The 119,844-nt window shown below is 47.9% G+C and overlaps 2 protein-coding genes and 1 long non-coding RNA gene across 4 annotated transcripts; 2 read left to right on the top strand and 1 right to left on the bottom strand.

The window, feature by feature from the left end:
• Positions 1-7,655: 7,655 nt before the first annotated feature.
• TMEM74B (transmembrane protein 74B) lies at positions 7,656-8,635 on the top strand. Its single transcript, XM_040981157.1, has one exon. It carries the CDS (start codon positions 7,689-7,691, stop codon positions 8,382-8,384), a length of 696 nt encoding a protein of 231 aa, XP_040837091.1. The 5' UTR covers positions 7,656-7,688; the 3' UTR covers positions 8,385-8,635.
• Positions 8,636-19,668: 11,033 nt separating this feature from the next.
• On the bottom strand, positions 19,669-45,032 carry PSMF1 (proteasome inhibitor subunit 1). Its single transcript, XM_040981696.1, has 7 exons — positions 44,774-45,032; positions 38,796-38,948; positions 37,417-37,499; positions 30,694-30,879; positions 23,700-23,753; positions 22,174-22,332; positions 19,669-21,698 (listed from the first exon to the last, which is right to left on the bottom strand). Exons 1-7 carry the CDS (start codon positions 44,900-44,902, stop codon positions 21,647-21,649), a joined length of 816 nt encoding a protein of 271 aa, XP_040837630.1. The 5' UTR covers positions 44,903-45,032; the 3' UTR covers positions 19,669-21,646.
• Positions 45,033-45,150: 118 nt separating this feature from the next.
• On the top strand, positions 45,151-105,015 carry LOC121157137. 2 transcript variants are annotated; one of them, XR_005883987.1, is made up of 3 exons: positions 45,151-45,238; positions 46,653-46,718; positions 104,846-105,015. It is a non-coding gene; the product is annotated as an uncharacterized LOC121157137 (long non-coding RNA). The 2 variants fall into 2 exon arrangements; XR_005883986.1 differs by lacking the exon at positions 104,846-105,015 and adding an exon at positions 46,932-47,013.
• The last annotated feature ends 14,829 nt before the right edge of the window (positions 105,016-119,844 follow it).

The raw sequence follows: 119,844 nt of genomic DNA, 5'->3' as shown, positions 1-119,844 counted from the left end.
CAGTGTCCCCAAACACTTTTCCCTCTTATTTCCTTCTCTGAACGCTCCTTTTCTTTTCCCACAGCAAGGAGTGAGCACAGCACCCAGGTTTTTCCTTCCCCCAAGGCTGGCGGCACCACCAGCCAGCATGGCCAAAGCAGCAAAGGGATGTGTGTGTGTGTGTGTGTGTGTGTGTGTGTGTGTATGTGTGTGCGCGTGTGCACGTGTGCCTGAGCCTAAATCCTTACACCATGCCCATGATTGTGATATCTGGATTGTTCTGTAGGAGCCTAGGTGCTTCAGAAACATTACATGCACCTGGCTGGTGTTGGAAACGTGATGGTTCAATGGCTAAATCCTTACCATGTTAGCCCTGGGATCCCATAGGGGCACTGGTTCATATCCTAGCTGCTCCACTTTCCATCCAGCTCTCTGCTTGTGGTCTGGGAAAGCAGTAGAGGATGGCCCACAGCCTTGGGAGACTCCAGGATCCTGGCTTTGGATCAATTCTAGCTGTTGCAGCCACTTGGGCACCGAATCAGAAGATGGAAGATCTTTCTGTCTTTCCTTCTCTCTGTAAAGTTGGTCTGCCTTTCCAATAAAAACAAATAACTCTTAAAAATAAAACTTAAAAAAACTTAAAAATTTGAAACATGCAAACAAACCCAGATGCCAAAAGTCAGCCTGATTTCGGGATGAGTGAGAGCAGGTGTGTGGTTGACTCATCAGCTCTGACAGCAAGGCCTCTCTGAGGGTCCTAAATTGATCCGGAAGCCTGGGCCACCTCAGTGTGGTTTCAGGTAGAATAATGTCTTCTCTGGTTTGTACTTGATTTTTCCAAATGTGAAAATGGGGATGACATCATCAACCTCTCAAATGGTTTTGAGTGCTTTGAAAATTATGATAAAACCTGGCATAGTTCTTAGGCACACGGAGCTGTGGTCTGATGTTGAAACAACCAAACCCATGACTTTGACCACAGTCATTAATGAGTCAGTCTTGATTTTCTTAAAATGGGCATAATAATAGCAGCTACAGCTACATGCTAAGGTGGCTAAGATAATTAATATTTGCGAGACATATGTCTGATGTTTGGGGAGGGATATATAGAGATTTGTCAGATAAAATAAACGCACAAGTAATTCATTGCTATCATGTCACTTGGGGACCTTTTCACTGCTGTTTCCTCTTCCACTTGCCTGTTTCCCTCTCTCCTTCCATTCACTTCTCATCACAGCCTTCCTGAACATGACCTGGGCTGTTTTCACAGTCACTTCATGGGCGATGCAGGGCAATGGACTGGATTTGTATTTCTCAAACTCTAGCGTCTCGTGTACCTCCTTCTGAGACAGCCCACCACTTCATCTTTCATTGACTTTTGTGTGTCTGCAAACTGATGATCTTGAATAGGAATAGTTCTTCTGAGAGGCAGACAATCCAAGTCATAGTGACTTATGCAGGAGAGGAGTGCATTTCTCTCACACATGGCAGCATAGATGCTATTGCAGGCTGCTGTCTCTGGCTGATCATCTGGGATCCAGGTATCTTCCAATTTGTTGCCTCGCTATCATGGTCCAAGGTGGGTACTCAGGCTTTAGCCAGGAGGTGTCTATATCCAGGAAGAAGGGAGGAAAGGGGGCAGGGAGAAGGGAACACTCTCTTTCTTGCAGGACATTTGCTGTGTTCTGACCACACCACCTTCTCTGATATCTGCCTAGCTTACCAGCTATTTGATCATCTCTAGCTGTAAGGGAGGCTAGGAATGGAATCCTTGTTCTGGGTGCACTGTGCTAGTTACTGAGCTAGTCCACATTCTAGTCCAGTGAAAGAAATCTTGGAGAAAATTAGCAGACTATTCCCCACACTTTAAACAATGTTAGATATGATATCTCTGGATTCATGAGCAACTAAAACAACTTTAGAACTTAGTCATGGAAATGCAGATATACACACAGACATAGTCCCCATGCCTCCAACTATTCACACCCTTGTGCAGACCCCTCCTCCTGAGACTTGCAGATTTGATAGAAGGCAATAGGGGCAAAATCAGCTCAATGGGGGGGGGGGGTCTTTGCTTAAGCATCCAGGAACTTCTTTTCATGCTTTGAGGACTTTATAGGAACTCTGACTGTCTTGAGACAGCCATTATGTAAGGAAGCCCAAGCCTACAAACAAACCTCACTGAAAATGAGACTCAAGACCACAGATGAACGGTCAGGCCTGCATTTGTCCAGGCAGCTTCAACCCGCTGTGGCTCCTCAGCTGACACTATATGCAGAACTGAGCTTTTGCAACTGAAAGCACCCTAATATGCAAAAGCATGAACAAATAAGTGATGACTTCCTTTTAAGTTACTGAGTTGTTGTAGTGGCTGGTTACACAGCAATAGATAACCTAAGCACATGAACACCTAAAATCCACATGACACCTAGAATTACACTATGTGCCACCAGCTTTTGGAAAATTCTAGATGAACTGATACTCTGATATTCTTCAAGAGGTCCTCACTCCATCATAGATCACAAGTCTCCATTGTTCATGATTGAGGATTAACCATGGGTAACGATGACCATAATCTCCTAAGTGGTCTGATCTCTGTCTCAACTCCTGGCACCAGTGAGAGTTTGAGGGAGAATGCTCTCCTTTGACTGAATAGCTCCCTGCTTATCAACCCCTGCAGCATCCCCAGGGGATCTTTTCAGGTTCAACTACATACTCAGCCTCCACAGGGGAGCATAAACCACACTTGGCAGTGATCTACCCTAAAGGATACAGGACAGGAATCTCAGCTTTCTGTTGTGGCAGTCCATTCATCAGGTATTGCTGCTCTGGGCCACAGTCTCTGTTGCACCCAGCTAAGCAGTGCCACTCAGAGGCAAGATGAATCCCCAGTGGGTGGACACAGGGATAGCCCTATCTGGAAAGCTCTGGCTCGTGGGAGTCAGTATCTTTGGATCTGCCCAGTTTCATGACTCACTAAGCTCAGGAAGCCCACAGTTTGATCCCCCTCCAGCTATTTATAGCTCTTCCAAACAACCACTCCATTTTTTAAAAAAAATGCAAAATACTCTTACATTCTCAGAAAAATTGGGGAGAAAGTACAGAGTTCTCATGTACCCCAAACTCAGTGTTTTCTGTCATTTAAGATTTACCTTAGCATGATACATTTATTACTATGAATGACCTATTTTGCTATGTTATTGTTACAGTTTGTACTTCATTCGAATCTTTCCAGCTTTCACACAATGCCCTTTTCTGTTCCCAGACGCCATTTGGTTGTCATGTCTCCTTCAGCACCTTTTGTTTGTGACAGCTTCTCAGACTTTTCTCGTTGCTGAGGAGCCAGGACAGGTGTCTTTGGATGGCCACCTAAAGCCCTCAGGACCCATGCTGTATTGATCGCAGGGACTCAGGTGGACAGTGAGGCTGGGGGAGGTGGTGGGGGAGGGGCACGAAGTCTCCCATCCCCCATGTGAACCGATCCCTGGACCTTCAGGAAAACCTCATGACACCCCACACTCTTCAGATCAAACCTTTGTGGGCTTTGTCTGTCCCCCACAACCCCCAGCAGAAAGCATCTCCTTTAACTCGGCAGAAAATAGAGTGCCAGCCATCCCTCCACGGCCACCACCCTGAGTTCTCAGGCACATGGGTCCTCTTCTCTGGGAGTTGCCAGTCTGATGGAAGAAACTGACCAGTAACCAGAAAGGCACTCTTGTCAGAGATAATATCAATATTGCAGGCAAAGGCGCTTGGAGATGGAGAAGATTCTGGGGGGAGGTGGTGTGAATGAGGGATTCCCCCTTCCGCCCCGACAGGCTTCCTAGGGGAACAGGTACTGCAGCTGGGCCTTGAGGGGAGGTGGGGTAGAGCAAGCGCTATCCCCCAGGGCAAGAAGGTGGGGTGCGGGAAGAAGGCGCTTGTTCTCAGCCTTTAGATGGCGTCCTTGAGCCAAGCAGCTGCACGCGCCCGAGGAGATCGCCCAGCCCTACCGACCTCGGAGAATACCTGAGTCCAACCTGGAGCTGTGTGTATGCGTGTGCGTGCGTGTGTCTATGCGTGTGTGCAGGGGTGAGGGCATCTGGGCCTGGCGCCACAGGGGCTCCCCAGCGGCGGGGAGAGGCAGGAGGCGGGGGAGGGTCTCATCCTCCTGCAGCCCCCCGTCCCGCCCCGCCCCTGCGCGCGGGGACCGTGGGCTCCCGGCTCGGGTTCCCTAAACCCAGGCGCAGGCAGCACAGACCTGCCCTCCGGGGGTGGGGAAAGCTGGACGCCTCGGGCTCCCCCAGCAACGCCCACCCAGATCCATGACCCGTCATCGTGTTCCCCCCCTGGCGCTAACTCTCTAGGCGCCCTCGCTGGCCGCGGGCGGAGCTCGAATCCGCCGAGCCTGAGAATCCCCGGCCCCCTCCCCTTCCCGGGTCCCTCCCTTCCCAAGCCACCCCCCAGCCGCCGCCGCCGCGGAGCAGCCGGGCGCTGCGCGGCGCGGCGCGAGCAGGTACGTGCGCCTCCCCAGCGGCTCCGGGCAGGGCCGGGAAGGAAGGGGGCGGGAGCCGAGAGAGAGCGAAGCAGTGGCGGCTCCGCCGCAGCAGAGACCCCCCGCGGGCAGTGCACAGCTGCCAGGAGGCGAGCTCCCCGGGGAGGACGCACCCTCGGCCGCCTGGCGCCCTTCGCCGGCCGCGTGGGAGGCAAGAGAGCGAGGCCCCGCACAGGTACGCACGCGGGGCGGGACCTGCAGGGGGAGGACGGCGGGAGGCCGAGGGCCCGAGGCGGGGAGGGGCGGCGAAGGACAGGGGCCTGACCTCGCGGTCCGCCGAAGGACACGCGGCCAGGGGGAGGGACCCGGGCACACCTCGGTCCCCTGATGCCGAGCCCGGCCTCCCTGGGGTGCCTAGCCGCTCCACTACGGGCACCGTCCTGCGGGGCCCGGGGCGGCCTGGACCGGCCCGCGGGGTTTGCGGCCAAGGGCTGGAGCGAGGAAGAGGGGTGCTGGGCCGGGGAGTAGGGGGCGTGAACTGCAGGCCAGCGGGCAGCCGCGCTGCTGAGGCTTTCCGCTGGCATGGAACTTTGGGTAGAGCAACGGGGACCTGCGTGTGTGTGTGTGTGTGTGTGTGTGTGTGTGTGTGTGTGCTCTCGCGCATCAGCGCGCCCCGGGGCTTTGTGTACAACTTGTGCCTGTGTATGTCTCTTGGGGTTTGGGAACCATCGCTCCTCCCAAGGCTGTGTGCCCTTTTCTCCACTGTCAGGGAGTGTGGGGTGGCTATTGGGCCCTTGAGGTCTAGGAAAATCTGTCTTACCCGTTTTAGTGCCAGTTAAGAGGGTGTGTGTGTGTGTGAGACACAGAGAGAGAGAGAGAGAGAGAGAGAGAGCCCCCTGGGGTCTGGGTACCAGTGGGTGCAGTTGTGGGAGCGGCTTCTGAGGAGAGTGAGCGTGGCTCAGGGGTGGGAGCAACACACTTGGCCCATTGTCCATTTCTGCTTCTCTCGGGTGTGGCCACAAGTAACTAGTTGGTGGGATTCCTAGACCCCCTACCTGAGAAGCAAATGGGGCATTCAGACTTGCCAAGAGAAGGGGTCCCCCTGTTCTCTGCTCCCTCACTCCCACATCCTAAGGAAAAAGTTTTGGGTTCCAGTCAGGTGAAGAGGAGCCCTGCCTCCTGGGATTTGGATGTCCTGATCTGCAAGCAGTAGTGTGTCATTCTGGACAAGGGGATTCTGGAGCCACTCCAGGAGTTGGATCCTGTGCAAGGTGCTGAGGATAGGGCTGGGTGGGGCATCTTGAGCACCCACATGGCCCTGTCTGTGGGCCCTGTTTGTGACTGGGCACTCAGCACTGGGACTCAAGAACCCAACCAGCACAAGCTTTCTCCTTCTTTTGAGTGAGCAAGCCAGGTGGTACTCTGACCTGTTCCTGCCCCCACCTCCACCCCGAGATGCCCATGGTGGCAGTGAAATGGGTGGATGCAGAGGAAGGTCACAGAGGAGCACTGGAAGAGCTGGCTGGGGCGGGGGGTGGAGTGAAGTCAGCAGCCCAGGAGTACGGGTTTTCAGGTTTTAGGTGACACTGACTCTTAGGGAAACCTCAGTCAGTTGCTGACCTCCAGGTCCGCGTGGCAAGAGGAACTGGGTGTGCAGACTGCAGGTGGCCATCCTTGGGTGAGGGTCTCTGAGGGCTGTTTGAAATGCTCCCCATTGGGATGGACATTGGAGCTGGCAAGAAGTGTACGTTCTGTTGGGAAGGAGGGAGATCATAGTGACCTGGGGTGGTAAGGAGAGGCAGTACTTAGATGCGTGGGCCTGAGCTATGCCCCAAAGGGTCTTTGGTGAATCTACATTAGGGGAAGGCCAGAAGGCCGGGGAAATGTGCCATCCTGTGTTGGGGCTCTTGGAGCATCCTTCCTTCCTTCACTGTACCCAGTCACTGTACCCACTTGCCCTTCATCTGCCCATGTTCACACACAGAAGCTTGGAGCATGCACTCAGAGAGTTTGGTCAGCCTTGTGAATGCAGAGGTCTATGTGTGTGGTGTGTGCATATATCTGTGTTGTGTGTATTGTATGTGTGTTTATTTATGAGTGTGTATGTATAGATGCATGTATGTATGTTGTATGTGATGTATATGTATCTGTTGTGCATGCTGTGTATGTTGTATGTCAAGTACATGTATGTGTTCTGTCCACCCATGTTCTGTGGTATGTTACATATGTGTGGTGTGTATATTTTGTGTCATGTATGTGTATCTCGTGTTGTTTATATATGTGTGCATTTATTGTGCACACATGTACCTCCTGTGTTGTTTACATGTATGCATGTGTGTATGGTGTGTGCATACAAGTGTTGTGTATGTATGTGTGTGTGTTGGTATGTGGTATATGTGGACACAGCCCAACACAGAGTCCCTTTTGGCCTGGTAGGCTCTGTGCCACATGTGGATCGTGTGCCTGGGCCTTGATGTGTGTATCCTGAGGGCACCGGTGTGCCTGTGGAATGGCAGATTTCTGCTGTGGGATGGGGGATTGCACGGGGTCCCCGCTGACCTCTAAAGGTCACCCTTGCCCCTTTGCAGCAAGGACTTACTGCTCTCACTGCTGGCAAGTTTCTGACTCATCCTCTTAAGTTCAGCTAAAGTGCCAGCAAGCCACAGAAGCTTCCCGGATTTTCTGTTTGTTCCCATGACATTATGGTCATTGCCACTGTATTCCTCCCCCACTCCCACCCCATCCTAGAACAGCAGTCACTTACTAACTCTGCAGGCTCTGTTCATTTGATGAAATCCTCACAACCGCTTCACGAGGGAGACATTTTTTAAATTCCCATTTTACAGGTGAGCTCATACTCATGTAGGCTCATACTTATGTAGATAGAAGTGGGATTGGAACCTGATGGCCACTCTGCTTGCATTGTCCCGGCCCTGGTGACAACAGATGCTGACTGGGCGCTTGCTCTCTGAGCACCGAGGGTGTTCTATCTCTGTCTCTACAACAGTCCTGGGAGGTAGGGGGTAGTAGTGTGTCATTTTACAGGCAAGTAAACAGAAGCTCAGGGAGGTGAGGTGACATTCCAAAGCCACACAGCAGCCAGCGGTGGTCAACAGTGGGTGGGGGTGGGGGCAGAGACCCAGCAGGTGGGAGAGGTCTACTTAGTGCAACTGACTTATGACTTTGTCTTCCAGCTGCCGAGGGGCCAAGGGATGAGCTGGGGCCGTCCTTTCCAATGGCATCACCCCCTGGCCTGGAACTGAAGACATTGAGCAATGGCCGCCAGGTGCCAAGGAGACCAGCTGCCCTGGGCCCAGGTGCCCCGCCCAGGGAAGGCGTGGAGAATGTCTGCTTCTTTGCGGAGGAGGAGCATGAGACCTGCTTCCAGAATGCCACAGAAGCCAGACTGGGCCGCTTGCCCAGTCCCCAAGGGGATGTCCCTTCGCAGTCCCGATCCCAGCAGGACGATCTGTCTACACACTCGGAGGAGGGCCTGGGTCTGGAGCCTGTGAGCCGCCCAGTAGATTATGGCTTCGTTTCTGCCCTGGTTTTCCTGGTGAGCGGGATCCTCCTGGTGGTGACAGCCTATGCCATCCCCCGCGAGGCCCGCGTCAACCCGGACACTGTAACGGCTAGGGAGATGGAGCGACTGGAGATGTATTATGCCCGCCTGGGGTCCCATCTGGACAAGTGCATCATCGCGGGCCTGGGGCTGCTCACGGTGGGTGGCATGCTCCTGTCTGTGCTGCTGCTGGTCTCTTTGTGCAAGGGCCAGCTCTACCGCCGGCCCACCTTCGTCCCTGGCTGCCGCAAGACCTATGGTTCCATCAACCTGCGCATGAGACAGCTCAGTGGGGATGGGGGCCAGGCTCTGGTGGAGAATGAAGTTGCCCAGGTCACGGAGCCCAGCCGCACTCTTCAAGGGTCTTAAATGGAAGCCCATAGCACTCATATGGCTACTTCCGTTCTGGGGCAACATGGCCCCCAAAGCCTGGGACAGTTTCAACCGATTCCCACCTCATCCCAACCTGTGGGAGAAGTCTGGTGGCGGGTGGAAGGGAAGCCCCAGGGGTCTGTCCCAGGCCCTACTCTAGGGGTTGGGGGAATCCCTGGGATCTGTTTTGTACCTTGTGGTTTTGCAAAAAGGCTTTGGTTGGAGGGTGGCTTCTGCTGCTAAAAATACAAAAGTTTGGAAACTGCTGTTCCTGGAAGTTGAGGTTTCTGAGTTTGAGGCTGGGGAGCTGTTGGAAAGGTAGTGGCCTGCCATGTGGCACCTCTGCTGTCCTCTTTAGCCAAGCCATGCGAGAGTGTTGGGTACCCTTGCCTGGGAGGTGGCTTCATGAGGGGAGGACATGCTTGTAGCACACCTATGACTCTTTTCTAGCCAGGCCTCCGTTGCTGTGTCTGCATGGAGTCCCTGCTTTGAGGGCAGGAGGGAATCTGGTAGGCACTGATCATTCTTTATACCACTTGCATGTCCAGCCTTGGCCTTGGTGCCCAGCATTTTCAGCCAGCAGTGGCCTTTAAGAGCTACAGAGGTGGCTTGGGCTAAGTCCAAAGTCTTCTACAGCCTGGATTCAGTCTTGGGGTCTACTTTCCTGAAGTGATGGATTTTGCAAATTCAAATGCACAGTGAAGGCTTTGCTATTTTGGGTGGACAAGAGTCTGGTCTTGTTCCCCTCCCCCTGCCACTGAGTGTCTGAGCTCTGGCCTCCTACAGCCACAGAACAATCCAAAGACCATCCTTCTCCACTGGATAGTGCAACTCAGCCACAGGTCCACGTGGGTTGGACTTGAGCATGTCCTTGGGCCTGGCCCCTTTGGCCACATTGGTTGCTGCTTGTTCCCATTCATTTGTGAAATATTCCTGGTCTCTTCCTGGGCTCTCTATAAACCAGAAAAGGAAACAGGAGCTAAGGGGCAATGAAGATCCTGGTGTTTGAGAATGGAGGGAAGGAAGGAAGCAGCGACCTGTCCTGGTGGCCCTGGATATCTTGGCAAGGCCCTCCAAGGTTGCTGGTGTGAAGTCTCAGGACAGGGTCCTTCCAGGAGGCCTTGATGCAATGCAGGCCGTGCTTCCTCCATCTCAGCTGGCTGTGCAGGCTGGGGATGCTGACTATGTGGTGGGGGTGAGACGCTGAAGGTCAGGGAGCTCGTGGTCTGCTGCGGCTTCATTACTGGTAACGTGAACCTCAGCCCAGTGGCTTGAATGTCTGGGTGGTGCAGTGTCACAGCTTCCCAAACTGATCAAATATCTGCTCCTGCCGGCTGGGAGCAGAGTGTGGGGAGACAGCTGGGGGTGGGTGCCAGGCTTGTTTGACTCTGCAGGTGCTGCTGAGATGTGGAAGGGGGTATAGGAAAAGAACCAAGCCCCAGGGTGGTACAAGAGTCCCACGTTCTGGGCTCTCACTGGTGTGTCTGTCCCTCCTTGGCCACAAGCAGAGCAGCAGCAGGAAGCGAACGCAGGCTTTTTCAAATCCATGAAGAAGCTGACGCCAGCCTTCAGGGATCGCAGTGACAATGGGGGCTCACACGGAGATGGAACCTGTTGAGTGCCTGCGTCAGGGGCTGTCAGTTCCTATAAGGTTAAAGGTACTGGATTGTGTATAGGGGCTGAGTCTGTTACCAGATTAAATCCCAGAATCTTGGGCTTTCTTCCAGCTAGGGAAGCCTGATTTGCATTCTAATGTGGAAATTCCTTTAGAAATGTGGATCGTGGATTCAGGCAGTCATTACCTTGTCAGGGAATTAAAAAAAAAAATCAGAGAAGTCAAAATCATTTCCCTAGAATTGCAGTTGAGGTCTCCCAGCCAGCAGGTCAGAGCAGGTGTAGAAAGCTGTCAAGGAGGAGCATGGGGCGTGGTTGGGCTGGGAACTTGGTAGATTTCTCCAGGGGCGAGTAGGTTTGCAGTCACCCCAAAGGACCCCTTTGTGGTCATGGAAGACCCCTGAAGCTTCCTTGCTTTGTCTCTGGACAGATTCCAGGTTTTGGAGTTGGCAAGACCAGGATTTGAATCCAGACTTGGCCATTTTCTATGTGACCTTGGGCAAGTTATTCTACCTCTCTGAACCTGGGTTTCTCTGTTTGAAGTGGGATTGGTGAAAACTCAACCTAACTCCCGGCATTCTACTCTAACTGGCTTGTGTCATAGCCCCATCCTGGAAACAGTGTTTGATACATAACAGGTGTTCATGATTGAGGAATGAATGGGTAAATGAACGAATGCAGCACATTTCAAGGCCCTGGCTCCTGGAGCCCCTCAGTTCCTGCACAGCTTCTGGAGTCCTGTCTAGAGGTAGGAATCAGTGTCAAAGCAGAGTTGAAGGAGCTTCAGTGTCACTGCTCCCTGTAGCTGGAGCTTGGGGACCTGTCTGCCTTTCTGTCTTGGGCCTTGGTCTCCTAGTGAAGGAAGACTCTCCTGCAGCCTTTTGAGGACACAGGCAGGCTTCAGGGATGCCTGGGAGACATATTGGCTGGGTGTCTAGGAGCCTGGATCAACAGCTAGGTTTTCTGGGTGTCTGCCCACACCTGTACTTTGGGAATTCCAGAATCCACCTCACAACAGTCACTTAATCAGGCTTCCTATGAGTCTCCTGGCTGGATGTCTGGCATCCCACCTCACATGTTCCCTTCTGGAAACAGGCATTCCCTTCCCTGGGGTTCCCGTTATGATGTTTCCTGCCTGCTAGTGTGCCACACATGCACACATCCATACGCACATACCTGAGCATGCATACCGGGCACACACCCAGACATGAACACAAATTCCATCCCTGACCCCTCTCAGAAGCCAAAGACACACATTCTTGTGAAGCAGCCCCCAAGGAAGAGCATGCTTCAATGTCTCTTTCTGCACTGGCCATTGGACTTGCTGACCCCAGCATGTCAGCTTTACAGCCACCTCCCTATCTCCCCTCTAGGGCTTGGCTGCTGCCTCTATATCCATTCAGCACCACTCCTGCCCCTTTGCAGATAAGGGAGAAGTCCACAAGACTTTCCACCCTGGAATTTTGGGAGGGTACCATATGGTCCAGGGCTGTGGTCCGGACCAGCCTGTTGCTGGTCATTCGTTCTCTGTGTGCCTGTGGGCAAATCACTCCACCTTTCTGGTCTCATAGATGCACATTGAGAATCCTCCAGCTCTATCTTCTCTGTGGAATACAGGGCTGGGAAACAAGGATCTGCGAGTTCTCCAGAGCCGAGTGCATGGGGCCTATGACTAGAGAACTTTGCAAGGGTGGAAGGGGGAAGGGAAGCAATAAGACAAAGCCATGAGAACTGGGGTCCTGTGTTAGAGTTCTATTATGGGATAGTGAGGTGCAGTGGCACTGGCCAAGTCAAGGAGGTGCCCTCCAAGCTGGGCCTATTGGTTTCTCTTGGAGAGGCAGGTATCAGCTGGGGAAGAGGCTTGGGCTGCTGCGGCAGGGAGCACCCTGGCAATGTGTGTCGGGGTATGTTAGCACTTACTGGTCAGGTGTTGGAAATGCTCAGGGATGGGTAGGATCTGGCCAAGAAGCTCCCCACACTTCTAAACCACTCTTTTGGGGACAGCCAATGCCACACAATGGCCACCTGCTGTCCCCATACTAGCTTATCCATGGACCAAGCACCCTGGTCTCCCTACCGTTCCTCTTGCTGGGCTAGACTGTGTCTGAACTGATGGCTAGGACATCACCATGGTGCAGATATGGCAGGTGGCCGCCTTCCAGCTCCTGGGGCTGTTTCTGAGCTTTCTCCTTCACCAGATAGCAGAGGGATTGGAGGCAGAACCCTTCACAGAGGGCTTCCCCTGGGGGTTGTGCAGGAGATCCACAGGCAGGAGTACCGCCTCCAGAGGCCAACTTCCCAGCTGCTTGGAAGTTGCTTAATGCTTCCTTGTGTGTCTGGGAACAGTGATGCTAACAGCAGTGCCTTCCCCATAGGCTGAGGCAAGCAGAAAATGAGCTAGCATTTGTAAAGCGCTTAGCCCAGTGCCTGGCTCCTCACAGTTGCTCTATAAATGCTGGCTGTGCAAGCAGCAGCTACTCTGCCTTCCTTCTGCAATGGGTGCTCCATGTCCAAGTGGGCCGCGGGACATGGAAGGACAGTGTGTGTGCTGCCGTGAGAGATGCAGGATGGGCTTTGTGTCTGCCCAATCTGTGCAGAGGAGGTACCTAAAGGAATGGAGTCAGGAAATTTTTTCCTGGAAGGAGATCTAACAGGGGTCTCAGAGGGCAATATCTGAGTGGGAGAAGAAAAGATACCAAAGGCAGAGTGTAAGTATACCAGCAGATGCTCAGAGGCCTGCTCCAAGGCTGCAGTCTGCAGGTGGTGTTGGATGTGGAGGTCAGGCCTACTGAGGGCAGGGGCTTAGAGTAGGGACTTGTGTTGCATCTTCTGCAGCATCGGTCCAATCAGAATACTCAAGTCACAGGGGCATTACACACATGGATTTATAGGGAGAAGAGTATGTGGCATGTGTGAGAGGCATCTGTCAGCCCTTAACATTGCTTGCAGAGGTGGGTAGCTGGAAAATCTTGTGGTGTCTGATGTCTTGTAGCAGTGACCTGGGTGCTAGGGAGGCCAGTCTGTGACACCATGGACTCTAGCACCCCAGCTGTCAGCTCCCGCTACAGACAGAGGACATGACCTTGAGCTCCAGGCCTCCCTCTCAGCAGCCCAACTGGCCTTGGCCTCTGAGTAGTCAGAATCAAGGTAGCAGCAGCAGCTGCTCTCCTGGGCCTTTGAGGGAGCAGGGGAAGATGAGTGGAAGGAAACTCAGACTCTGGCTTTTCTGGCAGAAAGGCTGGCCTCAGGAGAGCAAGATAGCAGGAGAAGGCGGCTGCCATGCCTGCATCGTACTGGGTCACACAATGTCTGGGCTGGTGCTGACTTCTGGCAAAGGGCATTCAGTGAAAGACATCCTTTCCCATCTCTTCCCTCCACCATTCTCTCCGTCCTCCCCTCCTCTTTGTGATCACTCTGTCTTTGTCCTTCCACTAGTAGGGTCAGGCACCCACAGGTGAATGGTTGCTATTGCTGACTCCCCTGCCAGCTGCCAGACTCCCCTCAAAGTCCCTGCTCACCCCCCATCAAAGATGAAAGCAGAGACTCAAGTGCAAATGCCTGCAGACCTGGCAGGTGACATTGATGAGTGTGGCAGGTGGCTGGGGACAGCCGTGGCAGGATTAAAGGGGGCGCCTGATCCCTCCTGCCCTAGCAGGCTGCTGCTCTGTGGCGGCTGGGCTCAGGGTAGCCAGAGCTCCGGCTTTCTCAGCAGCAGCTGGCCAGCTGGACCTTTGTGTGAGTAAAAGGATGCTAAAAGGGATTAACCTCCTGCCAGAGAACTGCAACTGAGGCCAAGGGACTGTCCAATGAAATGCCACCTGCAGGGCCCAGACATCCAAGTCCTGCCCCGTGGGGCTTAATCAATCACTCCCAGAGATAGGCGACCTCTAGAAGGAGGACTGACCTCTGTCGCTGGGCCAGAGGATTACAAAGCTGCAGACTACCCTGTGCGAGTCCATCTGAACACCGTTCACTATTCCAGCAAAGATTTGGACATCTACTCTGTGCTAGGCTTTGCAGATAGGCATGAAGACAGAAGGACCACAGGGAGAGTATTCTCAAGAGAGTTCCAGGAACCTTCAGAAACCCAGGAGTGTTTGTGAACATGGAGACAAGCCCTGTTTCTGGCCTGGCCCACTCCCAAGCTGTGAGGCCTTGTGGGAACAGCCCATGCTGTGTTGAAGGAGTGGCAGTTCTGGGGATCAGGGAGTGGCAAGGGTAGCCAGGCATCCCCTTCCAATGCTCTGAGGCCTGGAAGGCAGGTGGAGGAGCATGCCATTACGGCGCCTGATTGTTGCTGTGGGCATGTGAGAGGGGGGATGTGGGTGACAGGTAACTGCAGCCAGCAGATGTGCTGGGAGCCTCTGATAGAGGGTAAGCTTTCACCAGCTCCCAAATACTATGTGTGCAATCTACTGGATACCCCAGCATGAAACAAACAAAGCCCCCCAGACTCTAGAATGAATTAGAGAAAGACCATACCCCTTCAGCAAGGTATGGGGAGAGACACTTCTTGTTTGTCTCTCCTCTTCCTTGACCACACTACAAGACAATGAACAGAGAGGAGGTCAGAGAAAACCTCTTGGGACCACAAGTGTGTTGGAAAGTCAACTGGGCCAGACTGCATTTGAAAGTGACCAGTTGACTTTTGGCTGGGTCCCAGGTGCTGAATGAGAGAGGGAAGTTTGACAGAGCTAAGTCAGATGAAAAGCAGAAAAGAAGCATGAGATGTACAACTTTTAAAAAATAGATCTATTTATTGTCATTGGAAAGTCAGATATACAGAAAGGAGGAAAGACAGAGGAATATCTTCTGTCTGCTGATTAAACTCCCCAAGTGGCCACAATGGTCAGAGCTGAACTGATCCGAAGCCAGGCACCAGAGGCATCTTCCAGGTTTCCAACGCAGGTGCAGGATCCCAAGGCTTTGGGCCTTCATCCACTGCTTTCCCAGGCCACAAGCAGAGAGCTAAATGGAAAGTGGGGCTGCAGGGACACGAACCGGCACCCATATGGGACCTGGTGTGTGCAAGACAAGGGCTTTAGCCATTAGGCTACTGTGCTGGGCCCGAAGTAGACAACTTTTTAACAGCAGAGTGTTCTATGCCTTTCTACTCCTGCTCGCTCATACTTCACAACAGAGAGGTCCTGTCATTGCCTCCGTTTTACACATCGAGAAGCTTTGTCCAGGGCATGTAAAGGTCAAGTAGCAGGTGAAAAGCAGAATGATGTTAATAACCTGCCTCATGTATTACATCAAATTTAACAGGACAGTCAGAACATTGGCTGGGGGTGGAGGGAGAGGCTGTCACGTTGAGATCTGGGATTACATGTGAGCTGGGAAGATCTGTGGGGTAGGGGAGGAAGAAGTAGATGTGGGAGTCTGAACTCAGGCCCACACCTACTTAGGACCAAGGAGTCTTATGGATTGGGAAGACTTTGGAGTCAGGTGCACCCTTATTTCAATTTTCAGATGGGAAAAGCCACAGGGGAGAGAATTTGCCCAGGTCACCATGTGTCTCACTTGAATTCATCTCCTCAGGAAGTAAGAAAGGACAAAGGGCTCCTATGGGTCTAGTGTGCAGGAGGACAAGCTCTATATTCAGGTAAGAAATCTGGGTCCAGTTCCCTCTTCTTGGTGATGTCTGCCTGTTCTCAGGAGTGGATCATTTGATCCAAGTGGAGCAGGCCCCAGTGATTTGACCTAACTTGGCCTAATGCCCATCTTAAGCAGATTCACACAGGATGGGAGCTGACCAGGGTGCTGAATCATATTGCTGTCTTCTGTTTAGTCTGAATGCCTTAGTCTAGGAAACTTGTCTCTATGGCTTGGGAAAGTCACTCATTCAGTAGCTCTGGTCCTACCTCTTTCCCTGCTCTGTGGGGAAGAGTAGTTCCCATTCTGCCAAATTCTGAAGACCAGGTGAGCAGCCTAGGTGAGCGGTTGCTGCACACATCCCTGGGACCCAGAGAGAGCTCTCGGACATTTAACCTCATAGGCTTTTTGGGCTGCCCTGTTTCTTTGCTTGCAGAATGAAGGTTTTACTGGGTAATTTTAAGTGTTCCTTCAACCTGGGAACCATGATTTCAGGTAGGAACAGAGTGACACTTGGCAAACAACAGATTTCAGAGTTTCAGACCCTTGGAGAGCTGTGTACCTTCACACAGGTCCTAACTTGGTTCTGCAGATGCCAAGTGCTCTCCCCACCGCCATACTGGGAGGCAGCCCAAGGTTCTCTCCTCCTGTTCCAGAGCCCCAGCCTTAACTACCCATGGGGCCTCAGTAATAGTAGCAGCTGGCACCTGCTGAGTCCCCACTGGCTATTAATAGGACACACTGTTGGGATAGACCCTACAGCAATCCTGCAACTAATGCTCACCTTGCAGAGAAGGGCCATGCCCTGGGCAAGGGGAGTGCTGAGAGTCACACCATGCCTTCCTGAATCTGAAACTCCTCCTGCTGGGACTTGAGGAAGTTAGTTAGGAGAGTTTTCCAACCTCTCTTCCTCTGTCTAGAAAATGGGGATGACACATATAGTTTAAAGATATAACGAATGCCACCTTATAAAGATATTTGTTATTCATAAATTATACATGAAACACCTTTGGGTGACCCATGAAGGCAAGGGAGTGAAGATGACACTGGGGTTACATTAAAGGCACACTTAAAGCAAGAGGGTTCTTTGCACTAATCGTGTGTCATCAAGCAGGAAAGACTGACTTATCATGCGTTGCACCTGATACAGAGGTGCAAATTCTATATCTGAACTTTAAAACTTTTTCTTAAATTTTATGAATAAGTGGAAAATGTGTTGAAATGAAGATTGTTCTTGAGTCTGAGTGGGACCTAGGAGTCTGCATTCCTGACAAGTTCCCAGCTGCTGCCGCCGCTGCTGATGGCCGAAGCATAAAGGATGCAGAAAGTCTGTCTTCCTTTCCCTTTTCAGTTTTTAAATTTGCATGTTCACTTGAGCCAGAGAAAATGCGAAAAATGGCTCTGACAGCCTTTGCCTAGTGATCCGGCAGGGCCCTGGGATGTAATCACATGTCTCAGGAGCTAGGCTTGGCAGGCAAGGCTGTAGTGTATCCATATGGCCTGTGACACTGATGGACATGGGAGACAGGCTCACTAGACCTCTGTCCCAATGCACCTTCCTGATTGGAGAGGTAGGAAATGGAAAAATGGCCTCCTTGTAGCCATAGGTTGAGAGGTGATGTAGGTTCCAGCAATCAGGTGCATTCGATGAACCTTAAACTTGGAGCTGGTCTGAGTAGGGTCACGCTGGCAGCATGAAGGGCTTCAGATTTCTGCTGCAGGTTCAGGTGGTTGCTGTAGAGCTCTGTAGTACCTAAGCACTAACTCATAGCATTGATGATGACGCAATCCCACTGCTCTTTGCATCCTAACCTTTTTGGCTGAACAAATGAGTTTCCATTTACTGCAATTGAGCCCAGGCCTAACACTTCAGCAGGGCTCTCCTCCTTCTGAATCCCTATCCTATTGTGACTCTCACAACATTCCCCTTGTGTGGCTCATGTAATATAGCTATTTAGCTCTTGAAATGGGCCATCAGCCTCATGTTTTTGTAGGCCTTCTACTTTGTAATTCCCTCCATCTCTGCCCTACTGGTGTATTCAGACTGTTTTTTTTTTTCTTCATTCTGGGGTTTTTTCCTTAGCCACCTGGGCCTTGCCACCCCTCCTTGGCTGCCACTTTGCTTCCTGACCCAACCTCATGAGGCAGATTCAAGGCCACAAGGGGTGTGCCTTGTTGGTATTCCAAGAACAAATAATGCTTGAGGACTTGGATGCCTTTGAGTCTTCCCCTGGTACAAAAAGTCAGTATGGCTCACACACATGAAAGGTCTGACAGGGAAGCTGGGGTGTGCATGTGGGCAGTGTTTCCTTTCCTTGGTGGCAGGACCTGTCTCTACTGGAAATGTATCAAAATGAACAAGAATAGTTGACAGAGTATCAACTGATCTACAGCATCCAGTATTCCTGCTGTGAAGATATACAAATCAGTAACAGACTGCCCTCACTGGCAACAGAAAGGGGTGCCATGAGAAAAGCTGGCTTCTAGAGGGAGATTGTGTGGGATGTGCTGCCCTCTTTTGAACTCCTGTCAACAGGCATTGATCACCCAGCCCAGGGGTGGAGTCTCCACCCTGAGCAGTATACATTCTTGGGAGCTGAGACCTAAGGGATTCTTGACTTCTCAATGGAGGAAGCAGATGCTCACAATTAGGTAAATGGAATGAGAAACCCAGCCAGGTATGACAAGTGAGGAGGAGACAAGCCAAGCAAGAGAAGGTGGGATGTGGATCAGCGCATCCCAGAAACAGTACAACTGAATGGCCTATGACGCTTTACTAGCAGAGGAAAGTGACTTAGGACGACCTTTATTGTGCCTGTTAACAATGAAATTTCACACCAAGCAAGAATGAATCCTGTGAATCTCGCTAGAAGAGGCCATGGAAATATTCCTGCATCACACGTAGCCCAGAATGATCTCCTAGAAGTCAAACCCAATTCCTCTGCAGCTCACCAGCCATGGTCATCTATGGTCTGTTTTTCGGGATGAGTGACACTGGTCTCTACCTTGTTCAGACCTCTACTTAAAAAAAAAAGGGGGGGGGCAGGGGAGGGCCTGGCATGGTAGCTAGAGGCTAAGGTCCTCGCCTTGCACACACTAGATCTCATATGGGTGCCAGTTCTAATCCCAGCAGCCCACTTCCCATCCAGCTGCCTGTCTTGGGATCCTGTGCCCAAGTGGGAGACTTGGAAGAAGCTCCTGGTTCCTGGCTTCGGGTCGGCATAGCTCCAGTCATTGGATGGAAGTGGATGGAAGACCTTGTCTCTCCTCCTCTCTGTATATCTGATTTTCCCAGGAAAACAAAATCTTAAAAGCGGGGGGCGGGAAGGGGGAAGCCACCAGAAGATACTTCACACCCTCAAGATGGTGATAACATGATGAAGAGTAACCACCACGAGGGTGTGAAGCAAATGGAACCCTCACAAGTTAGGGCAGGAGGGCCAAATGGTGCAGCTGCTGTGAAAAAATTTAGTAGTCTTACAATGTTAATAAACATGAGGTTAACATGTATCCCAGCAATTCCACTCCTTGCTATACACCTAAATTGAATCGAATCACCTGTCCACACAAAAATTTATAACAATGTTCATTGAAGCATTATTCACACTAGCCAAAAAGTTACAGAAACCTCCCTGCCCATTAACTGGTAAATGTGTAGGCAAAATGTGACATACTGACATATTCAGGCAATGGGTATTATTTAGCCACGTAAAGGAATGAAAACTGACACATTACAATGTGAATAAATTACACCAAGTAAAAGCCAGAGACAAAAGGCAACCATGGAGTGACTGCATTTGCGAGAAATATCTAGAACAGGCAAATCTTGAGAGATGTAAGATAGACTGGTGGTTTCCTAGGCTGGGGGTTGAGAGAGGGGATCCAGGGAGTGACTGATCATGGGTATATGGCCTCATGTCAGGGTAGTGACCATGTTCAGGAATTGTGTATGATGGTGGATGCACTGTGAATATACTAAAGCTCACTGAATTGTATACCTGAAAATGCTGAACTTACTGGTCTGCAAATTATATATCAATAAAGCCATTATTCAGAAAAAGACAACAGGTCATGAAGTGCAGATGTTTATTGTAAGGCTCTAACTTGGGGGTTCTACAAAGCACACACCCGCAACAGTCCCACCTGCTGCTGGGTGAGGATCCCAGGAGGGAAGCAGCCCAGCTCAAAGCCAGCACAAAGACAGTGACTAGGCAGTTTTGATAGACCCTGCTCACTTCCTGCTGCAGCATTTAAAGCCTTGCCTGTATTCCTTCCCAGCGTCCTTGATGCAAGGAGACCCAAACAACAGACCGCTGATTCTGAAATTGAATCGCTACATTTTCTGCTTTTAGAAAACAGAAGTACACATATCATTATAGTTTCAACCTTGGCTCTAATATACCTAAGTGGTGAATTTACTTCTAAATCTTATTTTTCCCTTGAATCAGATTTGACAGTTCTCTACCCTCCCTGACTGTGGTTGGCCTCCAGTCCGATCTTTCTTTTATAAATGCTCTTTTTCATAGTCAAGGATGTCTTTGTGAGCAAACTGCTTTCAATCCCTTTGGCTCAGTTATCATCTGATCCCAAACCAGAACTCACACTCCACTCGCATGCCAGTCCTCAGAGAAGAGTTATGAGTAAGGACTGCTTCTGTGCCTGTCTCCCGAGCACAAAGGTTCTACAAGGTTCAAGGTGGCCAGCAAGCCTTTTTCTGGGTTTTTGGTGCTTGACAAGGAGACTAATGCCAATTCCCAGGAGGCCTACACCTGCCAGCCTCCTGCCACCCAGATCCAGGCTCAATCCAGGCACTGGCCCAAAGGGTCAGTTTAGCTTACTCCTACCCGTCCTCAGGCTAAGCAGAGGAGCAATATAGAAAACAATCTAGCAGATTCCTCGCCCAGCTATGGGAGCTTGCTGCCCCAGCTAAGGCATGCATGTTGATTTCAGGCAGGGGGTGGATCGAGGAGCCGAGCCGAGATGCTGGTGACTAGGGCCCTGGTTTGTTCCTCTGGGCCAGTGGCTTGAGGGTGTTTTTCCCACCTCACACCAGGGGCTCATCACTGCCTATCTGTTGGGTTCTGGAGAACACCAAACATCAGGTGGACCTGGACACAGGACAGTGGCTTTCTGTTCCCACTGAAGCTCACCATTACACTTAGCCAGAGCCTGTGCTGCCATGATCTTTACTGTAAGATCATGACCAGCTCTGTAAGAAGTACCACAGAGAGCCTTGACTTCCAGTCTGCTCTTGTCTGCCCCAGTGCCCAGGCTGCCATCCACAGACGCATCACAGTGTTTGAGGACAGGATAGGTCCTTGGCTTTCACCAAGGTGGGGTCGAGGTCGACGATCCAGAACTTGCTTAGGGTCGCTCAGTACAGAGGGGCAAAAATGAGATTAGCCTCTAGGTCTGCTCTGTTTATTCTGCTTATCAGGCTATGGCAGGCTTTCCATAATGTGCCTGCCCTTCCTAAGAGGCCAAGGCATTGCTAGTCACTCATTTCTATCCGAGGAGCAGACCCAGACCTATCTCAGCACATCAGGAGGGAGAGCAACTTATGAGCACAAGGTGCCCGAGGAGCAAGAGCAGGTGCTGGGCAGGAAGAGAGCCACAGAGCCCATAGAGGCTCCAACCAAAGGAGCTGTGCATCCAAGCAAAAAGGAAAAGTGGGAGACCGGCAACTTGAATTTTGTATTGACATTTGGTTCTCAATAATAACATCCAAAATGCGTTCTGTTCTTATAGCGCTGCAACTGGGACTGCATCGGGTGGAGGGTGTATGTTGCCGGAGGCTCCCTTGGGAAACAGGGAGGAGCTGGTAATGAGAAAGACACTGATTTTTCTTTGGGACCTATATGCAGCCAGGTGGAGAGCTGCAGCAGGTGCCCTGGCTCTGATTAGGGCAGGGGAGGCAACTCCAGCCAGCCTGCAAACACATGGGCAAAGTCCCTTGCCTCCAACCCGTGGTAACACTACTGCTGACGGGGCCAGTGGTGGCAGCTCCAGGAGAGTGGAGGGAAGGCTGGGATGTTACATTCTTGAGGCCTTCACAGGTACATGTCATCGTAGCCCGGTGGCGGGAGATGGTCGGGGTTTGGTCTGGAACAGAAAGAGGGGCCGGTGAGTCTCAGCGTGGCAGGGCTTGGGTGCACAGGCAGCCTGCCCTGCAGTGGGATGTGCAGTATGCAGGTTCAGACTGTGACCTCCAGAGCCAGGTGGCCTGGGTGTGACCTCTGAGTCTCTAACCTTTCAGAGCCTCAGTGTTGCATCTGTAAGGCATGGACAGTACTGCCTAATCAGGATGCAATGAGCATCTGACACATATTTAAGTCTTAGCTCCTCCTCCTGAGTCCTCCCTGGAGGGAGCCAGGGAAGGCAGGCAGTCAGAGCTAGAGAACTCCTAAGGCTCCCAGGAGGTAGCAGGCAGCCCTGTGGCTGATGCTGCACTTTCTCCTGGTATCAGTGAGCAGGGGCGATAGCAACTCTGGGTCTGGCATCTGAGACTGCAGTGGCCACCACACAGAGCCCAGCTGTCCTCAGGCCCACTTCCCAGCATATGTGGATGAATACCTACCCTGATGGGCTGGTTCCAATGGGTCCAAAAGGGTCAAAGCGAGCTCCTGGGGGTACAGCGCCTGGCGGAAGCCGGTTCGGGAGGCCTGAGGATGGGTCAATAAGTGCTCTTGGGAAGCCAGATCTTAGGGGATCCACAATCATGCCACCTCTTCGACACCTGAGGCAAGAAGGCAAACCAGGTTAACAGCCATGCCAGGGAATGCCCTTCACAAAGAGGCAAGAGAGGGGAGAATGGATGAGGATTGACATGTGTCTACACTGAGGGTCCAAAGTCATGCAGATGGTGCCTGAAATCCAGCAGGAAGTGGGTAAGAGCAAGAACTCCCAGGGCCCATGCTTTTGGTCCTATAGACCTCCCCGAGCCTACAAATTGAGGACCCTGTCATTCCGTGATCAGGGATGCTCTGATGAAGAATAAGATCTGGGGCCTGGCGCTGTGCCCTAGTGGCTAAAGTCCTAGCTTTGGACATGCTGGGAACCCATATGGGCGCTGGTTCTAATCCCGGCAGCTCCACTTCCCATCCAACTCCCTGCTTGTGGCCTGGGAAAGCAGTCAAGGACAGCCCAAAGCTTTGGGACCCTGCGCTTGCATGGGAGACCCAGAAGAGGTTCCTGGTTCCCGGCTTCAGATCGGCACAGCACTGGCCATTGCGGCCACTTGGGGAGTGAATCATCGGATGGAAGATCTTCCTCTCTGTCTCTCCTCCTCTCTGTATATCTGACTTTGTAATAAAAAATAAATCTTTTTTCTTTTCTTTTCTTTTTTTTTTTTTTTAAAGAATAAGATCTGCAACTGGCTAAGGTCAATGCAGAATTCTCAAAATGTTCTACAGGGCCTTAGGCTAGTTTGCAAGACCAACACTATGACAATCCATTACACCAGTTTCTTTAGCTCCATTTTCCTTTAAGGGGCTCAGAGCAAACTGAGACTGCCTGTGGGTTGCTCAATTCTGGCTCCTGACAGCATCTGTCTACCATGGTGTTCCATGAACATGTGCTCAAACAAGGATAACTGAGCAGATAGTCCCCAAATCTGGGGTCACTCGTTCAGGCCGTGTCGCAGATTTAAGTGATTTCTGCATTATCTAAAGATGAGATGCCTAAGCTGGGGTCATCTTGTGATAGAGGTTAAAATCTAGTGTGAATTCTGTAGACATCATGGTGCAGGACCGAAGTTGTAATAATTTTCTATAGCACATGGCAGGAACCACAGAGGGTATAATGAGTCTCTGAGACTCCCTTTACCAACAAGGCAATCTTGGAGCAGCCTGGAGCGCCCGGGTTGCTGTGGAGGTCCGTGTTCCTCTGACAGCGCCCAGTCCTGAGACAGTCACCCTACACTGGGGCATCGCATTCTGGGTATGACAGCACTGTTGGTGGCAGGGATTGCTCAGCCACTTGGTAACAGCTGCCGCCCCCACCCCAAAGGAAGACTGACGAAAAATCCTAAAATTAGAAGATGAGCTGGGGCTGAGAAACCATGGGAGCAGCTTCAGCTGCCACCACCTCTCCAGCAGTACTCACCCAAAGGGGTCTAGGTCCTCTCCCCCGACAGCAAACGGACCCAGGGGATCACACCTGAAACAAACAAAGGACAATTACTGCAAGTCCCAGAGCAGCAGGTTCCGGACTGCCAGGGGCTCAATGTAGTCTGATACCAGCAGTGTCAGGCAGGAGAAAGGGGGAAAGCTCTCCATGGGACTGTGATATAAGGGATCCTTGAAAGCGGTCCTTGGCACAGATGAATATCTATATTACAGTAGCAAACACATGAAAAGGGCTCAAAACACAGCTAACCATACAAATAATCCTAAGTCTGCATGAAGCTGAAAATATTAACAGTAAACTCTATAAACTTAATTTATCCCTTCTCAAGGTTCTAAAATCTGTATAACAAAATCAAGAACCCTTTTGAAAGATTTATTTTTATTTGAAATGTAGATTCACACAGACAAAAAGAGACAGGAAGAGATCTTCCATCTTCTGGTTCATTCCACAAATGGCTGCAACAGCCAGAGTTCAATTGATCCCAAGCCAGAAGCTTCTTCTGGGTTTCCCACTTGGATGTAGGAGCCCAAGGACCTGAGTCATCCTCTGCTGCTTACCTAGGCCATTAGCAGGGAGCTGGATTGGAAGTGGAGCAGCCAGAGGATTAGCCTGGTATGCCACTGCACCAGCGCCATCAAACTAAGAGTTTTTAATAAAAAAAAATTCTAAAAACGAAATCCCAAAGCTAAGGACTAAATGCTTCTTAAGTCTTGAGCCCCTGCACCCATGTGGAGAATCTGGGAGAAGCACCTGGCTCCCAGCTTCAGATCAGCTCAGCTGTGGCCGTAACAACCATCTGGGGAGTGAACCAGAGAATAGAAGATCTGTCTGTCACTTCCTCTCTCTGTAACTGACTTCCAAGTAAAATAAAGAAATCTACAAATTAAAAATATAGAATTCAAATGAAAATATGCTCAACAAAGACTTCAAAAGCAAGGAAACTGGAATCAGCCTAAACACACTGGTACCACGTGGTATATGCCTACATGCAGCCATGGAAACAGAAACAATGTCTTCAGGATGTTTCAAAATGCTCCTGCTCAAGTGTTGGGGGAAAGCAGATTATCCCCAGCTGTGGCAATCAAGCCTGGGAAGCATGCGTGTGTGGGTGTGTATTTGTAAATAGGACTACAGAGAAGCAGTTTCAGTGTGTAAACAGTGACAGGTACTCCTTGATGGTGAGCTGCTTCTCCAGCTTCTCCTGTGATTTTCTCTAAGGGTGAGACTTCCTTTTCATTCCATTTGTTTCAAGACTGTTTATGTCCTGATGTTTTGGAGCACTTTTGTAATAGTTACTTAGAAATCTTTGTCAGGTAATTCCAAGATTGATGTTATCTGGATAACAACATCTGTTTATTCCCTTTTTGTAGCTGAAATTTTCTTGACTCTTTTACACCCAGTAATTATCTCACACATTTTGAACACTTTGATGTGAAGTTTGGGAGAATCCTGGTACTTTTGTTTTAGCAGTCAATTCAATTGGGTTTGGGATTCAAGTGCTGGCTTCAATACCAAATCTGCTTTTAAATCCTTTGCAAGATCTGTGCCGTGTAGTGCCATTCAATGCCAGTCTTGGACAACCCACAATTTCATTCTCAAAGTCTCTGATATGCTACTCAGGATGAGGTCTACTCAACACACAGCTCAAGAGGGTTGGACTAGGAGCCCAGAGTGTAATTGTATGCTTCAGGAGCACCTTCCTCTCTATGACCTTTTGTACTTTCCATTTTCTGGGGAAGGGGCATTCCTTTTTTTGTTCTGGCCAGAAAATTTACCAGCTTTGACATGGACTATCCATGACTGTCCCACTGTCTGCTCACATCCAGAATCAAGCAGAGGGTGGACAAAAAGCCACAGTGGTTGGGCTCACACCCTTGAGAAGAGTTCTCTTATGACTGGGGGGTTTCTCTCTCCATGTTAGGTGTCTGTAGACAGTGAATGGGTAAGGTGCAGAAAAGCAGAGCAAAGAGAAGAAAAGGAAACCACAGGGACCTTCCTCTTAGGGCTTTAGAAGACCCCTCTCCTGCTCCTTCAACCAGATCTGTGGGGCTGTGAGGGCCGATGTCTGTCTCCTTGTTTTAGGTTTCTTTGAGTTCCGATTAGAGGATGCTGGTGGGACACAGTGCCCATCTGTTTGATGGTGCAAACTCTGGTCTTTCCTAATTTGCCTTCCTAACCTGCAGATTTTTCAAAGTCCTCAACTAATTATTGCATGCATTTTACATCAAAGTCAGTATGGAGTTGTTTATTCTCAAGAAGTGCCCAGTACCAACTGGGCTCTCTTCAATATAGCTGTGGGTCTACAGCCATGGGTAATTGTTGGGAACACAGCATTTATCAATGCATCAAGCTTGGAGAACAACTCCAAGAGTAGCAAACTGTAGGTCCATGGAACATCCAGCAGCAAAGAGTCGAGTACTGCCAGGTCTTAGTCCCCCTGGTTGCACAGCATCATTTGACCCACCTAGGCCAGTACTTTCAAACTGTAAGATGTACATGCATCAGTGGGAGAGCTGGCTGAAATGCAGGTGCTAATTCAGAAACTCAAAGGAGGGGCCTGAGTTTTGTGTTTTTCACAAACTCCCGGGTGACCTGTCACTGTTGGCCTGGGATTACAAATGGCTGGGTTATTTCTCGGTCAGGTATCTCTAGAGACAAGAGTGCATGAATATACAAACAGCATCGGGCCAGGTGCTCTAAACATGCACACTGACGAGCCTTTCCTTTTCCTCACCTTGAGGACACCTGTGACTTCAAAGGTGAGCCAGGGATGAGAAATACTGTGCTTAAGCTAAACAGGCAAACATTAAAAAACAAACAAACAAACAAACAAACAAAAAAAACAAAAAAACAAAAACACCCCAAAATTACACTACTAATACTATTATAAAGTGTCACCATAATCTTAGTGGAACACTGTGATTCTTTTTTTCCCCTCATCTTTCAAAAGCATGCTGTAAATAGTCTATTTGAAATGCGTGGAAAGAGAGAGATGGAGATCAGTGTTCTCTCCATTGCTTCACTCCTCAAATGGCTCCAGCAGCTGAAGCCATGTGGATGGCAGGGATTATAGCATTTGAACCATCATTTGCTGCCTCACAGGGTTTGCATTTGTAGGAAGCTGGACTGGGAGTGGAGACGTGATTCCACTCTAGGCACTCTGATAGGGGATGTGGGCATCCCAACTGTTTTTAATTTAATTCTAATTTTGGGTCCCAGTGTTTTCCTCCATACAGGAACTTTACTTATGGAGTTGTCTTTGCTATTTACTTTTTAAATAACATTCATTCAAATGGAGGATATTCTTAAATTTACTTAATCCACTATAAGCATGGACTTGGCTTTTTGGGTGTGTGCTTAACCATACATAATGCATCAACTGGTGATTTTTAGGCACTCCCCCCTGCCTCCCCGCTTGTTATCCTCTGTCTCCTGCCACTATGGTAAGAGCAGCAGTCAACTCAAGTTGGTAGACAGGGAGGAGTTATATGGAGGAGCCTCCACCTACACTTGATCCAGATGATGAAATCTGGACTCTTCAAAATAAAGCTCTTGCACAAGACTGTGGTCTGAGCTGATGCAGTAATGGGATAAGTCTCCTGGGCCCCTTGTGGGCAAGGAGACACAGCTTGCATCTGAGAGGCTAGATGAAAGACTGTGGTAAGCAGAATTTGTTTTTTTCTTTAAAGATTCCACACACCCTCATCCCTAGAACCTGTGAACAGAATGAGAAAGCACTCCTGTCATTGTTTAGTTACGTGGTGCAACTGCTGGAGCTCCAGCTCCCAGCATTTGAAGAGTGAAAAAGTAGAAGGCAGCTCTTTGTCCCTTAATAAACAAACAGTAATTTTTAAAAAGCAGAGCACTTTCTCTGGTTGGTGGCAGAAGAGAAAGAAAGAAGGGGAGACTAGGAGCATGTGAAGGACTTGACACAGCATGACTGACGACTCTCAGGCAGTCTGAGGAGCTGAGGCAGAGGAATCCTAAGGAACTGAATGTGACCTTAATAATGACCTTAATGAACATGGAAGCAAAGGGCTTCCCGGAGCTTCCAGAAGGAAGTGCAGCCCTGCTGACTCTGACTTTGAGTATAGCTGAATACATCCGTATTCCTGACCTGGAGAACTATGAGATAAACAGGTGCAGTCTGAAGCCCCAGGATTCATGGTGATCTGTATAGAACAGCAGAAAGCACAGTGACATCTGTGATGACGGTTTCCCCTATCTACCTGCTTTATAGTCTGAGTTCTACTAGTGTATGCATATGTATGACAAATCATTCCTCAATAATTTCAGAGAAAAATGAGACCAAGTACAGGACTGGCAAGGATTGGGAAATCACATGGAAATATAGTTGAATGCCAATTAACACAACTATTTTGGGGCTGGTGCTGAGGCATGGTGAGTAAAGCTGCTGCCTGTGGCGCCAGTATCCCATATGGGTACCAGTTCATGCCCTAGCTGCTCTACTTCTGATCCAGGCCCCTGCTAACGAGAAAATAGTGGAGGATGGCTCAAGTCTTTCGGCCCTAACACCAACATGGGAGACCCAGAGGAAACTCCTGGCTGTAGACTGGCTCAGCCCCAGCATTGTGGCAATGGAATATTTCTGTCTTTCTGTGTGCGAACTCTGACTTTCAAGTAAAATACACTTGTAAAACAATTATTTAGGAAGGCAACTGGACAAAATAAAAAATCTGCATCAAAACCTTTAGAAACTGGTTTCGTCCCTAACCTAGTCATTGCACAGAATGCACACTAAGGAAGGTCTCTCCACTGACACAATATGTACATGAGAAGTACCTCCAGTAACACACTAAAGCTCCCACTAGCCACATAACAGAGATGGTACGGTCAAGGAGAACAAAACTTGGATCTTAATTCTCCTTCCCTTCATGAAGACATGCCCTCAACACACTCTGTCAGGTGTACCTCCTAACGAAACGCAGGTCTTTCTCACCCATCTCCACCAGTTTTTCAACAAAAGCATTTTTCTTGAAAGAATGACAAAACTACAGTCACTCAGACATGGTATACAGTAGATATTTTCTTCAAAAGGAAGTGAGCCTATCTACTCAAGAAAAACAATGAATAGTATTAGTTGCCAAGAATAAACTTCAAGTTTTCAAGCAAAATTTAGCAACTTGGAAATTTGTATTCATCAACAGTTTGAGGACTCCCCATTACTTCTCTGACAGGAGTATTAGTGACTGCGGTTTTCTGAATCTGTGTAATAAAATGTGTCAACTTTCAGCACACCTGTGTATCTCAGTGAACCAATACTTTCCAGGTGATCAAATATATGATCTGCTAATACCACACGAGAGAAAAAGACAAATTCAAAGGGCATGACAGCCTGGACTTTATGCTACACATGTCCAAAACGGTCAATGACATGGACTCAGAATTCACAGTGTAACTAATCCTTAAAGAAACTACTACCTGTCAAGTTTTGTGCAATAGAGTCACAACTATCTCAAATTCATGAAATGTCTCCTTTCAAATGGCCTCAACTGAAACAACCTGTCCCTATGGACTGAGCAGAGAAGCAGAAATGAAATTTGCAAAAACATAAAACAAGGTTGCTTTTCTTAATAAATTCCTTGTTTTAAAGAGCTATTTTTATACATAGTGAGTTTGTTACCTAATTTTTTTTTACTTATTTTCATTTTATTTGAAAGGCATAGAGAAAGAGATGGTCTTTCAGCTGATTCATTCCACAAATGCCCACAAAAGCTAGGAAGGCTGATGTCAGGGGCCAGGAACTAACCCAGATCTCCCCTGTGGTGGCAGAGCACCAGTTGCAGCTGTGTAGTGACAGGATGCTGAACACCTGCCAGATGGACCAGATGGGCCATTTGAGGCACAGCTTTTTCTTCTTTTCTGTGACCCTGGCATCTGAGAAATATAAGGTGATAGTGAATGCTTGGTTTCTGAGCAGCATGGTGGTTCAGTGCTGGGGCTATGGTAAAGCAATCAACATCAATAGAGCCATCCAAGGCAGTGGTAAACAGAAAGAGGGAATGCTCCCTGCTACTATATGGAAACTCAGTTGGTTTCTGGTTATTGATCTTGTATCCCACCACATTGCTGGATTTGGTAGTTCTGGCTTTTTAAGAGGATGTTCTGTACGTAGGCTCTCACATCATCTCACAAAGATGGTTTTACTTCTTGCTTTCTAATTTGGACACTTTCATTTATTTTCCTTGAGTGGTTGCCCAGGCTAGATCTCGGGCTTAGTTCTGTATGAAAGTGCAAAGACTACACATGCTTATCTGACTGTCTCATTCCTGACTCCGAGTATTATTAAATGCTTTCTGTCATTGTTAGGGTGTTGGATTTTTGGCAAATGCCAATACTCTGGCTACTGAGTGTTTGCTAATTATGTACCCACAAGGCACATAATATCCCTCTGGTCCCACCAATACTAAGCACAACATGGACTCAAAACTGAGAAGTACTGACCCTGCTATTGAACCTTGCCCCCTTCTCAGCACAGAAGTCTAGTCCTAAGGCTGCTACTCTAATCTGCAAAGAACTTGGATGTGGCTTGCTCATATCTGAAAACTGAAATTGCTAGAGGTCAGGGGAACAAATGAAATGAAATGGGAAAGACACAGGGATTACACTTGCCTCCTAGAAAGGTACTTTCTGTGTTTTCTCAAAAAACCTGGCCCAGAGTCCTGAACAGGCAAAGAGCTGAAAACTGCGAATCACCAGGGTGGCAAAGGCAGACTACTGTATACAAGCTCCTAACGGTTGAACCTTGGGCAGCCTCAGGGGCTCTGGGTGGCCTTCAGAAAGGACAGATACAGGCAACTGGTGTAACAAGCGCTAGTGTAAGAACTCACTGCTCCACATGTCTCCATTTTCTTCTCCCCTACACTGAGACTGTGACACATGGAGATCTAGAAGTGGTAGCTGGACTCCATCTGCAGAAGGGTAGGCTACACGCTGGGGGAGCACTCACCAAGGAGGCTGGCGGCTGGTGTGTGGATGGTGCGGAGGAATCCGGAGTGGGTCCACTTCTCTGGCGGTGGCAGGGGGGAACTCCCGTGGGGGAGTGTTTACGTTAGCCTTGTTCCACTGCTCATGAATAGGTGTAATGATTCCAGACGCGATGCGAGACCGCAGCTCTTCACTGTTCTTGTAGGTCCTGTACAGAGCAGATGAGGCGTCAACTGCTTGCTGCTGGCTGCCAAGCCTACGTGCAGTACTGTGGCGGCGGCCACGGCGGCTGCCCTGACCTCTCTTGGCACTGCGGTTATTCTGTCTGCAAGGGTGGACACGGGCCGTCCGGCGGACCTGTGTGAGGGGGGCAACAGCCTGGCGCTGTCTCCGAGATTTGGGCCTAAGCTTCTTAGGCATCTGAGTTGCCCCTCCTCCATTACCACCCCATTAGAAAGAGGTGAGGGTGTAGGGGCACAGGCCTGGACTGGCTACTCCCTTGTCCCTACCCCACCCTTCCCTCAGCAGCTTCATTGTGTGTTCATCACGTGTCATGGGAAGGGTCAGGAAGACCAAGGGTTCCTGAGAGGATGAGGCGGGTTTCTGTCAGGGCCCAGGATGTCAGTATACACACTACCTCCATGGTCTTTGGAAGGCTGCCCATACTATCTGTCCCAATCTGCCTGTGAGAGACAAGAAGGGTGAGCTACCGCTGACATATTGAAGTGGCTGAGGGAACAGGATCAGATCAGACAAGACCACAGGGCTCCTAAAAATCTGGTATTATAAAGTCAGTCATTTCCTGAGCCACAAAGCAACTTCCCCGGGCCAGCACAGTGTCACGGGAGGCTAATCTTCCGCCCTGTGGCACCAGCATCCCATATGGACACTGATTCATGTTCCAGCTGTTCCACTTCCAATCCAGCTGTCTGCTTATAAGCAGAGAAGGGTAGTCCACATCCTTGGGACCTTGTACCCACATGGGAGACCTAGAAGAAGCTCCTGGCTCCATCTCAAATCAGCTCAGTTCTAGCTGGAAAACATTTCTCTCCTTCCCTGTCTGCAAAATCTGTTCTTTAAATAAAAATAAAACTTCGAATAAAAATAAATAAAAGTAGCTTTCCAAATGAAACCTTATAGAGTAGCCTGACAGTATGGAATCAGATCAGAAACCTACATACAAAGTCTCACTCCAGGTCTAGGCAATTACCTAGGTTAACTTATACTAGGGCAAGTGCTACACATCTGAGAGAAAAGCAATCAATAGCTGGCAGGCAATCTGGTCCTGGTTAATGAAAAATTTGTGTTAATTACACCAGTGTGCCAGCACAGATACCTATTCTACATACATACATACATATTCATATATACACACACATACACATATAAACACACATATGTATTTTTGAAATATGTAAGGCAGGTAAGGAATACTGCGTCTAGACATGCCACCCTGGTTTCCCAGGAAGAGAAGGGAGGTCTGAGGGCGTAATAGAGTGGGAACAACTAAGGGCATGTTAGACAGGGAAGGAGTGACTTCTGGGATTTTTCCATGGACCGGGTCACTGAACTCCCAGAAAATGAGGGAGCCTAGAATACATGGTTTACAGGGTGGAAATTTGGGGGCATGTCTGAGTCAGACCTAGGCACTAACCCACATGGGAGACCTAGGATGGGCTAAGTAGCATTGCCTGTCACCCATGGTAGAACACAAGAGCCAGGGATGGTGGACAGCCTGGGGTAGGCCACACCAGCCCAGGTTGCAGCACTTGTTAACTTTTGTATGGGCGGGTCTGGGGCAGGCAAGACTGGGCCAGTCAACACCCGCTACAGTACCCTCTGGCATGCACAAGAGCCAAGACAGGATGTGGGCCACACCTGGTTAGGCTAACCTGTAACACCTGCCAGCAAAAGCTGAAAATGTGGGCAGGCCTTGTCAGGTTGGGTTGAATGCCAGGCTGGGTTGAAGCACCTGCTAATATGTGCAGGTGCCAGGGCTGGGAACTATGGGGACTTCCCTGCTGGGCTGCAGCTCCCACTGGTTAAGTGTGAGAGCTGGAGCTGTGGGTAGACTGGGCTGGGTAAGACTGCAGCACCTGTCAGCATGGGTTTGGAGGTGGGCAGACTAGGCTACGCTCCAGCACCCACTGGCATTCATAAGAGCCAGAATGGATGTGGGATAGGTCAGACTAGGTCAGGGCACCCGCTGGGTCAGATTAGAGCCAAATCTGGGGGTGGGCTAGGTTGGGCAAGGCTGTAGCACCCACAGGTAAGAGCTAGGCCACAGCTCCCACCAGTGAGAACAAGAGCTGGGGTTAGGGGTGGAGCAGGTCAGACCAGGCTAGACTGCAGCACCCATTAACATATGTGTGAACTGGGTCTAGGGGCAGGCTGGGCTGGGCCAAATGCAACACACTGGCATGAGAGAGAGAGCTAGGATGGAGCGCAGGCCAGGCTGATTGGACTACAACATCTGCCAGTTTACATGAGTGCTGGGAGTGGGCCAAGCTGGGCTAGGCTCTGCACCTGCTGGTGAGAGCTGAGACTGGATGCAGGCTGGGCTGAGCAAAGTTGTAGTACCTGCTGACAAATGCTGAGACTGTGGGTGGGCCAACTTAGACTGGACTGTAGCATCTGCTAGCACACACAAGACTTGGAGGCTGGGAGTAAACCTGGTATGGGAACTTTAGGGACTCCCTTGCTGGGCTGCTGCTTCCATTGGTGAGCATGAGAGCTAGGACTAAGGGTGAACTGGTCTGTGGGTGGGCCAGGCTGGGATAGACTGCTGCACCCTCTGGTGCACATGAACGCCAGAATGGGTGTGGGCTGGTGGGGTTAGGCAGAAGCCCCTGTTGGCAAGTGTCAGGACTAGGTATGAGTCAAGCAGATTGCAGCACAGTACCCCTTGGCAGGCGCAGAATCCAAGACTGGGAGTGGATCTAGTAGTTTGCTGGGCCATACCTGCTGCTGGTGAACATGAGAGTCAGGGCTGGGGGCAGGTCAGGCTGGTCAAGGAAGCAGCACCCATCAGCATATATGTGGGCTGGACCTGAAGGCAAGTTGAGCTGAGCTAAGCTGCAGACCCATGGGTATGTACAAGAGTCAGATGGGTTTTTGGATGGACTGGGCTAGGCCACAGCACATGTCAGCATATGAAAAAATCAGGCCTGGGGCGGGATTGGAGGGAGTAATTGGGGGTTAAGTCAACTAGGCTATGATACCCACTAGTATGCACAAAGACCAGGCCTGTGGTGGGCTGGGTTGAGCTAGGCACGTTCAGTTCTCACTCACAGTTCACATGAGAGAGGGGTCTGGAGGCAGAACTGACCAGGCAGCTGCATTTACTGGTATGTGCTTTGGCTGGTGCAAGTAACAGACTGAACGTGACACTGAACTGGCTGATGCACACAAGAATCAAGTCCAAGGTAACACCAGCTGAGATTTTTTGGGAGAGTCTCCAACTAGACCACTGGACTCAAATCCCAGCCATAGGGAAGATCACAATATACGTGGTCTGGATTTAAGAGTGTGTGAACTGGGACTGGGCCTCTTCACTTGCTGATGCCTGTGCAATGGACAGCATGTCCAGATGCACACAGCGGACATGACAAGTGGCTCAGTTAAGGCAGCAGAGGATGGCGGGTGCCTTGTCAGAGGATGGGAAACAGAACAAGTTGGACTACTTTCCTGCTCAAGCTTTGCAAAGTGTTCCTGGGCCTGAAGATACACAAGGTGGGCTTGATCAATCAAAAGAAAAACAGAAGGGAGCACCTTCTAGTTTTATGAAGCCAAAAATTACTGCTATTCAAACTAGACAAAGACTATACATAACAATACAGTAGCATCTCCCGTAAATTTAGAAGCAAAATTCTTAATCAAAATGCAAACCCAAATTATACAAAAAGAATTACATAAAATCAAGGATCTATTCTAGGCATGCAAGGCTGGTTCAATCTTCACAAAACAATCAATGTAACTAATTCTATGAGTAAACTAAAAAGTCACGATTTCATCTACTAGCACAGAAAAAGCACTAGATAAAATCCACCATGATAAATCTACTCATGATAGGAAAAAACTCAACAAAATTAACAAGAAAGAGAAATAAGAATAGAACTTATTATTCACCTCAATTTACTAAACAACTTCTACAAAAAAACCTATAGCTGAGGCTGGTGCAGTGGTGTGCACTTCACCAGTGTGTACGTGTTAGGGGGAGGGTGGTAGGAAAGAACCTCAGCCTATACTTCATACCTTACACATACACAAAATGACTTAAAACACACCATAGGCTTCAATGTAAAACATAAAGCTATAAAATGTGGGGTGGAAACAAAAGAAAATCTTGGGGATCTAAATTTAGGCAAACTTTATGCTCAACACACAAAGCACAATTCATAATAGAAAAAATTGATAGGGCAGTTATCATTAAAATCAAAAACTTTTGCTTTGTGAAAGATCCTATTAGCAGAATGAAAAGAAAAACTACAAGCTGAGAGAAAATATAAACTTATCCAATAAAGGACGTGCATCTGAAAAAAAATTTGCAAATATACCATATAGCGTACACAAACAATACAACTAGAAAATGGGAAAAGACGCAGTCATTTTGCTGAAAAGAATTCCCATATGGTAAACACACATATGAAAAGATGTTCAACATCATTAGTCATCAGAGAAGTATAACTTCACATTGCAATGCACTGTCACTACCCATCTAACCAAAGAATAATATAAGACCCGGTTCTGGCAAAGGCATCACTGGGTGGATATGAAGTGGTACAGAAACTCTGGACAACAGTGGTACATTCCTACAAACCCAAACATACAGATGTACTCTGAACTACTTATTCCAAAGAAACAAAAATTATGTCCCCACAACAGTTACTACATCAATGTTCATAGCACTTTTCAATAGCCAAAACCTGGGAACACCCAGAAGCCTTCTAACACTAGTAGTGAAGCAAACACTGGTACAAACATACCATGAGATACTACGTAGCAACACAAAGGGGCAAACTATTACTGTACACAACTCACATGGATCAAAAAGGTAATATGCTCAGTGGGAAAAGCCAATCCCAAATGGTTATATATGATATGATTTCATTTATCTAAAATGTTTGCAATGATACAGTTCCAGAAATAGCCAACAACTTGGTATTTGCTGGGTTGGAGGCCTGGAGTGTTGGCTGGTGAGGCAATAAAGAGCATCAGGAGGGGTGGTGCTCAAAGTATTCTGTCTCACAGTCCCTGCGTCACTGACCTAGCTGTGATACTACAGAGTAGATTTCCAGTGAAAAGTGTAGAAAGGGCACAAAGGGTCTGCTACTTCTTTCTTTCTTTTTAAAGACTTATTTACTTGGAAGGCAGATTTACAGGGAGAGAGAGGGGGAGGGAGAAAAAAGAGGGTGTCTTCCATTTCACAGGTTCACACCCCAAATGGCCCCAACAGCCAGAGCCTTCCCTTACCCCATGAAGGGGAACAGGGCATCATGGGATGACTGCACATATCTGAACTTGAACTGAATATTAAATCACATTATATCAATATTGTCTTTCTTAAGTGTGAGTAGCAGCATTCTATAGGAGGACGTCCTAGTTTTGACACATGTTGAAATACTTAGAAATGAAGGTTTATAAAATCTGCAAATAATTCCGAGATGATTCAAGAACAAAAAAGAATAAGGAAAAAATTAGAAGTAATAAATGGGCAGTATGTTATAAATTGGTGAGTCTACGTGATGGGTGAATGGGTGAACACATGGCATTTCTGTAATCCATGTCAACATAAAAAACGTAGGGTGTGAACAGAATGAGAAGATAAACCATAAGCTGGCTGGCAGAAAACATGTAAAACACACGTCAGATAAAGTATGGCTATATGAGATATCTGGAGTCTTAAAACACAACAAGAAACTGAACAACTCAATTTGAAAGGAGGAAAAAATATGAACATACAGCTCTGTTCAGAAGAACAGATGGGAAATAAACTCATGAAAAGATGTTCTACATCACATGTCACTAGGAAAGTGCAAATTAAAACAACGAAGCACCACTATTAGAATGGCCCAAATCCAAAACCCTGACACTACCAAATGCTAACAAGGGTGTGAAACAACAGGAACTCATGTGTGTTACTACTGGGAGTGTAAAATGGAACAGCCATTCTGGAAGGCAGTTATGTATGGAATCACATTCTAATCATGTAATATTTTAGAAAAGACAAAAACAACGGGAAAAGTAAAAAGGCAAGTGGTTTCCTGTGGCTGGCAGGGAGGAACAGATGGAGCACAGAGGGGTTTTAGGGCAATGAAATCACTCCACACGATACTCTAATGGATAGTTGTTGGTATACAAATACCAAACCCACAGCATGAGCCCTGATACAGATGACCTGTCAATCTCAGTTCACTATAATCCATGTCCTTCTCTGGCAAGTGATAACAGGTGAGGCTGTGTATATCCAGAGGCAAGCGGCTTTGGGAACTCGGCACTTCCTGCTGAACTGTGAAGCCACTGTAGCACTTGTGGACTCGCGATTACTTTGTACTCCACATGGCACTTCCCTGTGAGATTCTTCTCTCTCAGAAAATTAAAAACAGAAGAGACAGTTGAGAAGTGATTATGTACTACTAGGGGCAAGTTCTGCTAGCATTCTTCAACTGTCTCTAGACATCTCTCCTGAGCTCTCACGCCCTGCCATTCTTCCTATTCTTACAGAAAAGATGTCATTGAGAAGTACCTGTGGAAATCACCCAGGTCTTCTGCACTGATATAATCATCCAAGTTCAGAGTCAAGTCTGCCACTTGCTGTGAGCCACATTCCTAGAAAAATGAAAACAGAAAACAAAAGACAGGGATGTTTTTGGACTAATGACTGGAGGGGCGGGGACAACACCTAAATACACAACGTAGAGAAACGCTCACACGTTCACAGACACTAAAAGAAGGGTGGTTTGCAATCTGTGAAATATTCCTCTAAAACTTGGGGACTTCTTTGATTTAGGGATGCTGCCTTTCTGAGGCCAGAAAACCCACTTCCCTCACTCTCCGGCAGCTCAGGCACACCATCATTATTGAGGTACCAAATAGATGCACAACTTTGAGGTGAGCAATACGGAGAAGCAAGTCAGCAAGGGGCAGAAATCTTGTTAACAATGGTAGCAGCCAAGACTGCAGGGGTCACAACATTAGTGGCTGTTGAGAAAAGATACCAATAGTGGCAGCCCTGGCCACCACCTAATGCTGGGAAGTGGTGGCAGCAGTGGCGGTTTCCACAGCAGGGTCTGGGCCCCGCTCGGGGAAGTCCAGAGCTGTACCTGTGTCAGAAAGTCCCCAGTCTCTACCCTGTACTACACACTTTTTTTTGGAAAAAAAAAGATCCACTTATTTTTATTAGAAAGTCAGATATACAGAAAGAAGCAGACAGAGATAAAGATCTTCTGTCTGTTGATTCACTCCCCAAGTGACCGCAACAGCTGGAGCTACGCCAATTCAAAGCCAGAAGTCCAAGTGCTTGGTAGTTCAGTGGTAGAATTCTTGCCTGCCTAAGCCAGAAGTTTGGAGCCTCTTCTAAGTCTCCCACATGGGTATACCCAGTGTACTACATACTTTCTAAAGCTTCAATCAACCCTAAGAGATTTTACTGCTCATACCCAAGAAGTCTGTCTCAGGCCTAAGTGTTCACCAGAAGGGAAAGGATAATGGACTACTACATAACCAGTAGTCAAAATGAATGCAATCTATCTGTATGTAGTCTCATTTAAACACCTCCAATGCATACTGAAAAAGTACAGCACAGAATACATTCAGTAAGACAGTTTTATGTGAACCCACATGGACAACCAAGACAAAAGTGTAATAAAATTAAAATTAAGTCAGTGACAGGACACAGATACTAGAGCAGAACCCAAGCAGTGGTGGATATCAGGCAGGAAAACTAAAAAATGGAATAAAAATGCACAAAACTTTTCTCACTTTGGTATGAAGTTCTAGAAGGGAGTCCCCGGGCAAATATTTCATAGCATTTACAGTGCCGCATCAGTACTGCTAGATGGGCTTCAAAAGGGCTGTTCTTCTCCCCACTCCCCTCAGGGGACCCCAAGTATCTCAGAGACTCACCAACACGTTAATGATCATGCTATTCTCCACGGTGACAGCTTTCACGAGGAGCTTTTTGGACCCATCCTTGGCCTCATACCGAAGGATGTACAGGTCTTTGTTGCTGTTCCACCCAGCCGGCAGCAGTTCTGATTTCTTATCACTGGGACTTGGCTGAAAGACACCAGGGTTGAAAAGACAAGGATTATGACCTAACACCACAGAGTGACGGAAGACCTCAGAAGCAGTCAGTTCCCACCCCTCCCTTCACTCCGAGGATTTGGGGGACATGGCTGAGGTTGAGAGAAGCCAGAGGCCTAGGACCCCAGGCTCTGGACTCCTGTTCTTCTGTTCCCTCCCACCTGGCTGTCTTTACAATGAAGCACTGGCATCTACCAATAATGTGCAGCTTTGGTTTGACAAAGCATCCTTTCTCCAGCCCCTGACAAGAACAAAGCCAATCTTCTCAGGGATACTGTGAGCATCTCAATTCAAGGCTTGTATCTTGACCATCTGCAAGAGGGTCACAAAGTGTTGACTGAAACTAGATACTCTGGTAGCCTCCAAACCCTCCAACCAAATGCAGTATTTGAACAAAAATTCTAAACAATTTTCCTATAGACACAAAATGCAGCAACTGTACAAGGCAGGGAGAGGATTACAGAATAGACACCGGTGCAGCTGCCAGAAGCTGGAGAAGCCATTACAGCAATACCACCAAGGCCCTGGGCAGCAAACCCCAAAGAATCCCACTCCTCTCCCTTCACGGGTGATCGTTTACAAAAACTATTGATTTTTAAATGTATGTTACATAGTTGAGCAGGTTACAGACCCATGCAGGTCTCTGGGTGGGATGGGGGGTGAAGGAGAAGACCCCACTCTCCCTTTGCCCCATGACTACAGGAGTGGGGTAGGGAGTGTTGCATGGCTCCATGCTGCCAGATCACATCACCACCACGGACAGAGGTAGTCCCCCAAATCTGTCCCAGGGACCCTGATGGGGGAAGAATGTCCTCCTCCAGGGTTATTTTTAAAAAGCGCTTTCCCTTAGAGTTACATTGCTCTGCATGTAATTAAAAACATCCACTTTCTCGAGTGTGTTTGAATGTTGTGTAAAAGACACCAATTCCAGTACTTTTTTTTTTCAATGGAGAACCATCCTGGTCCAACCTTCAACAATGGCTAACTCACTGTCACAGCTCCAGGTGAGTGTGCTGAATTGCACACTCACTGTTGGGAATTAGGAACATGTCAAGTCTATTGATTAAGCTATTATGAACAGTACTACTGTGATCATTCTTACACACATGGGGATGAATTTCTATAGAGTATACCCAGAAGAAAAAATTTCCATTTATAAAATAAAGTCAAAGTATTTACCCAAAAGGTGTTGATTTACCCACTCACTAGCCACAAGAACTCCCATGGCTCCAAAGAGTCAGCAACATCCCCACTCCAAAACTTTCCAAGCCCTGCCTGCTTGGTGGCTGTAAAACGCCTCTCATCGTGGGTGGAGATGTGTTCCTTTCTTTTCCTCTTTAATAATCTTAGGGCTTTCCTTTTACATACGTAAGTTTGAGAAGCGTTCCCCAACTGTTTTCTATATAAAAATGAATACAGTGAGTTCCTGGTGAGAGAAGACTTCTTGATGAAAGGAAAAAAACAAAAACAAAAACAAAAAAAACGGTTCCTTGAGACAGAATGTATAGTTTCTGAACCCCAAGAGGTGCTACCTACAGAAAACGGTAAGAGCAGCCCCAGGTGTGGAAGAGAGGGTTTCCTAGGATGCCAATGAGAGGAATTAGTAACCTGCAAACAAGAAGTCAGGAACCCTAACACTGGCCAAAGCACGAGCAATGACACGAGCAGCTCAAGGCATGCCAGTACTAAGGTTGTTCAACTTGACTAACAATCAGGGAAACCCCGGCTGAAATAAACAGATCCCCAGGTTACAGCCACCAGCCTGGGATTATCCATCTTCTAGTTTCTGTCAGATGTTTGAACGTGTGTGAGGAGAAAAGGCAGGCACCCTGATAGGCATTTAAACACACACAGGCCCTTTGGGAGCAATCTAGCAATATTTGGTATGATTAGGTGAGTCAACATTCCATGAACCAAAATCCATCCTCCTGGAAAAAATTCTGTGTAAATATGCAGGGGATGTGGGTGGCAGGGGGATCTTCATCACAGCCGTGGTTAGAGCAGAACAAAGGAAGGTTAAGTACATAAAAGCTGTTGACAGCAGCATTACATAGATTAGAAGAAACAAAGCAGCTCTAACGGCAACAATATGTACAAAAGTTAAAAAACAAAACAAAACACACTTCTAAGACAGTTTTAAAAAATGAGACTTAAGTCTGGCATCATTCACATAAAAATGTGAAATATTCAGAAAAATATACCACATATTTCCCATGGCTGTGCATTTGTGCTGCACAACACGAGCGGGAACACTGGGAAGATGTGTATCTCTGAGAGTACTGGGGCAAAGGGCAGGGAAGTGGGGCCAAAGATGAAAACTGATGGTAGGATACAAAGTCCCAGGCCAACACAGGGAACAAACTGAGCACTTCAAGCCTCCCTCCTCAACATCGACACCCCCACCCCCTTCAGGAATCCACTGGAGCAAGTGGATGTGACAAATGGCATGGTTTGAAGCCTGGCTCCATCCAAGGGAAATTCAAAGGCCTGCCCAAGCCTGGGAAATGAACGTGACAAAAAGCAAAAGTGAAACTCACAACCACCCTTTTGCACCCTGTTGGGCAGGGTGGACTGACTTCAAGCTGCCTTTGGAAGTCAGGGATCCAGTGACCCAGGTTAGCTTTACCCTGTCAAGGACTTGTTCGTTTATGTTACAGCCTGCATGCAGAGCGTGCAATCATCAGAATTCTCTTTGAGATCAATAATCTGGTTTGCTGACCACCCCATCACTTTTTGGCTTCCAGAGTAAGAGAGGATCCCTGAGGTCAGGTAAAGCTCCTCGCTTGCCCTGAAGGTGAATATACATTCCGCCAAAAGCAGAGATAGGACAGAGAAGGACACACCCTGGGGCTATCTGGTCTAACACAGCACTCAGCTGCCCTCTGGGCCCTGAGTTCAAACAGCAAGTGTCCCAGACAGCCAAGCTGGAAAGCAAGCAAAGTGCATGACCGTGCACTTTACTCCTTCAGATAACAAACTGAAGCTCCCACAGGGTGACAAATTGCCCAAGGTTGCTGCAAGTCAGAAGCTGAGCTGGGTTTGAAATTCAGAATAATTCCCAGCTACCCAAACTAAGCTGGACCAGACCAGCCTCCAGAGAATAAAAGTGATTTTCTTCCCAGGTAAAATCCTGGGGCTGCAAGCATTCAACAGCCAGGAGCTCATCTCAGTGCAAACAAACACAAATGAATTATTTGGGAGCATTTTCTCTTTCTTCATAAGCTTCAGATTTCTACAACTTTCTCTAACTTAAGTCCAAGGCAATATCTCTGCCCTTGCCACCTAAACCACAGCTGCCAAGCTCTTAATGGGGAGCTTAAGAAGGAAATCCAAATTCAAATATGAGCTTATTGTTGAAACCAATGGCAGCACCTCTGTTTTAACCAAGTTTTATACACACAATACCCTATACCAGAACAGACACAACCAAAGAGCAGAGCAGACATCTTAAGTTTCAATTTCACTGTTGCTCTACAGTTAAGAACACACTCCTGAGACCTTCTCCCTCTTATCACTCCCAGAAGGCGGTGGCTAGAGAGGCAAGACAAACATCCTCTGAACTTGGCAGAAGCTATTGGTCTCAGCTGGTCCCAGGCCAGAAAATTAAACCCTGTCTTAAATAAACTAACAGGAACAATGTCTCTCCGATAGCTTCCACTCTAAGTGTGAGCAGACTGAATGGAAGGGATAGGAGGGGACAGTGCAACCTGAACCTAAAACGATACTTGAGAAAAGGCCAAATGAAGTGAAACTACACCCGTCCAGTCTGTAGCCTCAACACCTGTGCCCTCTGAAGGTGCGGGGTGGGCAGTCAGTAGGTGATGTCTTCTAAGAACCCCGACCTCCAGGCTCCTGGGGTTCCTCAGACATGTCACACCCTTGTCTGGCATGCAAAGCCCTGTAATACATGGCACCACAGCTAGAGAACAACATGGCCCTTGGGGAACTGATCAAGAATCTGTACTTGATAGAAAACTCAGTATTAAAATGAAATCATATTCTTTCTGTGCATTTTACTTGTAATTGGGGGGGCCTAGAGGAAGATGTCAGCTGAAAGAAGCATCTACCCATATGAATGAACTCACATCTCTAAGTTGTCGGAATGAGAGGGGTGCTAAGAGCATGTGTGAGGGGATGGCGGGCAGGCAGGCCCACCTCACAGTCCTGACAGGAGGGGGCTGGGTAGAGCAAGGAGGGGAAGGAGGCCCCTGGGAAGGGCTTAGAGTAGGGCAGACTTGTCCCTTCTGCAAAGCTAAGTCTTGTTCCTCTCTCTCATCTCACTGCACCTGCCCACATCAGCCTACACAGCAGCTCTCCAGAACTTTCCTGGGGAAAGCAGAAATAAAATGATCAGGGTAGATGAGAGGGCTAGGGAATATCAGAAAGCTGGGGTAGGGCAAGCACTGAGACACTGCCTCTGGTGGGGAACCACAGATGAAGGGGAGCCTGTCTCTGGCTGGTCCTAAGGTCTAAGATGCTGAAAGGCAGAGTGAGTGCCGCAAACAGAAAGACCAGGGACAGAAGCTTTTGATAAGCCCCAGCTCCTGATCTCTCTGTGTACAAGGCTGGCTGGCCCTTCTTATCTGGCCTCATCTCCAGTCTTAGAGCTCACGTGATGACATCTGTGTGAGCCTGAAGTGGGAATAACAGGGATGCTACGTGTGCTCCCGGGAGCCCCAGGAGATCCTGGAAGCTGGAAAACCAAGAGCCAGAGATTCACAACAACTGAGTCCCAATTCCTGCTAATGGCGCAAGTGCCGATGCTGGTCTTGGACCTTAGTCTTAAGGGATGGAGAAGAGCAGGGCAACAGTGGCAGGAGTTAAGAGGATAACTCAGTACACATAGAGCATGTTCCAGGAGGTACGTGGGGGGTAGACTGTGGTTGCAAATGTCAGAAACGAGAAAGGATTCAGGGGTTCTAGAATCAGAGCAGTTAAGGAGTGAGAAAAAGGTAGAAATCCCACAGCAAGATGTGACATGTGGTTATGGCCTGCTTTTCAGATTGGCTCCAGGATCTGAGAATGACAGGACACTGATGGGGGGTGGCGATTCTGGTACTCTCAGTGCCCACAGGGTGCTCATGAGATGGGGTGAGGCTGGAAGCTTTCCCAGATGGAGGAAGCAGGCCTGCAGCCTTTAGGAGTCACAGCCTGGAGACGGGAAAAATAGAAGGCAGTGGCCCTGTGGGGAGCAAAACTTAGCCAACTCTCACACCAAGGGGTGTGTGCAGGGATCTCCCCAGTTAAACCCTGAGCTGCAGGTGAACAGTGAGTGGACTGCCCTGGGTCCTTCAGGAAGCGGTGAGGGATGTGTGAACACTGTGGGCCCCTGCTCAGGGGTAAAGAAAAGGTCCCGGTTCAGGACTGAGTGGGGTGAAGCCCGCGACCGCAGAGGATTGGCAAGGGATAGATAGTTCCCTATACACCCCAGCCCATCTCGTGGCTTTGTGGTAAGGAGAGTTTAGAGGGGAGTCAGGTGGGTGAGAAGTCTGGGGTTCGGAGATTCAGACAAGCTGGGCCTGGGAGACTGCCCAGCTATGCTGTCTCTGCAAGTTTACAAGTAGTCGTGACAGCTGTTTTCTGTTTGTTTGTTTGTTAGAGTTGGAGTTGGAGGAGGATCCGGGCTAGGCTGGGACAGATGGACCTTTTTGGAGTTGGGGAGGATCCGGACTAGACTGGGACAGGTGGACGCCCAGCCTGTAAGTTTGTCGTGGATCCAGGGCTCTGCACTCAGGGAGGGAGAGAAGGGCAGGCGCTCTGGCTCGGGTAGCGGGCGCTCCCACTCCTCCTCGGCGTACCTGGTCGCCGGCACCCACGACGGAGTAGCCGTGGGTCACCACCTCCCAGTGCAGGAAACAGACGAGCGCGTCCTGCGCGCAGGTGATGACCGGCGCCGCCGAGGCGTACAGCACTTCCAAGCCCGCCATGAGCGTCCGCGGCGTCTCTGCGGGGAGAGCGGGGAAGGGGCAGAGTGCAATCGGTCAGCTCAATCAGCTCGAACCTCTCCGCTTTCCGCCTTCTCTGGCCAGACGTCTCCACCAGCGGCCAAAATGGAGACGCCCAGAGGGGTGGGGCGCAGCGTCCGGAAGTAGCTCCAAGCGCCGGCGCATTAGCGCAGCGGCGCAAGGAGGCTCGACTTGGGAACAAGAACGCTGTGTTTAAAGGTTCCGCCAGGAAGCGTGGCAGACGGAAAGAAGAAGCCTGCGAAACTGGGACTCTCGTGCCAGAACAACCTAAGGTGTTCGCTTCTCCCGAGGCTGGCTGTAAGTCACAGTCTTCCTATCCGCAAATGGGGTGTGTTGCACTGTGGAAGAGATGAGAGATGACAGAATGTTCCCAAAACGTAGTCACATCAGTTGTTAGAGCGTACTTGTGTCCCTCATTGAACCCTCACACCCAACCATACGCAAATCCTATTAATCTTATTCCCATTTCACAGATGAATAAGCTGAGGTGCAGAGGGACCACTTAACAAAAGCGAGTGACCAACATTGTTCTGGAACTGACAATGTGGCTCCAGGGCTAACCTTTAGGAAGTGTTTGTTCTGAGCTGCGATGTGGACTGAAACTTGGATATCACCCCTTTCCATAACCACGCGGCAGTTTCCATTTCCCACATCCCCATCTCATCTGCTGATGACAAAGGAGAGCAGAGAGTTGAAACCACTTCCTCCAGAGGACGGTTTGGACCTCAGAGCCGGCAGTCCTGACCCACTACCCAATTTCCATCATTGTTTTTTGCTTCTCCCCGTCATGAATTTTATCACGCATTCTTTCTTCAGCAAGCTTCCTGGAGTCCACTCATAGTGACCACTCAAGTGGTCAGCACTCAATTTGAATGTTTGGTCCTAGCCCCTGCCCTGTCCCCCTCCAGCCCTGACTGATTAATGCACTCTGCCACCTGAGACTCTTAAAACATACGTGAGAATCTCACAGGTGTTACATTCTGCAAAAAAACACATGTCTCCCTCCACAGTCAGCCGGCCCCTGCCCCAGCCCTGTGCCTCTCTGATATCTTTCACCTCCAATCTCCTATAGAAAATAATATTGCCTAGAACACACAGCCTCTTGTACACTCCAGTCACCTCTGGAAGATGCATACTACCTGGTACAGGGCAAATGCTTTGTCTATATTTATTATGCTGTGTACTGTTTAGGGAATGCTGACAAAAAAATGTTCAGGACAGACAAGTTTTTCTTTGAAGCTGTTTTCCATCTGTAGTACAGGGGCAGAGGGCTAGCTGTACTGCTTTCTCAGACAGGAATGCTATTTCCCAAAACATCTTCCGGCTTGCCCCTCCCTTCCAAGTAGCCCCTTCCCACCATCAGTGGGGTGCTTTCCTGACCACCTCATCCAGAATAACCTCACTCTTTAACCTTTGTCCTGCCTTCTTCATTGCTAAACTCTAACCCTAACCTGCCACTGTATTAGATATGTATTCCTTTTTTTTTTTTTTTGAAATGCCTGTTCTCCCAGTAGACTGTGACGAGGCAGAAGGGGCCATCCTGCCTTGTGTACAGCTATCCCTGAGTGACATTCAGAGCCAATGCATTCTAATTGAGAGACAGAATGGACGACTGCTGAATGAATGAATTCTCAGTGTAGCCTCCTCCCTTTGCAGGCCAGGACGCACTGTGTCAGCCAACACCATGCTTCTCCCAATTTTGTGTTCCTAGGATTTCCTTAGGTTCTGGAGCACCATCTGCATAGGCTCTGGCTGAGGAGATCTGAGGTGAAGACAGGTGAGTGAGCGATGCTAAAGCTCATTGTGACAAAACTGTTTAAGGCATACCACCTGTGACATAAAGCCATTTAACCCTTCCACTGGGAAGCCCCAGCTTTCAGCTTCGCTGCTATTGCTTACTTCTGCTTCTAATGTCCCGCCCCAGTTAAGGAAAACCCTGATGGCTTCATTCCTTCCTTCAATATATTTGCGAGGGCTTGGCTTTTTCCAGGTGGTGGAGCAGGCTGTGCAATACACAGAGATGCTGGCACAGTGGCGGCCCTGTTCCTAAGTGCCTGCTGTGAGCCAGGCCCAGATGAACAAGAGTCTGAGAGGTTTCCCAGAGGATGGGTTGGCTGACTGCAGAACCATGATGGATGCTTGGGAGTGGATTACGGAACAAAAGGGAGGCGGGAGGAGCGTGTGTGAAGGCACAGAGGCGTGATTGCAGCTAGTTCTGCGTGATCAGAAGGTTGCTGCTGCTTTCCGAGTGATGCTTCCCCAGGGCTCTGTGGCCCATAGTTCATTATTCTCTCTTATGTGCATTTGGTGTCAAAGGGGTGCTGAGGGATGGGCCTGGGATGGTGAGAGCTGTCAGTCATAGTAAAAAGGAGAACTTTGTTATGGAAGTTGATTAGAATCTAGTTCATGGTGACAGCAAAAAGCACATGACTTTTGGTCAGTTTTATTACTTTTTTAAGGGGCTTATTTTGTATTGCTTTACTTAATAAATTTCGCTTTGCTTACTGAAGAACAAATAAACAGATCATGTACAACCTCTGGCCACCTGCACCTAGGCCTTCAGCTCTGTCACTCCCACCCGTGGCTTTTCATGTATTTGGTCGCAGCGTGCATCCCTGTTAGGTACCATCAATCTGTTTTAGTGCTGGCTTTGAGTGGTTTGTTTTTTAAGAGCCGACTCCAGGAACTAGCACTATGGACTAGGAGGGGAAGGGGCTGTGTGACTCAGCCCAGCCACTCTGGGGCTCAGCACCCCCGGGAGCTTGGAGAGGCTGAGTAGGAGGTATCTCAGGGCTCCTGGCCAAGGGAGTGGGCTGGGGATTCTTCCCAGCCACTCGTGACCTGACGTAGGTCAAGAGCCACTTCTGGCTCATACCTTGGATAGGTAGGTAGGTAGGTACAGACTGAGAGCCAGCAGGAGAGTAGTGGCGGCTCTGTGCTCTCCCCTAACTAAGGGTGATCCATGCCTTAGAAGGGTGTGTCCCAGTGGTCACTGGGGAGTTGGTGTCAGCATCTGTATGTTGAAAGGTTAGGGTGAGCTCTGTCTCCCCTGGGCTCCAGGATCAGTGAGAGGATTCCCAGGTCAGAATTTTTGCATCTGACTCATGCAGTTTCTGTGGACTTACCTCCTCCACCAGCTGGAGTCCAGGGCTGCCCTGGGAGGCCTGGGAAGCAGATGGCAGGTGCCTCCCTGGACGGGTACCTACTACCTAGGCAGAACAGAACCCATGCCAGAGATGAGGGCCCAGGATGATGGGAAGAACCTGGCAAGTGGCTGCAGCCACCAGTTCCTGGTCACCAAGTGACAGCAATGTGGACATTCTGAGTTCCCTGTCTCCCTAGAAACCAAAGAGAAATGAGCTTGAGGGCTAGAGCCCAGATGGGCGCTGATACAGAACCACTCAACACCAGTGTTCTTCCTTTCCTCTGGCCTTTTGTCAGCCCGAACACTTTGCCCACTCCAGGAAGCCTTTTGTGATTGATGTTGTTCTTTGCTTCCATTAAATAGCTAACCAGGACCCAGCACTTACCATTCCCTGCATACTTGATACCCAGAAAATGCAACTTGGTTTTGGAAATAAAATTTTAATAAAGCTCTTGTTTTATTCAGTGTTAGTCCAGAGGACCCGGGGATTGGGGAGGGGAAACAGGCAGAAAGCCCCTAGGTTACACCAAAAGTTCCCGCCAAGAATAGCTGCCCTAGACCCATTTAAAATGGAGTTGACCAATCAGAAGACAACACATACTTTTACCCCATCATCACCACTACTTGAGGAGTACGTGGCTCTGTGCAGGCGCGACTTTACCAGTCGGCTACCTTAGTTAGCTACCTTGCAGACCGCTGAACCTCACCCGGGAGCAGATCTCAATAAACTTGGTTTTGCCATCATTCTGGTCTCAGTAGTCGTGCTGTTTAGGTGCTGTTTTGTATCTAACATTAAGGCTCTTAAAATTTGGCAAAATGCACATAAACTTTTTATTTTTTAATTTTTAAAAGATTCATTTATTTTTATTGGAAACTTGGAGAAGGTAAAACAGAGAGAAAGATCTGTCTTCTGATTCACTCTCAAGTAGCTGCAAAGGCCAGAGCTGAGCCAATCCGAAGTCAGGAGCTAGGAGTTTCTTCTGAGTTTCCCACATAGGTGCAGGGACCCAAGGCTTTGGGCCGTCCTCTACTGCTTTCCCAGGCAACAAGCAGGGAGCTGGGTGGGAAGAGGGACAGCTGGGACACAAAGTGGTATCTATATGGGATCCTGGTGCATTCAAGGTCAGGATTTAGCTATTAGGCTATCACACCAGGCCCCAAAATGCAATAACCTAAAACATTTCCTCTTAACTAATTAAGCATAAACTCTTAAAATGACATCAGGTAATTCACATTGTTGTCCACCGTCATTGTCATCTATCTCCAAAAATCCTTTTCATCTTGAACAACTGAAAGTGATTTTCTGTTCCCCACCCTTCAGGCTATGGCAGCTGCCACTCTACTTTCTGTCTCTGTAGGTTTGACCACACTCTAGACAGCTCCCATTGAGTGGAATCATGCTCTCTTCGTCCTTGTGTGATTGGCTTGTTTCACTCTGCAGAAAGGTGTCCAGGCTCACCTGTGGCATCAAGAGTCAGAACCCTCCTCCCTTCTGAGGCTTTGTTTTTGGCAGGGGCCCAAGCCCTGGGGCCATCTGCTGCCATTTTCAGGCACATTAACAGAAAGCTGTGTTGGAAATGGAACAACCGGAGTAGAAGTCAAACCACTTCCTATATGGGATGCTGGCAGTGTAGGCAGCGGTTTTATCTATTATACCACAATGCCAGTCCCTATTTTTATTTAATTTTAATTTTATTTATTTATTAAAGATTTATTTGTTTTAACCAGAAAGGCAGATTTATAGAGAGAAGGAGAGACAGAGGAAGATCTTCATCTGCTGGCTCACTCTCCATGTATCTACAACAGCTAGTGCTGAGCTGATCCAAAGCCAGGAGTCAGGAGCTTTTTCTGGGTCTCCTACGTGGGTGTAGAGTCCCAAGGCTTTGGGCTGTCCTGTACTGCCCTCCCAGGCCACAAGCGGGGAGCTGGATGGAAGTGGAGCAGCCGGGACTTGCGCGTGTGCTCATATGGGACCGCAGCACAGGTGAGGTGAGGATTTAGCCACTAGGATACCACACTAGGCCCTATTTTTATTTTTTAAACAGCCACCATATTGTTTTGTTGATGTCTGTACCATTTTACAGACCCACTAACAACACTCAGGGTTCCAGTTTTTCTACTTCTGACCAACGCTTGTGTTTGGTTTTTGGATAGTTGCATCCTAGCAGATGTGAGGTATATTAAGTGTCTTAATTTGCATTTCCCTACTGATTGTACTGTTGAACATCTTTCATATGCCTATTGACCATTTTTGTGTCTCTTTTGCAGAAATATCTATTCAAGTCCCTTGCCCTGTTTTGAATTGAACTGTTTTTTAGGAGTTGTATGTATATGTATATAGATATAGATATGGGTTGTTATATATTACTTAAATTAATCCCATATTAAATATTTTATTTACAAATGTTTCCTCCACTTAAGTAGGCTCCCATTGTACTCTATTGATAATACCTTTTCCTGAATGAAAATGTCAAGTTTCCATAAAATTCAGTTTGTCTATTTTCCTTCTTTGATGCCATGTCTAAAAAATCACTGCCGAATCTAATGATATGAAGCTTTTGTTCTTGGATTTTTGAGTTTCTTTTCTTTTCTTTTTTTTTTTTTTTGAGTGTTATACTATTAGGTCTGTGATCCAATCTCAGTCAGCCTGGATGGACAGTGTGTGATCCTGATCCCATTTCATTGTTTTGCACATGGGTATCTGGTTTTCCTGGATCCTGGAAGAGGCAAGCAGGGTGGAGTAGCCTGGGTGTGGGAAACCTGCTCCTGTTACAAATAGGGGCCATGCAGACACAAGACCACAAGAGGGCACCAGTGCCCACCCAAGTACTCCTGAAGGACAATCTTGCAAAGTGAGGTGCATACCTCTTTTATCCTGACTTTATATCAGGAGGATCAGGGCATCCTAGCCTGGAGCTGACCAACAGTCCATGCCCACAGTGAAATCTGCCTTCACACTAGGAAAAACCTGCCTTGGGAACTTAGCATTATTGACCTCAGGAAGAGGCAGTCTCCAGATAATCCAAGCCCTAAAAGGCATGTGACTTCTGTTTCTGAGCACTGGTACAACTACTCAAGGTCTCTTGATCTGAGCTGAGTGAGGTCAGCAGAGCCTTCCTGAGGGACTACCAGATCTGTAACTTGGCTGTCACTGCCCACGCATTGGTGGCACTCGTCATGGTCACACCAATCATAACTGGAGGTTTGGAGGGTGGATTAGTTACATTCATAGCTGGACCCTCAGATATAGCATTTCTCTGGAAGCTTGCAAATACTCACAACTACTCCCACTGTCATTTAAAAAAAGATTTATTAATTTAAATGGTAGACAGAGGGAGAGAGAGAGAGAGACAGAGATTTCCCATCCACTGGTTTACTCCCCAAAAGGCTGCAATGACTGGAGCTGGGCTGGTCAGAAGCCAGGAGCCAGGAGCTTCTTCCAAGTCTTCCATATGGGTGCAGCAGCCCATACACTTGGGCCATCTTTCACTGCTCTCCCAGGTGCTTTAGAAGGGACACGGATCAGAAGTGGAACAACCAGGACTTGAACTGGTGCCCATAACAGGATGCCAGTGCTGCAGGCAACAGCCTTATTTACTACACCAAAATCCTGGCTGCCTCACTCTCATTTTTGCTCTTCCTTTCTTCTTGGTACTGAAGCTTACCCTCTTTCTGCACCCCCACTGCCCCAACAGGTATTTGCATCCTTTCTCAGATGTGCTCATGCCCCTACCCCACCCCGTGCAGCTGTAGCCCCCAAAACCCTTCAGACACTTGCTTTATGTTGATCGAGCAGGTGAACCATTGGTGCACATAGAGCTCAAACTGGACCATCAGCGAGCATGGGGCTGTGTGTCTTTCTCAGTGCTGCATCTCTAGCACCTAGAACAGCACCAGGCATACTCAGTAGGTGCCAATAAATATTTGTTAAGTGAATGGGTAAAGTAACCAATGCCTAATGTGGTCAATGGCCTGGGGCTTGAAGTCAAGCACCCTGGGTTGATGTCTGGATCTCTTTTGACTGCATAACTTTGGACAAATGACTTATTGGATTGTCCAGTAGGGATTTTACTAGAATCTCCCCATGGTTGTTGCGTGAATTCCTGGACATGATGTCAACCAAGTGCCTCCCACGGTGCCTGGCCGTGGCTCCTAAGTGGTGGCTCATTATTTGAAATAATGAGGACTCAGAAAGCAACTACCATGTGTCTGGCACTTGGGTCACATCATCTAGTTCCAATTTTATTTTTAGTAACATTAATGGAAAGGTTAAGTAGCTCAAAGAAGTGAAGTGACTGTCACAGGGTCACACAGCTGAGAGCAAAGTTGGCTTGAAGTCCCGGTCTTGGTGGCAGCAGCATGCAGGGTCTCAGGTCTCAAGTCCTGGGTTCTCATCTTGGCTGTGTGGCTTACATACAGGGTAGATCTGGAAAAATGTCACTGTAGGAAGATTTAGGAAAGGGCAGAAGATCCCCATCACCCTGGGTCTGGACTTTGCTGGAGTTTGGGGAGGTCCAAGATAGTACCAACTCTACAGCTTCTGTCTTGCTCCTTGGATTCTCTCTCACTGTCTGCTGCAAGATCCTGCTTTTTAATGGTAGCATCTCCCAAGCCCCCATCTTAGGCTTTTTCCAAATATTCATTTTACTGTGGAGCCCACTTCACAGTCTAGCTGGAGGCAACACACACACACACACACACACACACACACACACACACGCTTGGAAAAGAGGAAGAAAGTGTTGCCTTTAGCTGTGTGACCTGGGTTGAGGTGCTTTGCCTGTTGCTTGAACCTGAGTTTGCTCAGTTGTAAGCAAGGAGTTGCCAATGGCGCCATGCCTGGGGGGCGTCTGGAAGGTCCACGAGGCACGGCTGGACTCTGGCAGTGAGCAAGGAGCCCAGGCAGGGGTGCTTTCCAGGACCATTACAATGCAGTCTCAGACATTGATGTCTTGGGCCTCATGAGAACATAATTTCCAGGAAAAGGTCAAAATCATGATTCTCAGAGCTCTGAAAGTGGGCAAGTAGTAATGATGGTAATTTGTTTGTTAAGTAATGAAGGCACGGACAGATGTTCTAACTGCTTCAAAGGAAACATTTAAAAACTGCACATTTATATGGATACAGGAATTGGATCGTAAATGGGGGCACAGCTAGTTTTGCACAGAGGGGAAGGGAAGTCATTTCTTTTCTTTTCTTTTCTTTTCTTTTCTTTTCTTTTCTTTTCTTTTCTTTTCTTTTCTTTTCTTTTCTCCTTCCTTCTCTTCCTCCTCTTCTTCTTTTTCCTCCTCCTCTTTCTCCTCTTCCTTCTTCCTCCTCTTCCTCTTCTTCTTTGCTTGTTTTTATTGGAAAGTCAGAATTTGCAGAGAGAAGGAGAGACAAAGATTTTCTGTCCACTGGTTCACTCCCCAAGTGGCCACAATGGTCAGAGCTGAACTGATCCAAACCCAAGAGCCAGGAGCCTCCCCCGGGTCTCCCACGTGGGTTCAGGCTCCCAAGGCTTTGGGCTGCCCCTCTTCTGCTTTTCCAGGCCATTAGCAGGGAGCTGGATGGGAAGTGGAGCACTGGGACACAAACTGGCATCCATATGGAATCCTGGTGGGTGCAAGGCAAGGATTTAGCCACTAGGCTATCATTCCAGGCCCAAGGGAAGTAATTTTTAAGAGATCAGACAATATTTGCATCTGTCAGTTGCCTGTCATTTACAAAGAGGGACCAAATGCATCAACAGACAAGGGGCAAGGCTGAGTTCGGGTGGGTGTACTATAGGTTTCTCTGGTTTATTTTGGCCCATAAACTCCAGGCTTCTCTTCTTGAGGGAGTAGAACACTTCTCAGCTTGCCTGGGTCTCAGTTTTCCTGTCCATGAAATGGCACTCCTAGCCGTAGTACCCCTGGGGTTGATGTGAAGAGGAAATGAGCTGGGAAAGTGGCATACACCCAGCCAGCAATGACCCTTCTTTTCAGGGCTCCACAATGATCCTTCCAAGGGTCACTCAATGCCCGGTAATAGCCAAATGAAGGCACCTGTTGTGTGTGTCACCCTGTTTCCTGCTCCTCACAACCCAGTGAACCGGAGCCTCCTACACCACCTGAGATCAGAGAATTGAGGCTCACGGAGGTCATGTTCCTCATCTACTCTGAAAGTCAGTATGAAGTCCAGGTCTGTCTAAAGCCTCGTGGGTGCTGAGCACCCGTGTCACCCTGACAGCTCCACTTCCCTGGCCAGCCTCAGTCTGCTCATTGCTCCAGGTAGGTTGGATCAACTGATTCTTACATAATGTCTTCTCTGGTTCCTTCTACTCTATGTGCCATTTACTGGCTTCCAAGCTTGCCAGGCCAAGCAACCCTGGGACTGGCATGGCAGCAGGTGGAATGGGTATGGCAGATCAGGGAGACTCGCTGGCAAGGACCTGGGATCAGGTCCAACACCCAGCATGCTAACTCCATCCCATACAGAATCACCATAGCTTCCACATTGCTGACATGGCCGGGTGGAAAGCATTCGCCCAGTTTGACTATAGCAAAAGAAAAGGAAGAGTGTCCCAAATGCTGGGTCACACCCCAAGTAGGTGGGGATAGTGAGATGGAGGCAGAGGCCTGCTCCCTGTGTGCCCATGTTTTCCCCTTGTCTGTGATCAGTGTTCAGCCTGCACCATCATCCTCTTAGAGCAGCCTGTGCCAAGTGCAGCAGGGCAAGCTCTCCTGCTCTGGGCATGTCTCTAAGGCACCTGCTCCATGCCAGATCCTTCAGTGGGGCCAAAGGTGGAGCTGCCATCTTTGGAAGGTTAACTCCTCCTCTAGGGCTGTAGTGCTTAGGAATGCTTGGTTTGCTAAGGAAAGACAAGTCAACTAATTGGGCACAAAATTAAAAAGCACCATTTCTTGGCTCTTGTAATAAAAATGTTCTAAAAACAAAAGCAAAATGAGCAGGACTAAGATGGGTTAGGGGTGAGGCTGGCATAGTTGAATCTCCTTGATGAAACAAATTTGAGTGAAGAGCTGAAGCAGGTGGAGGAGCCAGAAGCTGTCCCAGGTAGAAGGAGCAGCAAATGCTGAGTCCTTCTAGGTGCACCAGGGTGCAGGGAGAGAGGTGAGAAGTGGGAGATGAGGTCAGAGGAATATTTGGGAAGGCACATTGTTATCCACAGGTGTGATAGGTCAAGCAGAAGACTGGAGGAAAAATTACAAGAAAGCACTTTTGTCTCACAGCCTGAGAGCAGAGCCACCAGGTCATTGTACCTACAGGACACTGAGGCCGACAGTGGGATACATTTGTATTCTTAGTGATGGGCAGTAGCAGAGCTGGGCTTGAGGACAAACTTGGACCCCCAAAGCCAGCACCACCTTTGCTTTGCTTGTGAATAGGCCAGCCCTACAGTCAAACTCAACGTTGAATCCTGGCTCCACCATGTGGTGGCTGAGTGACTTGGACGAGTCACCTTAGCTCTGGAAGGTGGAGCCAATGGATAAACAAGCATGCAAGCAGTTCCTGCCTCCTAGGCTAATGTTGGGGAAATTAAGTCAACCATACCTACCAAAGATTACAACAGAGGTGATGTCAGTGAGCGCAATGGAGTGGGACTTGCAAAAAAAAAATTCACCTCCACAGCAGCCAAAGAACTGATGAAAATGGCCAAAAATCACTTTTTTTTTTTCTGGAATCTTTAAGTTAATTAAAGTCTTGGCATGACTGACAGGTTGTTTTTCCATAAGGGCAGGTTGAACCTTGGCGAGAATGCAACCTGTGTGGCATCCTTTTCTGTCCCATTTGCACCTTTCTCTCAGCTCTGTGGAGACCTTGGAGGCAGTCAGCTCAAGTTCATGATGGAAGCCACCAGAGGCATGGAACAGGGTAGAAGCTCCTTCAAAGCCATATTCTTTTAAAATGGCTGTTACATAGCCAGTCCTGCAACTTCTCAGAAACCTCACTTGCATGGTGATCTTTATTTTACTTGACTTGGAGCTCATCTGGTCTGAAAAGCCTTTTCTCTGGGAGCCTATATTCAAAACCTCCTGAGGCTGTTGAACTGTGGGACTGCTTTGGTGCGGGGTGACATTTGGTGAACCAAAGAACTTGAGAAGAAAATCTGGGGAATGAGATGTCCCATAGGAGCTCTGAAAGCTGTGATGTACAAGGCTTTCTCTGTGTTGGGTCACACATATGCCTGGGGCCAGGGACAAGTGTGAGAAGGCCCAAGCTCCTGCCTCTGATCAGCCACCTTTGTTTCCTTTCTTTGTCTCATTCTTTCATTTTTTTTGGAGGGGGGAGAGGGGATTTATTTATTTATTTGAAAGAGTTACAGAGAGAGAGAGAGAAATATTTTCCATTTACTTGTTCACTTCTTAAATGGCCATGATAGCTGGAGCTGGGTTGGTCTAAAACCAGGAACCAGGAGCTTCATCTGAATCTCCCATGTGGATGGCCCAGATGACCCAAGTCATCCTCTACTGCTTCCCAGGCTCATTAGCAGGGAGCTGCATCAGAAGTGGAGCAGCCAGGTCTGCAGCAAACACCTGTATGGAAGGTTGCTGTTGCAGGCAATGGCTTAGCCTGCTATACCACATTACTGGTCTCCAGTCCAACCTTGTGGCTCTACACAGCAGCCAGTGAAGACTAAGACAGAATGATTGATTGCCTGGCTGAGTTTTGAGAATGGATCTTAACACACGGGGATGGGGAGATATTTTAGTTACAGGCATTCTAAGAAATCTCTGTGGAATTGTTAACTGACCATGAAAATCAAAAAAGTCATTAAAACTAGCAACAACAAAGAGCAAAGCCAGTCATGAGGTGGGGCAGAATCAGACTTCAAGAGAATCCACATTAAATTATGTAAATTGCTTAATTTCATTTTTTAACACAAGATTTATGTATTTATTTGAAAGGCAAAGTGAGAGAATAAGAGAGAGAGAGAGAAAGAGAGAGAGATATCTTCTGTCCTCTAGTTCTCTCCTCAAATGACTGCAGCAGCCTGGACTGGTTTAAGCTGAAGCCAGGAACCATCTAAGTTTTGCATGTGGGTGGCAGGATCTCAATTACTTGAGCCATCTTCTGCTTTCCAAGTGCATTAATGGGGAGCTGAGTTTGTGCCAGCACAGTGGTATAGTGGGTAAAACATTATATCACATACGTACCATCTGCAAGCTCAGCATCTCACATGAGTGCAAGTTTGAGTCCCTGCTGTTCCACTTCCAGTTCCATTCACTGCTATTGTACCTGGGAAAGCAGAGGAAGATGGCCCCGGTGCTTGGACTCCTGCACCCACAAAGGAGACCCAGAAGAAGCGCCTGGCTCCTGGCTTTGGTCTGACCCCACCCTGGGCATTACAGCCACTTGGGAAGTGAACCAGAGGATGGAAAATCTCTTTCTGTTCCCCTCTCTTTGTGTAGCTTTTCCTCTCAAATGAATAAAATAAATCTCTTTAAAAAAAAAATTGGCTTAAAAAAAAAAAAACCCAGGGAGCTGGATTGGAAGCAAAGCAGTCAGTACTTCAATCAGTGCTCCTATATAGGATGCTGGCACCACAAATAGCAGCCTAACCTATTATGTGCTGTAATTACTGCCCCATAAATTATTCACCAAAAAATTCTTAGACATGAAGAGCAATGAGAAATTATACCCTCTACATTGGAGTAAAATAATCAATAGAAATTGTCACCAAGGAAGCCCAGGCATTGGAATGAATAGACAAAGGCTTAAAACACATTCAAAGGATAAAAGGAAAATGCTTTTAAAAACTAGAAGAAAGGGGCACATTTGGCCGAATGGTTCAGATGCCACTGGGGACAGCACATCCCTAACAGAGGGCTTACTTCAGGTCCTGGCTGCGCTCCCAGATCCAGGATCCTGCTCATTGGCACTCTGGGAAGCAGTGGGTCTAGTAGTTAGAGCCCAGCACCTACATAGAAGACTTGGATTGAGTTTCCAGCTTCTAGCTTTACCATGGCATAGCCCCAGACACAGTGAGTGGAGGGAAAGTGAGTTCCCATATATGCCATAGATGTATGGCTTCTGCTACTATCAAATTCTCGCACAGAGTGGTATGTGTGTGTTACCTCTGATGAACTCATTGACATATCAGCACCACCCAAGGGCTGTAGTGTACATTAGGGGGCTCATTCTTAGAGTGGAGGCTCCTTAGAAGATGATAATGTTCTAGAATGAGATGGCAGTGATGGTTGCACAAACTATTCCATTGCACACTTTTTAAAGAGTGGATCTTATACTATGCAAATTATAATTTAAGTTTTGAAAATGTTTTGGATGCTGCTAGACAAGGATGAATTCATTAAACATGAGCTGGTATTAGTTTTTAAATTTTCAATAAGTCTTAAGAGGATAGAGGAATAGGGGCCGGCTTTGTCATGCAGAAGGTTAAGCCGCCACATGACACTAGAATCCCTCAGGAACACCACTTCAAGTCTCAACTGCTTCACTTCAAATCCAACTCCCTGGTAATGTGCCTGGGAAAGCGTCAAAGGATGGCTCAAGTCCTTGAGCCCCTGACACCCATGTGGGAAAAAGCCAGTAGTTTTCCCTCCCATCCCCTCTCTCATAACTCTGCCTTTGAAATAAGACTAATAAATCTTAAAAAAAAAAAAAGGAGAGAGAGGGTAGAGGAGTGTGTTAACTATCCTGTGTCCTATATTGACCTCCAATTTTTAAAGATGAGACAGGGAAAGAAGCATTGTAAGAATGAATGACTGTCTGGGCCCGGCGCGGTGGCGCAAGTGGTTAAGGTCCTCACCTAGCACGCCCGGGATCCCATATGGGCGCCGGTTCTAATCCCGGCAGCCCCGCTTCCCTTCCAGCTCCCTGCCTGTGGCCTGGGAAAGCAGTCGAGGACGGCCCAAAGCTTTGGGACCCTGCACCCGCGTGGGAGACCCGGAAGAGGCTCCTGGCTTCGGACCGGCATAGTATCGGCCCGTCGCGCTCACTTGGGGAGTGAATCATCGGATGGAAGATCTTCCTCTCTGTCTCTCCTCTCTGTATATCCGCCTTTCCAATGAAAAAATAATAAAAATAAATCTTTAAAAAAAAAGAATGAATGACTGTCAAGTGTGTGAAGCCTTTGGTCTACAAAACAAAGTCTTTTTCTGAAGATGCCCCACTCACCACAAAGCTGGCTGGATTTTGACCATTTGTTGTACAGTCAGTTCTTATCTCATTATCTTATTTCTTTTCTTCTTCACAGTGTAGATATTTCTTTTTTGCCACTTTACATGGCCTCCTTGGCCCACAGTAGGTGCACTTTCTGATTGTGTGGATAGATGAATGAATGTATCAATGAAAATCCCATGATCCCATGTGAACTTCAAATCAGTGCTGTACAAGTATGCTTGCTTCATAACCTCCACAGAGTTAGGGACTTGAAGCTCAGTGAGGATGGGAGGCATTGGAGAAGGAACCACTCCTGTCTCCCTCGAAATCTCGTAAATAAGTGAGTAAATAAATTTAAATAAATAAAACGTTAACATAAGGAAAAAATGCTTAAGTATGCTCATGAAAAACAAAAAAACAATTGACCTATAGAGGAATAGCAGTTAAAAATCACAGCTGACCTCTCACAGGAAACTACAGGCCAGAAGAGTGGAGTGACATATTCCAGATTCTAAAAGCAAAAAATTGTTGGCCCAGAATAACGTACCCAGCAAAGCTTTCGCTTGTCTTTGAAAATGAAATAAAATTCTTCCACAGTAAAGAAAGGTTAAAAGAATATGCCTCTTCAAAACCTACCCTACAAATGAAACTCAAAGATATTCTCTTGACAGAGAAAAAGAATAGTACCCACTAAAACCAAAGGCAAATGTGAAGAGCATCCCAGTAAAATAACAACAGAAGGCTAAATAAATGAGCAACCCATTGCTAAATGACCACACCAAATTACCACCTATTTATATTAACCCTATTTATATTAACTATTTATATTCAATTCATCAATCAAACATCAAAGATTAGTAGACTGGATTAAAAAAACAAAACGCATCTATTTGTTGCCTACAGGAGATACATCTCACCAACAAAGAGCAGCAGAAGCTACAGCTCATGGATTTTGATGTCTTTATTTTATTTTGTTTTTTAGTTTCATTTCTTTAAAATTCTTTAACATTAGATTCTTCAATGACATCATACAGTAGCATCATTCTCTTCAAGAAGGTTCTTCATTTTCTTTTTCATTTTGTCAGCAATACATTAGTCACTCAATAGCATGTCATTTAACTTCATGGCATTTTTAATTCCTTTTTTCTTCCTGTTGTTGATCTTGTTTTGTGGCTTTTTGCTTGGGGAGGATTTATATTGTATAGTGGAGAGTGTCATGTCCAAATGTGAGGATACAGTGCAGTATGCATCTCTACTTCTGGATTGAGGATGGACTCCAGTGAAACTGTTGGATGTGTCATGACAATGGCATGCTGGACTCTCTGCCTAACCCTAACCCTAACCCCTAATCACTAACCCCTAACACCTAACTCTAACCCTAACCCTCTGCCATTGTCTATGCCCACAATGATAGAGTTATGACTGTTTATGAGGAACTATACTGTTGAAATGATATTGGGGAACTCAGTGGGGGAGATTTGAGGTAGGGGTAGGGGAAATCCTACTGTATCATAAAATGATAATAATAATAAAAATGAAAAAAAGTGTATGTTTGTGGCCAGCACAGTGGCACAACAGGCTAGTCTTCCATCGTGTAGTGCTATCATCCTATATGTGTCCCAGCTGTTCTGTTTTCAGTCCAGCTCCCTGCTGCCTACAGCCTGGAAAAGCAGGGGAGGATGACTCAGGTCCTTGGGGTGCTGTACTCACATGAGAAATCTGGAAGAAATTCCTGGCTCCCAGCTTTGGATCAACTCAACTCTGGCTATTGCAGCTATTTGGGAAGTGAACCAGAGGATGGAAGATCTTTCGGTCTCTCCTTCTCTCTCTGTAAAATCTACCTCTCAATTAAGAAAACCTTTAAAACAATTTATGTTCAACTTCGATCACTCATAAGAAAATAGCCTTGAAAGTCAGTATTACTCAGAAACGAATTTTTTGCTTACTTCTCCCATGAAGAGCCTGGCTGGTGGGTAGGAGATGGCTTTTGGCTTTGAGCCATGGGTCTAATGACATCTGGGACAAGTTTTTAGAGATGTCACGTCTGCCTAGGAAGGAGAATCAAGCAAGAAAGAACAAAGGCGGGGAAAAAGGGGGAGCAAAATGCTCAGGAGCTTCTTACACACACACACACACACACACACACACACACACACACGTACACTCATGTACATGCATGTACAACCATGCCCATACACACCACAAGGTGGGCTCCTGGAAAAATGTCCAGAAAGACACAGATCTCTGTTAGAAAAAAAAAAAGAAAGAGTATTGTTTGTGCACATCTGTGCGTCAGGATAAACCCTAACCCTGTACATAGCGCTCTCATTTCCTCTCTGTCCTAAGCCTGTTCCCACCATTTGTGCTGTTGTTCTTTAATGTGAACACTAGAGAGATGTACTCGCTCAGAGTGGTATGGTAGCCTCACTGCATTTCTTGACGTTGCTCTGATCTGTAGAGGCTGCACTCTTCATAAGGCACTTCTGTAGAAGGGCTAATGTTCTTGACTTCCTAGTCCTTCCTCCCAAATGAATTGTACAGGCTTGATCCTTAGAAATCAGGGAACCCAAGTTCTAGAAAGACCCAGTTCTGCTGCCAACTAGCTAGAATCAAGCTAATGTTTGCCTGGGTTCCTTAATGACCACCATGCCTTGTCCATGCCTTGATGGCACCCTTGAAGGTCAGGGGACAGTCTCCACCATCCTGTCATGCAGAGGAGGACCCTGAGTAGCACGAGTTGCTTGCCACAGTTTTCTGAGCAGCTTGGTGAGGAGATGCATAATATAGTCAGTCATGGGCCTCAGTGCCTGGATCTGTGAAATGGGTTCCTGAATTCTCCACTTGGTTTGAAGTTTCTGGAACAGAAGAGAAAAAGAAGGACAGAAAGAGGGAAAAAAGGGAGAGGAGGAGGGGAAGCAGAGCAACCGAGTGTTAAAGGGGTGGCTTGGACTACAGCTTTTATTTTTTAGGTCATAATAATAGACAATTCAAGCCAGATGTTGTCCTGGGGACTTGCAGTAGCCAAAAGTGGGACTGCACTGTGATAAAACCACATTAGCATGAAGCAATATATCTATCAGCGGCCCCTGCCGAGTGCAGCAGCCAGCGCTTTCAGGAACTGGGATCCCGTGCTTGGTTTTGGCATTTACAAGGATCTTAGACCCTGCCAGGCTCCCAGACTTCCAAGAAGGACCCTTCTTCCCAGGGCATCCAGCTCCCAGCTTTTGCCCACAGCTCACTGGCAGTGCAAGGCAAGGACCCCAGCCACTCACTTGGCGACATATTGGAAGCCATCTCCCTAAGGAGCCAAGCTCAGTGGAAGCTGATGGAGCAGGGCCCTGAAGCCCACAGGATCACAGGCCACAGGATTATTACTTTTTAATTAAAATGGCGTCTTTCCCCCCTTGTTACAAAAGCCATGTCTGTTTATTTTAGCAAAATTAGATGAGGCAGAGTAAGAGAAACAAACAAACAAACAATAAAACTAAAACAACTCCTGATCCTGAAAGAGCCATATTAATGCTGGGGTATATTCAGAAAACTCCCCCACCCACCCGCCCCAGTGCTGCAGGGCAGTGGATGGCACTTGGAGCTGGGTGATGCAAAAACTCAAGCAAATGTGTGCATGAGGTGAAGTAATTTATATGCAAGTTAATGTGTGGACCATGATAGTGAAGAGCATCAGGACATGGGCAGTAACAGTCTAAGTAGTCAGTGAGGTGGTGTTTAGAAGTCCTGGTGGTTTTAGATATTGATGGAGGCTTCAGGGTACCATTTTAAAATCCCTGCTGGATATCCTTATAGGTGTGTGTGTGTGAGAGAGAGAGTGCATATATGTATGTACATATACATATATATACAAATATATAAATAAAAGTGTATACACATATTCAGGAAGGCATATCCACACTGATGGACCAATATGAGCTTTATTCATATGTCAGTATGATATTCAGCTAAAAGGGAAGTGTTTGGGTTGAAAGAAGATTGAGGCCTAGATCTTCTACCCGTTCTACCCACCTTCTTACTCCAACACAGCCCCTAAATGACCTAGGGCAACCCAGGGATTCATTATCTTCAAACCAATAAATTCTGCTTTCCATAAATGAAGGGGAGCCGAGCTAGGATTGCTAACTCTGCTTCCAGTGGGACAGAAGTGACTAGCTGCTCTCTCAGAGGCCCTGGCCTACCACTCTACTCCTTTCTTTCCTGGTTTTGTTTGTAAGGACTGTGTATCCTATCCTGAGCAATTAATCTTCCTTGGGAAAGCCAACATGTGGACACCATTTCTTTTACAAGGTTCTGAATCTTTCTTGACTCCCTAGAAGCTACGACTGGCCCCATGACCAAATGTCGCCAATGGGACATACCCAGAAACCTACTGGAAAATTCAGGAAAAGCATTTGCTTTTATGTAAACAGAAAGTACCATTGGCACCATCTCATCATGCCCCTTCTACCTTGGAATGAGCACTGTGTCAGGAGCAGTACCAGCTATCTTGGCCATGAGGAATGGGGTAAGAGAAAAAGACACCTGCTTCCCAGCAGGGACTAACTCCAGATAAACCCCTCTCTGTTTATACTCTGACCACTGGATTTTTAAGTTCACATCTTGCATAGAAGACAAAAATCAATGTCTATCATTATCCTCAAGCTCAGAAGTAGAGCAAAGATGGAGTGACAGAAAAACACATTTTATAAACATACTGCCCTATCTCCAGTTTGCCAATTTTGTTATAGATTAGAAAACACTCTTTCACAAAGTAGTCTTAGCCCATGGACAGAAATGTCGGGATTCTCAGGGTTTACCCTTTGATCAGCTCAGATGACTAAGGAGGAATGGTCTAGCACCAAACTGATGGGCATTACACTGACCAGGGTCCTGTGGCTGGACATTCGGATACTTTCCAGCTGTTTCCTGGATAAACAGTGTTGTAATGAACATCCTTGAACCTCACACTCTGTCCTTATCTTTATTGGTTTTCTCTGCAATAGTTCCTTTAAGTGGAATTTTTTGGTTGAAGATTATTTGTGTTTTAGGCTTTAACTCACATGACCTAGTCACCTTCTAGAAAGATTGCAAGTTGCAGTCATCTCCCATAGATGTTTCACACACCATGGATGAATGGCATACCATGATGGCTCAGGCCCCTGCCTAGACTGTACTTGGGGTGAATGAGGTTAGAGTTAGTGGCTACTGTCCCTATAACCCAGAATGCTGATCCACACACCTGGACCACCCTCTCAAGACCAAAGCCACCTTCCTGCATGTTTACATGTGGTCAGGCTTCATCCTGAGACCCTCCTAGAGCCTCTCTTATCCCCAGGTTGCAAAAACATAGTCACAGCTCTGCCCAGCTGCAACCACAGTGCTGTGTCATCCGAGCCTGCTGACATCTTTAGCTTCACTGGTTGCCCTGCCACCTCTAGTCACATGGAGCTGTTCACTCTTCTACAAGCACATTGTGAGCTTTTATACATGTTGTTCCCATCCCTGGGAATATCTTTCTCCTCTTTGTAGCTATGTTTTTCTTTTAACATTTGGCTCAAATCTTACTGCTACCCAGAAGCTTCCTTGACCTCCCCCATGTCAAGCAAGGGCCTATGCTTGAGGCCAGCTCCTCCATTGAAGGTATCCATTGTATGTGTCTGATTCTTTCACCAGGCTTTTAGTTCCTCAAAGAAGAGAGAGGCTGGCGGGAGGACTCTTATTGGGAGAACTGTTCTGTCCACTCTGTCCTCTTCCCTGCTTTCCATGCAGGTAAACTCTGCCCACCTTAAAGGTACTTGTCCCAAGTTTGCCTCACACAGTGCAGGAATCTCCTCTGATGCCTCAGAACCCCTAACGACTCCTCTGGGGCCTGGCTCATGTGGGCTTGTGCCTGAGGAAGCATGTAGGGGAATCATATGGGGCTTGGTACCCCATGGCCTGGAGCTGAACCCAACAACAGCCTTTCTCTCAGGCTTGAGCAGAGGGAGGGGTTGGGAAGGAAACATTGAGGCGGCTACTCCCACTCTCACAGTGGGTAGCTAATAATCACTCACAGCCTCCAATGGCTGAGTCAGACTGACGAGGCCTGGCAACTGGTGCTCCCAGAAGTTTGAGCAGAGAGCGAGTGGGAGGCCCAGTAAACGCTAAAGGCGTCATTGATGGTTTGTGACTCCATCCTGCCCAGCATCTGGACCCCTTCTGGCAAAAGCTCTTCTTTTCTTTGGAACTTTCAACCTTCTCCTTTTAGTCCAGGAGGACAAGGAATTAAGTATATGGGGATGTGACTTGAGAGCCAATTAGAATTAGTGATTCCTTGGACCATAGTGATTGGTTCAGATATATGAGCATGTGACTTGAGAGCCAATCAGAATTAATGATTCCATGAACCATTAAGGCTGGTTCAGATATGTAGGCATAGGACCCAAAAGTTTATTAGAGTTCGCTATTCCTGGACTGCTGTGATTGGCTCAGAAATGTGGGCATGTGGCCTGATGGTCAATCAGACTGATTCTCAGAACTGCTGCTAGGATTGCTGGAAGACTGTGACTGCTTTCTGTGGCTTTGGAATCCAGAAGCTGTGTCTGTAGGTTGCTGGAAGTTGGTGTCCACCATGATGGATCAAGGGAGAGGCCAGATTCCAGTGACATCCTTTGAACCTTGTATCCAATCTCTTTTGGGGTATTTGGTTCTCCCTTACTTCCCCCCTTTCACTTTTTATTTTATCTTCTATATGTCTCCTCCTCTGTTTGTTTCTCCCTTTCTCCTCAGCTGTGGAGTATCCTACTCCATCTTCTACCCTGCTATCCTGTCCATCCCATTGCAAATGTCCTATGTTGTACACTGGCTCAGAAGTTTCCTAGTCCCCAAAGTGGGAGCAGATTCTTCAGTTTTGTTTTGTTTTGTTTGTTTGTTTTTAGGTATAACAATAGAGATTGGGAGGAAGACAGAAAGATCTTCCAACTGCTAGTTCACTCCCAAAATGGTCACTAGGGCCAGGCCTGTGCCAGGCTGAAGCCAGGAGCTTGCCTGTGTAGCTGGGTCTCCCATAATGATGGATTACTGTGCAACAGGCTGCAGAGGGTGTGTGGAAGGAGCAGTCACTGGGCAGAAGGTAGTATTCCAGGAGCCCTTCACAGAGTGACTCAGGTGGCATCAATGACCTGTTTCTAGTTTCAGATCCTGCTCATACTGGAAACACTGTGGGTGCGGGGAAGGCTTCCTCCTTGTCTTCCACCTGCTCACTGCCCACACAGTGAAGGGTGGCCCCAGACAGTGTAGGGCAAAGTAAAGGGAGCAGTCTCTGTTGTGGTTTTAACCTCATTCTTGTCACATTGGCTGGCAGTGAGCATAAAGACATCTGTGCCTTCACTGGACTCATCTATCTCCTTGGCTCGGCCTGGGTCCACCCCTGCACTTCTGGACATGGCTGCTTCAGTGCTCACCAAGAGCTCCTCCCATAACTGACAGTGACCCAGCTGTGCAACGTGGCTAGTCAGACCACTTCACAAATTCAGGGAGGGTTAATTATGGGTCATTACTGCATAACAAATTACAAAACAAAGAGGCTCAAAATAGAGATGGGCAAATTGGAACCCTCAGGCTGAATCTGGTCTGCTGCCTGTTTTTGTAAATAAAGTTTTATTGGGCCACAGCCACACCCATCAGTTTGGGGAGAACCCATGGCTGCTTCTGCAGAGTTGTGTTGTCATGACGAAGCCTCATGGTCCCCCAAGATGAAAGTATTTCCCGTCCTACTTTTTTCAGAAACAGTTGGTTAACCCCTGACTTTACACAACAGTAGTAACTTGTTGTCTCTCATGTTCCATGCATGTCAAGGATTGGGGAGCAAGTCAACCAGAGGTTTCTGGCTTGGGAGCTTTTCTAGGACTGCAGTTAGGTGCAGGCTGGGGCCCCATGAGACAACGGGATAAAAATGCACAACGGTAGCTCTTACAGTCCTCACAATTCCATAGTTTTTCTTCTCAGGGAAAATGAATTTCAGGGGTCGTTAATAATTATCCTTGGGGCCAGCATTGCAGTGTAGTGAGTTAAGCCACTGTTTGTGACCCTAATTCATAAAAACACTCTTACATGACTTGTAAGAATACTAGATCAAGCCCCAGCTGTTCCACTCTGATTCAGCTCCCTTACAATGTTCCTAGGAAAGCTGCTTCCTCCCTAATTGGGTCCCTGCCACCAGACAAATAGATATCCCAGATAGATATCCCAGCCCCTAGCTTCAGACTGGCACACTCCCCAGCCCCTAGCTTCAGACTGGCACTCTCCTGTCCTTGGTGGCCATTTGGGAAGTGAACCAGCAGGTGGAGATCTCTCTCTCCCTCTTTATCGCTGTACCTTCCAAAATAAATAAACAAATCTTTAAAAAAAATTTCCTTGGGATGTTTACTTTCTGTGGGAAAACACTTCTCTGCCTTCTCATCTTTATCAGAAGATGCAGGTCAAAAAAAAACTGCACCTGGGGAGGCCTCCCCTTGTAAGAATAACCAGGCCCCACATTTCTTTTTTGGAGAGGAGAATATTCTGGTATAATCTAATGGTACAAATATGTGTGCATTTTAAACAACCACAAGCATGATTTGGAAACATTACTGCTTAGTATGTGGAGGGCAACCTCCCTAACTTGGTGTTGCAGATCTTTTGTCATATATTCCCTCCCTGCCTTAAAGACACTGTGAGATACAGATTAATAGTACACATACTGGGAACAAGTCACATGGGCTCCCAAGCCCCACTACTCACCAGCTGTCTCCTCAATTTCCTCATCTCAGCACCAGCCTCCCCTATGGTCTTGTGATCATCTTTCCAGCTTTCCTCCCAGCCCTACCGCACTGCAGCTGCGTGGACGCACCAGGCTATTTTAGGCCCCTGTGCCTTTGCACATTCCACTTCTACCTGCAGTTCACATGCCCAGCTTTCCTGTTGCAAACATTGGTCTGCAGTGACCCATTAAGATTGTTCTTAATATCATTCATCAAATTGACATCTCTCCTAAGCACAAGTGAAGAGTGTGGAATGGTGCCTGTTGGCCTCCCTCTGGTTTGATTGGGGTCATATGTCAAGAACTGGTCAGTCAGTTTGTGGGCATTTCATAGAAGGATTGAGAACTCTCCAAATCTGACTCATTCCTTCTCCCTCATCCATTGGCCTTTGAAATGAGGAGGAGGATGGTGTGAGCAGAGATACGGATATGCTCTATCAGGTGTGTTGAGTGAACAAAACCGATCCAAATGGTTTCAAGGATGTTATGACTGGTATTAAGGTATTAGAATGTCAGCCTAGAATGCTGACATCTCATATGAGCACTGATTCGCATCCCAGTTGTTCTGTTTCCAATCCAGTTCACTGCTAATGCACAGGTGCATGGGCCCCTGCCACCCATGCTGGAGTCCTAGATAGAGTTCCATACTCCTGGTTCCAAGCTAGCCTAGCTCAGCTGTTGTGGCCGTTTAGAGAATGAACCAGTGTTTAAAAAAAAAATCTCTCTCTCTCTCTCTCCCAGTCTCTATGTGCCTTTCAAGTAGAAAAATATTTTTAAAAGGGAGATTGTTACATCAGCACAACCCATCCTGCACTGGCCCCTGCACTGCAAGGGGTGCAAAGTAGTTACTCCTTTTCGGCTGGGGAGGAGCTCCTGGCTGACAGGATGGTGGTACCTAAGCACTGCCCCTCCTCCTGGTGGCCCTTGCAGGGAGCCCGAAGCAGAAATGCTCCCTATTTATTCTCTGCAGGAATACTGTACCCAGCTTCTTTAGTTCTTGGCGTTTTATCCTCAATAGCAATTATGCTGATTTATTTACTCTTCTGTTTTCTGCCTCTGCCATTTAACAATAAGCTCGTGGCCTGGGGACCTAGCTCTGTCTCACACAGAAATATTAGTCAATGTATGATTGAATGCATGATCAATGAAAATTGTCCATGCAGTGCTCAGTGTGGTGCCTGGCCCACTGGCTGCAAGTCCCAATGGGCTAGGGAGTGGATGACTGCTGGGATAACCCAGCAGCTGATGGTGATGGCGGCACCAAGTGTCCACTCTGAGGTAAAAGGAGGCCCAGGGTGAGGTGCTGTAGCTGCTGCCTCTTTGTTTCTCCACTCTCCCTTTCCCGCCCTGGCCCCTGCCCCATTTTGCAAATCTCCTGTGGCCATTTAGAGCCAGGAAGCAGAATCAAAGGGCATTAGATTCAAAGGGAGCTAATTACCTTTCAAAGAGTTCCCCTGGGCTTCAGCCACACGATTCCAGTCCATTCCCGTCAGAGGCCGTGGGAGTTTGTGGTTCCTGTACCGGGCTTTGAAACTGGGAGGGATCAAGGAGCTGCAAATGTCAGGAAGTGCGGAGGGCAGCGGGGATGCTGGCCACCTCCGTCTTGGAGTGGGGGAACTGATCATTGACCTCCCGCCCCAACCCAGGCTTGACCTTCTGATTAAGGGAACCGAGGAGGCAGACCTCCTCACCCCCTTGCTCCCAAGGGCACTACTTTCACGTTCACAATGACGTTGGTGGACATGGACATGACTGACATGCTGATAGGAGAATTGCATTCTCTGCCTTTGAAAGCTGCCCACGGACTTTCCATGGCCTACATTGAAACAGCAAAACTCAGCCCCGCACAGGCTGGAGCGGAAGTCATGAGAAGAATGACGATCATAGGCCCAAGTTCATGGGACCCTGGGCCTGATCTGGCTGCCCTCTTGTGCTCCACCTGGCAGGAGATAGGGGCTATCGTCCCACCCCTGTCACAGAGAGGCCAAGCCAGTTGCATGAGGTCACACAGCAAGGGAGTGAGAGGCTAGAAGTTACCCCAGTCTCCTTTCCTTCAGGACTTGAACTGTTCTAGCCTTGTGTATGTACTGTGTTAAGCAGTTCTCAGGATCTGTCCCCTGATATTCACGGGTGAATAATTCTGTAGAAAGCAAAAGGACACAATTAAAGTGGAAAGACGCACTGAAAAAGTTTATCCTAACCCTGGTTGAACCTCACTTAGTTTTTGAGCTGAGCCTGGGCCTCACTCATGTACCATTTTGTTAATCCCCTGACCTGAAGGGGAAGAAGCTGATACCAATTCCTGTAGGCAGCTTTTCAGCTGCACAGCTGGCACCAGTGAGGAAGACACTATGGTCTGCCTGCCAGCCTGCCTGCAGTGCATTTGCCAGCGCTATCTCAGCTTGTGCACATTAAAGAGGTTGGAAAAACTGCCTATCCGCCATTGTGGACTCACATGCTTCCAGGTTGGGTAAATGGGACATACATGGAAGCCCCTGCTGTCCTGATGAGATAGACAGACAATGCTTGCCACTTTTTCCTCCTGCTTGGAATAGGATGTGATGCCTGGTCTGTGGCAATCATTCCGTGCTTGGAGGCAGAAGGCCAAGGGAATCACAGGCATTGCTGAGCTGTCAAACCAAAGCTAGCCACTGTCCACTTGAAGACTTTTTGAAAGTGAGAAGAATAAAACTCTTGCTTAAGTCTCATTAGCTGACTTTGTTGTTGTTTGGAATCAAAAGTGGCTTACTGTGTTATAGCCTTTCTTCTTATACTGTGTTATAGGCATTAATAGATTTTATTTTATATATTTTGAAGGAGTTACAGAGAGGAGGATAGACAGACACACACACACACAGAGAGAAACAGAGAAACAGCTTTCATCTGTTGGTTTACTCCTCAAATTGCCACAATGGCTAGTACTGACCCAGGCTGGTGCCGGCACTCGGGTATATGATGATGGTGCTGAAGGCAGTGGCTTAGCTGAATGTACCACACACCAGCCCCTTCTTGTGTCTCTTATTAAAGAATGAGGTCATATCCCCATATCCACATATGAACCTTCCTTCCTAATTCCCTTTATGTCCCTGTCGGGAATTCTGTCCAGTGTCTCATCCTAAGCTAATGCTGGTCAACAGAAGGGAACCTGTATGGTTTGCTTGGACCCGCACAACCATTAAATTTCAAGTGCATCACTTTCTTAGCTGCTTGGTTTGAAAAAAAACCCCAGATTTCTGATTCCTATTTCGAGTTTCTGATTCAGTAGATCTGAAAGGGCATCCGAGAATTTACACCCCAGGGAAATGTTCTACTGTGTTGTCTATGGGAAGGTCCTTGGAAAAGTTCATGAAGGGGCCAGCTTCAAGGCACATTGGATTAAGCCGTCACTTGGAGTGCTAACATCCCGTATTAGAGTGCCAGTTCAAGCCCTGATCGCTATGTTTCTGATCCAGCTCCCTGCCAACAGACCTGGGAATGCAGTGGAAAATGGCTCAAGTGCTTGGCCCCTGCCATCCATGTGGAAAATCCAGATGAAGTTCTGGACTCCTAGCTCACACTATGCTGTTGTGGCTATTTGGAAAATGAATACATTTTCAATATATATGTATGTATTTTCAAACAAATACATATATATTTGTTAAGTTCATGAAAGTGTAGTTAACAAGCAAGTTTGCTTTAGTGCAATATTTTTTTCAAAATCTGAGCATTTTTTATAATATGAATTTTCCATAAAATTTTGAATATGAGTTGTATGTATGGAATTCAGAAGTTTACACTAAATAAACTTATCTTTTAATTCCATTTTCCATGAGCTTTTTGAAATATCCTCAGGCCCGGCATGGTAGCCTAGTGGCTAACGTCCTGGCCTTGCACATGCTGGGAATCCCATATGGGTGCCAGTTCTAATCCCGACAGCTCTGCTTCCCATCCAGCTCCCTGCTTGTGACCTGGGAAAGCACTGGAAGACAGCCCAAGGCCTTGGGACCCTGCATCTGTGTGGGAGACCTGGAGGAGGCTCTGGACTCCTTGGGACCAGCACAGCTCCAGCCATTGTGGCTGCTTGGGGAATGAATCATTGGATGAAAGATCTTCCTCTGTGTGTCTCCTTTTCTCTGTATATCTGACTTTCCAATTTTAAAAAAAATAATAAAGAAATATTCTCATACATCCACAATCAGAGAAGGTTTGCTGTAGTCAGGGGAGTTTCCTGGAAGAGGGACATGAACTAGGTCTAAAGGAAGGCTTAAGGATGGAGAAGAAGTCTAAGTCGTGGCTGGAAGGGGGGGCCCTGAATGAGAAAGGAATGGCCAGGAAGAAGATAAGTGGGGAAGGAGAAGGTGAGACCCAGAAAATAAGGGTCCTTCTTTCTGGACTGGGTGAGGTTCAAACTGGACTGGACTGGGGGAGGTTCAGCCATAGGACTTGGATATGGAATGCATTGCACACTGTGGCTAAACTGGCTGGGTGACAGTATCTGCCCCATTGATGTCTTGTAGGATGAATCCTGTTTTTTCAGGCTTAGTATTTCTGGTCGTTTATTCTCTAGTATGAATTTTTAGGTGAGATCAAGAAATTCTGTGAAAAGTTCTATTGGGATTTGACCTAACAATTTAGTTACACAATAAATTTGTGCACTCTGAGGATGCCAGTGCTGGCCCTCCCTGGATCTCCATTCAATGCTTTCCTTCAGAGATGCTGCCGGAAGTGCTCTCGCCAAATACAACCTGCAGACTTGTTTGCATGGATCACAAAATATGTGTGAGGTACCTTTAGAACTGGCTGCACATTCACTGATGCTTCTCCATCAAGAAGAGGGGTCTCTGCCCCTTTATCTTTGAGTCCAGGTGGGTTTGTAGGTGCTTGGACTGACAGAGAATATGGTGGACGTGACAGTGTAAGACCAGAGGCTGAGTCATAAAAGGCTGGGTGGCCGCTGCCTGGTTCTCTTGCAGTGCCACTCTCAGGACACAGTGCCTCAGAATGTAGTCACCTTGCTGGTGAGGTCCCTGGTGACTTGGGGGAGCTGTGTGTAGATGCTGTGTGGACGCTGTCAGCTTAGCTCAGCCTTTAAGTCATCCAACTCGAGGACCAGCTACGTTAGAGAGAGGCATCCAGATGATTCTTGCCCCAGCCATTTGAGTTTTCCCAGCTGAAGCCCCAGACACTGTGGGGCTGAGTCAAATCCTCCCCACTCATCCCATCAAAGCTTTGACACAGAGAGTTAGGGACCTAGTAAGATGGTAACTTGACAGCACCAAGCTTGGGGTGGTTTGAGATGTGAGAATACTGATGGGAATAAAGTGCTTCTAGAATGTTTTATTTCATTGCCAACATTTTACACTTGATCCTAGCCAAAAGGCCAAGAAGCAATTGTTGCCAACAATTTAAATCAGAAGGTCTCACAAGCACATTTGGATTTCTATTTTTTAATGAAGAAACAGATTATCTGGTCAGTTGACCTGCATGCCTACTTGGCAAAGGATGGTCAGAGCCTTCTCCTTGATGGCCTGTCTGCCTGAACCTATATGGCTAGAGTGTCGGTCACCTGCCTGTTTAAGTCCCCGCTATAGCTGTGCAGCCCTGTGCCAGAACCTTCCTGTCCACTCACAGGTCACCAGGCTGTAAGGATCTTTGTTTCTCCTTGATGACTTCGCTTCTGCTTCACCCTTGACCGCTGTGAGTGCCCCAGGCTTACCCCTGAAGTTGTATGAACTTAGCGAATCCGGCACAATTCTACCTTTTCTCCACGGAGAAAACCACTCGCACAAAATGGAAACCAGGTGGGGGCTGGGGGTGGAGAGGGCTGTGTCTAGAACTTGCTGCTGTGAATAATTTCCTGGTGATAATCTTTCCAATTATCCCCCAAGCTGGAATTGCTGTGTGAAATCAAGCTGGGTGCCCTGGGCTTATCCTGTACATCTTGGAGTCATTATAATCTGGCTTTAGATTGTAGGGTAAGCTGTAAGGAGTCAACAAACTGGGGCTTTCCAGGATCCTTGACGCACATCACAGTATTATCGAAACTTTGAAGCAGACGTGGGGTAGGTTTTCGTATCTCAGGGGCAGCGAGTGAGACTTAAAGATCAGGCTCTGCTAACACCAAGCATAGATGAGCCAAGTGCAAACTTGGGGAAACATGACTCCATTTCTTGTGTGTTTCTTTACACAAATGTAATTTATTTTATACGCTTCTGTGTGTGCCTAAGGTAGCAGAGTCTTAATTAGTTTAACAGATGTTTATCCAACGTTTCTGGGAACCAGGAATTTTGGAGGGGAGAAGGGGGAGATAGGAATATATTCTCAGACCTGTCAGAAAAAATTCTCTGCCACTATGCAGTTTTGTTTGCAGTCTGGTAGACAAGACAGATGAAAACCAAACAGATAAACATGATTGAATGCATTAGTGATGACAAAAGCTCTGAAGGAAAACCAAGGTGGAGACAAGGAGCAAGGAGTGATAGAGAAGGAGTATTACTTTTCACTGGAGGGTCAGAGGACGTGGCCCTCCTGTGGCATCTGCAAGATGTAAGTGAGTGAGGCCCACAAACAGCCAGCATCTAGTGCAGCAGCCAGTGCAACAGGTCAGTGCAAAGGCCCTGAGACTGGAGTGTGCTTAGCCTTTTGTTGGGGAAACAGTAGCAAGACTCAAGTGGCCAGATGGAAGAGGATTGGCACTGATTGAGATCCACGCCTCAGCCGGTATAAGATGCTTCTTCCCCACTGGGATGTCTCAGTACCCAGGGACTCACCTGACCAAGGATGGGGGAGGCTTCCAGTGGCCCCTGCTGAGGGCAGCCATGCCTGGACCCTCCTCATTCTGATTTTCTGTCCTGAGCGTTGGCTCTAAGGCTTCAGCCCTGCTCCCTGCCGGTGCCTGGCCCTCCAGGATTCCCTGATGAGCAGGGCCTGCAGGAGGCCTCGCAGATCTGGGACCCTGCACCCACGTGGGCGACCTGGAAGAAAATCCTGACTCCTGGCTTTGGATCAGCTCAGTTTAGCTCTTGCAGCCATTTGGGGAGTAAACCCATAAATGGAAGATCTTTCCCTCTGTCTCTCCTTCTTTCTGTACATCTAGCTTTCCATTAAAAACAAATAGACATTTTTAAAAAAAAGTTACAGGAAGAAAAACTTGAGTTTATTATACTTATAAAATCATGGCATATTGTCTTGAGTATGTGTCACTGCTCTCATTTTTCTGTCTGAATCAACTTTTCCCTTGCCTCTTCCACACAATTACATTAATCTTCATGTTAATAAAATGTCTTCTGTGATATGTGTATCTCTGGAAATTATGACATTTTTCACACGTTTTCCAGTTTCACATATAATTTTAAATCTGTGCAAATGATTTTGGCTGTACTCTCAACATAATCAACTGTACACCGTCAGGTAGAAGCAGCTACTGCGAGAAAGAGCAAAGCGGGATTCAGACTCTGAGCATCTCTGAGCAGGGAGGTGGTGGTTGAATAGAGTTCCACTTGGAGTCGGGAAAGAGTGGATACAAAGGTTCTGTGGCATCAGATGAACAATGTGATTCTACAAAGTCCCCCTCAGGTCCCAGGGGATACTGTATTTGGAGCCCCAGTGACTCATTTGTTTCTAATTTTGATGATTTGTAGCACCTGGTGCTGATGCAGGGCTGCCTCTGGAGTTGTTAACACCTTGTAAATCTGTCCCTTTTAAGTGGCGCCATGTGCATGTGCTTTGGCACAGCTAGAATTGTGGCTTGGTTTTAATTAGAGGAAGCCCCCTGGGGTATTTGCTATGAGCTAGCTACAGGCGGTTAGATGTCCTGTAGAGTGTGCATAACCAAGGGGATGCCCTGGCCACTGGCGCAGACAGGTCCAGTGAGTCACCTGGGATCTTGAGGGCTATGGATGGTGGTAAGAGCAACTGAGTGGTGCCCCTCAAGTGGAGGTGGCCACCACACCTTTCTTACAAAGTGGATCTCTTAGAGTACAGCAGCTGTGTGGCAGGGGAGATCAGAACTGTTTGTCTTATTGATTGAGGAAGCAGGTGAGACTTTCTCTCAGATTCCTTTAGGCCAATGCTATTCTAGTCATGAGACGTTTGCTGAACTCACTTTGGGTCAGGGTCTGTGCAAATACCAGAACTGAGGGAGGAGATAAGCTACGATTATTGCTGCCAAGAAGCTTTTAAAAATAATTATTCTGTGACAGACAGAAGATCTCGCATGCTCTGGTGCACTCGCTAACTTCCCACAGGAGCCAAAAACTCAATCGATGTTTCGCACCTGAGTGACAGGGACTCAACCACTTGAGCCGTCACCTGCTGCCTCCCGGGATACACATTAAAGCAGGGACCTGGAATCCAGAATGCCCTGTTACAGGGTTAACTCTGCTAAGCCCTTATCCTGCTCCCAAGGAACTGAAAGGCATTTTCACAGTTTTGGTTCTGCTACCTTTGAGGCTTGTGAGTGATCCTTGTGCAGCTGCTGAGAGAGTGCCTGGCTAAAACTCATAGGACAATCTGGTAAAGGAGAATGAATTTGGAATCATCAGCATTTAAATCATATACAAACCATTGGTTCTTAACATGGGGGTGTTGACATCCAGGTACCAGAATCTAGTAGAAACCATGAACATTATGCTCTCTGGGAGATGGGGTGCAGGCACGGGTGTGGGAAAGCCCCCCATGGGGTTCCACATGCAGCCAAGGCTGAGGACCAAGGTGGCAAACACTGGTTTGCATAGAACAGAGAGCTGATCTCGAGGAGAGGTTCTGGGACCAATAATAGCATCAGCACCCGGTTCTCGTGAGGAAGGCAGATGCTTACCCGAGATGGAATGGGTGTAAGATCCCACCTGTGGGTTAACAAGCTAGGCAGAGTCTGGGGAGGGAGAAGAAAGGAGAAGAGGCCAGGTGAAAAACTTGAGTCAGTCTGTATCTATAAACCTGGCAGAGAAACCAGACCTGGGAGGATACAGAACTGCTGGAAGGATCACTGGGTTTGGCAGCACAGCAATGTGGGGCGTCTTGGCAGAGGCACTTTCCTCCTGAAGGAAACAGGGCCCTGGAGGAATTAGTGGTTATTCCAATAAGTCATTTGCTTTGGACCTGGAACCTAGGTCATCCCTAAACAGTATTTGCTTTCTCTGCACCTTTGAAAAATGTATTGAACACATGCAAAGTGTCTCTGTTCTCTTCCAGTACTGAGGTATCTGATCAGCACGTGACTTGTAACAAAAGCCAATCATTGGATCATCCTATGCTGTGCTGGTGGCCTTCAGGGTACCACTAGGAATCTGTGTTGTCCCAAAACCCTGTGAGGTAAAATGTAAACGAGAACAGACATACTGTGAGCTGATTCTGCAGAAGGCAATTCTAAAATCCCTCTTTTCTTTGCTGTCTCCTTCTGGGTACCAGCGTTTTCACCTCCCTTGCCTCCTTAGAGTGGCCATGTCTGCCCAGAGGGACTAAAAGGTTGCAGGTGTTGCTCCTGAGCACTGTGTCAGTGAGGAAGCTTAAAGACTAAGGCTGCTGGCAGGAGTGCCATCCATACAAAAGCACTTTAGTTGTTGTAGGTGAGATTCTTACTTCCTTATGTTTTCCTATGCCTACCTGCTTTGCTATGACTTCTGCATCTCCCCTCCTGTAGGCAGATTGTTCTTGCCTATCCCATTGAGGTGGGACTGGACCATGTGACCTGCATTGGCCCATGGAGTATGGACCATGGGGACAGTGTGGTAATTCAGAGCTAAGACCTGGGAGGCCTCGTGTGTTCCCATCCACCTCTCTTGTGCTTCTGCTATGGGTAAGGGAAGAATGCATCACAGGGAGTGCTGGGGGTCAGAGAAGGCTGAGAGACTCAGGACGCAGACCTGCACTTAAGTTAGGAGCCCAGACCAGCCTAGACCAGTGAAGAAATATGGCCAATGACTTGCTTGAGCCTCTCTGTGCCTTAATAAGAAGCCCTGCTGAAGTTCCCAAGCCTCTGCTGCAAGTGATGCATAGGTGAAGCAGGTTTCACTCAAACATCAAGTGGAAGGACGGCTGATGTAGCTGGGTCCACAAACACTGCTGCCACTTGCCGCCACATGGTGCCTCTGTTGAGCCCTGGCTGGATGCAGAGGGTGGGGAAGACTGCTGCTAGGTGCCCTTGGTGTGCACAGCTTTTCTCTGGCTCGTTGCACATCCCAGGCTCATGTTCCGAGATTTTAGCTCTTTGTAGTCTTCCTTTACTCCTGCACTTTGTTATTGCTCCTCCAATAGGGTTATGTGAGAATTCAATAGCCAAGAATTCGGAACTGAGCCTGGTGTGTGGAATGTGTGTAATATGAGGAAACTTTGTAAAGTTCATGGAAATATGGAACTGAAAGCTAAGTTTATTTTGGTACACTTAAAAAAATCCAAGCATAATGTTTTCCGGATACACATTTTGCATGAACTCTTTTGAAGAACCTTATTTTTCCTAACTCTTCCATTGTTTTCCCAAGATAAGAGTGAGCTTGTTCAAAGAGACTTTTAGCTTCATCCCTGCCTGTGCCCACCCCAAACACTGTGAGACCCAAGGGAGGATGGGGAAGACTTCTTTCCTCCAGACCTTGGATCAGCTCAGGCCATGCTGGGTCTCCCTAAATGGTGATGTTAGCTGTGGTGAGCTGCCCAGAATCCTTTCTAGAGAAGTGACCATGAGTACAGGGATGCTCAGAGCTGAGGCTGGCTTTGCAGGATCTGACCACTGTAGGATCAGGGGACGGTGACCAGCAGGGAACCATTGGTCTCCACTCTTTAGGGTCAGCCTCAGTTCGAGGGTGTGATGCCCTGTAAGAGGTATCTGCACCTGTTGGATGGGCCAGATGTCTAGGCAAGGATCCAGATGTTTGTGCCTCTTTGGGAACATTCTGTGTGTTGGAGAGTAATTCTTGCTCTAGGCTTCCTCACCAGCTTAGCCACAGCTCTATTGGCTCATGGTGTAGTTTTTGTCTCCTCCATCCTGTCTCCATCCACTTCCTTTCATACCTGTTGGTCCCTAAAATCTGTCATAGCACCTGCCTGTGTAACACAGCCTGCAACCTGCAGCCCTCCTTCTGATGCCCGCAGCATAGGTATTATCCCTTGCTTCTCTTTTTCCTTGTGCAAGCAGGAAGCCCCAGCCCCAGGCATAGACAGCCAGGCCCCAGAGGCATCTGCTGTACCCTACTTCAGAACAATGGTGCCAGCTGGACTGGCATTTCTACAGCCAGCATGTCCTCCTGTGGCCAAGACAGTCTTGTTTCTCATCAGAGTGATGGGCGGTGGCTCTGTCACCTCATTATACTTTGTACTTATTTGTGACTTGGTCTGCTTGTCTTATTAGCTTGGAAATTCACTCCTTCCTCGAGGATAAGGAATATTTTACTCATCTCTGTAAAGAGAGAGCTCTAATAAATGTGTGTTGAATGACTGCCTGTGAGTCTTATTTCCTGCTCTGGATTCCCAAGCCCTCAAAAATGGGAATTGTGCCGTATTCTGGTTAGGTAGCCCAAGGCCTGAGATGGTGCTCATTAATGATTGTTGGATAGGAAGAAGCGTGAGTGGTCAGATGTGTGAAGATGAGATGCTTACTGGCAGGGGATTACAAATGTGCCCATGAGCACCACGAGAAGGCACATGGAAAGAACTTCCTGAGCTGCAATAGGGGCTGGGGTCATCTGTGTGGAAGGGACAACGTCAATGTGGAAACTAACTACCATTTCTGCTCTCCTTTGACAAGTACCTCCCTGGGCTCTTTACATTTAGTTTTACGGTGGACTCCTTCCCATGCCTAAGCTGTAAGGGTGGGTGAGCATAGAACCCAGACTTGGCCACTAGATTGGATTGGGGATTGGCTCTTTGCCTAACCAGGTCCATCATTGCCAGTACACCTAGGACATTTACCAGAACTTATGGGAAAGAGGACATAATCTGTTCTCTTTAATTGCAATTACAGAAAGAACACAGCTAAGTAGTCTTAAAGTAGCAAATGCATCATTTCACATAGCGGGCAGTTTTTGGGCAGGGTATCCCTAGGAATGGTTACTTGATTACCCAGTATCACTAGTGGCTGAGGTTTTATCTCCAGTCTGGCCACATGAAGAACATCAGCTTTGGACATGTGGTCACGAGTTGGCTACTGCCCGTCCAGACATCACATCCATCCATGATAAAGGCCAAAGGTGGAAAAGGGTCCCTTTCCCCTTCTGTGGATCTCACATCTCTGCTCTGCATTGGCCTCACATGCCCATGTTCTAATCAATCCCAGACCAACGAAGCTGCTTTATGCTCAAGCATTCACAGTGGGTGCTGTATCACTCCCAGTGGTACAGAAGTTGCTCCCAGCTTTGGTTCTCATCTGCAGGGACTATGTCCTGACAAAGGAGTTCTCTAAGCTCCTTTGTCAGATCACCTTCCAGTTGCAAATCTTGTGCACACTGGCAGATTCTTGGCCCAGCCTAACTTGGCCTACCTCCTGTGCTGGCTGGTTACAGCAGCCTTGCCTGACCTGCCCATACCCATTCTGGCTCTTACTGTTGGGTGCTACAGCCCAGACTTGCCTGGTCCACCCCTGGACCTAGCATGCAGATCCCCAAGTCCAGTCCTCTGGCACAGTTCTGCCCTACCTGCCTATTCAAGGGTCACAAATACTCATGTGTGGGTCCCTAGACCCTGTCTGCTGCCATGCTGATGACTGCCCCCTTTATATATATTAAAAAAAAAAAAAGGTGTAGGGGGGTAGAATAGGCAACTATGCTGGCACACTGGAATAGTTAACACAAATGTGGCATTAGTCTAAGGTGCATGCCAGCTATTAGCTGCTTTTGTTCCAGCAGTGTAATACTTGCCTAAGTACAATGCAACCTAGGCAGCTGCCTACAGCTGGGGGGAAGACAGAATTTCTAAAACAACCCCTTAGGAGGTTAATGACAGAGGGCAGTGTGAAAACCAGACTGAGAAATGCTTTCCCTTTTTCATCCCCAACTCCACCCCCCAGGGCTCACCACCTCTGCCCAGACTGCCACCAATCAGATACTCCAGACTGGGTGTCTTCCACAATGGAAGTACATGCCCCCAGTGCTCTGAGGGCAATTAGATCTAGATGAGGATGTCAGCATATCTGCTTTCTGGCGCTATGAAGGCAGCTACCTTGTCACTATATTCTCTGTGCATGCGTGTTTGAGGGCAGAGAGTGAACTTGAAGTCTTTTCCTCTGATTCCTATTAAATTAGGGCCTCTCTTTTATGACATCATTTAACTTTAATCATTTCCGTCAAGACCCTGTCTTCTAGTGCTGCCTCACTGATGCATAAGGCTTCAACATATGAATTTGGGGAGGGACCCAGTTCCATTCCCAATACCTTCTGTGAAATACGTGGGTCTTGGGGGATGGGCTGGAGGCAGGACAAAAAACTGGATTCCTCCATCAAAGGAGGAGGTGAGGGCTGTGCTCTAGGGAACTGCCACCTCTGACTGTCATGGGAGCTTGAGTTGTCTTGGAGCCAGTGGCTGGCTCAGGTAATAAGCAGAAGCTGTCATTACAAGTGGTTCTAAGGGCTATTGCAGTAGTCCAGGGGGTAACCTAGGCCTCTGGCACCAGGGGAAATGGCAGCAGATGCTTGTGGAAGTTGTCCTCCCCCCACCCAGTGGCAGATTTCTCAACAGTTAGAAGCAATGGCTGCACACACATGCAGGCTGCATCTGAAAGCATTGTGTTGAGTGAAAAAAGGCAAGAAACAATGACATGAATAGCATTAATGTAAATTGGAATCATACACACAGAAAACAACATTGCATATTTTCCAAGGGCACATGCCATGTTTAAAGGCAGATGCAAATGTGTCAGGGGTTGGAGAAGGATGAATAGGAAAGAGGCATGAAAGAGACCAAGAAATGAAGCTGGTAGGGTTATCTTGCTCTGTGAACACAAAGTATGGCTGTAGCTAAGGCAGCTGACTAACTTAATTCTGCACCTGACTTCTAATTAGGGGAAAACAGGCAGTAGGCATCCCAGATGGAAGTGAGGGGCAGATCAGTTTGACTAGAGGCAGAAGGTAGGAGAAATGGAGGGGTAAAGGAAGTTGGAGAGCCTGCAGGACCCCTCTCTGGGAGTGCTCTGGGGCCAGTGCAGGGGCTGGGGCAGTTGAGCTACCTTTTAGATACAGTGGTAGCTATGGAAGGCTTTGAAACTAGACAAGCATATGATCTCAGTTAGGCTTTTGGATGGGCACTCCCATGGCTGTGAGCAATTGGGTTGGGATAGGGTAGGAGATGGGCATCTTATGAATATCTTAAATTCGGGCCCATCCAAGATGGCATCTGACAAGGTGTCACAAAGTGGGGGCTTTGAGCCTCTTGACACTTTCTATACAGTTGCCTCTAAATGCCATCTGCAAGGAGGCCCAGCAACTTCGGAGGGTAATAGGCACCCCTTGGAGAGCATGTGCCATGCATTGTCCTAGTTTGCTTCTCTGGGATATGATTGCTCAGACCCTCCCCCTTGCAGAGATGTGGGAAGGGGTCCTATAAGCCCACCCTCTTCACCAAGAGGGCAAGCTGATGCTCAGCCATGTCCCTTCCCATTTCTTTTCTGTTTTGCAGTCTAATTTTGGGCATATTTTTTCTATTTAAAGTTATTTGCTGGCAATAGAATCCAGGGCTCAAAGAGACAAAAATACCCAGGGTCTGTGTAATGAGGAACAGGGACATTCCCTTGGGGAGAAAGGGAAAGAACAGCTTGGGGCACACAGTTGGGGAGAGCGGCTAGGGCTAGGAGCCTGCTAAGGTGGGGTAGGGGTGAGGAGGAACCTGTGAGGGAAGGGAAGAGAATGGCTGCCCACTTCCCATCAGGCAGATTGGATCCCAATCACTCCTTGCTTGGTGAACCTCAGGTGCCCCAACTTTAACACAGGAGCAAAAATCACAGTTCCCAGTACCTGCCAGGTCACTTAAAACACAGACTCCCAGGGCTCAGCCCAAGAACTGCTGCGTTGCTCAACCAGCACTTGGTCTCGGCCTCAGAGTGTGTACACGATGCTTCCAGGTGAGTCAGTGGACTGGCAGTTGAAGTGGAGCCTCTAGGCTCTAGGGAGCAGTGAAAGGTTGCTCTCCTCCTCATCTTGCCCACTGGATTGCCTCCTTGATTGCAAATCTATTTCTGTGATTCTAAGACAGCTTCTCCTGCTCCCTACAGAATTTAAACATTAAAATCAGAGCAAGTCTTACTCTCAGCACAATCATTTCCTTCTTTCCCTAAAACACTGCTCCCTTGCTGAAGGTGAACCCCCATAGGTGAAAATGTCATACAGTCAAGACAGCAATGTGGTACACTTTAGCGCAAAGGTTAGAAGACACAAAAATGTTTCTAGGGCCCAGTGCGATAACCTAGTGGCTAAAGTCCTCACCTTGCATGGACCAGGATCCCATATTGGTGCTGATTTGTGTACTGGCAGCTGAGCTTCCCATCTAGCTCCCATCCAACTTGTGCCCTGGGAAAGCAGTCAAAGATGGCCCAAAGCCTTGGGACCCTGCACCCATGTGGAAGACCGGAAGAAGCTCCTGGCTTCAGATTAGCTTAACCCCGACAATTGCAGCCACTTAGGCAGTGAATTAAAGTGGATGGAAGGTCTTCCTCTCTGTCTCTCCTCCTCTTTGTATATCTGACTTTATTGTAAGAAATAAATAAGTCTTTGAAAAAAAATGTTTACAAATCTCAGAGGACGGTCAAATCACCCGTCTGTCATACAGTGAAGAGCCAGTTTCGGTGTCCTGTGATGTTTCCTTCCTTTCCCTTATTTTTGCTGTTCCAGGCCTCCTCCTGCTGTCACTGAGCTCCTTGGGCACCACCTGTTCTATACCCAGCACTGAGCACTGGGTTAGGGTTGGGGGCTAGAAGCCCCTCATTGATAGAATTGAAGTTTGTGACTGCTTCATTCCACAGAGCAGTTCTGCAAGTGTGTATTGTTGGGGGGGGGGTTGATGGAGAAATAGATCTTCCATTCATTGGTTCATTCCCCAAATATCTGCAACAATCAGGTATTGGCCAGGCTGAAGTCAGGAGCCAACAAATCCAACCAGGTCTTCCACGTGGATGGCAGGAGCTCAAGCATTTGGACCATCATCCACCACATCCCAGGTACATTAGCAGTAAGCTGGAGCAGAAACAGAGCAGCAGACTCCAACCAACACTCTGGCATAGGATGTTGGCATCACAAGTGGCAGTGTAACCCTCTGTGGCATGATGCCAGCCAGTGAGAACATTATCTCTGCTCAGCATGGGGGAAGGTAAAGGATTTTCCTGTCTTATCCTGGTTAGCATATAGCTGAACTGGGATTTGAGCCCTGCAATCTCCTTGGCAGAAACCAGCATGGCCCCAGGAGGGAGTGCTTGAGGATTCCAGATCAGAATTGCAGGATGGGAAGTTCCTGCTGAATCATGCAGAGGTGTGTGAGCCAAAGCATGGCTCTGGAACTGGGACTCAAGTTCAAATTCAGATCCTGCTTCATAAAGAGTACCTGCCTCAGGAGTATGACTCAGAAAGGATACTTTAGAGAAACTAGAACTACTAAGGTGGAGGGGAAATACTGGGAGTTTTTAATGACATGACACTGCTAAGATAAACAATCTAAAAATGGGCAAGTGCTATTTTGGATCTTTTGTTTAACTTCTGGGAAATCCAGAATAAGCTTCTATAAGAACTGATTATACATATGCTCACAGTCTACAACAAAGGTAGTCTTAAGGTTTGAGATCTGGCCAACTAGTGCAAATATATCTCCTCCTTGGCTTGAGACTTCTGATTCTGCTCAACTGGTTCTGCTCAGGTTTAACCCAAAACCTTTACCCCCTCACTACCCAAGATGGAGCAGAGGCACCTGTGACTTTTCATGTTCTACAGTGATGCTGTTGCAGTCAATCTGGAGCTGGGTCATCCGAGCTCCCCCCTCCCCCATTGCCCTTAGTCCCGACATCCTTCCCTGGGTGAAGCAAAGTAGTCTTGAAGGGCAGGGGGACCAAGGAGCATTCTCATCCTTCTCATCCCTTGCTTTTGAAGTACAGGCATTCCAGTGAAGATATGTAGTGCCAACAATGCCTGGTGACCAAGGTCAAGGCCAAGATAGGAGGAAAGATCAAGGTGAAATTGGAGGCAAGGGAGTAAGCACTTTTGGAGCACCTGCAATTAGTCAGGCACTGGAACATTCTGGAAGATTTGAAGCTGCATCAAGATGCTTGAATCAGAGTCCCAGTTCCTCCACCTCACTGTAATGTACTCAGAGAGTTTCCATCTCTCAACCTTCTATTCCTTGTGTGAAAAGTGGATTGTGCAGATCCAAGAGAGGGGTGCACACAGAGGCCTGGGTTGGTGTCTAACACACTTCAGGTGTTGCTGGGCATTAACTGCTGATGTCCTGGTCCAATGGACTCCTCCTTACAGCACTGTGAAGTCAGTGCTGTTGTCTGTGCCATTTCATTAATGAGGAAACTGAGGCAGTTTTTTACAAGGTCAGTGCTTGTACAAGACTGCAGAGCTGGACTTTAGACCCAGATCCATCTGCTTCTAAACACGTGCCTTTCCTGGGCTGGGCTAGAGCCTTCCAGTCTGTGAGCAGCAGGGCTGGAATTGAAACTCAGCTCTAAGCTCTGCACTTGACTTGACCTAGGAGAACCTTGATTCCTATGCTTGATTCGGATCACACCCGCCAGACAGAACCCCAAGGAGGCAAGGCTGGGAGGACTCCAAGCCTGAGGGTTTTCCACAACTGGGTCTCGTTTTGAGCTAGATATTTTGGAAAGCAGAGTGCGGCCAGGAGGGATGGTCTCACTCCCAGGCATATGGGAGCCGGCTGTCAGCTAATATGGAAAATGATTAAGACAGTTTAATTTTTTTATTTTTTATGTATACTAATAATGAAGCAGGAGGAATTTGAAGGGGGGAGTTCTAGGAGCAGAGGGAAAAGGATTACAGATGTTAGAATCACGCAGGGGCATGGCTCTGGCCCAGGTGGCACTGTAGCTCCCAGAACCAGGCAGAGAGGAGAAAAGGAAGGTCTATGGGCATCCAGCCCTTGAGCTCACAGCAACCTGGCAAACCCTCAAGGTCTCTCTGGGAGCAAGAAAGTGTCTGGCCCTGTTCTTTTCTAAGCTGATTCTGTGCCCCGGGTCTTGGCACAACCCTTATACTCATCAGAAAGCAGGGAGGGGGAACAACAGCAAGGTGAGTGAGAGGCAGGCTGAGGAGGCCAGTGCAAGACCTGGTTAGGGCATCTGAGGCCTGAAGCACAGAGGGCCATTACTGGATGCTGTAAGGCTTGGGTGACGGAGAGGCTGGGAAGGGTAAGGAGGATGACCAGCATCTATTGGGCACTTGTTTTGTGCCAAGCACAGAGCTGGAAATTAGAATAGAAGTGAAGTTATTCCACAAAAATTTTTAGTACCTACTGTATGCCAGCCATTGTTTTGAGCTCCAAAGATAAAGCAGAAATTTAGATGGCAGACCCCATCCCACAGAGCGCTCACTGTGTGGGCCAGGGTAGGGGCAGTCATCACAGTAGTGAATGAACATGCTGTTGGGCAGTGAGTGGTGTTGCAGAGTAACAGAGAGAGGCGAACCCCTGTCCTTGCCAAGTTTCCTCTGCATGCCAGGCTTCAGGCTCTGGTTGTGCCTGATACTCTTGCCTTAACACCATCTCAAGTGTTTCTCACACATTCACTTATGTGATTCCATCAGGTGAGTAGGGAGCAGGGACAAGTATTGTCATCCTCATTCTACAGATGAGGAAACCAAAGGGGAAAGAACTCACTAGGTGGGATTTGAATCCAGACTGACTCCAGGAGCTAAATGCATAGGCAAAAGGTCATACCAACAAGGAAACACACTTGGGAAGACAGCATCATGCCACAATCATGTTGTAGAATGTCCCCTGTGAACATCAGCCCTGGCCCTTCCAGATCACCTTCCCCTCCTTTCTCCATCTCCCTCTTTCCCAATCTCTGAGAAGGCCCCGTCTCTTCTTTCCCCATCCTGCACAGAATCTGTATCCTCTTCTCACATGGCACTGCCAGCATCTGCCCATAGCCCTTTGGTTCTGCACCTTCCCTCCAAGCCACAGTCTGGTTTCCAGCCTCCGCCTTGGAGCACTGAGCATCCCAGGCAGTACAGGTGTGTGCTTAGCTACACACACAGCCTCCAGGGTATACCTGGCTCATGCCCCAGTGTCCAAGAACTGTGTGGGTAGCATGGATGGTGTTTGAGCCTTCCTGTGCTCCTGGTGCCCACACAGTGCCATGAATAGGACAAAGCCTGCTGAGAAGCAGAGGTGAAAGAATAACCACCCCCTATTGAGAGCTTCCAGTTACAGGACGGGCACTGGGCATCCAGCGTCGCATTAATCATTTCACAGGCAGTGACTGGTCACAGGTGCCAGAATCTGTGCCATGCTCTGGGGGCCCATGGGTGAATAAATCAAATACAGTCCCTGCCTTGGGGAGCTGATGTTTCCAATAGGGGAAAATCAGATAAAAGCAAACTTATAGGCTCAGGGAGGAAAGCAGCAGGGAACTAAAATGAGAGTGCCCAGGAAGGATCCTCTGAGGTGAGCGTGGAAAGATAAAGGGGAACACACAGATTCTAAGGGAAAAGTATTTTCCAAAGCCATAACAGGTTCAAAGGCCTGTGATAGAAGAAAACGTGATCCTTGTGGGTTTAGGCCAGGCCTGCCTATTGCAAACACTGCCTCTAGTTCATACTAGGGACTCTTTTTTGGGATATGTATGTTTTTAGGGAGGGGGGGGGGGGTGGAATTAAGGGGGAAAGAAAGTTAGGTGTGGAGTGGGTAAAATGAGTTTAGGGGGGGGGGTGGGGGTATGGGAGGTGTGGGGGGGGGGGGGGGGGTTTTGTTTGGTGGTGGTGGTGGGTAAAGGTATAGGGTGGTAAATAGGGTGGGTTTATAATGGTGGGGGGTTTGGTTGTGGGGGGAGGTTTGGGGTGTGGTGGGGTTTTGAGGGTGAATGATAATGGAGGGTGAATTTGGGGGATAGGGAAGTGATTAAGTGGGGAATATTGTGGGGGGGGGGTGGTGAGGGATTGGAATATGGGATGGGGATTTGAAGGGGGAATGATTGGGTGGTTGGGAGGGGGTTTAGGTGGTATGTGGGGTTATGGGTTGTGTGGGAAAATTGAAGGTAAATGGGGGGGAGGTGGGAGGGTAATGGGAAGAATGTTATGAAATTTAAATGTGGATGGATGGAAATAGGGGGGAGGGGGGAATGGCAGGGGGGGGGTATGTTGAGGTATGGAATGTGGGGGTGTGTTATAAGGTTGAGGGGGTGTATGGAGGTGGGAAGGGTAAAGAAGTGGGGAGGTTGATATTGAGGAAGGGGGGGGGGGGTGAGGAAGGTGGGGATTGGGGGGTTAGGGGGGGGGGGAATGGGGGGGGGTGGGGTTTGGGGGGAATTGGGGTATTGGGGGGAGAGGTGTTGGGGGTATTGAAGTGGTTTGGATGGATAGGGATAAGAGGGGGGTGTGAAGGGGGGGGGGAGGGGGATAATGTGGATGAGAAATTTTTAAAGGATGGGGATGGTGTAGGGGTTGATGTAGAAAATGGGAGTGGGTTTGGGGGATTTGAGATGGAAGGGTGGTGGTGAAGTGTGTGGGGAATTGATGTATATATTAATATTGAGGTATAATATAGTGAATATGGGTATGGGGGGATAATTTTTATATAAAAAGGAAGGAAATGGGATGTGAGGGGAGTGGTGGGAGATGGGAATGTTAAATGGGGGATGGAAGGTGGTATATAGGAGGAAGGATAGAATTTTTAGGGTGGTAAGAGAGAGAAAATGTGGGCTGGGGTGGCTTCAGCTGTGGGTGAGGGGGCTTCATTCCATTGGCAGCTGTGCATTTCTCCTCCTGTGGGTGGGTGGGGGCTCTTGGAGAGCCCATCCCTTCTCAGCTTCTAGGCCCACTGTCCTGGAGTCCCTATCTAAGAAGGCAACCTGGAGGTTGGCTCTATTGCATTATCCACCAGAACAATCTGATTGACTGAGCAGAGGTCTGTCTTCAATCCAGTCAGCTGGGGCAGCAAGAGACCATTTTATCAGGTAAGTGTAGATGGGAGGTTTAGAGCTAGGGTGGCTGATGAATACACACTGGCTTCGCATCAGATTTGGCTTCATGATTTGCAGGTTATTCCATTTCTATCAACCTCTACAACCAACCCTCTATTTCCCAAATCCATTCAATCTGCCCCTTCTCTGCTGCCCTCAGCTTATCCAGGCCAGCGTGGCTGCAGCAGCTCCTCTCCTGTCACATGTTCATATCTCTCCAGCTTGTCTCTGCACAGCACAGCCAGTGGGATCTTTTCCCAGTATGAGCCATGTGGCATTTCTCCCTTGCTCATGGACACATCCTTGCTCACTTTACCTGAAATCCAGATTTGTTAGAGGCCCCTGCTGTCACAGCTCACCTTATTTCCTTCCTACTTCTTGCACCATTCATTCTGGCCATGCAGGCATACTTTCTCTCCGTACAAAACTCCAAGCTCAGTCTTGCCCTACCCCAGTTTGTTGTGTCTTTCAGATTTCAGTTCAAACATGGTATGACTTAGGTAAGGCCAAATCATCATGACAGAAGGGCAACACCTGGTCAGAGAGGACTCACAAGTGTTGGCCCTGTCTGGCAGCTACTTGTCAGCTCCAACCTCATCCTAGCGACAAGGAGAATGGGTTTTGATGGACACTTAATTCCCTTAGTCACAGTCACCTTCTCAGAGAAATCCTCCCAATACACCTCCACAGAAGATCCTTCTGTTACTATGCTTTTCATGGCCCTGTCTGCTTGTCTTCATTCCGCATCTTGTCCCTCTCCTTGTGTGTCTGTCCCTGTCTCTGTCTAGAAGGCCAGCTCTGTGGAGAGGGTGGAACAGGACAGGCAAAATCCCACATTCCTTGTAGCCTGCTGAAAGTAGACGACCACCCCAGAGCAGAACTGTGCCTTTTTCCAACTGCTGACCTTTGGGAGAAAGGTCCCTCCCCTTCTTGATCTCCCTCTGGGCTTAATAAGGCTTAATGAGGGGCCTGGGTGGGCCCAGCCTCTCATTGGCCACCAGCTCATGCTTCTACTCCAGGATGGAGCAGACAGAGGTAAGTGTGGCTAATAACAGGGTCCTGGAGTAGGAGCTGCCAGCCTCAGCTGGCCTTTCTGGGCCTTTATTAACAGACCACACAGGGAATGTCTTTCTGGGGCCCATGGTTTTCAATTTTTCCACTGGAAAAGGAAATTGGGAAAAGGTGGCCAAGAGGCCAAAGACCATCTCCTATGCTTCTGTCAGCATTATTCCATCTGCCCACCCATCTGGCTATGCACTCATTCTTCCACTTAGCCTTTCATTTAACCACTCAAGCTTCTGAGTGTCTACCCATCCAACCTTCCTCCTAACCATCTACCAATGTAGCCATCCACCTGGCTAATAACCCACTTATCCAACTAACCTCTGCCCTTCTTACCTATTCACCTATCTACTCCCCATTTGTCCACTCCTCTGTCCGTACATTCACCCATAATCCATTTATGTGTACACACACACACACACACACACCTTATGAGATATCCCAACACAGCATTTTCCAAAATCTGTCTGACATGAACCCTGTGCCTTAGACTAAAATAAAACTGGGCAAAACACTCATGGTCTTTTCTTCAGCCTTTACAGTAAAAAGTGTCACTTTGTTGGGTTTGAATCTGAGCTTTTGCTTTATTCATGTTGTGACCTCTAATAATTCTCTGTAAGAGTCTGTTTTCATTTTGAGCACCTGCTGTGTGCAGACCTTATGATAAATACTTGCAAATGTCGGCTCAGTTCTTGCAACAGCTTATTTGAGGTGGCTGCCTTACTTCTCATCTTACACAGTCATTTGATTGGCCATCTACCTAAGGTTGCCCACTGCACAACTCTTAGGGGGATCTTTCACAACATAGGCTATGATAGCCTTATTAATGTTGCAACTGAGATCTTCCCAGCTCCAAAGCCAGCAATCTTCTTAGATCACTTACACCTAGGCACCCAAGTGGATATTTCCCCTGATCCCTGGGGTAGTCCCAGGAGTCTAACTCAAGATGACCCTTTTCCAAAAAATGGCCTTTGTTTGAGTGGAGGGATGGAAGGTGAGAGAAAAGGGAAGAGGATGAAAGGGGCTGATTGCATGACGTGGTATAAACAGAGGCTGTTGGGGGGTGGCACCAGCTGTGGGTGGGAGAGCAGAGTCCAGGAAGTACCCACAGATCCCGAGGCCTTGGGGGGACCTCACAGACCCTGAGATACTGACGACAAGCAGTGATACTCCCTGAGTGCTTGCATAGCCACATGTGGCCCCGGTTTCCCGTGGGCTTGCTGAAAAGATGAAATGAATTAAGACAAGCAAGGATCTAGGATGATGCCATCATGGAGACAATGTTCTGTGAATGCCACTTAGTAGCATTAGTTCTAACTAACCCCATGAAGCTCTGGGAGGACAGTCTTTCTTCCTTCCATTCCACTGGTCTGAGGTCCTACATGCCAGCCATGGGCACTACTGCCCTCCAGCTCTACCAACTCCCCGGATGGTCCCAAACTGGTTTGCTCTTAGTGTGGCTTTGTGTTTTTAAATATTTCATTTATTATCTTATTTATTTGGGAGACAGAGAAATCTTTCATCCACTGGGCTATTGCTCAGATGTCCACAAACAACCAAGACAGAAGCTGGGAGGCGGGAAGTTAATCTGGGTGGCATGGACTCATGTAACTGAGCTATCACTTGCTACTCCCAGGTACACATCAGGAAGCTGCAATTGAAAGTGGACCCAGGATTTGAACCCAAGCACTCCCATATGGGATGCAGGTATCCTGCCAAGTGAAACTTTGCTCCCTGAGTGTACTTTTAACTCAAGCAAAGGCCACCGAGCACATCAGAGAACATCCCCTGAGAATGTCATCCTCCTTCTGATTACCCTTCACTGTGGCCCAAGGTGAAGCAGCTATTGCCTGGGAAGCAGCATGGGGGAGCACTTCCAAGCCGGGGTGCTGGGGCCACACAGAGCTGGGTTCATAACTTGTCGTTGCCCTCTCCTCATTGTGAGAGTTCTTTGACCTCTCTCAGGCTTTTTCCTCACCTGTAAATTGGCAAACAACATTTGCCATGTGGGTGGTGGCCGTTACGGAAAGCGTCACTTGCCTGTATTCCCAGATTTCATGCCCCTTCCAGTAATGTCAGTTCATGGACTCCCATACCAGGGGTGTCCCAGACCTCCATCAAACAGAATGTGCCACTTCTTGCCCATACAGTTGGTTCAGGGTCAAGTGTGTGACTGTACTGGTCCAATCACAGCTGTGAGGCAGCCATCTGGCTTCCAGAAAGAGTTGGAAATAAAGTTGACTCTGAAGGATGCTGAGTAGGAAGGAGAGAAATCCCACTCCTACGCCATCATTGGAACTCCTGCATCTGCCACACCTGCTAATGCAGCCATAGCCTGAGCTTTGCAGCCTGGCATATTATCCTGTCGCATGAGTCAGTTTTCCACAACCCAGAGGCCAAGGATATAAACTTGAAGAACGTTAACTGGGATGCTGAGGTGCTTTCCTCTCTCAGGCAGCATGCACGAAGACTCAGCCTCTTCTTCCTCATGGCCTCATTTGCCTCTGTGTTGCACACTTGGGCAGCATGATTCTCTGAATTCAGGACTCCAGTGGGATCCAAGCTCTTGCTTCAGAGTAGTCTTTGTTCTGATGGTGATTTTAATTAAGGGCTTCGCAAGCACTTCTGTGAAGAGCTGTACTGTCTGCTCCTGCAGGATTTAGGGGCCATCCCCAGAGAGGTTGTCCCTGCTTTCAATTACCCAAACTCTGAACCCAGTTTCTCTCAGATGTTGCCTTGAGAAGGCTAACAAGTGGGTATCTCACTCTGTGTTCACCCCATCATTCCTCCACTCCAGGGCAGTCTCTGGCTCCCCACTGGCCTGCCACTGAAGGCTATAGAGGTGGGGTTTGAGCACTGGCCTCTGCACACAGAAGGCTGTGGAGGGGGAAAGGAAGTGATCTAGGATAAAGAAAGCAGCAGTGCTCAATCAGGCCACCCAGGAGGAGCAGAGCATGGGAGGCCTGAAAATGGGCACAATGTGGAGATGCCAAGGGGAAAGGCAAAAGATGCCAGGGAGGAGACACAGCATGGTGCAGGGCACACCATGTGTGCCATTAGTTGCTCCAGGTGACCAGCACTGCAGGTTCAGAGCTCTCTCCCTCTCCCCTGTCTCTGTTTGCTCCATTCCAGTGGTCCCTACAGGTTAGGCTCATTCTCTGTCACCTGCACAGTTGCTTTGTACTCCCCATTGACCTCACTCTCCCCTCCCTGTGTCCCCCAATCAGTCCTTCCCCAGTGGCTACCCATCCATTCACTCAGCAAATACTCATGGATGTCCTATAGAAACCCGACCACCTCGCAGGTCTTGCCTGCCTTCCTGCAGTCCTATACCAGGAGACTACTTCCCAGTCCTCCTTTAACCCTGTCTGCCTTTTTTCTTTTAACCTGCACTCCTCTGCCTACAACATGCTCCTTGCCTGCTGAGGCTGAGCCCACCTCCTTTGTCACATCACGGATCCCCACCCCAGCCTCTGGTGCCCGCTCCTGAGACACTCACTCCTCTCTGATACCTTTCCAGGGCACAAGTCTGTTTGCCCCCTGGACTGTGAGCCATCTGGGTGTGGGAACTTTGCCTCAGGAACATGCTGAGTTGGATGAAAGTAGAGCCTTCTTAGGAGGGAACAGTGCAGCATTCCAAGGTTTCGCTGCTTGGGTTAAAATCCCGGCTGCAGCATTCCCCAGCTGTAAGGCTCTGGGATGTTAGCAGCATTCAATCCAGCGAAGCCAACCACCTCTCCTGGCTCTCTGATCCCTGCGTGTGCATACACGCTGTCACCGGGACTCAGTGCTTAGATGTCAACATTTCCATTGCCGGACAATCTGGACTGAAGGGACCTTGTCCTGTTGATCAGCAATGTTCCTGGGAGCCCTTCACACTCTCCAAAATGACTGAGAATCCAAGGAGTTGCTGTTTAAGTCCAGAGCCAGGACTAGGGTGAATTAGATGAGACTGTTGCCTTGAGGGTAAAATTAAATTACACCAAAAAAAATCTCAGTAATTAAGACATGTATTTTAAGGCGATATTCTGAAGGAAAAAAAATCCATGTTGAAGCTTGTAATATTGGCCTTGTCATTTAAAACTTTTGTATATTTTGTTCATGATTTTTTTTTGACAGGGAGGGACACAATTGTTGTTTTCTTCATTGCTATCAGAGTGCTGGCATCATGTCAATTTTGAAAAACTCCAGAGTGAAAACTGAAAAAGGGCAAATGAAGTCTTGGCGTTTACAGTCGTGTTGACCTGGTAGACACCTGTAGTGGTCTTGGGAAGCCCAGGCTCTGGTTGGATGGAATGGAAGTCTCCTGCAGTGGTCTTGGGAAGCCCAGGCTGGAGCAGAAGTCTCCTGCTTGGCATCTCCACCATTCAATTTTCTGTCCTTCCAAAGGGATCCACACACTCCTGCCTTCAAGGGCTATGCTTTGTGAGTTCCATCACTTCTCCTGTTCTTCCTCTGATCAAACCACACTCAACTGATGCATCTGAAAGATTGAGGGCCACACTTTCTCAGGTGTGACCTGAACTGCAAGGTGTCCCTATCTAGCTGGGAACCTCTCCTTAGGGGACACTGCCTTTAGACCTTTCCCTGCCCCCTGGCCACCTATCCCACAGGGCCTATGCCCCGTGCTTCCCTGGGCTCATTGATTTGGGCTTCAGGACCTTCCCTGGGTCTACTGGAGAGCTGGCATCCAGCCAAGAAACAGCATGCCAACTAAGAAAACCTCCGCCGCTGTATGGAGCTGCCTTTGTTAAGGAGGCCAAACTTCTGAAAATTCAATTTGCTGGTGGTATAAACAGGATATGGAGGCTGGCAAAGGCAGGCTTTGAGGAGGGCATCGATGGGGAAGAAAGGAGGCAGCAACCTGCGGGGGTAGCAGGAACGCCAGGCACATTCCTCGCAGCACTAAAGCCCACTGCTAATCACAAACAGACCCCCCTGCCTGCCCAGGCCCTTTCCCTGTCCTCATGGAATCCTCCAGTGCCACTAAGTCAGCCCAGCCTTGTTTCCCATGGGCGTCTCCCTTTCCTTTTGTGGGCCTCAGTTTCCCCCATGCCAAATAAGAAGATTGGGCTTGTGTCACTAACACGGGGTCATTTCTGGAAGCTAACATCACAGGATCCTAACTTTTCTGGCTCTGAGCCCCCAAGAACTGAGGATTTCAGGACCCTGAGATGCCCAGATTTTATGGTTACAGAATGTGACAAGTCAATGAGAACAGATTTGGAAGTGATTTGATTTTAGGATCCAGTGACTCTAAGAACCTGCCTGCATGACTTTCTAGGACTCTACAATTCAGAGATTTTTTTATGACTTTAAAGCATAGGAGGCAGCAGAAGAAGATGGCCCCAATCCTGAATTCCTGCCACCCATGTAGGAAACAAGGATGAGTTCCTGGATCTTGGCTTTCACCTGGCACAGTCCTATGCATCGTAGCCATTTGGGAGAATGAATCAGCAGATGGAAGATCTTTCTTTGTTTATCTGTCTTTTTCACTATTCCTTTCAAATAAACAAAATACAGTTTTCTTCAGAGAAGGAAAAATACCTGTGAGGCAATGTTGTGTGCCCCAGAGTCAGACCTGTCTTTACTTACTGCATGGACTTTGTGCAGGCCACTGTTTCCACATCTGTGAAGTGGCTGCTATCTCATGAGTGGTTGTAGCAATCAAACACTTTGCACTGACCTCGTTCCCAAATGGGCAGCAGTTTCCATTGCCTCCTAGTCTTAGCCGTGCATTTCCAGGCCTCCAAGATCCCAGCCTGCAAGTTTTTTTTTTTTTTTAAGATTTATTTGTTTATTGGAAAGGCAGATATACAGAGAGGAAGGAGGAGAGACAGAGAGGAAGATCTTCCCTCCGATGATTCACTCCCCAAGTGAGCACAACGGCCAGTGCTGTGCCGATCCGAAGCCAGGATCTAGGAACTTCTTCCAGGTCTCCCACGCAGGTGCAGGGGCCCAAAGTCTTGGGCTGTCCTCAACTGCTTTCCCAGGCCACAAGCAGGGAGCTGGATGGAAAGTGGAGCTGCCGGAATTAGAACCAGCGCCCATATGGGATCCCTGCACGTTCAAGGCAAGGATTTTAGCTGCTAGGCCATACCGCAGAGACCCCAGCTTGCAAGTTTTAAGGCATCTGTCCTTCAGGGCTGCCATGGTACACCAGGTCGCTCAGGTGCTTCCCTGTGGACACGCCCTGCTTTGGTAACCCTGACTAATGTCATGAGGACTTTCCTGAGGCAAGCCCAGGAGGAGCCTGACTGGCCCCAACACTAATTTTCAATACAAGGAACAAGATACATTTGGGAAACCTGCCTCTGAGAAGTGCCCTCATCTGCCTCCAACTCAGGTACCTGGAGACAGTTCAACCTGCTGGCCAAAGTTTCATTGACTTTGACTAACACTCATGGAGTCCGTGAAAACAGAAGAAGACCAGCCTTCCTAACTCGGAACTCCCTCCTTAAGAACCTGCTATGGCTCCCTACTTTCCCTGAGATCAAGTCCTATTCCTCATCCCAGTTTTTCCAGTCCTTCTGGCCACTTCTAGGAGAACTAGGATCACCTGGAAAGGGGAAAAGAGAACTAGGCGATTCCTTTGGATGTTACCTTTAGGTCCAGATATGTTTGTTCATTCTCATTCCTGCTACAAAGGTTTACTGAACCATCTGATATATGCCAAGCTTTGTGTTCAGCCCTAAGGACACAAAAGTGAATCAGACAGACAAGCTCTGTGATCTTGGAGGTTCACAAAATTCATTCCAGACCCCACTCATTGTGGAGCATTCTCAGGAGACGAGGGGTACAGGCCATTTCCTGGCTGAAGAACCTTGCGCCAACACTCGACCTCCTCTGTAAAATGGGTCCTCCTCTGTAAAATGCCATCTCTCACAAGAGTTCAACTAGCTCAGTGCCTGGCACTCAATGGGTCTACAGTCCATAGAAGCCACTGGGGAACTTGCTGCGTTTCCACCCACAGTACTGGGAACGCAGATAGGCCTGGTTGTGAAGATGGAATGAATAGTTGGAGAAGTATGGTGCCTGCTCCTGACAGCTGACTTCCTTGCACATCAGGCCTGCCCAGTGTAGGCTGTCGGTAGCAAGGACACATCACCACTTCCCTTCAGCTCTGTCTCTAAGCAGTCATCCCATCAGCCTCACCACTGGCTCAGGCCTCCTGCAGTGCATGGCGTGCACAGCTTCCTGTACCCTCTGGGCTCTGTCTTCCATGGTGGGCCCAGACAAAATTAGCTGTCAGATGCAGGCAGAGGTTTTTTAGGCAGAACGCAGAAGGCAAGAGGGAGCTACAGCTGGCTGTGAGAGGGAGCCCCCACCCAGATAACAGGCTTCTTGTCTTCTGGTAGTTCCTTCGTATCCCTCATGTCTCATCCTTGTAGCTGTCAGGGACTCCTGCCAAGGCCAGCTTTGGGGCCCTGGCCTGCTTGGGAGTTGGGTTATTTTTTTCATTAAGCTTGTAATTATTAAGAAAAATAAAAGCACAAGGCAAATGATGCCGTGCTGAGCTGTGCAGGCAGAGGTGGAGGCTTTTTCCCTCTCTGTGGCTCATGGGGCTCCCCGTCCCCGGTAAAGACGAACATGTTTAGAAAAACAAGGAGGCCTTGATCTTCCAAGGACTTCATGAACTTGACCCCATCCCCACTTCCAGCACCACCCCATTAGCAGGCTGGCCCTCTCTCCCTTTTAATGAAAGGGGAGATTCGCTTTCAGGGCAGTTTCAGCCCTGGCCAGGCCTGGGCTCACATCCTAGAGAGGCAGGCCATGGTGACAGACTGGCAGGACAGCTGGTGGCCTTGGAGGTAACAATTTGTTTCGGGATGGAATCCACATCCCTGAATAAAGGGTCTTCATGTTTTCTCAAATTCTCAGAGACTCCTGACTTCCAAAGAGGGGATTATTAGAGGAGAAACAGCTGTGGTTTCCTCCAAATCAGGGGCACCGTGGCAGAAAGTTCTAGAACATTCATTTCCTGGGCCAATGAGACCCTCCTGTGGCACTGAAGTTAAATCAGTCTTGTGGGGGTCCACTGCCTGGCAGTTAGATGATGGCACAATAAAGCAGAATTCATGGCTAGGACATGCTTGGAGGGTAGAGACATCCTCCAAGGAGGTGACTGTCAAGCAAGCAAGTTGTGCAGAGGGAAGAAGGTGTTGTGGGTAGCTGGGCACCAGTCCTGTCATAGACATGGGTCAACCCCACACTTCCACTCCTCTCTCTCATGTCTGGGTTGCTTGCTCCTGACCCTATATGTTCCTTAATACACAATTTGTGACTGTACTGACTGGTTCCAATCCATTTATCAAGCCAGAACGTGATGCCACAGGCTTTACAGGGAGTCACAGAAGCCACATTGCCAACCCACTTGTGTTCAACAGAATGCTATTTTCCATGTAAAACACTAATGAAATGATTTGCTGACCTGTGGCTGGCCCACATAAAGGTGTTTTTCCAGTGAAGACTAATGAACTGGGGTTTGTAAGATAGCAGACTACAGGCATGGTTACCCCCATGTAAAAATGAGGTCTTCCCAAAGCAGAAACAAGATGCAGAAATGCCAACTCCATCTTTTGAGAGCACTAGGGGACAACCCTGAGTTGCAGTGTGCAAGAAAGACAAGTGGAGAGAGAAACGGCTTGGGACCACAGCAGAGGGGAAGAAAGCTGAACCCATGTGGCTGGGCTGCGTGACTGCTGTGTGTAGGGATAGCTGCTAAGAGAAACCAGTTGACTTCCCTGAAAGGCTCAACAACTGGGAGTTACCAGGTGTCGGGGGGATGCTGGTGAGGTGGGCAGTGAAACTGGGCAATGGTCTGGGAGTTATATCCAGAGGTGCTGGACCCTCAGGTCCTCAGCCCCCCGACATCCCCATTCACATTGAGGCCAGCAAAAAGGAGGCTTATTGTCTGGAGAATGGAGAACGAAGGGACTTCAAAACCAGGGATACCAGCCCCTTTGCCTATCTTGTTCTAGAATATCCCTGGGCATAGTTGTGCCCGGCAGGTGAGAAATGACATGGTGAACCACTTCTACCACAAAGACCCACAGGTGCAGCAATGAGGGGAGGGAGAATGCACCACCAGCTTCTTGATCCCCACCCCAACATATGCCCGTCAGTAGGCCACTGGCCACACCTACAGCTCTGATCAGGTTGGTAATGAAAATGGGCAGCCAGGGATTGCTGGATATTAAACAAATTTCCAACATGAGAGATTTTTAAAAAATGGACCAGGATGGTAGAGGGAGAGGATTTCAAATAACAGGATTTAGGAAAAAGAGAAAACTTAAAAATAAATTCTGTCATTAGTATCTGTTGAGACATAAAGGCTATTCTACTCATAAAACATGAACAGGAAGCAATGAAAAAGAAAGAATAAAGAAGTAGACATTAAAATATATGCAGCTGGAATCAATATTGTGACACAGCAGATCAAGCTACTCTCTTTGATGCCAGCAACCAATAGCAAAGCTCCAGCTGGAGTCCTGGCTATACTGCTTCTGATCCAGTTTCCTGCTAATGCACCTGGGAAGGCAACAGAAGATGGTTGAGTGCTTGGGCCCCTGATATTCATGTGGGAAATCACAATGGAGCTCCTGGCTCCTGGCTTTGGCCTGTCCAGACTTGGATGTTATAGGCATTTGGAGAGTGAACCAGCAGATGAATGTTCTCTCTCTGTGTTTCTTTATCTCTTGCTCTGCTCTTCAAATAAATAAACCTTTAAAATATATATGCACAATGGCCTGCACAAATGGTCCCAAGTCCCTTCTGTCCCAGTAAGACTGTTGATCCTCCCAGCAGGAGATACAAGATGAGTGTGGTTACTATTGCTAAGTAATAAACCACTCCCTAAAGTGAGTGGGTTAATTTTGTGGGTTAGAGACTCAAGTAGGGCTTTTGTCAGGTGATTTTCCTGTTCCTTGTGCTATTAATGGGTACTGCTCCATGGTATTCAGCTGGAGGATGAGCATGTCTGGAGAATTCACAATGGTGTCTTGCTGGAAGCCTAGGCTCAGCCAGAGAGTTACTGCGGTGTTTCCATAGGGCCTTTCCATCATGGTCTCTGGTAGTCAGAACTCTTCCTTGGAGGCCAGCTTCCGCCAGAATGAGCATTCCCAGAGTACTATGTGGAGGGGACATGGCCTTTCCTGGCCTGGCATCAGAGGTTATGTAGTGTCACTTCTGTTGCATGACTAAGGTTGGTCCAGACTCCAGCCAGAGAAGATGTCATGAATGCCCTCTCCTGATGGAGCTGATGTGGAAGGACTTGTGGACATGTCTAAAAGCAGCTGTGTTGCAAAAGGATGTGTTCTACGCAACAGGAGACTCAACCAAGAAGAGGGAGATATGTATCTGTTGGCTTTTCCTGGATGACAAAACTTGTTGGCCACTGTGGACCTGCCCATGGGCCAGGCTCCAGTGGTTGTGCTGCTCCCTTCTCACGTCTGCTCAGCTGGTGGTGGGTGGCCTCACTCACATTCCTGGCAGTTGGCTCAGTACCAGATGGGGCATGGGGATCATTTGGCCCCAGTTCTTGCATCCTCTAGCAATCCAGCCTGATTTCATTGCTAGCAAAGGCCCAAAGGCACAAGTTCTTTTTGCAGTTCCTGCTTACATCACCTTTGCTTTGATCTTATTGGCTGAGGCAAATCACATGGGCAAAGTGCAGGGTCATGGTGAGAGGAACTTGGACACAGACCCAGGCAGGAGAATATTGTCATTTTTTATCCTGTAAATGGTGTGTAATTTGCTATATGGGAGACTGTGGTTGCACCACAGGAGAGAGGGAATTCCTGACAAGCTCTGTAGCTCAGACCTAGAGCAAAACAAGTCCAGATGGGCACCGCAGGTCAGGGAGCCCGGGGGAGAATGGTAACAGCCTTAAATCACTGGGCAGCTTTGTCTGTGGGAGATCATGTTGAGGGGTGTTTCTTGGGTCAAATGTTCAAGGAAAGCTAAACAAACCAAAAAAGGCAATTTTTAGTTCAAGAAGAAAGGGCTGGGAGTTACAGAGAAAGGAAATGTTATTACACTGTAGTACTGACTCAGCGGGAAGCAATATTTGCCTAGTCATACTAATGAAAATACAATATGAAGTCAACAAAATATCAATATTGATTGCCTTGGAAGGGGAGGAGAGTGAAATATGGGAATAAAGCATGTATAAAGTGAGATAAAATCCCTCCTCTTTTGCCTTGGTAAGTCAACGAATGATATTGAAAATAGGTCCAACAGAGCTATATATTTATAGGATTCAGAAATATGGACGTGGATCTTAGAAGATACAGCTAATCAGTAATGTTAAATCCTGGGACATATTTGAAGTTTCAAGTTGTCACTGAAGGGCTGTGTAGGTGCCAGAGTCTTGGCCCACCAATACATGTAGCACTCGTTATTTTAGAGCTACCAAGGGTATGTGCTGTGAGACCTTTCAATGCCCCTGCTGCATGAGCTCCCGGTGCCTCCCCTTTGTCTAAAGGGCCATAATATCCTTAGTACTGTATTTGGGGTTCCATCTAGATCGAGCTGAGTCTGGTCACCACTGAGTTCTACATAAAGGATAACAGGAGCTCTGAGCCAGGGTTTGATTTCAAGGAAACTACAGCTCTGGAGACAGTATGGTGGGGTATTGAACCCCTGGTTATCTGAGACATGGAATACTTCCCCAGGTCCTCAGAGGATTGTGAGGGCCAAAAGGGATCAGGTGACCCAATGGGTCATTAAAGGTTTTAGTCTCATTCTCATCAATGAAAACTACCTCCAATATGCATATTTACAAAGTAAAACCTAACACTCTATCAATATCTTATTATATAATATATACCTACTTTTTAAAATGCAAGATCAAATACACAGATAGTAGAATATATTATTGCAAATTATAATATTAGGTAATATACATTAAAAATAGAATTATCAGTTATTTGCTTTTCCCGTAATCCAGTTGGGTATACCATGCAGTATGGGAGCTTCACTTTGGAAACTGCTAGAACAGGGGATAGTAGGCAACTAATAAGCATAATTACTTAAAACACAGTGATTCTTATTGTTGAAGTCTGTTCTTCTGCTCAGTGGAAGTAATGACCAAAGAAAGTTACCCTGACATAACAAATGTGCTGATGGATGTGCCCAGGGGTGAGCTGAGTGTAGAGGAAAGAGTGCTGGCATAGACAAGTTCTGAATGGGTCACCAACAGGTGACTCCAGAAAGGTCAGTGCAGTTCCCTGCTCCTTGGCTCCCTCACCTGGTAGAGGAAACTAGCAGCCCGGCCAGTAGGACTGAGGGGAGGGAAGGGTATTGACTGTGTGAATCTGTTCGATTCCCTATGCGAATGCTGTTGCGTGGTCGTTTCCCTTGCTTATCTGACAAGCGTCAGCCTTCTGCCCCTCCATAGTGTGCTGAGGAATGTGGTGAATTTGAGTGCTTTTGGCTGTAAGTAGCGAATATCCAGTTAAATGTGTCTTAAAGCATAGGGGTTACTATTACATTTAACTCTTTACATTGCTGTGTGCATAAATAAAAGTGCTCATTTAAAAAAAAAAACATTATTTGGGCATCAGAGTTACAAAGAAGAGGGATACAGACAGAAAGAGCTCTTCCATCTTCTGGTTCACTACTTCATCCAAAGGACCCACATGGGTGGCAGGAGCTCGGGTCTTTACGCCATCTTCCACTGGGTTCCCAGGCAAGATAGCAGGAAGCTGGATTGGATATGGAGCAAGTAGGGACTCAAACCAGTGCGCACATGGGGGTGCCAACAACTCAGGTGGTGGCTTAACCCTCTGCGCTATAATATGCCACAATGCCAGCTCCGTTATGCACAAATCTTGAGCTATATGGCTCAAGGAATGGATTCGAATGTGGGATATTCTTGACACCCTGTTTGGCTGCCTCCTGCCCATTTCCCAACTGCTTCTTCCCCCTCCCCACCGCAGCCCCACCCATTGTTGTACTGACCAGACTTCTGACAGTGTGGATTGGTTTTATTGGTTCTTGAACTCATAAGAGTGAAACCTTGGCATATGTTATATGAATCTGTTTGATTCAAACCTCTGTCATATGTAGCCTGATTTTTAACACTCATCCTGTTGTTTTATGTGTTGATGGGTTTTTTTCTTTTTTGGCTACTAGGCAGTAAAAACATACCGTTTGATCTGTGTAACATGTCTGACACATCCATATTACATATTCATGTGGTAATAGGTATGGTATCACAACTTATTTTCCATCCCCCTTCTCTTCAGATATTGGTGGTATTTCTTCTGTTTCACTGTTGTAAGGACAGTGACAGTCAACACCTGTGGACACTGTATGTTGGTATGGATATCCGGTATGGATACGTTTCATTTCTTGGAGAAATACTGAAGAGTTACAGTTACCTGGTTCACAGGTCCATTTCTGTTTTGGTATGTTTGAGTGCTGAAATGTTTCCGTTGAGTACATAGCTGGGTTGGGGAGAGACATGGCATTTCTGAACCAATGTATGTGGGTTTAATTCCCATGATGTCACCAGATTGCTTTCTGAAAATGTTGTACCAACTTGCATTGTGTCCATCCATCATTCATTCACTCACACTCTTGGTAAGTTGTTGAGCACCTACTACGTGCATGCCAGACTGTTCTAGGTTCTTGGAATTCTGTGTGAACAGAAGACAGTTTTGACCCTCACTGAACCCAAAATGTTGTCATGGAAGTGGCCTCTAAGTCAAAGAGGCCTAAATGCATCATAGGCCATGTAATGTGAGGTGTTAAGTTCAAATAAAGATGTCTGAGAATACCTACTCCCCATACCTTTACTGTTCCTGCTCATACCCATTCTTTTTATTTTTGCTAATTTGATCACGACTTCTTCTATTGTGTATTGTGTGTTTATTCCTCTTTGTCCATTTTGTGGTGGAGTATTTTGTCTTTTCCTTATTGATTTGTAGGCGCTCTTGATTTATTATGGATTTTAATCCTCTGACTGGTAACTGTGTTGCAACAATTGACTCCAGCCTGTTACTTGCCTTTTATCTTTGCCCATGGTATTTCACAAAGTCCTTTTGATGGGGAACCACAAGGAAATTTATTTCAGACTTTTATTCCAGGGAAAATTGAGTTTCTTCTAGAAGACTGTTTTTGGTGTTTTTTTTCTCCTGCCTATGAATACATGTAACCGTGTTTCCTTTCTCTCACTTCAGCTGCCAGAAATCTCAGAACAAACTCTTCTATTCACTTCTAGCAACTGTCTGGAGCTTCAGAGCAGGCACGTGGTAACCTGACTTCATCCTTGGGTTCACTTCTTTCCTGTCCTCACAATTTCGTTATCCCTGTCTTTTGCTAACCTCTGGTTTTATTACATCCATAAGCTGCCTAAACTCATTTCTGCAACAAGGTGGGATGTAAATAAATGACGTTGTTTCCTGCTCCCAGCAGCCCTTTGCACAGTTTGTGACACTGAGTTCCAACAAGGGGCAGTGACTTGAGCTAGGGCTGCCGTGAGTCAGAGGACAAGTTCAGGCTCTTGGTCGGCCAACATCTCCCTCCCTGTCTGTTTTGGAAGGAGACAGCCTTCATCAGAATTCTTCCAGCTGCGAAGTGCAGTGTATTTGTTATTAAATAAGCACATGCACAGAAGAAGGGGCTGCAGGCTTGGCTTGATCCAAGCATATGGACCATGTTGACGGGAAGGCCACCCTTCACAACCAGCTTTGCTTTTGTGTCATTGCTTGATAATAGCACCCTTTCCTGTTTCAGACAGCTCCATTCCATGTGGCAGAGATATGAGGCCAGCAGCCCTGGGGCCATGTCCTGAAGAGGAAGAGGCACTCCACATCCCCAACTCAACTACAGAAATTTTTCTGATTGGACCCGCCTGGAAACTTCTCCCCTTGTGGGTCCAGTAACAGGTATTTTGACTGACAGCTCTACCCCAGCTTGTGGAATCAGGGAAGAGTTTCCAGCCAACAGAAGAAAGGAGAAATGAAAGCATGGTATTCAAATCTTCTGCAGTGACCAGTGCTACTATGCCCCCAGATCCAAGGAGAGAGGCACCAACCCCAGGATAAAGCGGTCCATAGGCAACTCTTCCTTCTCCAGTGAAAATTCATCTCCCCACCTGCCCTAACCATCCCAGCGCCTGGGGGGGGCCTGTTCTGCCTTCCCTGCCTTCAGCCACACCAATGATGTTTCTTGTCCCCTTGTCGCTGCCTCATCAAATCCTGGCCCTTCTTCCCTAAAGATTCCTCCTGGAGACCACAACCTCGGTGAGTTTCTCTCCTTGACACCCACCTGTGCAAAGACATTTTCTAATAGCAATAAGGATGTCTCTGCCTATACAGGAAGAGACTGAAATATGCCAATGTCAGAAGGTGCATCAGCTTTGAGCAGAAACTCCACTTCAGAGGAATGGCTACATGGTTCCTGGGAGGCCCAGGCTCAGGTTAGGGAAAGCTCACAATATGCCTAGCACAGACACCACGGTGGTTTTGGAGGCCTAGAAGAGATGTGGGATGAGAAGGTCATGAATATTTATTAAGCATCTATTGGATGCCAGCAGGGGAAAAGCTTTTTGTAGACATGATGTCCATTAGAGCTCTTCAGATCCCTGCCAGTTACAGACAAGGAAATGTGGCCAGAGAGATATAGGGGCTCACCTAGGCTCACACAGCCAGTGACCCAAGAGAGCTAGGGGTGGCACTGTCCAACTCTCTCCCAGCCATTCTCTATTAAACATCCCTCTCCCCGTTATTAAGTGATGATTCACACTGTAGAAATGGCTCCTAATTAAATTTGAAAATAGGAAAAGCATTTGGAATGCACTCTGAGGAGGCTAGCCCTGGCAGAATTGCTTCCATACCAAGAATTTATTCCCCAGCTATGTAGCAGCTGGTTGTTTTGTCTTCCTTCCTTGATGTTCCCAATGAGTGGAACATAAGAGGCACAGAGCATGACCAATTTGTACCCTCCATTTCCTTCCCAGGTGAACTCAACTCCTTTGTATGATAGGGACACACAAACCAATTGATAGATTCATTGAGAAACCTATGGATAAGTCTGTAAGGTCCCACTTTCGCCAGACATGTTTGTTTGGGGGCAGTCATTGACATACCATGGACACAGCAATGTCCTCGGCTCCAACATGGTGACAATCAATGAGAGGACAGTTGGTTTATTTTGCAGCCAGCGATCTGAGAGCTCATCTGTTGTCAAGCTGCAAGCTAAACCTCTAAAATTATAGGGAGAATATGGGCTCACTTCTGAGTTGTAGTAATTAATCTGTGAGTTGGGTTTGAGGGCCCTGGCTTCATCCACCCTAAGCTATATGACCCAAAGCCTGTACCTTGGTGACCCTGGTCTTGGGGCAGTGATGGGCTCTACCAAGTGACTGTAAACTTCCCAACAGGACAGAAGCAACTCAACCTGCAGCTCTCACCCCAAACGTGGCACTCAAACAAATACTTTGCTGGAGATTTAACTTGAGTGGAGTGCAAAAGGTAGAATACAAGACTCAGGCATTGAGTGAATCTGGTGCCACCTCCAGCCAGCCCTGTGACTTTCTGGGCCTCACTCTACCCATCTGTAAGGTGGAGCAGATCATGGCCCCAGGAGATGGTGGTGAAGATGGAAAAGGCTTCCGTAGTGGCCAGTGTTTAATACTAGTGGGTCCCTCTCCTTCTTTACCTGGAGGAGCACAGATTCTCCTCTGTTGAAGCCAAGACACTGATGTATCCACCCAGCCTTCTGCCTGGCACCAGGGTCAGTGGTGGTTGTGCAATCAGGAAGCACTGATGTGTAGAACTTTGCGGCGCTCTTCTGGCAGAAGAGAACTTGCTAGCACTGTGGACAGCCTGTGGCTGACTCTCACAGCTCATTACTCCTAGTGACTGACATGCCGTGATCCAACCTGGTCTGGCCTTGTCTTCACCTCTCACCACGCTCTGCTGCCTCCCCACCAGCCCATGAAGCTCAGGTCTGCTGTAAGCCTTTGCATGGCTGTATCTGCAACCCACAATGCATGGCAGTCAGATAACCACCAAGCTCATAACTTCACCTCTTCCTGTCTTATCTTCAGATGTCTTTGTGTCAGACAAGGCTCCCTGACACTGACCTGCCTTAGTTGTGCCTGATACAACTCACAGTGTGTCCAGGTTTGTCTGTTGTCTGCCTCTCACAGCCAGAAGGTCGGACTTTACATAGCTCAAAGCCATAGCTCAGTCCCTGGGACTGTGGTTGGGGGTGGCAAGCTTTTAGCAACTATCAGAGAAATGGGTGGGTGGATGGGAAAGATGGAGATGGTGTGGAGAGGGAGAAGGGAGTTGGGAGATGAATGTTGTGGATGGGTGGGGCACTAAGTCTACTTAAGCTGATGGTGATAGGTGAGTGGGTGCACTGGTGAGTGATGGATGAAGGCTAGGAGGAAGGGTCCATTGGGACAGTATTGCAGAGCAGTGGGTTTGGAATCACGGTCAGAGTTTTGTCCTAGTCCTTTTCACACTCCCTGTGTGGCCTTGTTGAGTTACTTACATGTTCTGATCTGATGATCATGCATTTCAAAGACGCCCAAAATGAGTTCCACATGAAGGGTAGCTGTGACTACCACATGACGAGATGGCTTAGCTGTGACTACCACATGACGAGATGGCTTTTGTCTTTGGTTGTACCTAGGTTGTTCACTATTTCATTAGAATGTGAACTTTCTATCTGATGATCTTGGGATCATGTTAACCACAACATTCTGCAATCTTGGACATCTTTTCTTTGTTTCCCTTGTGCACAAGTGAACTGCATACTCTTTGGGTATAGTGATTATTATAAACCAAATGCAATGGGAGAGCATTATAGCCAAACCCTTTCCTCTTCTCCACAGTGCTGAGATGAGAAGGCTCAAGCCAAGGAAAGGCCATAATCTTCCTTGCCATGGTCACATATGAGCAGAGATGAAGAAGCTACTTGGGGTCGAGCACCATGGAATAGTAAACTAAGCCTCTGTCTGTGGTGCAGCTTCCCTCACTGGTTCGAGTCCTGGATACTCTTTTTCCAATCCAGCTCCCTGCAATGTGCCTGGGAAATCAGCTGAGGATGGCCCAAAGCCTTAGGACCCTGCACCCATGTGGGAGACCCAGAGGAAAACTGTGAGTCCTGGCTTTGGACTGGCCCAGCTCTGGTTTTTCCAGCCATTTGGGGAGTGAACCAGTGGATGGAAGGTCTTTGTCTCTCTCTTTCTATAAGAATAAAAATAAATCTCATTTTTAAAAAAGAAGCAGCAGCAGCTTAAACCAATTCTCCTGATTCCAAGGTCTAGGAATTTGCGAATGCAAAGAGCTGAACAAAAGAAATGATTTTGCTACAAATCTTATTGTTAGTAATAAGGCCTGACAGGAAATGCCACTTACAGTGCCTTGGGGTACATCTGGGGCGGGGCTTCCTGGCTCTGTATTCATCCATTTTCCAGGTGCATGCACAGAAGACAGTTGTAGCTACATCAGGTGGACCATGAGCAGGAAGTAACACCTTCTGTGAATTACTCTCCAGACAGGAGACCAGATGGTCCCAGGGAAGACTGACACAATGGAAAAGAGGAGGAGTTGGGGGGCGGGCAGAAATTAGGTAAGAAGGCTGAGCAGGATCTGCCATGCACTTGACAGCAAGTCTGGAGAGGGTAGACCCCATATGCACATGGAAGAACATGGGAGGTCAAAATCAAACCAAGTGATCTTAGGTCCCAGGCACAGCTCATTTGCCGGATTCCATGATGATTGAAGAAGGCTGCCCAAAGTCTGAAGCTGGGGGTCCTGAGATCCAGGCTGAGAAAAGGGAGGACCAATCTCTGTGGTCTCTCAAGCATGTATATGAGGCTGTGTCAGTGCTTAGCACGGAGGCCCTCCTAGGGAAAGCAGCTGCCTGAGCAGGAAGGTGGCCAGTCTGACTGGGGCAGAGAGAGATGACAGGTGCTACAGAGGGCAAAGCAGGCCTGGTGAATGCTGATAATGAGCAGGGTCTGTGCTGAGAACAGTGGGAAGCCATTGGTAGATTTTGTTTTGTAGCAATCTCCCATAGTTCCTTGGTGGAGATGAAGAGAGGATTGCAGGAACAAAACTGGAACAGCAGAGGAGACCTTGACAGGCATGCAGATGAGAGCCACTGGGGTGTAGATGGAGCTGGCCACATCACAGAGGTGATGGAGGGAAGGACTTGAGAGTGAGTTTGCAGGTGGAATTGACTGGGTTTGGTGTTGATCTTAGCAGACCTGAGGGTCCAAGAACCAATGGATGACTTGGGAGCGGATCTCGGGAAGTACCAGGAGGAAGCAAAGGAAGACAGGGAAGAGAAAGAAGCAAGTGCAGGAGTGCTGAGTGTTGAATCTGCCAATTGGGCTCCCATCCCACTATGGCAACAGAGCTGTCTCAGCCACGAGATGAAAGAACTAAGGTATTTACCCATCACCTCTCACCTCATCAGCAGGGCTGCTCCTGGGGGCTGGTAACTTACCAACACCATCAACCTGCCCTGAGGTGGTAGGAGTCCTGGACTCCTTTACCATCTGAAACGGTAATGTTGAGCTTGTAAGGGCAGGACACACACTGATCAAATCAGAAAAGTGGAATGGGGAGGCTTGAATGGGGCAGCTCTTCCAAGAACATCCCACCCCACCAAAGAGCTGAGGCTTCGGGGAATTTGAGAGGAGCATGAAAAGCTCCCAGGTGGGGATTGGCCCTGGAACTAAGGGGCTGACGAAAATCAGAATGTTGGAGGGTGATGGCATGGTGCACCAGGGAGACTGTGGGTCCTGAGGCAGAAGCCAGAGAAGACCAGGGACACCCAGGAAGCCAGATTTGTGTCCGCCCTTTATGACTCAGGGCAAGTCACTGGACCCTTCTGGGACCTCCATTTTCCTACCTGGGAGAAAGGTTGTGAGAATGAAGAGAGAGAGACTGGACAGAAACCCAGATTTCTAATGCTAAGGTCCAATTTTGCCCAATGTCCCAGCAGCCCTTGGACAAGGCTGGAACGCCACCCCGGGCAAGCAGGGGTCCTACCCTCTTCCCCTATGTCTCCCCACTGACCACCACCCAGCTTCCTTTGAGCTCCCAAAGGCAGCAGCTCCTATCTCCTCTCCCTCCTCCTCTTGGGAACATACTCAAAGCCCAGCATGCCCCTCTCCCCAGCTCCTGCTCAGCTCCCTCCCACACATCCCAGGCTCCCTCCAATCCAGCCATTCCCTTCCTTAACAACCCCCCATTACTCCAGATTCATTCCCACTGCTGTTGCCAACACCTGAAGAACATCTTCCCCAGATTTTCCAAGCCCGAACACTCCCTTCAGTCAGACGTCTGCTCAGCAGCACCCCTAAGAAGACTTCCCTGATTTCCCCCAGCAGCCCACATCACCAATCACCAGAGTTACATTCGGGCTGTGTATGTGTGTTTGTTGTTCCCAAACCAAGAGGGGCAACTCTGGACCTGTTGCATTGTCGGCTCAATCTTCAACTTGGGGGGACAAGTGCTGAGTTCATATTTGAATGAATGAAGGTATAATTCCGAGCCTTAATGAGCCCACTCTGATTTTACATCTAGTGCCTGAGGCGTGCCTGGAATTCAGAGTTCATCCGACTTCCCCTAATCACCGGCTCCCCTTCCTCCATCTCTGCTGGCCACACACACCTTGAGAGCAGCTGCTGTGTCTTTAACTCACACTGCTCCTTGGCATACAGTTGGTACTTGGTAACAAATGAATGAATCCATCAATGTGTGAATTGTTAATGGCAGGAATCAAAACAGGACATGTGGTGGGACATCTTGGGGACAGTATCCCTTGTTGCAACTCAAGTGAAGGAATCCTTCTATCATCCTATAGATAACCTGCAGTGTGCACATGCAGGTGTGCATGAAACGGTTTTTGGTCAGATGATAGTAGTGAACGCTTCGGGGCATTTACTATGCATCAGGCCCCTTTCTAGGTGTTTTGCATCTATTAACCCATTGAGTTCTCACAACAACTCTGTTACTATTCCCATCTTACAGATGAAGAAATTGAGGCTCATAGGTTTAGCAGTTTACCTGAAGTCACATAAAAAATAAATGGCAGAGCTGGAACCTGAAGCTGGGTGGTTGACTCGTCTTGGCTCATCAGCTCCTCCACCTTGAAGCTGGCGAAGAGTGTATGCAAATCTGAGGGAGTCATAAAGCCTATGGGAAATGCACCTTGTGAAAAACTGCATGCATTTCAAAATTATTTTGCACCAACATTTATTTATCTTTTAAATTTTAAAAATATATATATTTGAAAGGCAGAGGAATGAGAAAGCTGTTTCTTTCATTGGTTCACTGCCTCCCCACCCAAAATGCACTCAGCAGCTGAGGTTGGGCCAGGCCTAAGCATGGATCCAGGAATTCCATCTGTGTTTCCCACACAGATTGGCAAGGGACCAAGTTCTTGAGTTATCTCAAGTTATCTGCTGTTGCTGCTAGATTGGAAGCCAATGTGGGACTTAAACCCAGGCATCTGTTAATGGGATGAAGATGTCCTAACCCATCTTTTCAATCTTTCCAAGAACTTTCTGAAGTCCCTTTCTAATAGCAATGGCAGCAACAACTGTTAATACACCTGCTCTGCGTCTGGCCGCATGCTCAACCATTCTCTCATTCTAAGAGTTCTCCTGGGACAGCTGGTGTTAACTCCCTGTGACAGTGGAAACCGAGACTCACAGGCACCAGCAGGTCCTGGCTCCTGGCAGAGCAGGAATGTTTGTAGGCCTTGTCTGGGCTTTTCTCCATCTTCCCCAGCCTAGCTCCTCCCCTCCCACGTGCCCCTCACCACCATCCTGCAGCCTGATCCTCACAGCCCAGCAGAGAGACCTGCTTTGTTCTTCTCTCCCTCCCTCAATTACCAAGGGACCAACTTGATTGTGAACATATTTTGGAAATATTTTCACTGTTGTTTTTAAAAATTTTTTCCTTTGTTTGAAAGAGTGTTACAACTTCAACCACAGTGGGGAAAAAAAGCTCTACCCCAGACTGACCAAGGCTGCGAATGTCAGACCAGAGACGACAGGATTAAATAATTCACTGACAACGGAACTGTTCCAGGTTTTGATGCCTGGAGGACTTGGGTCTTTGAGGCTGCCCTCCTAGGGTGACGTTAAGGGCCAGGGGGAGGTGCAAGTACAGGAAAGTAGATGGGGTCTTGCTTCCTGCAGGGCTGTAGATCATATTCTGAGGCCCAGGGCGTGCCTAAGAGCTGCTGAAAACGTTCTTTTGCAGTGTTTCCTAGGCAGATGAATGAATGAGGAGGGAAATTGTATTCATCCAGCAGATCCAGAATGGGAATAAAGTTGGAGCTCCAATTAGAGGCTCAGGCCAGAATCACTAAACCATTATGGGAATATGATTAAGACTCAGTATAAAGCAAGGATCGTGCCTCAGTGGTCACATGGGTCAGAGCTTAATCAGAGGTGGTTGATGTTTACATCCAAGCCTAGTCTGGGATTCGGTCTATTGATCAAGAATGGGGTCAGAGCTACACCTGGGACCAGAGCTGTGATGTGGTCTAGGATCAGGTTCAACTCTCAGTGTGTGATCAGGGCTCAGTATGTGACCAGACCAGGATTTGTCCAAGTCCTGACTCTAGCATTTCAGAGGCCAGGAGGTACTCAGTTCATTGCGTAGGCCTCAGTTTCCTCTTCTGTGGACTGGGCATAATGAGAACCCCCATCCTGAGTCTTCCTGTGGTCAGACACAAGGCCACGGGAGAAGGCAGATGGCAGAGTGTTGGGCACACATTTATGTAAACACCCTGGAGGAAACTCCAAAAAAGGCTCCTTGTGGGAAAGTCCAAATGTCACCAAGCCTCCTATTGCATCTTCTATCCTAGTTTCTCTTCCGCCTGTAAAACTAATAATAGCTGACAGTCACCCAGCGTGGCTCGCTGCCGTGTTCCCAGAACTTTAGGGACATTTAGTTCATATAATCCTCCAATAGTCCTATGAAATAGGTGTGAATCCCATCGCTGCTTTCGGGGGGTGGAGGGCAGGGAACTGAGGCAAAGATAGGGTATGTAACTTGCTTAAAGTCACAGCGAATGAGTGGGAAGCCCAGTTCCAATCCAGGTAATTTGGTTCCCAAGACTGTGTTGAACTGGGGGTCGGGAAGCTGGAGGTTGAGTTTCAGGGTTGCTTTGTGGGGCTGAAAAACAGGGTGTAATGTGTATGTAAGCCCTCAAGCCCACGGTTGACTTGTGGCCCCCAGCAGCCTGCTGGCAGACCCCACTCCCACAGGGAAACAAAAACGGCTGGAGAAGGGATTGATGGGAGGCATTCAGGCATCTCTTTAAACTTGCTTGTTTATGGAAAGAAATTTCAGCCCAGCTGCTGAGAACCTGTATTTTATGGGTAATTTTTCAATTTATTTCACACTGGCATTAAAACATACACACATATACAACAGTCTAACCCACCATAGAGGCCATGGTACCAGGGCAGAGAGGAAGTGCGAGAGGAAGAGGTTGGCTTGAAGTAGCTCCTTTGTGTGCCTACGCAGGCTCCCCGGGAGGGCAGGGGAAACCAGACAATTCAAGGGATGAGAAATGGGAGTTGTGGAAGTTTTAATTGAAAAGAAACCCAGGAGAAAGCCCCCAGTGGAAGGTAGGGTGCTCACACCTCTGTTCTGCAGGTGATGGTGCTGTGGCCTGTGGCGTGACAGTCCCTAGTGAGGACTTGCTATTCTGTCTTCCCTGCACTTTCTGAAACACTTGAAAAGACTGTCATCTCAGTTTGGGATTGATAGAAGCAATTGCTGAGACAATGATGTGTTGGTATTCAAGAAGTAAAATTTAGGAACTGGTTCCCTCCACACCCCCCAAAAAAGTGCATAAAAAGTGGGACAAGATGAGAGAGCAGCCCATGAAGACAGGGTTATCCAGTCCCACGTGGACAGCTGGGGAGCCCTGGGAGGCAGCGTGGACCACGTCTGGGCTGTACTGCCCACTGGCTTGGGGAGTTAGGGTGTTTGTCCCTCTCTGGTTGCCTCCACCCTACTGTTGAGTCCATTAGTAAGGTTTTTGTTTTGTTTTTAAACTCTGATTTTTTTCAGTGCTATAATTTCTATTTGATTCCATTTTTTTTTTACAACTTCTGTTTCATTGCTGAGATTTGGCATGCTTTTATTTGTTTCAAGAGAACTCATGATTTCTTGCCAAATCATTTTTTATGACAGTTGCTGCTTTAAAAATCCTTGTCAGTCAGCTGCAGGATCTGAATCATGTTGGTGTTAGCATCAGGAGATTCTCTTTTCTCGTTGCAGTTGTGATTATTACAGTGCCTGATATGGCAGGTGATTTTCCATTACATTTTAGGAATTTCGGATTTTGTGTCAAGAAACTTCAGGTCCTGTTAACATCTTTTGTTTTTGAGAAGAAGGACACTTCCAAATGCCTTGGGTTAAATGGAAACCAGGAACCAGGAACTTAATCCTGGTGTCCCTCACGTGTGGCCGGAACCCAGTTATTTAAGCCATTGTGATTATCCGGTTCTGCATTAGCAGGATGGTAGCTGGAATTGGGGCCAAAGCCAGGTACAGAACATGGGTAACTCTGCTACAAGACACAGTGTTTTCATTAGCATCTTACCCTCTAGGCTAAATGCCTCCCCACTTTGTGTTTTGTCTGATCTGGCAGTTTCACTGTTGAGGCATAGCAGGCAAGTTCTCATCTCTGTTTGTGGCAGCTCTGTTGTCAGAACCTTTGCAATTCTATTCTGGTCCTTTGTCCTCTGGTGCTCACAGAGCTAGTATTAGCCTGCTTCCAAAATCAAAGATAGAACAAAGACCAAAAGCAAAGATCAGTACCATTCCTGAATATACATGCAAAGTATTAGCAAGTACATTTCATGAAAAGAATGGTACCCCTTCCAAGTAGAGGCTATTCCATCAAGGAAAGACTGGGACCATATTTGAAAATCAATGAACACACACTATTGCAGCTATGGAGGAAAATGTAAATAGCTCTATTCGTAGGCAGAAAAAATATCTGACAAAATTCAGCATCCTCTCACAGTAAAAGCTCTCCCAAAAAAATGCACCAAGGAAGAACCTCCTCAACTTGATGTTAAAAAGCATTACAAAAATATCATTGTTCACATCATACTTAATGGTGAAGAACTGTCTGCCTCTCCACTAAGACTGGGAACTGAGCAGAAATCTGTCGTCACTCTTACTCAGCGTAGCAGTGGAAGTTCTAGCCAGTTACATGAGGCAGGAAAGTGAAATAAAGTACATAAACATAACAAAGAAGCCAGACTTACCATGTTTTGGAAGTAGTATAATTGCTTATGTTGAAAAAGCCAAGAAAACCTGCAGTAGTACTCCTAGAACTAATAAGGGAGTTCAATGAGGTGGCAGGATACAAAATTGGTGCACAACAATCAATGCTATCAATTGTATTTTTAGATACCAGCAATCAGCACATAGAGAAACTAAAAATACAATGCCACTTACAACGGGACACAAACAGGTGCCCATATGGAATCCCGGCACTCACAGGTGGAGTATTAGCCAATTGAGCCATTGCTCTGGACCCAAGGCACTTTTCGTATTCTTTTCAGATCCAGAACTTCAGCTGCTCTAAGACAGTGTTTCCCAAGTACTACAAGTTGATTATGGGCTCCAATAAAAACAGAGGTAAAAATTTCTCATTAAAAACATATTAACTAGAGCCAAAGTAGTGGTGTAATAGGCAAAGCCTCTGCCTGTTACAGCTATAGCATTTTATATGGGCACCCGATCAAGCCCCAGCTATTTCACTTCCCATCCAACTTCCTGATTATGGCCTAGGAAAGCAGTAGAGGCTGTCTCAAGTCCTTGGGCCCTTATACCCACATTGGAGACCCAGAGGAGGCTCTTGGCTCTTGGCTCTTGACTTTGAATCGGTTCAGCTCTGATCCTTGCAACCATTATGGGAGTGAACCAGCAGATGGAAGATCTCTGTCTCTCCTTCTCTCTATAACTCTGCCTCTCAAATAAAAAAATATATTTTTAGAAAGATGAAGAGACATATTAGAGACCAAGTGACCAAGAGGTCATATCTCAAAGTGCTATATCCAACATGGGACTTCTACCTAAAACTCTGGCAACACAATAGTGAACAAAAAGTCCAATTAAATTTTTCAAAAGATAGATAACAGACATTCGTACCCCTCACCCCCGCAAGAGGATGTGCAGAAATACAAGTGTACCATAGCAGCTTAATTTCTTAACTTGATTATGGGCAACTGGAAATAACCAGATTGTCATTCATTGGATGAGTGGCAAGGCATGGATACCATTGAACACAGCTCAGCAGGAAAAAGCAACTAACAATGCCATGAAAGCATGGGACTGGGTCTCAAGGAAATTACACAGATCGCAGAAAGTCAATCTGAAAAGTATCTGTTCTGTATGATGCCATTATATAATATCTGTGTAGCAGCATAATTACAGAGTCGGAGAACAGATTAGCAGGCCCTGAAGGATGGGGTTGCAGGGGGAGGCTGGAGCCCTAAAGGGGCTCCCTGAGGTTTTCTGGGGGTTGGTACAGTCAGAAATCTTGGTGGTGGTAACGATTATGCAAAGCTATCCTCAAGATAACAGTGCATCCCAGGAAACTTTTCAGTCTCCAATAAATCAGGACATTGAGCACCCATCCCAGTCCTTGCAGCTCTCAGGAGGAACTAAAACTTGCCCTAGAGAAAAAATAAGATCTTTTGGCCACTTGGAAGAAGAGTTTGTAGGGCTCTGAGCAGACAGAGGCAGGAGCTAGCTACTGCTTCCGTGGAGCAAGAAATGAAGATGACTAGTTTGGCCAATGGCCAGGATGTTCACCACATTCTTTTGTTTTTCCTCCTGTGGGTAGTCTGGCTACATCTCCCAGATACCCTTGTAGGTAGTTGTGGTCATATGACATTTCTGACCAATAGGATGTGGGTGGGCAAGTGCTATTCTCTCCTCAATTTATTTACTTTTATTGGAAAGGCAGATATACAGAGAGAAGGACAGACAGAGAGAAATATCTTCTGCCCACTAGTTCAATCCCTAAGTAGCTGCAACAGCTGGAGCTGAGCTGAACCAAACCCAGGAGCCAAGAGCCTCTTCCAGGTCTCCCACATGGGTGCAGGGTCCCAAGGCTTTGGGTCATCCTCTACTGCTTTCCCAGGTTACAAGAAGGAGCTGGATGGGAAGTGGAGCAGCCGGGACATGTATTGGAGTCCATATAGGATCTCAGCACACGCAAAGCGAGAATTTTGCCACTAGGCTATCACACGTGGTCTTCAGTGAGCATTTTTCAAAAAACTTATTTGTTTGAAAGATAGTGTGTGTGTGTGTGTGTGTGTGTGTGTGTGTGTGTGTAAAAGAGAGAGAAAGAGAAAGAGAGAGAATATGAGAATGAGAGAGATCATACTGTGGTTCACTCACCAAATACCGATAGCAGCCATGTGTGGGGGGCCAGGCTGAAGCCAGGAACTACAGCTGGGTCTCCTACATGGATGGCAGGATCCCAAGCACTTGAGCCATTATCCACATCCTTCCCAGATACATTAGCGGGAAGCTAGATGAAAAGTGGAGCAGTCAGGACTCAAACCAGTACTCTGGTATGGGATGCTGGTGTTGCAAGCAAAACTTAACCCACTGCACCACACAGAGCTACCACCAGAAACCCCACCCTTGCTTCTGAATGAGCTTTCACCCATGGCATATTCTCTAAGACTGACAGTGAAAGTGCAGATAGTAGCATGACTACTGATTTTATTTTATCCATGCAGACCTATGATCAAGATTAATTTATAAATTAGATACAGTTAGAGATTAGCCACAATGATAATAAAACAGAACATTTCAGACAATATGTTGGAATAAAAGCTACATGAACGCAGGCTCTCTCAAAATGTCATAATTACATCTTTTCACTTACAGAAAGCACCTTGCAGTCCTGTTTGGCTTATCCCAACAGGGTTACATGAACACAAGCACTCCAGTTTTGCAACAGTAGATCTGATAGCTATGATGGGTGCGTAGCATATGCAACACGGAGATGCTAGGCAGCAGGCTGCCCCAGGGGACAGAGTGACAGTGAAATTTCATCCCACCACACAGAAGGGGGTGCACTATCCAATGGAAGAATTTTGATTGCTTTCTAGGATTTCCCGTTGTAATATTTTCAGATCACTGTTGACCACAGGTGCCTGAAACCCTGAGAAGAAGTGGGTGCTAGTGTACAGCAGAGAGCAGACTGTAAGCTGGGGGGGTGGGACCCTGAGACCCTGGTCCCACAGGGAAAGGTCTGCTGAGCAGGAACGTGTGATGTGAACTTGGCACATCCCCATCTATCTGTGACAGTGTCCCGTGATTGCGACCCCACAACGAATCAGGGAATCGGCGAGTGCTCACTCATGTCATTCACTGCACAAATATTTATTCATCACATTATGTGTCCGGCACACAGGGATAACACTGAAAACTCTCCTTGTGAAACTTGGCAAATAAGCAGGTAACAAACAGTTCTCCAGAGAATAAGCTGGGTACAGGATTAAAACTATGGGTGTTCTGCTTTTTTTTTTTTAAGGGATTTATGTGTTTATTTGAAAGGCAGAATTACTGAGAGTCAGAGACAAAGAGAGATCCCAACCACTGGTTCACTCCCCAAATACCCACACAGCCAGGGCTGGGTCGGGCTAAAGCTGGGAATCAGGAGTTTCATCTGGGTCTACCATGTGAGTAGCACAAGCACTTGGGCCATCTTCTGCTTTCCCAGGAATATCAGCAGGGAGCTGGATGGGAAGCAACGCCCCTGGATTGTGAACAGGCTCCCAAATGGATGCTGGCATCACAGGTGGTGACTTAACCTACCACACAACATTGCTGGCCCCAGATAGTACAACTTATATCCAGTGTGGTCAGAAAGGGCTTTTCTGAGGATGCAGTGCAGAGTGCTGGACAAGAATTTTCCAGACAGAGGAAACAGAAAAAGCTCTTAGGAAGACATGTTTGAGAAACGAGAGGAGGGGTCTGGGTAGCTGGATCAGAGGGAGTGGAAGTAAGGAGAGGGGTTCAGTGGCTGCGAGGAGGGGTGGGAGGCTTCGTCCTGCAGGGCTGTACCCCAGCCCCTGCAGGACTCCCCATGTACACTGCTCCTTCCAGCCCTGCTCACACGGAAGCTGCCCCCACCCCCCATAGATTTTGGAGGCTCCAGGACTAGGGGTGGGAGGGTAGCAGGTGACTCCTTGCTTTCCTAAGGTCACCCAGTTTGTCCAAGTGGCTGCGTTCTTTGTTCAGCTGAGAGCCTCATGCACCCAGAGAACTCATTCCCTCTCTCATTCTGAGTTCTGCATGCCTATTCTGTCTCTAGCACCTGTTGGGCTCCAGGGACCTGGGTAAGGCATCATCACTGGCCTGGACGAGTTGGCAATTCGCAAGGAGGAACAGACACATCCCAGGTTATCACCTGGAATGATCAGTGATCTGATGACGGAACTGTGGATGCCCCAGACTGGCCTTCAGCCTCAGGAAAGGCCTCCTGGAAGAGGAAGGGATACAGAAGGCACCAGTGGACATGGAGAATGGGGAGAAGCCACAGAGGATGAGGAAAGTACAACTGCTGCCCAGGAGCACAGGGCAGGTGCCTCTGGACCTCCAAGGCATGAGCCTGGACCACTGCCCTGCTGTGTGGCCTCAGGCAAGTCCCAGGGCCTGAGCTGCCCCTTGGTCCCCTCCCCTGAAAAACGGGGTTCA

The sequence above is a fragment of the Ochotona curzoniae genome, unplaced genomic scaffold, assembly GCF_017591425.1.
Source record: "Ochotona curzoniae isolate NIBS_2020 unplaced genomic scaffold, NIBS_Ocur_1.0 contig_3520, whole genome shotgun sequence".
Classification (NCBI taxonomy): Eukaryota; Metazoa; Chordata; class Mammalia; order Lagomorpha; family Ochotonidae; genus Ochotona; species Ochotona curzoniae.
The sequence above is the reverse complement of the archived record's forward strand: the minus strand, read 5'-3'. Positions and strand labels throughout refer to the sequence as shown.

Coding starts and splice junctions, on each gene's coding strand:
- TMEM74B (XM_040981157.1), top strand. CDS start 7,689: ATGGCATCACCCCCTGGCCTGGAACTGAAGACATTGAGCAATGGCCGC.
- PSMF1 (XM_040981696.1), bottom strand. CDS start 44,902: ATGGCGGGCTTGGAAGTGCTGTACGCCTCGGCGGCGCCGGTCATCACC. Junction 30,880..37,416: donor GACCTGGGTGATTTCCACAG/GTACTTCTCAAT, acceptor TGCTCTGTACAG/GACCTACAAGAACAGTGAAG. Junction 21,699..22,173: donor ATTGGAACCAGCCCATCAGG/GTAGGTATTCAT, acceptor TTTCTGTTCCAG/ACCAAACCCCGACCATCTCC.